The sequence below is a fragment of the Spermophilus citellus genome, assembly GCF_964194105.1.
Source record: "Spermophilus citellus genome assembly, chromosome: 5".
Classification (NCBI taxonomy): domain Eukaryota; kingdom Metazoa; phylum Chordata; class Mammalia; order Rodentia; family Sciuridae; genus Spermophilus; species Spermophilus citellus.
Window position 1 is genome coordinate 49,562,989 of NC_138186.1, and position 142,862 is coordinate 49,705,850.

Genomic DNA, 142,862 nt, shown 5'->3' on the forward strand with positions numbered 1-142,862 from the left:
TAAAGGTTCATAAGGCAAAGATGGTAATTAAACACCATATTTTGGGCACAGACATAGATAAATAAATGGCAATAATGTATTCCAAAATAAGTTTCATGCATCCATTTAGACTAAATATATTACAAGGGTGGCACACAAGGTGGTCGGTGAGGAATGAATACTTTTGTTAATAAATGATTTTCTAATAAATGGGAATACATCAGAAGGAGCAGAAGAAATTGGGCATACTTCTTGCACCATATGTAACATAGACCTAAGTATGAATGAAATGCTACAAATCTGTTAGGAGATAAAACTAGAGAACATTTTCATGATGTTGGAGTTGTGACAGATTTCTTAAATCATTAAAAGCACTAGACATAAATAAAAAAGATTGATAAATTCAATTTAATAAAAGTAACAGCTTCTGCCCATCAAGAAATATCATTAAAAGACTTACACAAAGCCAAATGTACAAATATTTTCAAAGCACATACTGATGATGGGCTTTATTTGAAATATATTTTTTATCTTTTTGAAATAAATGAGAAAAAGATAAATATGGAAAAGAATAGAAGTTCCCCTAACACTACACACTCACCAGACAGGGAAACATTAAATAGTCTAAGATACCAAAAGCTGTCAAGAATTGGATTTTCTTTTGAACAGCTCATGAGACAACTATGTGAATAACAGTTGGACTTTGTCTTGTCAAGTTGAAGATAGGCAGACATTGCAATGGAAGTATCTATTTCAGTCTAGAGAAATGCAGACCCAAAGGTTCCAGGATTCCAGGATACATTTTCTTTTAAGTAAGAGCAGCCCAAACATCATCCACATAAGAACAGGTTAAGTACATTGCTCTGCCCTCATAAAATGGAATATACTACCCAACAACGAAAATGGATGAATATTGCATCAGAGATTTGTGGCAAGTCTTCTCAGACATAATATTGAGAAAGGAAGCAAGACAGAGCACAGAATTTATAGAACATTTAGAGGAGGAAATATTAATCTATATTGTTTAAGGATACATTTGTATAGATGCTAACTGTAACAATGAGCAAAACAAATTAGGATTAAAAGAATCACAATAGAACTTACTCCTGGAATGTGAAAATGGGTACTGTTGGAAAGCAGTACACAGAAATCATTTGGAGAATTGGTAATATTTACATATGTACAACTTGATTAGAGGTTATTTGGATACTTCTTTGTAATTTTTGTTATGTGTGTGTGTTAAGATGTCTGTTGTGTTATTTTCCTAATAATTTGTTAAAAATACACTATAATAATACATACCCCGGAGTCATCAATTTGTATCTGTGTGTGTGTTTTAGAAAGACCAGGTGAGACAGTTGATGTAATACTATCACTACAGGTTTGGGATTTAATGGATGCAAAATAAATATCAATTTTGGAGGTTTTTTTTCACCATTGTCATAGCCCCCATTCACCATCAATACTGAATCAAGTCCTAATTAACCCAGAATGAGTAACTGCCTGTCCTTATCCCATTCTTCCTCCCAGGTCCCACAGTGTCATCTCCATGACCCCACTGCTTACCTCCAAGGAATGGGTAATTGTGCTCTTCAGGTGTTGAAGCTCCAGAGACTATAGCTCTGGCCAGAATTTGTCTGATCCCAAGCCCCTAAATAGATGAATACTATTGGACCCAGAAAATCCCCAGAGTGGCCAGTTCTTTTAACTTACCTGATGCTTCTCAAGTACCTCATTTGCATTTTGTACTGTGTCTGGTATAGAAATGTACTTTGTCTTTTTCTTCCAATTCTGAGATCCCAAAGTCCTTTAGAGATATTAGGCTCCCTTCCACTGCAGAGGTTGAAAAAAGGAATCTAGCAAAACTCTAAAAGGGGAAATCAGGACTCTTACAAGAGTCCTTCCAAATTCTACCTTTGGATTGTTGAAAATACAACAGACCCAAGCTTAGGCTCCAGAGCCCCCAAGAAATTATTTCCAAATCTGGGCTCTGAATAGCAGCTGTCCTGCACTTACTTGGGGAATCTCTTCTGTTAGCCATAGGAGTCCTCAGCACCATGAGAATCCCCATCACAATTCCAGCTTCTCTCCAAGGGTTCCTGGGGATTATCACAGTCATCTTTTCAAACTTGGAACAGAAGCAATTTAACAAAAGTACTTGGCATTCAGCACAACTGCTACCAATTGACCTGAAATTTCACTTCACAGAGATGGAAAGTAGGAAATCTCCTATGAATTTTAGGATTGGACAGTTCCTAAGGAAGAAACCAATCAACCCTATGACTTAAGTCCTCATATATCTCTAGGTAAACATTTTTAATGGAAGTTCTCAACTCAAAAAAATAACTATTGTTGAATACACCACCAGTAAACACCACATCGTGTACAACCTCAAAGTGGGATCCTAATTAGAATAAGTTATACTCCATGTATGTATAATATGTCAAAATATACTCTGATGTCAGGTATATCTAAAAAAAACAAATTAAAAATTAAAAACTAAATAAATAAAAAACAAAACAAAGAAAATGTAGAAACATTATCCATTGATCATTTGCTAGGTGTCTAGTGGTAGATCATCTTCAAATATCACTGAACTTTGTAAAATGCTGAAGATATGTTAGGAAGATTCAGAACCAAGAACATGACTCAAGGCATGTCTTCTTGTGACATTTATTTAAATTCTGTTTCTGATGTTTGGGGTTTGATGGTGGCTAAGGATGCCAGAGGGCAGGAAGAAGTAGAATACTATTCCTTGGGACATAAAATTATTATCTAAGAGCTCTTCATTTTTCCCCCTGACTTAATACTACGAGCACTAAGATACAATATGAAAGGAAACAGATTTTAAAGAAAATATATTTGTATCACGGTTAAATAATTTATTGATTTTGTGACTCTGGACAGATTAAATAATCTCTATTAGCCTCGGTCATTGTACCTTTAACAGGTAGATACTTTCTCTTTGACACCATTTTATAGATATGACATATTAATTGCAGATCCTGGCAAAGAGCTAGAACCCCAAGATAAAGCCATGTTATGTGTTTTTAAAGGGGACAAAACAGAGGCTGTGATGAGGAAATAGTTGAGAAAAATTCCCTGGGTTATTTAACTGAGTTATTTATCAACACATGTATTTTTCATGGCATTCAGAGGAAGCCCTTCAGGAAATAGCTGCACAAGGATGACTTGACCCCTCTGAGCCTATTGATACCCCAGTTCCAGCAGCAACCAGAGGTGAAATAGATTAAGAGGAAGTAGGTCAGGTTAAGCTGAAAGTTAATAGGAGTTTTTCAAATTCTAAATCTAATCCAGAGAAGAATAGACATTTAACTATTATTACAGTTATAACAACTGTTTCTATTAGTATAAACAATAATTACTATCATTTTTCAATCTTAATATGTGCCTGAGATGGCACATTTAAAATATCTTGGCACAAGTAACCTGAACAGACTATTATAGGGTGATTATTATTATCTAAATTTTCAGATAAGGAAACCATGCTTCAGTCTAAGTAACTTGCCCAACATCACACTTTATCATTTGTTTTAAAGATGTGCCTTTGATCATCAGTCTTAAACTTCATGCAAATACTTTAGTCATTTATATTAACAATGTTTGAGCAAAATATTGAAACAATGAAATCACATAATTTCAAATAACACAGCTTGTGTAAATCCATCAAATACATTACCAAGAACAAGCCTGAGGGTTATCAATGGAATTGGAAGAGTGACAGTAACCACAACACTCTACAATTGTCCTGCAAATAACACCCCGATTTTAATTTCTGCTACATATTAGTATCAAATATGAATTTAGTTAATGATAGGTATTAACTGATTTAAGTGCTTTCAAAGCCACGTGCACTCACCTGTGGTCCCAGCTACTTAAGTGGCTGAAGCAAAATGGCTTGAGCCCAGAAGTTCAGGACCAGCCTGGGCAGCATAGCAAGACTCCTCTTTGAGAAGAAAACAAGTGCTTTCACAGTACTTACAATGTTTGAAATGAGACAAACATTCATATTTTAACTCCCTCAGTTGCACTCTCCTAATGAATTACTGAGTAATTCCTTAAAATTTTTATTAATCAAATAAAATCTTCATGTCAATCTTTGAATTAATTAATTTGGCAAATTTATTCATTCTTTATATATCAAGTATGGCAAAGAACTGGAAATCCACTGAGGAGAACAGAGAACGCTGGTTAATCAGACATATTCCTTGTACCACTATTGTATCTGGATAAATTTGGAGTTTACATAAGGAAATCCTGTCCATAGTCTGCTTTTGATTTTGCCCCCTCCCTATTACCTATAGCATCCTGATTTTCTGGTTTTTTTTTCAAACTTGAAATGTTCAAAAATCAATGGGAAGAATTCAATATGGATTTAATAACAATTTACTGAATGCCTAAAATGTGTTTCTCTACCTGCTGAAAATATAGATAAAATAGTTCCTCTGCTGTGTATGTATTCCATTGGGATACGCATGCTACAATGTTTTTCAAATAAAATATTTGGCCTCCCATTACCACTCTACCAGGGGTTACAAAGTAACATAGAAGAAAAGCTGGCATGGTCCCTGCCTCATGGAGCTTAGATTTGAACAGATGTGACAAATAGGTATTTTTAAATTGTGTTAAGATCTCAGAGAAGAGCATTAGAGGCAAGAGAGGTCTCCGTCGCCATCTGTTGGTCAAAGTGCACCATTGCATCCCGGAGCAATGACTGGGAAGTTGCAGAGCAGAGCAGGACTCAAGCGCAAGATTAAGCTTCTGAACTTTTTTTTTTTTTTTTTTTTTTAAGATGTTGGCGATCCAAAACAGGCATGATCGGCAAGTACGTCCTGTGTTTGAAGAAAAAGGAGAGTGTAGTTGGAACAGAGTAAGTTGGTTGGATAATTGAAGGGAACAAGGTAGGAGAGGCAAGCAAAAAAAAAAAAAAAAAAGGAAAAAATTATGTAAGGCATGTAACTCCCATTAGGAGTTTCTATTTCTTCCTAATGGTAATTAGATCAAATATCTCTACCCTAAAACATGGCTGTCATAGCTCATAAAAGTCATAAAGAAATATGGAAAATTTCACAGCATTTATTTTCTGGGTTTTTTGTTGTTTCTTCTAAGAAAAATTATGTATTTTTTTTCTAGTTTTCCCCCCTTTTCTCCATTTTTTTCTGTTTGTTTTGGGGGGGGGTTATCTGTTTGTTTTTTACTGGGATTAAACCCAGAGGCACTTTATCACTGAGCCACATCCCCATTCCTTTTTATTATTTATTATTTATTTATCTATTTATTTTTGAGACAAGGTATTGTTAAGTTGCTGCAGATCTCACTAAGCTGCTGAGGCTGGCCTCAAACTTGAGATCTTCTTGCCTCAGCTTCATAAATTGCTAGGATTACAGGTGTGTGCCACTGCCCCTGGCTATATTCTCAATATCAAGGAGACAGTACCCAAGAATAGAAATTGAAGAGAAGTAAACCAGCGGGAAAGAAATCAGGAATAAAAAATCACCATGCATTTCCCTTTCAAGGTCTTCATCCCCACAGCATTCATGTCTCCCAAAGTGTATCACACCATCAACAAATTTCCTCTATGTAGTGCCCATTCTGTTCCTCAAATCACATGCTCGAAACATTTCCTGAACCAGAGACAAACGGAGAATTCTGACTCCGACCCCACCTTTTCCTATAGAATATGCAACACATATTTTGTCAGAGAAGACAAATGCTGGACATCCCTCAGATTGGTAGGATTCATACTCTAGGAGTTAAGAAAACCCTTAGGGAATCAACCAAATTATGTTACATGTACGTATGAATATATCACAATGAATTCCACCTTTATGACAAATTATAATGCAAGAAAAAAGAAGAAGAAAAAAAACCTTAGGACACAGACACACACACACACACACACACGCACACACACACACATACATATACATAAACTTTCAGGTCATAAACATTCAGATAAAATGTAAAAACTGAATTCTTCATCTGGGGAAGACGACAGCAAAGGATAGAGGACTCTAATGAATATGGTCAAGATGGAGGAAAGGAAAAATATATAATTCAGGTGAGACCTTTCCAAAAAACAAAACAAACAAACAAACAAAAAATACCCTGTGCAGTTCTCTCCTAGCTAACTGCTCTAAGGGAGGATGAAGTCTTTCATTCAATAATTAGGACTAAAAGAGTCTAAATGGAAATACGATGGGAGTATACAAACTGGTGGAAAGAGAACCAAACCGGAAATCAAAAACCCTGAGCTCTAGACCTGGCCCTGCCACTAAGTGCCTGAAGGAACCCAGATAAGCAATTTAGAGGAGCAGGGCCTCAATTTTTCTACTTCACTCTTTCATTCAACAAATATCTATTCAGCGGAACTGCACTAGGTGATGATAATACATTAGTGGAGAAAATGTCGGGGGTCGGGGTGCAGGAGCCGAATTTCGCCCGGGAGGAGCTCAGCTCTAGCAGGACCAGATCTACAGGATGCACCACCTGACCCAGGTCGCCCACTTGTCCTCCAGCCTGACGCCCTACAATTGGGTCCTGGGAAGCAGGAGGGCTTCAGGGGCTGGTCTGGAAAGCTGCCCATCACCCCTCCTCCTGTCCCTGGTTTTCCATATCCCACCATCACCGCTGTCAGAACCTCGCAGATTGATGTAATGTGAGAAAGAAGAGAGAGGCCAAGGCTGCGTGGGGAGAGCCCCGGTGAATAGTCGGGTTTCCACGGGGATTTCCGCCGCAGCAGAAGAAAAACAACTTAAACTTCGGTCTCTGTCGCCATCTGTTGTCCTAAGTGCACCATTGCATCCCGGAGCAATGACTGGGAAGTTGCACAGCAGAGCAGGACTCAAGGGCAAGCAAGACTAGGCTTCTGAATTTTTTAAAGATGTTGGGGATCCAAGCCAGGCATGCTCAGCAAGAACCCTGTTACCGAGCTACACTAATGAATGTGGTCAAGATGGAAGAAAGGAAATATACATAACTCAAGTGAGACCTTTCCAAAAACAAAAGAAAATACCCTCTTCAGTTCTCTGCTGGATAACTTCTCTAATGTTTCCCCCAAAAGGCTGAGGTGAAGGCCTCAACGCTTATGCCTAAGGGCTGCAGCATCTGAGCTTCAATAAAAAGATCTTTAGATTTTTACCAGAGTGTTCTCTAGCCAAAACCCATCAATTATCTCAAGATTTTTCCTTTTGGGCTGTGGTTGTGACTCAGTGGTAGAGCACTTGTCTCACCTGTATGAGCACTGGGTTTGATCTTCAGCACCACATAAAAATAACTAAATAAAGTTTTAAAAAAATAATAAGAAGAAGACATTTCCTCTAGTCACCAAGAATCTGGGGTGGAATATAGAGGTTCAAAAAAGGCTAAACAGAGAAAGTGGCCAGAAAAGAATTGGGGTAACCAATGAGAAGCAGGTTGAGAACCCCAAATAGTACAGGGCAAAAGACCATCACAAAACTGAGGCAGTTGTGAAGGTCTCACTACAAGTACGCTGTGGACTCAGGATGTTTGAGGAGGAAGGGGCTGGCGAGCTAGTTCCTCTGGTGGGGAGTGTGGAGCGGGTTGTTGGTGTTCCCCTGAGAGACATGGGGGTGACTCAGCAAAGAGTCATCTATGGGATGGTCAAGATGGTGGATTAGAGGAAGGCTGCATTCCTTGTTGCTCTGTGATTGGGATTCAGACAGCAGGAATACTGCTCTTCAGTGAGATTGGTGAAAGAAGGATTTCATTAAATTTCAATATTAGACAATCAGAGTGTCTCAGACCCAGAAATTTGGTTACATTAAACAGAAGAAGTCATGTGTTGGAGTTACACTTGTTGTGACAGTGGTACTGATAGTGGTACTGGTTCACCACAGAGGGAGGAATAACGCAGAAAGAAAGTCAATGGACAGATTTGGTGTGGAAAACATGTATCTAATAACTTAGAATTATATAGTAATATATAATTACATATAATGAATCATTGGCATCATATTTCTTTTTCTAGGAAATATCCTCTGAAATGCTCTCCTGAATCTGCATATACACTAGAAGTCATAAATAACCTAAATGGCTCCATACTTTTTAGCAAAATGAAATTCATAGTAGAAATTTGTAGTAGCACATCAACTGGTAATTAGATACAAACCCCATGTGGTATATCCATACTATAGAATAATATTCAGCAATAAAAAGGAATGAAATACTGAGACATGTATAAACCTCAAAAAATTAAGGTAGGGTTGGATGTAGCTCAGTGGTAGAGTGCTTGCCTAGCATTGTGCAAGACCCTGGGTTCAACCCCTAGCACTGTGCATGTATGTGTGAGCATGCATGCATGTGCGTGCACACACACACACACACACACACACACACACATACACACACACTATATGCTAAGTAAAAGAAGCCAAACAGAATAGACCACAGACTATGTGTCAATTTATATGAAATGTCAAGTGATACAAATCTATAGAATTCAAATGAAGATTTGTGTTTGCCTAACTGTGAAAGTGGGGACATGGCAATGAGCATGAGGAATTTCTTAGGGTAATGGAATTATTCCATAACTGTACTGTGATGATAGTTGCATAATGTATACATTTATTTAAATTTTAAATTGTTCACATAAGAAAGTAGAAAACTTTGGACTAACATTTCTCATGAATCCATAAAATATCAGCAAATCAAATTTAAACTTCATGATGAAATTAGTTTATCCTAGACTATAAATTTTGATGAACATTTAATATCAGTACTCATTTACCATAGTATTTATAACTATGGAGAATAAAATGTGGAGAATAACCACAGGACCATCTCCTTGAAGAAAAGGCATTATACAAATTCAAAACCCATTCTTGATCCAATTTCTTAGCAAATCAGGAGTAAAAGGCAGCTTCTTCAGATAAAGGGCATCTCTAAAAAATCTGCAGCTAACAACATACTTTGTAATGAAAGTCCTTTTTATTTAAGATATGATGTTATCTTTATTTAAGATATGGTGTTAGTCAAATTTGTGTTGCTGTGAAAAAACACCTGAGGTCAATCAACTTAAATGAGGACAGGTTTATTCTGGATCACTGTTTCAGAGGTGTCAGTGCCTAGTTACTTGGCCCCATTGCTTTGGGCCTGTGGGGGGGCACAGTACCTCAGCATGAGCATGTGGCAGGAGGCCCCTTCACCTCATGATGCCAGGAAACAAAGAGAAAGAGGAGGGGGCCAAGGTCTCAGTCACTTGTCCAAGGGCACACCCCTAATAAACTAGACTCTTTACATGGGATCCCACTATTAAAGGTTTCATCCATTAGACTGTCACTAAGCCTTTGGCATATTGGGCCTTTGGGGGACATTCAGGATCTAAACCATAACTCATAGGCCAGTGTGTTGACTCCATATCTTCTGATACACATTGTAACTCAACATCTCAGCCAGAGTCTTGAGGCAAGAGATAGAAAAAAAGGGAATATAGATTGAAAAGACTATGTTTCAATTTATAGATGATGAAGTGTCTTAATTTGCAGATGACATGATTGTATACATAGAAAATCCTAAGGCAAAGAAAGTTCCTCAAACTAATAAATGAATTTAGAACACGGCATGGTCTGAAGTCAATTGTATTGTTATGCCCTGGCATTGTAACATTTGGGGGGAAACCCTAAATTCCATTTATAATAACATTGAAATAAAATATTTAGGTACTCATTCTTAAAAACTAGGTAATTGTTTTAATCAGTTTTTTCATTGCTCCCTAAAGGATCTGACAAGATCAATATCACAGGATGAAAAGGTTATTTGGCAGCTCACAGTTTCAAAGATCTCAGACCATAGAGGGCTGACTCCATTCTATGAGGTGAGGCAGCACATCATGGCAGAGTGTGGGAGACCAACACTCTGAGTTACACTCCCTGGCTGGGTGCTGAGGCACTCAGTTGCAGAAATGTGGCAGAGTTTTCCCCACCCTTCTTGGGTGCGAGAGTTGGTGTCTTGTGCATGAGTGTGTCTTGCTACAGCCCCATGGGTGAAGCTATGCTCACCTGTTCCTTTGTAATATAACCCCTTGCCCTGTTTAGGATAGAATCTTCCATGGAAGTGCCTTGTGTGTGTCCCTTTCTCTTACTGTGCCCTTGGGTGTGGCCTACCCAGGTGTCAGTCAACCTGCTGACAGTGGACATCATGAAGATAGACTCAGCCCCCTGAAACCTGACCCCTTGCCTCATTTGAATAGCTTCTCCTCAATAAAAGGGGTCAGCGTGTGCTCTTGCTCTCTCTCTTTCTGCAGACCTTTAATGTCAGAGGAGCCGTCACAGTGGCCCCAAAGAAAAAGGTATTTGTGTCTCTTGTGTGGTTATTTCGTGCAGTCCAGTTAGCCCAGTTTAACTGGAGTGACCCCTGAGTCTTTTAGTCCCAAGAACAGAAATCCAGCAGCAAAGGGTGCAATAGAGGAATTGGCTCAGGACATCAGGAAGGAGAGAGAGAGAGAGGGAGAGAGGGAGAGGGAGAGAGAGAGAGAGAGAGAGAGAGAGAGAGAGAGAGAGAGAGAGAGAGAGAGAGAGAGAGAGAGAGAGAGAGAGAGAGAGAGAGAGAGAGAGAACGCACTACTTAACAAAGATAAAATATACACCCCAAACACACACCTCCAGGGACCCATCTCTGCCAGCCACACCCTACCTGTCTACAGTTACCATCTGGTTAATCCCTCTCAGGATTAATTCATTTTTAGATTAAGTCTCTCATAACCCAATTATTTCACCTATAAACCTTCTTGTATTGTCTCACTTGTGAGCTTTTTGGGAACATCTAATATTTAAACCATAACAGCAACACTTTACACTAAAATCTATAAGCCATCCTCAAGAGAAAACAAATAAAAACTAAATAAAAATACCATAATCAAGGATTTGAATAGCTAATATTGACAAGATATCAGTTCTCTCAAAATTGATCTACCGATCCAATGTATTTCCAATTGAAATCAAGAAGCCTATTTTTTAGAAACTAACAAACTGAAGTATATCATCAGTATGCAAGTGAAAAAAAACTTTGAATTTTGTCAAGATATTTTTCACTTTGAAGATGCACACTAATTTCAAGATTTACTCCTGCATTCAAGTAATAAAACAAAGGCCTGGCTCAGGATAGTCTACATCACTAGGATAGAATAAAGATGCACAACTAGAAATGTACATCCAAGCTGATGGAAAGGGACTCAAGGAACCCAAAAGGGAGAGGATCATCCTTTTAACAAACAGAGGTGACCAATGAGACCCAAAGAGAAAAACAACACCATGTACAAAAACCATTTGAAATGAATCACAGACCTGAACACAGAAGATACAATTATTAAGCTCCTAAAACAGAGCTATCCAATAAAACTATAAGTTGAACCACAACTATGAGCCCTAGATGCAATCTTAAGTTTGCTAGCACATTTTAAAAGAAAAAGGAATAGATGAAATTATTATTTTATTAAACTTCATACATTCAAAATATAATTTCTACTTGAAACCAAAAAAAAGTGTTTACAAGATATTGTGCCTTGTTCTCATACTTAGCCATTCTCAGTGTTGCTGTTTGGAGAATCTTAGGGCTAGAAAGACCTCTATTTTATATCCTGCCAGGTGGTAACTATCCTCACACTCCAAGCGGGCATTTTCTGATCATGTAAGATTCAATTACACCTCAAACTCAGTAGGCAATCTTCAACAAATGATCTGGGGAAATTGGAAATCCATATGTAGCAAAATGACATTAGGCCCCTATCTCTCACCCTGCACAAAACTCAAAGTGTATTAAGGACCTGGCATTAAACCATAGACCCTGCACCTATTAGAAGAAAAAGTAAGCCCAACTCTCCACCTTGTCAGCTTAGGAACTGACTTCCTCAACAAGACTCCTAAAGTACAAGAAGAAAATCTGGAATCAATAAATGGGATGGTATCAAACTAAAAAGCTTTTTCCCAGTAAAGGAAACAATCAAGAATGTGAAGAAAGAGCCTATAGAATGGGAGAAAATCTTTACCACTTGTACCTCAGATAGGGCATTAATTTCCAGGATTTACAAAGAACTAAAAAAGCTTAACACTAAATAACCAAATACCCCAATCAATAAATGGGCAAAGAATCTGAACAGATACTTCACAGAAGAAGAAACATAATAGGTAAAAAAAAAAAAGTATTAAAAAATGTTCAACATCTCTAGCAGTTAGAGAAATGCAAATTAAAACTACACTGAGATTTCATCTCACTCCAGTCAGAATGGCAATTAACAAGAATACAACAAACAAGAAATGTTGATGAGGATGTGGGGGGAGAAGGAACACTCATATATTGCTAATAGGACTGCAAATTGGTGCGACCACTCTGGAAAGCTGTATGGAAACTCCTCAGAAAACTTGGAATGAAACCACCATTTGATACAGTCACCTCACTCCTCGATCTATACCCAAAGGACTTAAAACCAGCAAACTATAGTGACATAGCCACATCAATGTTTATAGCAGCTCAATTCACAAGAGCTAAGCTATGGAATCAACCTAAGTGCCCTTCAACAGATGGATGGATAAAGAAAATGTGGTACATACACAATGGAATAATACCAACCATAAATAAGAATTAAATTATGGCATTTGCTGGTAAGCAGGTGGAACTGGAGACTATCATGATAGGTAAAATAAGCCAATTTCCAAAATCCAAAGGCTGAATGTTCTCTAGGATATGCGGATGCTAACTCACAATACGTGGGAGCGGGGAGGAGTTCATTGGATTAGACAAAGGGGGATGAAGGGAACGGAGGGGGCATGGGAATAGGTAAGACAGTATAATGAATGGGACACTACTTTTCTACATTCTTATATGACTACAAACCAGGGTAACTTCACAACATGTATAACCACAAAAATGGGAAGTTATACCCCACATACGTATGTTATGTAAAAATAGACTCTACTGTCATGTACAACTAGAAAGAACAAAAAAACCTCTGTAGGCAAGAGAGGAGCACAGAGATGGAGTTGGGTGTGAACCCCACCTCAGCTTGCTCCCTCCTCTCCCAACCTTCCTCCAAATACCAAGAACTTCAGTGTCCCCAAACTTCAGGACTTCAGGAAGACTTCATGAGACACAAAAGAGAAGCTGTCATGGGGTCCAAAAAATCCTGCCCAGAATCACAGTCAGGAAGTCCTTCCTGAAGTCTGCACATTGTAGGATTCTTACACAGAGAGACAGGACACTAGACTTTCAGCAGGAAGCAGCATTTATTAGTGCTGGCACTGGCCCAGAGGATTTGCACCCAAAGGCTGAGCCCTGAGCTCAGTGAAGAGTTGCCTGATATGCCCTCTGTTAGCTCCCCCTTCACATGTTAACCTGTTTGTCTCCCCATATGGTAACAAACATTCTAGAATGTTCTATAGAGTCACGAGTGAGCTGTACCAGTGTTGCACATGCACACATAGATACTGATTGTGCCACGTTGCCTTCCCTTTGTCCTGGGACGGCTCACTCCCATTCCTGCTGCAGCCTGTTGGTGCTCAGTACAGCCCAGAATGTGCAGGAAGTGACCAAATGTCACCTCTCAGGAAACCCCACTCTGAGGACAATAATTAAAATAATTACAACCATCTCCCTTATCCCTACTTTGTTCTTTTTCTCTAAATCACTCTACTTTCTGATGCTCCTTTTACTGCAGTCACCTCATTATTTATTAACCCCATCTGAAGGTTAGCTCCTTGAGGAGAGATTTTGCCTGACTTTGGTTTAATGTATTGTAAGAGCCAGGCACAGGACAGATAAACACTTTTTAAGGAATCAGTAAATCCAAGGACAAGATCTCCTTGGAGCCCAGGAAAGGCAGGTAGTTTTCCTGGATGCGACTGGGGGTCCTCTTTGTGCATGTGTGCATGGCAGGGGCTACTTACTACTTTATTCCCAACTGGAACCCCTCACTCAGCAGCCTTACAGCACCCTCCACACTCTGCACATAGCACGAAGTTCATGACCAGGGAGGAGTTCTGACCCTTTATTGTATTGACAGCCTCCTGGAGTCAGGAGGGGGATCCTAACCAGGCACAGGATGATCCCAGCAGCCTAAGCTCAAGAATTCACTGCTGCTTCCCATCTCAGAGTCCTGCCTCAGTTGCAGACTGTGGATCCCTCAGGAGCCTCCCCAAACTCTGGGGGCACATGGCAGGGATCAAAATAAACTCAAAACAAACAGGACCATTAATTTGGAGAAATGGTGAAGATAAGGTGTTAGGCTTGAGGAATGTAGCAACAGGACTTCTTCTGCTTTGGTCCCAAAAAAGAAGAGGTAGGATGTTTGTGTTCTGGACTCTCGGGGTTGTGGAGAGATGGCTCTCCAGGCTCCAAGAGGGTGCCTGATCTGGTGTCTTGGAGAAGGGTCCATCCTTGACATCTAGAGGGATGGTAGTTGGACACCTGAACTTGAAGGTCTAGAGAAGTAGAGAGTGACCACCTCAGCATCCAGGGGAGATGCTGGGTGGACACCTGGGCTTCTACTCTTCACAGGTCTTGCAGTAGCCCCCTGTGGTCTTCAGCTACTGCCACACCTTTTCTTGACCCTCTGTCTCCATGGCTGCCAGCTGTGTAGCCAACACCCAGCCCATAGGCCCCTGTTCCTGCAGCAGCTCCTACTGAACCAAGACATCCAGGTAGACAAGGCTTGTTGCAGGATGACTGGGGTGGGCTTAGAAAAGACCATGACATTGGAGAATAATAAGTGAAACCCTCAGAACCTGAGAATCAGGGGCCAGAGCTGGGCACTTCACTGTGAAGCAAAGGCCTTCTCTTCCCTCCTCTCCTTGATTCTGCCTGCCACTCCAGCATTAGTGAGTGTGGCTCTGGAAGAGGGGGATCCCCTTAGTCAATTATTCTCTTGCATCTGCTTCTTTTCCCATTCCTTCCCTGTGTGTGTTTGAATTACTCTATGCATGAAACACAGAAAACTTTCCAAAAAATACAGTGATCTACTGATGACGGACAGCTAATACCTGTGTAATGACCAGCCTAGTAAAAAATGGAGCCCTCCTTCAGCACCCCAGCCAGAAGTCCCTGAACCTCTCCCCAAACACACCCATCCCCTGCCCCGCAGGTGTTCAGTAGGTTGACCCTTCCCAGGGCTTTTTCTGGTCTGATTCCTCCCTCTTTCCTCTTGGGCCTCCATTCCCTTCATGAACCTATTTCCTCCCCATGTTCACCTCTTCAACTTAGGCCAATACTCCAAGGGCTCTTCTCACTCCTGCCCCATCAGTGTCAGAGGTAAATGGGAAGCTGAAGCTCTGGGCCTTGGTTCTTGTGCCCTGTGAAAGAAAATTTGTAGTCACATATGAAAAGCCAACAAGAGAATTTTATTATAAGTGAAAGTAAGGCTCAAGCAAAGAACGCCCTCAAGGGAGAGAGTGTGCCATCTCCCAGCAGAGAACACAAAGGAAACTTGATACTACTTCCAAACACATTAAGTTTGATGTTTGCGAGGAGAACAGGGGTCCACCTTCTGCCACCTTCATTAATCTGAGCAGGGTAGTGTTTTACCCTAGTTAGTCCTTTTGGTAACTGTCATGGTGACCATCCCATTCAGGGGGGCTTCATGCACAAGTCAATTCTATGTTAATATAGGAGATGGGTCCACAACCAGGCAAACTTTACCTTGGTGCACCTGTGCTACTAAAGTCCCTTCTGATACACATTGAGAATCCTGTGGCTATAAATCCTAACTTTACAGTGGTCTCACTAGACTGTCAGGAGTTGCTCCGTAGATCTTTCATCTGGACTTATTTCTTAATTTGTTCCCTTTGCTTCCCCCTGTTTATTCTCAGGGTTACTACACCTATTTTTTTTTCCTATGAGTTACTCATTTATATAGTCGGTTTTGGTTTTGGTTTTGGTTTTGTTAGCAGACATTAAACCTAGGGGTGCTTAACCATTGAGCCACATCCTCAGCCCATTTTTTAGTTTTTACTTTGAGACAAGGTCTCACAAAGTTGCTTAGGGCTTCCATAAGTTGCTGAAGCTGGCTTTGAACTTTCCATTCTCCTGCCTCTCCTTGTTGCTGGGATTACAGGTGTGTACCCCAACTCTGGCTGTTCATTAGTATTAAAGGCAATTTAAAGAAAACCCCATGACCCTTCTACCTTATTGTTTTGTATTCCACTGTTCATTAATAATTACCACCTAACTCTAGGGTTGGAAAATCTGGCCCAGTAAAGGGGACCCTTGAATCTGGGAACAACAGTAAGAACAAGTCTCAGGGACTCAGTGGTCCAAGGCTCCATTCAGGAAATCGAGGGCATGCACTTTGTTCAGGAGGTTCATCCATAACCTGGGAACCTGCCTTTATGGCACGGAGACCTGGAGGCTCCCTGGGACAAGAGTCCACTGTTGATCAACTGGGAGGAAACATATTTCATCTTGTATTTTGAGTAACAGTTGGAACTCCCAAACCTGACACGGGATGAAAGCGCCAACTTGTGCGCACAGCCCTGTACAGTTGCCGCAAGCCTAGGGAGACCCAGGACTCAGAAATGAGTACAAGAAACCGAAGTTCAGGTCTTCCGTGCTCAGCCACGTGGCCACACGGGGGCGCCGCTGCGCTGCCCTCAGAGGCTGCCAGAGAAGCTCTGGGGAGGACCAGGCTGTGGAAGGACTAGGGCAGAGAAGACTGGTCTAGAGAGGGTGCATTGAGGGGGAGATGAAGATGCTTCTGAGTTGTTTTTAAAGGCACAAGAGTTAGAGGACGTTCCTACAAGGAATCCTGCCGACTTCTCAGATCTTCTCTCTCAAAGCCCTTTCTCCAGTTTCTGGATAATCACCTGGAAAACCAAAAAAAAAAGAGCATATGAATTTTCTTTCTACAAACTGTTCCTTTTAAACATAGACTTTAGCGAGGCATGGTGGTGCATGCCTGTAAGGACAGCTACACCGGAGGCTGAAGTGGGAGGATTCCAAGTTCGAGCCCAACCTGAGAAAGTTAACAAGACCCTATATCAAAATAAAAGGAAAAGAGCACCGCCAAAATAAATAAAATATTTTTAGATTGAGAAAAAGATAAAGGTTAACAGAGTGCCTGTAGATCATGTACTTTTTCTCTGCTAACATCTTACTTTATGATCATGCATATGTCTCACTATTAAAGCAATATTGATAAATTATCACTCAGCAGCATGCTCATTTGGATGTCATTAGCTTTTATTAATGACCCTTTTCCATTCCAGGATGTCATCCAGGATTCCACACTACATTTAGTTGCAATCATGTCTCCTTAAGGCTTCTCTGACATGACACTTTCTCAGGCTTCTTTCTTTCTTTCTTTCTTTTCTTTCTTTCTTTCTTTCTTTCTTTCTTTCTTTCCTTCTTTCTTTCTTTCTTTCTTATTTTTTCTGACATTCATATTTTTGAGGAGTGCTGCTCAGGAATATTGCACAATGATCCTTGATTTGAGTTTGGTTGACTGGGCTGTGGATTTGGGGAGAACACAGAGATGAAATGCCACTTAACACAGCATGTCTAGGGCATGCACTGCTCTCTTGACTCATCCCTGATGTGTGAACCTTCTTCACCTGGCCAAAGTAGAGCTACCCAGAATTCTCCCTGGTAACTTCTTTAGTTCCTCCTGTTCTATGCTGTAGTCTGTGGAAGTTGTTTAGATCTACAGGAAAATGTCCAATATCTCCCATTGTGGTTGTAACATTTTATATCCCTGCCAGCAAGTATGAGGGTTTCTGTTGCTGTGTGTCTACATCAGCATGTGGTATTACCGGGTTTTAAAAATTTTAGCCACACTAATATGTGGGTAATGATATATTGTTGTTTCAATTTGCATTTCCCTGATAACTATTCACAGTGTCCATCTTTTCAAGAACTTATTTGTCATCTGTAAATCTTGCTTGGAGAGTGTCTGTTCAGACTTTTACCTATTTTTTCCTATTTTTTGTTTGTGCAAAATTATACATAATGATGAGATTTGCTTTTATGTATTTGGTCATGCACATGAAATAACAATGTAATTTGTTTTGCCAAATTTTAAACGGGGTTTTCTTTTTTAATGGGGTTTTCTTCTTGATCACTTTTTAGGGGATTCTTTCTGTATTCTAGATACAAATCTCTTATTAGATATATCATTTGCAAATACTGTATTGTTGGGAGCTGCCACATAGGAACCAAGTGCCCCTTGGCCTTGAGTGATGAGAATGTGGAGATGTGGCAAGCCAGCCATGGGCTGGGTGTATGTGAACTATGAGCACTGAGCACACAGAGTGGACTGAACTGATGTTGCCCCTCTGTTTGGGTGGACCTCGCTCTGGTCTTTTCCCTTGCTCTGCCATGATTCCCACATAGCTCATGAGATGGGCATGGCCTCCTTAGATGTCCATCAACCTTGACAGCAGACACCACGAAGCTAGATTCAACCCCCTGAAACTTGACCCCTTCCTCATTTGAATGGCTTCTTCTCAATAAAAAGGGTAAACATGCTCTCTTTCTCTTTCTCTCTCTTTTTCCATGGACCCCTACGGTCAGAGGAGCTGTCATAGGACCCAAAGAAAAAGGTATTTCTCTGTCTCTGTGTGGTTTTTTTGTGCAGCTCACTTCACCTGGAGCAACCCTGAGTGTTTTAATCATGGAACACTGTTATAGTTAAAGCTTTGTCCCAGGGTTTCATAAACTGACTTCCAGATCATTCACGTATCATCGAATCAAGCCTTTATTGAAGCACACCAGTGGTGGCTGACCAGAACATAAAGCTGTTCCCCTAATCAGTCCTGAACAATTGTAAAGGCGCTCCTTATAAGTCTGAAAACCGCAAAAGGGATGTTCGGGGGTCTAGCCAATGCAAGCAAGCCAGTTTACAGAAGCAGGAGAGTGCAGTCAAGCGGAGGGAAGCCTAACCAATCACAGTTAGCCCAGTCACCCCAGTTACAGAAACAGAGCCCCATTAGGTAGTTCTGTGTTCTTAAAGGTTTCTATAGCAAAAGGAAAAGAACATCTTGCCCTAGTCATGACCCTTCTACTTGGCCTGGTTGTTTTACAGAATGAAGTCATAAAACAAAATGGAGTCACATTTGCTTCTACTATCACACACAACATTGTATCCCAATCTATGCCCTTTATTGACATAACAATAGTGATGCATGTTTTTTTAGGCAAAAGAAGTGAGAAATTGCTATCTGTGATGGTTTTTGTGTGGATGACTTAAGGGACAAGGGATGATGTTGAGAGAGGGGAGCACCACGATTAACTTTGTATATTCTTACCTTTCAAGTACTATATTGAATAGGAGTGGTGGGAGTGAACATCTGTCTTATTTCTGATTGGGTATGAATCATATTTTTTAAAATAAACACCATTAACCTCCCTTACACTTGTGACACCATTGACAGTTCATATCCAGATTCTACCCTAAGTCTATGTGTGTCATAGACCATGTCATCCAGGTTGGTGAAAGTTATACTCTGATGCCTGCACCATGATGAAATTACCTAACAACGTGTTTCTCTTCTTTTTTATTGGTGCATTAAAATTATACACAGCAGTGAGATTCATTATGCCATAACCTTACTGCCGCAGTCTGGCTGGGCACAATTCAGGAGCCACTTGTCAAAAGAAACTAACTTTATTTTTAGAACTACAAACGCCAAACAAAACAGCTCCTCAGGAAAAAACCCTCATAGCCCAACTGCCACCACCGGCTTCCCACAAGCCTCTCACCCCCACACAAACCTCACCACCTCCCACAATCCTCCTGTTCTTGAGGCCGATTGGCTGGGTTGCGTGGGCGGAGCCAAAGAAGTCCCCCCATGAGCAGCTCCGTGGAGGAGCCAATCAGCTAGATGTTGCTGGGGCCGCTGTGAGCCAATCATCAGCTGGCAGTCTGAAGGGCAGGGAAACAGCCCAATGAACATCACCGCAGAGGAGCCAATCAGCTAGATGTTGCTGGGGCCGCTGTGAGCCAATCATCAGCTGGTAGCTGGTTGCTGGCAGCTGGAAGTTTGCTGGGGCCCCTTTGGCTGTGGCTCTCAACACCTTACATGCACATAACTTCATCAATCTCATTCCTCACTGTATTGCTTTTCCCTCTCCTCCTCCCTCTCCCTGATCCTCTCTTGCTCTACTCTAAAGGTCTCTCTTCTGTCTTTTGTAATTAAGTTAGTGCATTATACTTATATATGGAAGCAGGATTCATTGTGGTGTACCTGCACATGGACCAAGCATAACTTGGTAGATTTCATTCTCCAGAACTTCCCTTATCCTCCCCTCCCCCCTTCTCTCAATCCCCCTTTGTACTTGATTTGTTCAACTTCTATTTTAATGAGATTCCTCTTTATTCTGTTTTCTTTTGTTCCTCTCCAGTTTCTACATATGGAAGAAAATTTCTGCTCCTTGACTTTCTGAGTCTGGTTTTTTTCACTTGGCATGATGTTCTCCAGTTCTATCAATTTATTAACACACCACATTATTTCATTCTTCTTTTTGGCAGGGTAAAACTCCACTGTGTACAGATAGCACATATTACGTACATTCATCTGTTGACCACTCCTAGGCTAGTTCTATAACATGGCTGTTGTGAACACTGCACTGCTGTAAACATTGCTATGCATATCTTAATATATTGAGTATGCTGATTTTGGTTCTTTTGGACAAATATCAAGGGGTAAGATAGCTGGGTCACATAGTGGAGTCATTTCTAGTTTTTTTGAAGCATTTCCATACTGATTTTCAAAGTGGTTGTATTAATTTGCAGTCCCACCAACCATGTTTGAAGTGTACACATATACCCACATGCTCTGCAGCATCTATTTATGTTCTTCATAATTGTTCTTCTAACAGTAGTGAGAGATAAAATCTCAGAGTAGTTTTGATTTATATGTACACATTTTATATGTATATATGAAATCCATTTCCATTTCTTCTTTTGAGAAATGTCTGTTTAGTTATTTTGTTCATTTATTGGTTGAGTTACTTGCTTTTCTTCTGGCAAGTGTTTTGAGTTTTTATACATTCTGGATATTAATCCCTTGTCAGAGAGTATCTGTCAAAGGTTTTCTCCAATTCTGCAGGCTCTGTCTTCATGCTCTTAATTGTTTCCTTTGCTGTGCAGAATTTTTTTTATTTGATGTCCACTTATTGACCCCTGGTTTTATTTCTTGAGCTGTAGGAGTATTATTAAGGAAGTTGATGCCTGAGCCAACATGTTGGAGTGTTGGCCTGTTTTCTTCTAGCAGTTGCAATGCTTCTGTCTAATTCCTAGGTCTTTGGTCTGCTTCCAGTTGATTTTTGTGAGGGTGAGCGATAGGGATCCAGTTTCATTCCTCTGCATATGGATTTCCAGTTTGCCAGGTACTATTTGTTTAAAAGCTATGTTTTCTCCAATTTGTCTTTTTGGCACCTTTGTCAAGGATCGGATGACTGGGTCTCTGTAGGTCAGTCTCTATACCTTCTATTCTATTCCACTGGCCTTCGTGTATGTTTTTATGCTAATACCAAGCTGGTTTTGTTAGGACAGTTGTGCACTGTAATTTGAGATTGGGTATTTTGATGCTTCCAGCATTGCTCTGATTAGTAGCACAGAATTACTTTGGCTACTCTGAGTCTTCTCTTCTTCCATGTGAAATTTAGAACTGTTTTTCCTTTGAGAACATCATTGGTATTTTGATGGGGATTGCAGAGAATCTGTACATCACTTTTGGAAATATGGGTATTTTGTCAATATTAATTCTGCCAATCTAAGAACATGGGAGGTCTTTCCATCTTCTTTGTTCAATGTTTTATAATTTTCACTGTACATGTCTCTCACCTCCTTGTTTAGATATATTCCCAGGTCTTTATTTGTTTAAGGCTATTTTGAATGGAATTTTCCTGATTTCTTTCTCAGCAGGATCATTATTGGTGTCTAGGAAAGTTTGACTTTCATTTGTTGATTTTTTAAAACATTTTTTAGTTGTAGATGGACACAATATATTTATTTTTATTTGTTTATTTCTCTGTGGTGCTGGGGACATAACCCAAGGCCTCATGCATTCAAGGCTAGCACTCTACCACTGAGCTACAACCCCAGGCCTTGTTTCTTCATCTGCTATCTTGCTACTTTGATGAAGTTATTACCTCTAAAAGTGTAGGGAGTCAGCAAATAGAGAAAATTGAATCCTTTTCTATTTTTAACTCTTTAATATTCATCTCTTGCCTGATTGCTCTGGTTAGAGTTTCAAGTACTATATTGAATAGGAGTGGTGAGAGTGAACTTCTGTGTCTTATTTCTGTTTTTAAAGAAAATGCTTTCAGTTTTTCCCCACTTAGTATGGTATTATCTTTGTGTTTGACATATATAGCACTCACAATGTGGACACAAATTCCTTCTATGTCTAGTTTCTTCCGTTTTTGTTTGTTTGTTTGTTTGTTTGTCTTTTAGTTATTGATGGACCTTTATTTATTTATTTGTTTGTATGTGGTGCTGAGAATACAAGCTAGGCAAGCACTCTACCACTGAGCCACAGCCCCAGCCCCTCTTCAGTATTTTTAACATGAAGACGTACTGAATTTTGTTTAAGGGTTTTTCTGCATTGACTGAGATGATTATGTGATATTTGTCTTTAATTCTATTTATGTGATATATTGCGTTTACTGATTTTCATATATTGAGCCAACCTTGCATCTCTGGGTGGAAACCACTTGCTCTATAATCTTCTTAATGTTTTTGAATGTAAATTGCTAATACTTTATTAATCATTTTTACATCTATGTTCACCAGGCAAACTGATATATAGTTTTGTTTCTTTGATGTGACTTTATCAGCTTTGGTATCAGGGTGATACTGGCTTCATAGACAGAGCACATTTCTTGTCATTGGGTGATGTAGGACTCTATATTTGATACAGAAAAATTATAAAATGCTAACCATAATAAATTAGGAGTTTAAAATAATCCATACCCCTAGACCAGAAAAATGTGTTGCATGTCCTTCTAGTCTGTTATCACCTTCCTCCTGCAGCCTGAATGCTGCATGTTTCTCTTCTCTCCCTCTCTTTCCTCAGGTGATGAGCACAGGCTTCAGTGGCCCCTGATTGTCCTCTCCATATTCCATTTTCCAGGTCAGTGGGCTCTCTGGCTCCCTCAGAGAGCAATTTCTCACTTTCTCCTCCCTTCTCATACCCCACTACTACATCCCCACTCCTCACTCCTAGAGGATAAAATTCTTTCTCTTTTCATTTGGAAAAAAAAGTAGGACTCAGGTTAGAACTGCCTCATAATCCCATTACGGCTCCCCCACGTTTGAAACTGTGCCACCAGCGATGGTGGATGGTCTTTGCTGTCTGAGGCCACCTCTGCACTTGGGAACAAGGTTGGCCCTCCCTCCCCTGCATCATCACCTTCCACACTCTGTGGCTCATTTATTAACCTCTCTATAGAAAACAAAATTCCTCCTTAAAAATTCACCATCTATCCTATATCTCCCTCCCATACTGCCCCCAATTCTCTGATACACCTTATAAAGTGATGTCTGAGTCCTTTTCCTCATGTTGTCTTTTTAATCACTGAATTTTTTTCTAGTGGAATTACAGCAGCATTTCAAAGGTCAAATGCTTCTACAAGGCTTTCTATAAAGACAAATGACCCCAATCTTCCAGGCAGCCCCATTTCCTGATACCAAGAATTAGCCTGCTTTACTTCTTTTGCCTGATGCTGTGTCCCTAAATAGAATGCTAACAGGGCTCCTCCTTAGTTTTCCAGTTTCATGTGGCACTTTTAATGGACACCTTCCATTCACAGACCCCTGTCCTCTCAACATTTTATAATTTCCATTAGATCACCATTTTTACATTCACTGACTATGCAAATGTCATTCACAACTAGGCTTGTAGCTTTCATGACTTTGTTTCCTTGGACTGACTTTTTAACTTTCCTGCAATTAATAAAAGTGTTCTTCCTTCATTTGCTTAGTTTCTGTTGTTTTCATTACTGAGACTTCCCCAAACTCTCTCCCAGGGTCTGTGCTATGGTTTGAATGTGTGCTCCAAGGTTCATGTGTTGGAACCTTGATCTTCAATGTGGTGGTGTGGGGAGATGGGGCCTAATGGGAGGTGGGTGAGTATGAGGGTTCTGCTCTCCTAAATAACTCAGTATGTTATTTTGGAAATGGGTTGATGCCTCCTACCTCTCCTGCCCTCTCTTTTGCCTTTACACCTTCTATCACACAAGGAAATAGCAGGAGGGCCCTCGCCAGTACCATGACCTTGGACTTCCCAACCATAATAATGGTGAGAAAATAAAACATCTGTTCTTTATAATTTCCTCAATGTGTGGTGTTCTGTTAGAGCAGCCAAAAGACTAAGACAGTCTCCACCAGTACATTAAAGCATAACTAGGACTCCACCAATTTGGTCTTTGTAAAGACACTTGTCCTAGAGCTGGACTGTGAAGCCACACCTGGACTGGATGCCTTCACAATGGAGCAAGGCTGACGCCCTGGATCTGCTTCACCTCATGGGGGAACTTGGCCTCCCTCTCTTGTGCTGGCTCCCTATTAACTTCATCCCTTCTGTCCCCTTTCCTTGGTTTTCTCCATCATTTTTGTTTCTAACTTCATTTAGCCACATCCTATAGGAACATGGAGCAAAAAAATATTGAAACCCTAAACATCTGAAATGTCCTTAGCACACCCTAGCTCTAAGTCCAACTTTAACTTAGTACAGAATTCTGTGTTGAAAATATTTTTTCTTTGAATACACCTGATATGGCTTCAACATTGTCTAGCTTCCAAGGCTGTCCTTCCTGCCTCTTGACATGTTCAGGGCTTCTTTTTTCTACCTAATTTCTGAAATTTCATTGTCATGTATCTTGGCGTGGGTCAGTTTTCCTTTGTTTTGTGGCAGTTCAAATGTAATTGGGGGGGGCTATAAACACTGAGAATTTTTCTTGAGATTTTAAAATCATTCCTGACCCTCTATTTTGGAATTTTATTGTTCAGTTGTTGAAAATCCTTTATTGATGCCTTGTGCTCTTATAGTTCTTCGGTCTTCCTTACCACTATTTTTCTAGCTAAACTTCTTTTCTGGTACTATTTTAATTGTTCAAGTCATCTACAGACTTATTCATTTCTGTGACCAGTTTTTAATTTCTAAGAACTTCTTTGTTTTCTTTCTGCATATAATTGCACATAATTCCTTTACTTGTTTACAAATACCATATCTTTTTACATGTTTTAGCAATTACTGAGAGTAGTGGCAGTGAATCAAGCAAAGAAGTTGGGAGCAGTTGGGATCTCTCCACAGTTTACTCAGAGCAGCAGTTCTCAAAGTGTGATCTGTGGAACCCTTGGAGGTGTTCAGACTATTGCACAGGACCTATATCTTCAAAAAACATTTTTATAATATCACTAAAACATTACTTGGCAAAGTGGAAAGTAAAACTTGGCAAAGTGGAAGCTATAGTACCAAATTGTAATCATAGTTATTGTATTCATGAGCACCTTTTAACTGCAGAAGGGAAAATGTGCCAGTTCACTTAGACATGTCCTGAGTGAAGTGTTAAAAGTCATTAACTCTGGGCTGGGATTGTGGCTCAGTGGTAGAGTGCTTGCCTTACATGTGTGAGATACTGGGTTTGACCCTCAGCACCATATAAAAATAAGTAAATACACCCTGTTCATGGATAGGCAGAACTAACATTATCAAAATGGTGATATTACCAAAAGTTCTCTATAGGTTTAATGCAATGCCAATCAAAATCCCAACGGCATTTCTTGTAGAAATAGATAAAGCAATCATGAAATTCATATGGAAAAATAAAAGACCCAGAATAGCAAAAACAATTCTAAGCAGGAAGTATGAATCAGGCGGTATAGCGATACCAGATTTCAAACTATATTACAGAGCAATAGTGACAAAAACAGCATGGTACTGGTACCAAAACAGGCGGGTGGACCAATGGTATAGAATAGAGGACACAGAGACTAATCCACAAAGTTACAACTATCTTATATTTGATAAAGGGGCTAAAAGCATGCAATGGAGGAAGGATAGCATCTTCAACAAATGGTGTTGGGAAAACTGGAAATCCATTTGCATCAAAATGAAACTGAATCCCTTTCTCTCGCCATGCACAAAAGTTAACTCAAAATGGATCAAGGAGCTTGATATCAAATCAGAGACTCTGCGTCTGATAGAAGAAAAAGTTGGCTTCGATCTACATATTGTGGGGTCGGGCTCCAAATTCCTTAATAGGACACCCATAGCACAAGAGTTAATAACAAGAATCAACAAATGGGACTTACTTAAACTAAAAAGTTTTTTCTCAGCAAGAAAAAACAATTAGAGAGGTAAATAGGGAGCCTACATCCTCGGAACAAATTTTGACTCCTCACACTTCAGATAGAGCCCTAATATCCAGAGTATACAAAGAACTCAAAAAATTAGACAATAAGACAACAAATAACCCAATCAACAAATGGGCCAAGGACCTGAACAGACACTTCTCAGAGGAGGATATACAATCAATCAACAAGTACATGAAAAAATGCTCACCATCTCTAGCAGTCAGAGAAATGCAAATCAAAACCACCCTAAGATACCATCTCACTCCAGTAAGATTGGCAGCCACTATGAAGTCAAACAACAACAAGTGCTGGCGAGGATGTGGAGAAAAGGGTACTCTTGTACATTGCTGGTGGGACTGCAAATTGGTGCGGCCAATTTGGAAAGCAGTATGCAGATTCCTGGGAAAGCTGGGAATGGAACCACCATTTGACCCTGCTATTGCCCTTCTCGGACTATTCCCTGAAGACCTTAAAAGAGCATGCTGCAGGGATACTGCCACATCAATGTTCATTGCAGCACAATTCACAATAGCTAGACTGTGGAACCAACCCAGATGCCCTTCAATAGATGAATAGATTTAAAAAATGTGGCATTTATACACCATGGAATATTACGCAGCACTAAAAAATGACAAAATCATGGAATTTGCAGGGAAATGGATGACACTAGAGCAGATTATGCTTAGTGAAGCTAGCCAATCCCTAAAAACAAATACCAAATGTCTTCTTTGATATAATGAGAGCAACTATGAACAGAGTAGGGAGGAAGATCAGGAAGAAAAGATTAACTTTAAACAGAGACATGAGATGGGAGGGAAAGGGAGAGAAAAGGGAAATTGCATGGAAATGAAGGGAGACCCTCATTGCTATACAAAATTACATATAAGAGGTTGTGAGGGGAATGGGAAAATAAACAAGGAGAGAAATGAATTACAGTAGATGAGGTAGAGAGAGAAGATGTGAGGGAAGGGGAGGGGGAATAGTAGGGGATAGGAAAGGTAGCAGAATACAACAATTACTAATAGGGCATTATGTAAAATTGTGGATGTGTAACCGACGTGATTCTGCAATCTGCATTTGGGGTAAAATTGGGGGTTCATAACCCACTTCAATCTAATGTATGAAATATGATATGTCAAGAGCTTTGTAATGTTGTGAACAACCAATAAAAAAAGTAAATAAAGATATTATTTCTACCTATAATTTAAATATATATTTTTTTAAAAAAATAATTATATTAAATCTTCATTACATAGTTCATTTTATAAATACATTGATTTTTGATAGAATGGGAAGTGCACATAAAACACATCTGCTACATTCAAAAGTAGGATGCTTGTGTCAACAAAAGCCATTTAGTGAGTTGTACGACTAGCCCTATTTTATGGAACAACATTCCTGCTTCAAAGAATGAATGACAGGGGAAATATTCCTTACACTTCAATATTTGGCCAACATTCTAAAAAATGACCTCAACCTGTCCCTTTGAGATAATCCACAGACAGCAATATATTCAATGATAACATGCATGTTCTCAAGAGAAAATGAGAATCTGGGCAAACCTGTAACTACCACTATTAACCTGACAAACTCCCAAGTACTTACAACACTTTCTGGTGAAATCTGTGGTGATATCAACATATGACCTCTTGATTATTTCACTTAAATATGTTAATACTAGAAGGTCTATATAACTTGGTCCAACAATGCATGACTAAGAAATATCATACATCAGCACAAGATCCATACAATGTGAAGACACACCCACAGATTTTAATGAAATAGAATATGAACTATTCAATGATAATATTTCAGGATCCTCATGGCAAAGAACCTTTAAGAAACTAACACTTGTGTCATTTTAGTGTAGTATCAAAGATGAATATTGGATATGTCATTAAAAGCATTCCTCCTATATATTTGTGTGGCTGTATTTTTTGTTTCAATCAAAATCACAGGTTAAATGCAGAAAATATGAATATCTAGCATTCTCTATTGACAAAAAGAACTTTCAAAATTGTAAAAAATAATATGATCCATTTTTTATTAAATCTTTTCATTTTGGAAAACAGTTATTTCTCTTTGAAACTACTGTTTCTGTTAACATGCAATTAGTTATTAATATTAAGAAGGAATAGCATATCTCTTAAATGGAATTAATTTCTAAGGCGGCAAATATTGATAGACATAATCCATATAAACTTGATTACCTCTGATGACTACTTTCTAGAGCATATAAAGATTCTGAAACCAAAAGTTTGAGAACTGCTGATTCTACACCTTGAGGCAGGAATCAAGGTGAGGGTGTGTGTGAGCAAGGACGACAGTACAGAGAAGGGTTGAGGGCAAAGTCCCAGTCCCGGGCGTGGCTCTCGGGGTCTAGAGCGGTGCCTGGGGTGTGGACCCCGAGCACTGGGGATTTTCTCTCTGGAGTTTCACTTCTTCTTCTCCCAACCCTTGTCAGGTCCTTCTGCCTGGACACTCCTGACGCGGCAGCAGGTCTCACTCCCATTGCGTGTCTTGCTCCTAGAGAAGCCAATCAGCGTCACCGCTGTTCAGGTTTTAAAGTCCCCACCCGCCGGACAAGTCCCAGATCTCCACGGAGCTGCAGGATGCGGGTGATGGCCCCACGAACGCTGCTCCTGCTCGTGTCGGGGGCCCTGGCCCTGACCGAGACCTGGGCGGGTGAGAGCCGGGTGGGGAGGGAAACGGCTTCTTGCGCGGGAGGAGCGAGGGGACCGTCCTGTGAGAAGCCGCGTCCCCGCTGCCCCTGGCCCAGACCCCCGCCCCACTCTGGTGCGGTTCATCCCGCCCCTACGTCCTGCCCTCCCGCGTCCCACCGACCTCTAAGCTTCTCTAGACCCCGCTCCTCTCCTCCTGGCCTCGTCAACCTGGGACCTGGGTCAGGTGCCTGGAAGAGGATCCCGGGGTCTCAGCGGCTCCCTTCCGCAGGCTCCCACTCCATGAGGTATTTCTACACCTCCGTGTCCCGCCCCGGCGGGGAGCCCCGCTTCATCGCCGTGGGCTACGTGGACGACTCGCAGTTCGTGCGCTTCGACAGCGACGCCGAGAATCCCAGGGAAGAGCCGCGGGCGCGGTGGATAGAGCAGGAGGGGCCCGAGTACTGGGAGCGGAACACACGGATCTACAAGGACACCGCACAGATTGACCGAGTGGACCACGACACCCTGCGCGGCTACTACAACCAGAGCGCGGGCGGTGAGTGACCCGGGCCCGGGCGGAGGCCGCGACCCCTCACGTCCCTCACGGACGGTCCCCAGTCGTCAGGGTCCCCGGCCGAGCTTCACCCCAAGGCTGGGACCCGCGGGGACCCCGACCCAGACAGCGCCCGGGGACTGCGACGGTTTCGGTTTCATTTAGGGAGAACCCGGGGCGGGAGGGCGGGGCCGCGGCTGACGGGGCGGGGACAGGCTCTCACACCCTCCAGACGATGTACGGCTGCGAGGTGGGGACCGACGGGCGCCTGCTCCGCGGGTACCATCAGTACGCCTACGACGGCGGGGACTACTTCGCCCTGAACGACGACCTGCGCTCCTGGACCGCGGCGGACACGGCGGCTCAGATCACCAAGAGGAAGTGGGAGGCGGCGGGTGTCGCGGAGCACATCAGGGCCTACCTGGAGGGTCGCTGTGTGGAGTGGCTCCTCAGATACCTGGAGAACGGGAAGGAGACGCTGCAGCGCACAGGTGTGAGGGGCTTCACCTGCCTGATCCCCTGGAGGTCTCTCCTCCAGCTTCCCACAGGAGGGAGGAGAATGGCGCCCACACTAGACACCTCCTGCTCCTGGTCCAGGGGGGAGGAGTGGGCCTGGACCCCCAGGGGCTGCCCTAGAGAGGAACTGAGGCCGCTGTCTCTCAGGACAAGTGAGGGATCCCTCTCTCTCTCCCCAGCTGCTGGGAAAGACAGTGAATACCCCACCACAGATCCCTGTCACCAGCCTTGACATCAGGGACAGACTGTCAGGTCCACTCCAGCCTAGTGTCCCTGGAGGGCTGACTCCAGCTTTTCCATCTGTCTCAGCCTCTACCAAGACCAGAGTTTGAAGTCCCTCTTAGAGACCTGAAACCTCTTACACTAGGTTGTCTCAATATGATTCTAGAACTTTCCAAGGAATACATTATGCGAGAATCCTACCTTCTGGTTTTTGTCTAGGTTTTGTGCTCCCTCCCCACCCGGATCATGTTGTCCATTCTCAGGAGGGTCATGTGAGCCCTTCAGTGGCTCATGAGGAAATGCCGAAATGTCTGAATTTCCCCATTCTTTCCCTCAGACCCCCCGAAGACACATGTGACTCACCACCCTAGCCCTGAAGGGGATGTCACTCTGAGATGCTGGGCCCTAGGCTTCTACCCTAAGGAGATCACCCTGACTTGGTATCGGGATGGAGAGGACCAGACCCAGGACATGGAACTTGTGGAGACCAGGCCTGCAGGGGATGGAAACTTCCAGAAATGGGCAGCTGTGGTGGTGCCTGCTGGAGAGGAGCAGAGATACACCTGCCGTGTGCACCATGAGGGGCTGCCTGAGCCCCTCACCCTGAGATGGGGTAAGGAGGGGGTGAGGGCCCAGAGCCTGTTGTCAGGAAAGCAGGAGGCTTTCTGGAGACCCTCAGCAGGGTAGGGACTGAGAGCTGGGGATCAGAGACCCTCACCTGACTTTCCTTCCTCTCCCAGAGCCACCCCCTCAGGCCACCATCCCTGTCATGGGAATTGTTGCTGCTGTGATTGTCCTTGTTGTCACTGGAGCTGTGGTCGGTTTTATCTTGTGGAGAAAGAGAAACACAGGTAGGGAAAGTGCAGGGTCTGAATTTTTGTCCCACTGTGGTTTCAAGTAGCTGGTAGAAGTGTGCCCTGCCTTGTAATGGGAAGTAATATCTACTCGTGTCCTTACCCAACCTGGAATCTGTTTACTTTTTGTAAAGCGCCTAGAAACTAAAGGACAAATATATCCTCTTGATGTTTGTGGTGATGGGACCTGATTCCCAGCATTTAGAGGCCAGAGGGGAATCTTCCTGCTGAGGAAGAACTCAGGAGAGTAATAAGCTCCATCTTTACGCATCTATTTTCTTCTTGTCTCCTGATCCTACATCCGCAGTCACAGTTCTGGAGACTTCCCCAGTATCCAGGACTCGGGGGCGCCTCTAAGACCTGTTTCTAACCTGCTCTCTCACAAGATGTTTTCTTCCCACAGGAGTAAAGAAAGGGCCCTATGCTCCAGCTGCCTGTAAGTATGAAGAACACTGATCTCTGAGGCCCATGGGACAGTGTAATGGGGAGCAATGGGGGATCTGATCCATCTCATAATTCCTCCATTACCCGCATCTCCTGTGGGCTCTGACCAGGTTCTGTTTTTGTTCTACTCAGGTAATGACAGTGCCCAGGGCTCTGATGTGTCTCTCACTGCTGAGAAAGGTGAGATTCTGGAGGGCCTGGAGAGGGAGAGGGGTTGGGGAATGAGGAGACTGCTGGATTACAGGGACTCTCACAGGGATTTGTGGAATTTTGAGTGTTTAATGGGTTGTTCAGGGTGTCTCCATTACAAGGAGTGATCTGAATCTGTTCATAATACTTTCTTTTACAGTGTGAGATACTGCCGTCTGTGGGACTGAGCAGTACAGGATTTCTTCAGTTCTCTTCCTGCTCTCTACTGCAGTTTCAAGAGTTCCTGGCTACTCTTTGTGCAGCTGGCATCTGATTGTGTCTTTGTGTCTGTGTTCCTACAATCATAATGTGAGGCAATGGAGAGAGGAGCACATCCCTGGTCACCAGGACCCCTCCCCACAATGTTCTCTTCCTCAATCAACTTTCCTCTGTAGCTGATGTGGGGCTGCGATGTCTTCATTCCTGATTTAGCTTTATGTTGCCCTGAATTGTAGCATCTTTCTCCCCTTTTGGAAAACAGAATGCGGATATTGATTGTGTTTCAAGTTTGTGCCACAAAATATGTTGATGGGTTAATTAAATGAGAAGAGGATTCCTAAAATTTCTGAGAGAAAATAAAACCTGAAACCTTCCAGAATCCATGTGTTTGCTCTGCCGAGTCTGCTGCAGGTGGGGACAGGAGAAGGATGAAAGGAGCTCCAGCAGGTGGACAAGCTGGCACCTAGTCTGTGCTCAGTCCATCCTGGGCCTCTGTGGTCACTCTCAGCTGGGTCAGTTTTACTGCTCCTTAGTCCTCGTCCATTCAGTTGAACCTCATCCCAAAAGGACCTCTGATGACAGGTAGCATCACCAGGGCTGGTCCTATGTCCAGGACCTTGGCCAGGGAGGGCATCAAGCCACTGGGTTAACATAGGACGAGACCTGAGTCTGACCTTCTGCTCCCATCTCTTTTTGTTTCTCACTCTTCACAAAGAATTATCCCTGTTCTTGTTAGTAAGTTTGGGTTCTGGTCTTGTTCTACTCTGAGTGTCTCTCAGCTGTGACAGCAGAAGTTCATTTTTTCTGTCATTGACCCACAAGACCCAGGACAGTTTCCTGGATTGTTTTTCCTATCATTCCTCCAGTATTTTTAAAGGAACCAGATTATGGGAACAGCAGAGAGGAAGGATCTCAGGATTTCTCATCTTAGATAAATTCCTCTTAGGCTTCCATCTTCTCTAACTGAGCAGTTTCACTGTCCTTAATACTCATCCCAGAACTTGCTCCATTACAGATTCCTGGGTTGATAAAACAGAGTCTAACAGAGGTTTCTGTTTATTTGGAAAATATGACCCATTAGTTAAGGATCATGAAGATCAAAATGTCCTTAGCAGCTCTGGAGAGCAGGAGGGCTGGTGTGGAGGGATGGAGGGCAGCATTTGTGAGAAAAGCCCAAATGGCCCTGATCTCAGTGTGAGAAACCCTTGACTGCAGATGCCACAGCAGCATTTGATCTGAAATTCCTTTAATAAAGAAGAGGGGTTGACACTGATCATTCATTCAGCTCTCATTTGTTGAGTACTGAGTAGATGACACACAGTTTTCACCTAGGGATACATCAGGGAAATGAAAACAGGCTTGTGTTCTATAGGAAAGCAGAAGAAGACACACTGTAAGCAGAGTACCTGAGGACAGTGTTCATGTTAGGTGGTAAGTGTTGCAGGGCAGGTGTGAGAGTGGGTGTGTGTGGACAGGGAAGATGGTTGTTTTACTAGGATGCTCAGCATGGCACTTATTAGCAAGGTGATAGATTTGGAAGATGAAAAGGAATTTGTCATGAAGATGTTTGGAGGAAGAACTTTCTAGGCAACAGGAAGTTGTAGTGCAAATGCACCAGGCAGGATCCTGTGTATATGTTCTGAGGAGAGTGAGGATCTGAGATGTCCAAAGCAGAGTCACTGAGAGGAGCTCAGAGACATGGCCAGTCACAAGATCTGGAGGTAGACAGAAAGAATCTTGCATTGAGTGAGGCATTTTTGACAAGGCAGACACGGTGCAACTTTTCAAAGCATCACGCTAACTTCTGAGCCAAGAACAGAATCAAGACGGGAGGACTAACAAGGCAGCAGGGAAACACTGGGGACTAGACACTCCTATGCTGGAGATGTTGGTCATTTCCACTGGTGTACGAGCAGGGGAAACAGTGGAAGTGTTTGGATGCTGCACACATTTTGAAGATGGAATTTAACTGAGTATGAACTTAACTGAGTATGAGAAAAAGGAAGTAAGAGAACACCAAAACTTTGTGACACTGTAATTAGAAAGGTAAGAGTTATATCAACAAAGGGAAGATTGTCAGGAGCATAAGTAAAGACAGGACTTTGCAGGCGCTCAGTGGAGATGTTGAGCTGAGGTGTTCAAACTGCTATACCAACAGCTGATAACCAAAGTGCTCTCAGGAGACCCAAGGGCTTGATGTAAATATGCATTTTTTGCTTGACTGGTGTCAGTCTGGGACAAGGTGTGGATAGAAGTGTCCTTGCTCACTCTCGCTTTCTGTATGTGTCCTTGTTGTGGGTTGGTAACAAACATTTCACAATCCAGTGCTAGCACACTTAGTTCACATTTGAGTAGCATTGCTGTAGAAAGAATAGTGTTCCAGCCTCTGCCCTGGTGTCAGATTAACAGCAGGAAGGAATCAGCAGTTCCTGGTGATTAAATTTTTAGTAACATGATATTATGGTTGCCTCTTCCCTTAAAATCAGCTAGAAAGAAGACATAAAACAGAAGAAGCATCCAAAAGGGAAGAAGATAACAATTCTTTAACTCAAAATATAAATGTGGGCAGAAATTCATGGGGGAAAAAAGTTGCTCTCATCCCAAGACATTTGCCCAAACTGGAAAAATCTTAGCTTTGATTTTTTTTTAAGACTCAAGGTATAATACTGTGTTAGATTTCCATTAGAATAACCAAATACCTGAGGTAATTCACTTATAAAGAAGAAAGGTTTATTAGGACTCACAGTTTTGGAAAGTGAAGTCCATGATTGGCCCTGCCACTTTACTCCTGTAGTGAGGCAGCACATCCTGTTGGGAGCACCGGGCAGAGCAAAACCACTCACTCCTCACCAGTGAAGGAGAACAAGAAGGGGACAAGGGTCCAACAATGTCCTACAAAGGCACAACCCTAGTGTTCTAAGCACCTCCCACTAGGCCCCTCCTCTCAAGGATTTCACCATTTTCCTGTAGCACCACCCAGGGACCAAGCCTCTAGCACATGGGCTTTGGGAACACTGAGCCTTCAGTCATAACAAGCACAGAGGGAATGATCTTCAGAGGTACTTTGAATAGGAAGTATAATAGGAGACATTCTGGCTTTCTGTTAAATCTAGGAAACAAAAAATTTATATCCTCGAGACCCGGCCCAGATCCACCACCTCTGAGCTGCACCCATGGTAGACCCAGGTCCGTCCAGCCACTGGCAGATACCTGGCAGAGCTAAGGCCCAGGACCAGGACCACCTTCCCAGACCTCCTGGAGCCTTGGACCCAGGATAGGCCCAGGTCTACCCCACACACACACCTGGGAACCCAGGCCTAACCCACTTCCACCTTGGGATACTGAAGCCATCCATAGCCTCCCCATGCAGTAGCCTCTACATAGCAACTACAGAAAGGATCTAGAAGCAGCTGCATCTTGGAGCAGGCATTCCAAAGCCATTGTAAGGACCACCCCTTTAGCCTCATCTCTGAAAGACGTTGCCTCCATCTTGGGGCACCTCCACTACTATCTTGAGTTACCTCCACTATCGCCACCACCACCTACAGTTGCAGTAGCATCCATCCAGGGACACTGGCAGGGTCTGAAAGCCCAACACCAAGGTGAAGTACAGATAATCTGCACAGAAACTACAAGATTATAGGGTAGAAACTCTAATACCTCAGATCCACACTGCAAGAAAGAAGACACATAGAGGTTTCATTAATGGGGTTCTTGGCATAAAAGTTAGATAGCAGAGATCAAAATAAACACACAGACTCAGTTACCTTTTTCTTTTTTTAAGTTTTTTTTATTGGTTGTTCACAACATTACAAAGCTCTTGACATATCATATTTCATACATTAGAATCAAGTGGGTTATGAACTCCCATTTTACCCCAAATACAGATTGCAGAATCACATCAGTTACACATCCACATTTTTACATACTGCCATATTAGTGACTGTTGTATTCTGCTACCTTTCCTATCCTCTACTATCCCCCCTCCCCTACCCTCCCATCTTCTCTCTCTACCCCATCTACTGTAATTCATTTCCCTCCATGTTTATTATCCCATTCCCCTCACAACCTCTTATATGTAATTTTGTATAACAATGAGGGTCTCCCGCCATTTCCATGCAACTTCCCTTTTTTCTCCCTTTCCCTCCCACATCATGTCTCTGTTTAATGCTAATCTTTTCTTCCTGCTCTTCCTCCCTGCTCTGTTCTGAGTTGCTCTCATTATATCAAAGAAGACATTTGGTATTTGTTTTTTAGGGATTGGCTAGCTTCAATAAGCATAATCTGCTCTAGTGCCATCCATTTCCCTGCAAATTCCATGATTTTGTCATTTTTTAGTGCTGCGTAATACTCCATGGTGTATAAATGCCACATTTTTTTATCCATTCATCTATTGAAGGGCATCTGGGTTGATTCCACAGTCTAGCAATTGTGAATTGTGCTGCTATGAACATCGATGTGGCGGTATCCCTGTAGTGCGCTCTTTTAAGGTCTTTAGGGAATAGTCCAAGAAGGGCAATAGCTGGGTCAAATGGTGGTTCCATTCCCAGCTTTCCCAGGAAAATCCATACTGCTTTCCAAATTGGCCGCACCCGTTTGCAGTCCCAACAGCAATATACAAGAGTACCCTTTTCCCCACATCCTCGCCAGCACTCGTTGTTGTTTGACTTCATCATGGCTGCCAATCTTACTGGGGTGAGGTGGTATCTTAGGGTGGTTTTGATTTGCATTTCCTTGACTGCTAGTGATGGTGAGCATTTTTTCATGTACTTGTTGATTGATTGTATGTCCTCCTCTGTGAAGTGTTTGTTCATGTCCTTGGCCCATTTGTTGATGGGGTTATTTGTTTTCTTATTGTCTAATTTTTTGAGTTCTTTGTATACTCTGGATATTAGGGCTCTATCTGAAGTGTGAGGAGTAAAAATTTGTTCCCAGGATGTAGGCTCCCTATTTACCTCTCTTATTGTTTCTCTTGCTGAGAAAAAACTTTTCAGTTTAAGAAAGTCCCATTTGTTGATTCTTGTTATTAACTCTTGTGCTATGGGTGTCCTATTAAGGAATTTGGAGCCCAACCCCACAATATGTAGATCGGAGCCAACTTTTTCTTCTGTCAGACGGAGAGTCTCTGATTTGACATCTAGCTGCTTGATCCATTTTGAGTTAACTTTTGTGCATGGCGAGAGGAGGGGATTCAGTTTCATTTTGTTGGCATATGGATTTCCAGTTTTCCCAACACCATTTGTTAAAGATGCTATCCTTCCTCCATTGCATGTTTTTAGCTCCTTTATCAAATATAAGATAGTTGTAGCTTTGTGGATTAGTCTCTGTGTCCTCTATTCTGTACCATTGGTCCACCCGCCTGTTTTGGTACCAGTATCATGCTGTTTTTGTTACTATTGCTCTGTAATATAGTTTGAAATCTGGTATCACTATACCACCTAATTCACACTTCCTGCTTAGAATTGTTTTTGCTATTCTGGGTCTTTTATTTTTCCATATGAATTTCATGATTGCTTTATCTATTTCTACAAGAAATGCCATTGGGATTTTGATTGGCATTGCATTAAACCTATAGAGAACTTTTGGTAATATCGCCATTTTGATGATGTTAGTTCTGCCTATCCATGTACAGGGTATATTTTTCCATCTTCTAAGATCCTCTTCTATTTCTCTCTTTAGGGTTCTGTAGTTTGCATTGTATAAGTCTTTCACCTCTTTTGTTAGGTTGATTCCCAAGTATTTTATTTTTTTTGAGGATATTGTGAATGGAGTGTTTTTCCTCATTTCCGTTTCAGAAGTTTTGTCGCTGATATACAGAAATGCCTTTGATTTATGTGTGTTGATTTTATATCTTGCCACTTTGCTGAATTCATTCATTAGTTCTAGTAGTTTTTTTGTAGACCCTTTTGGGTCTTCTAGGTATAGAATCATGTCATCCGCAAATAGTGATAATTTAAGTTCTTCTTTTCCTATTTTTATGCCTTTAATTTCTTTCATCTGTCTAATTGCTCTGGCCAGTGTTTCGAGAACTATATTGAATAGAAGTGGTGATAGGGGGCATCCCTGTCTTGTTCCAGATTTTAGAGGGAATGCCTTCAATTTTTCTCCATTCAGAATGATGCTAGCCTGAGGCTTAGCATAGATAGCTTTTACAATGTCAAGGTAAGTTCCTGTTATCCCTAGTTTTTCTAATGTTTTGAACATAAAGGGATGCTGTACTTTGTCAAATGCTTTTTCTGCGTCTATCGAGATGATCATATGGTTCTTATCGTTAAGTCTATTGATGTGGTGAATAACATTTATTGATTTCTGTATATTGAACCATCCTTGCATCCCAGGGATGAATCCTACTTGATCATGGTGCACAATTTTTTTGATGAGCCTTTGTATCTGATTCGCCAGAATTTTATTGAGGATATTTGCATCTAGGTTCATCAGAGATATTGGTCTGTAGTTTTCTTTCTTTGAGGTGTCTTTGTCTGGTTTCGGAATCAGGGTGATGTTGGCCTCATAGAATGAATTTGGAAGAGCTCCCTCTTTTTCTATTTCCTGAAATAACCTGAAAAGTATTGGTACTAATTCTTCTTTAAAGGTTTTGTAAAACTCCGCTGTGTACTCATCCAGTCCTGGGCTTTTCTTGGTTGGTAGTCTTTTGATTGCTTCTTCTATTTCATCCATTGATATTGGTCTGTTTAAATTGTGTGTATCCTCCTGACTCAGTCTGGGCAAATCATATGACCTGAGAAATTTATCAATGTCTTCACTATCTTCTATTTTATTGGAATATAGGTTTTCAAAATAATTTCTAATTGTCTTCTGTATTTCTGTAGCATCTGCTGTGATATTGCCTTTTTCATCCCGTATGTTAGTAATTTGAGTTCTCTCTTCTTCTCTTCGTTAGCATGGCTAAGGGTCTGTCGATCTTATTTATTTTTTCAAAGAACCAACTTTTTGTTTTGTTAATTTTTTCAATAGTTTCTTTTGTTTCAATTTCATTGATTTCTGCTCTGATTTTAATTATTTCTTGCCTTCTGCTACATTTGCTGTTGTTTTGCTCTTCCTTTTCTAGGGCTTTGAGATGAAGTGTGAGCTCATTTATTTGTTGGTTTTTCCTTTTTTTGAAGAATGACCTCCAGGCGATGAATTTCCCTCTTAAAACTGCTTTCACTGTGTCCCATAGATTCCGATATGTTGTATCTGTATTTTCATTTATCTCTAAGAATTTTTTGATTTCCTCCTTTATGTCTTCTATAACCCATTGATCATTCAGTAACGTATTGTTCATTGTCCATGTGATGTAGGATTTTTCCTTCCTTCTTTTATCATTGATTTCCAGTTTCATTCCATTATGATCTGATAAAATACATGGTATTATCTCCACCCCTTTATATTTACTGAGGGTTGCCCTATGGCATAATATATGGTCTATTTTTGAGAAGGATCCATGTGCTGCTGAGAAAAAAGTATATCCACTTGATGATGGTTGATATATTCTATATATGTCAGTTAAGTCTAGGTTATTGGTTGTGATATTGAGGTCAATAATTTCTTTATTCAACTTTTGTTTGGAGGATCTGTCCAATGGTGAGAGAGGTGTGTTGAAGTCACCCATAATTATTGTGTTGTGGTCTATTTGATTCTTGAACTTGAGGAGAGTTTGTTTTATAAACGTCGCAGCGCCATTATTTGGTGCATAAATATTGATAATTGTTATGTCTTGTTGGTGAATGGTTCCTTTTAACAGTATATAATGTCCTTACTTATCCCTTTTGATTAACTTAGTCTTGAAGTCGATTTTATTCGACATGAGAATGGCCACCCCTGCTTGCTTATGAGGACCGTGTGCGTGGTATATTTTTTCCCAACCTTTTACCTTGAGCCTGTGTATGTCTTTTCCAATCAGATGTGTCTCCTGGAGGCAGCATATTGTTGGATTTGTTTTTTTAATCCATGTTACCAGCCTATGTCGCTTTATTGGAGAGTTTAACGTTTAGAGTTACTATTGATATATGGTTTGTACTTCCTGCCATGTTTGATTATTTATCTCTTTTTTTTTCTAATTTAGTTTGTTTCTCCATGATTAGCTTTCCCCCCATCCTCTGTCTTTACCAAGGCACTTCCCACTGATGGTTTTGGTTATTGTTTTTCATTTCTTCCTCATGTAGTGTTTTGCTCAAGACGCTTTGCAATGCTGGTTTTCTGGCTACAAATTCTTTTAGCTTTTGTTTATCATGAAAGATTTTTATTTCATTGTCGTACCTGAAGCTTAATTTTGCTGGATACAGAATTCTTGGTTGGCATCCATTGTCTTTCAGTGTTTGAAATACGTTGTTCCAGGATCTTCTCGCTTTCAGCATCTGTGATGAAAAATCCGTTGTTAACCTTATTGGTTTTCCCCTAAATGTAATCTGCCTCCTTTCTCTTGTAGCTTTTAATATTTTCTCTTTGTTCTGTATATTGGATATCTTCATAAAAATCTGTCTTGGCATTGGTCTACTGTGATTTTGTGTGCTCGGTGTCCTGTATGCATCCACAATTTGTATATCTGTTTCCTTTTTTATTTCTAGAAAGTTTTCTGTAACTGTTTCATTCAGCAGGTTACTCATTCCCTTGGTATGAATCTCTGTACCTTCCTCTATCCCAATGACTCGTAAGTTTGGTTTTTTCATGTTATCCCAAATCTCTTGGATGTTTTTCTCGTGATTTTTTACCAGCCTATCTGAGTTGGCTAGACTCTTTTCAAGATGATATATTTTGTCTTCATTATCTGACATTCTGGCTTCTACTTGCTCCACTCTGTTAGTGATACTCTCGATTGAGTTTTTAATTTGGTTTATCGTTTCCTTCATTTCTAGAATTATTGTTTGATTTTTTTTATAATCTCTATCTCCTGATAAAGATGCTTAACTTCTTCTTTTATCTGTTTATGTAATTCATTTTCAATGTGATCTTTAAGGTTCCTTTCCATCTATCTAAGGTATTCCTTGAGTTCTTTATATGGCCATTTTTCTGACGACTCTAGGTCCTCCTGAATATTTAGGCTGTCCTTCATTGTTTGTACTCCTTTTCTTCCTTGCTTTTTTATGCTCATGTTACTTCTTGTTCTGTTTGACTGCTGAGTTACTGTTTACCCTTATAAATTTATTTGATGCTTGGGAGGAGAGATATTAGAAGGGAAGGGAAGAAGTCACTAAAGAGAATGAATGTAGGCAGGTAGAATTCAAGAAAGGGGGAATAAGAAAATTGAAAAGAAATGAAAAGACAAAAGAAAAAAAGTGAAAAGAAAGAAAGAAAAACGAAAAAATAAAAATTTAAAACCAAAAAAAATTATAATGATAATAAAAAAATGGAAATTAAAGTTTAAAAAATAATAGTAATAATAATAAAATAAAAAGAATTTAAAAAATTGAAACCATTAATAAAAAAGTTAAAGAACAACAACAACATCAACAACAAAAAGTGAAAATAAAATAAAATAAATACTAATAATAATCATTAAAAAAAATAATAATAATAAATGCAGTCATAGAGCTCGATTAACTTCTCTTCCAGTAGGTGGAGCTATGCCCTCTGGGCCAGGCTTCTCTTCTTGATAGGTGGGAACCAATCACTGTGCCTCAGCTCTTCCTCCCAGACTGTGCGGGTCTCCAATCCTGAGTGCCTAGGGCCTTCTCTTGTGGTTCCTCAAGCCAGGCCCCGCTCACCTGTGACGCTCACCACAATACTGGCTACACGCCGGGTCTGCTGCTCCTGGGAGCCCTGTTTTCATGGATGCCTGGGCACACCCTTTCTGTTTGCCTCCCTCAGACCCTAAGTTTGTGGGCTTGGGGCTGAGGACCCCCAGCGAATTTGTTTGCCCTCAGGTAGCAATTCCCCTGGTAGCTGGTGCAAGGGACCTCTGTTGTCAGCACTGGTGGGAGCTATAGCCGGGAGTTCTGCGCCGCTAGTCCCACATCACTCCTGATTCCCTCAGTCTGGCTATCATGCTCAGTTGGCTTTTACCTCTGTGAGTTCAGGTGGGTCGACTAGTTATTTCAGCGGGATCATTAGTGCTGAGTCACGAGAAGCAGGCAAACCGGAGCTAGAATGCAGCCAATCCGGGCTCGGTGTGTTCTGAGAAGGCCAGACTGTTCGCCCCAGATCCACTTCAGCTCAACATTGCCTAGTGGTCCTGAGCAAACAGTATTTTGACAGTTTACTTCTCCCTATGCCCGCGCAGCTGAAGGGGTTAGAGACTTGATCTCTCCGCGTCCGCCGCCATGTTGGATCACTTAGATTTTAAATTGTCACTCATCTTATCAGCTGTTCCATTTTACTCGGCAGCTCACTCGCGCGGTGAAGAGTCTGCTCTAAGGTGCTCCACGGGAAGCGGCGGCGGCGGCAGCGGCCCAGCTGTGGCCTTCGGGACCCCCGGGGAGGGGTGCGGGCTGGGGGAGGGGAGGCAGCACTTCGGGGCCCGTGCAGGCCAGGTACTGGGCACGTGAGAGAGCGGGCGGGGCAGGGGAAAGAAATTGAGATCTAGATTTAGGGAGTGAGCGTGGGAGGAGAGACGGCGGGGGAGAAGCAAAGCGGAAAGGCGGAGAGGAGGAGAAGGGGCCGAGAGAGCCAGGCAGCTCGGGGGCTGCAGCCTTACTGCTCGCACTGGAGTCGTGATGGACTCACTCCACCTTGGCTGGAGTCATGGCGGATTCACTCCACCTAGGCCCCTTCCTTGACACGGTGCTTAGTCTTTGTCGACAGATCTCCTTTAATGATCTTTACTTTTTCTTTTAAGACGCAGCAACATATGCTGCGGGCGTGGTGGCACGGAGCACAGAGCGGCTCACTCACTTCCCGCTGCCATCTTCTCCAAATGTCAGTTACCTTTTTCTATGACCAGGTCCGAGACGGCTCTCCCTCTGACTCACACCTCGAACCACCCGGTAGGGCAGCAAGGATCACTCAGGGCTAGCAGGAGAGAGAGAGAGGGAGCACGCCAGGGAGTAGCCTTTTATTGGGGAACAAGAAATTCAGGGGTGAATTCCATCCAATGAAGGTTGAAGGGGGGCCGCACTCCAAGGTCAGGGTCAGTGATTTGGCCCCCGGGGTCAGTGTCAGTCACACCCCCACACGGATGGGTTCTCTCATCAGGAGAGGGCCCGGAAAGTTCCGACACATCCAGAACGCCTCAGACCCAAACCCGGAGTCACCCAGTCATGTGTGAGAATGGCTCCCCACACAGTAGCATCCATCGAGGGACACTGGCAGGGTCTGGAAGCCCAACACCAAGGTGAAGTACAGATAATCTGCACAGAATCTACAAGATTATAGGGTAGAAACTCTAATACCTCAGATCCACACTGCAAGAAAGGAAGACACATAGACAACATGAAAAAACAAGGGAGGACACTGCCTCAAACAAACCAGGATACTATAAAAACAGAACCTACGGACAGCACATTTGATGAAATATCAGAAAAGGAGTTCAGAATGTTTATAATTAAAATAATCTGTGAATTAAAGAATGACCTAAATGAGCAAATACAGGCAAAAGTTGATCATTCCAACAAAGAAATAAGAAAGCAAATACAGGCAATCGCTGATAACACCAAGAAAGAGATAAGGAAGCAAATACAGGTAGCAAAAGATTATTTCAAGAAAGAGATAGAGATTCTGAAAAAAAAGCAATCAGAAATCCTTGAAATAGGGCTGGGGATGTGGCTCAAGCGGTAGCACGCTCGCCTGGCATGCGTGCGGCCCGGGTTCGATCCTCAGCACCACATACCAACAAAGATGTTGTGTCCGCCGAGAACTAAAAAATAAATATCAAAAATTCTCTCTCTCTCTCTCTCTCTCTCTCTCTCTCTCTCTCTCTCTCTCCTCTCTCACTCTCTCTTTAAAAAAAAAAAAGAAATCCTTGAAATAAAGGAAACAACAAGCCAAATAAAAATCTCTATAGAAAGCATCACCACCAGACTAAATCACTTGGAAGACAGAACTTCAGATAATAAAGACAAAGTATACAATCTAGAAAATAAAGTTGACCACACAATGAAGATGGTAAGAAACCATGATCAGAACATCCAAGAATTATGTGATAGCATCAAAAGACCCAATATAAGAGTTATAGGGATAGAGGAAGGCACAGAGTTTCAAACCAAAGGAATGCACAATCACTTCAATGAGATAATATCAGAAAATTTCTCAAACATGAAGAATGAATTGGAAAACCAAATACAAGAGGCTTACAGGACACCAAATGTACAAAATTACATCAGATTTATACCAAGGCACATTATAATGAAAATGTCTACCATACAGAATAAGGATAGAATCTTTTTTTTTTAATTTTTTATTGGTTGTTCACAACGTTACAAAGCACTTGACATATCATACTTCATACATTAGACTGAAGTTGGTTATGAACTCCCAATTTTACCCCAAATGCAGATTGCAGAGTCACATCGGTTACACATCCACAATTTTACATAATGCCCTATTGGTTATTGTTGTACTCTGCTCCCTTTCCTATCCCCCACTATCCCCCCTCCCCCTTTTAAAAATATTTTTATTAGTTGTTGGCGGGATCTTTATTTTATTTACTTATTTATTTATATGTGGTGCTGAGGATCGAACCCAGTGCCTCACACATGCTAGGCAAGAGTGCTACCACTGAGCCACAACTCCAGCCCCAAGGATAGAATCTTAAAGGCCCCAAGGGAGAGGAATCAGATCACATAGAGCGGGAGACTAATTCGTATCCCAGCAGATTTTTTAACCAAAACCCTCAAAGCTCTGAAAGAAAATGGATGCCAACCAAGAATCATACCCAGCAAAATTAAACTTTAGATTTGATGATGAAATAAAAACATTCCATGATAAACAAAAGTTAAAAGAATTTACAACTAGAAAGCCTGTACTACAGAACATCCTCAGCAAAAATATTCCATGAAGAGGAAATGAAAAACAATGAAAATCAGCAGAGGTAGGTATTACACTAAGGTAAAAAACTAACCAGAGGAGAAACCAAGTCATATTAAATACCAAAAATAAACAAAAATGGCTGGGAATACAAATAATGTCTCAATAATAACACTGAATGTTAATGGCCTAAATTCACCAATCAAAAGACATAGCCTGGCACATTGGATTTTACAAAAAGATCCAACGATATACTGCCTCCAAGAGACTCATAGGAAAAAACATCCACAGACTGAAGGTGAAGGGTTGGGAAAAATCATATTACTCACATGGACTGTGGAAGCAAGCAGGGGTTTTCATCCTCATATCAAATAATGTAGACTTCAAGCTAAATTCAATCAAAAGGGATAATGAAGGACACTTCATACTGTTCAAAGGAACCATATACCAACAACACATAACAATTATAAATATCTATTCCCCAAACAATGGAGTATCTGCATTCATCAAACAAACTCTTCTCAAGTTCAAGATCAAATAGAACACAAAGCAATAACTCTGAGTGACTTTAACACACCTCTTTCACCACTGGACAGATCTACCAAATGAAAGCTGAACAAAGAAACTATAGAACTCAATATATATAGAATATATATATATATATATATATATATATATATATATATAATATTTCATCCTTCAACAAGCAAATACACTTTCTTCTCAGCAGCACATGTATTCTTCTCTAAAATAGACTACATATTATTCCCCAAAGCAACTCTAATCAAATACAAATAAGTAAAGATACTACCCTGCCTTCTATCAGATAATCATGGAAGAAAGTTAGAAATCAATGATAAAATAAAAAATAAAAGCTACTCTGACACCTGGAGAATAAATAATATGCTACTGAATGAACAGTGGTTGAAAAAGACATCAAAGAGGAGATTAAAAATTTCTTAGAACTAAATGAGAACACTGATATAATGTATCAAATTATCTGGGACACTATGAAGGCAGTACTAAGAGAAAAGTTTATTGCATGGAGTTCATCCCTTAAAAGAAGAAAAAGTCAACAAATAAATGAGCTAATATTACATCTCAAAACCCTAGAAAATGAAGAACATTTCAACACCAAAAGCAGGAGAAGATAGGAAATAATTAAAGTCAGAACTTAAATCAATGAACTTGAAACAAAAGAAACAATTTTTAAAAATTGACAAAACAAAAAGTTAAATAAAAATAAATAAAATTGAAAAACTCTTAGCCATGATAACAAAGAGAAGGAGAGAAAAAAACTCAAATTACTAATATACATGATTAAAAAGAAAATATCACAACAGACACTACAGAAATACAGAAGATAATTAGAAATTATTTTGAAAACTTGTACTCCAATAAAGTAGAAAATATCAAAAGCATGGACAAATTTCTAGAGTCATATGATTTTCCCAAATTGAATCAGGATGATAACATAATTTAAACAGATCAATTTCAAGCAATGAAATAGAATATGCCATCAGAAGCCTACCAACCATGAAAAGCCCAGGACCAGATGAATACACAGCTGAGTTCTAAAGACCTTTAAAAAAGAACTAATACCAATACTCTTTAAATTATTTCATAAAATAGAAAACGAGGAAGCACTTCCAAACTCATTCTATGAGGCCAATATCACTTTAATTCCAAAACCAGGCAAAGACATATCAAAGAAATAACACTTCAGACCAATGAACATAATGCAAAAATTCTCAAAAATATTTTGGCAAATGAAACTCAAAAACATATTAAAAAGATAGTGCACCACAATCAACTGGGGTTCATCCCAAGGATTCAAGGTTGGTTCAACATATGGAAATCAAAAAATGTAACTCACCACATCAATAGACTTAAAGATAAGAAATATATGATCATCTCAATAGATGCAGAAAAAGCATTCAATAAAAATACAGCACCCCTTTATATTCAACACACTAGAAAAACTAGGGATAAGAGGAACATATCTCAACTTCGTAAAAGCTATCTATACTAGACCCAGGCCAACACATTCTAAATGGAGAAAAATTGAAAGAATTCCCTCTAAAACTGGAACAAGGTAGAGATACCCACTTTCACCACTTCTATTTTACATAGTTTTTGAAACACTGGCCAGAGAAATTAGACAGAAGAGAGAAATTAAGGGATATGGATAGGAAAAGAAGAACTCAAATTAGTACTATTGGTTGATGATATGATTCTGTACATAGAAGACCCAAAAATTCCACCAGCGTACTTCTAGAACTAGTAAATAAATTCAGCTAGATTTTAGATATAAAACCAACACCAACAAATCAAAGGCATTTCTGTACATCAGTGACAAATCTTCTGAAAGGAAAACTACCTCATTTACAATAGCCTCAAAAAAAAAACTCTTGGGAATCAGCTGAATGAAAGAGATGAAAGATCTCTACAACAAAAACTACAGAACACTAAAGAAAGAAATTAAAGAAGACCTGAGAAAAGGAAAAGATCTAGCTGGGACTGGGGCTGGGGGTCAGCAGTGCTACACTTGCCTGGCATGTGTGAGGCATTGGGTTCGATTCTCAGCACTGCATATACATAAATAAAATAAAGATCTGTCAACAACTAAAAAAAAAATAAAAGAAAATGAAAAGTTCTCCCTTGTTCTTGGATATGCAGAATTAATGTTGTCAAAATGACTATACTATCAAAAGTACTATACAGATTTAATGCAATTCCAATCAAAATTCCAATGACATTCCCTATAGAAATAGAAAAGGCAGTCATGAAATTTATCTGGAAAAATAAGAGACCCAGAATAGCTAAAGTAATTCTTAGCAAGAAGAGCAAAGCTGGTGGCATCGCTATACCAGACCTTAAACTACACTACAGAGCAATAGTAACAAAAAAAGCATGGTAATGGCACCAAAATAGACTTGTAAACCAGTGGTACAGAATAGAGGACACAGAGATAAACCACATAAATACAGTTATCTCATACTACACAAAGGTGCCAAAAACATATATTGGAGAAAAGATAACCTTTTCAACAAATGGTGCTAGAAAAACTGAAAATCCACATGCAGCAAAATGAAATTAAGCCCCTATCTTTCACCATGCACAAAACTTAGATCAAAGTGGATCAAGGACCTTGGAATTAGTCCAGAACACTGCACCTATTAGAAGAAAAAGTAGGCCCAAATCTCCATCATGTCAGATTAGACCCCAACTTCCTTAACAAGACTCTTATAGCACAAGAAATAAAATCAAGAATCAATAAATGGGAGAGATTCAAACTACAAGCTTCTTCTCACCAAAAGAAACACTCAGTAAAGTGAAGAGAGAGCCTACAAAGTGGGAGCAAATTTTTACCACACGCACATCAGATAGAGCACTAATCTCCAGGATATTCAAAGAACTAAAAAATCTTAACACCAAAAAAACCAAATAACCCAATCAGTAAATGGTCCAAGGAACTGGACAGACAAATATATGGAAAAAATGTTCATCATCTCTAGCAATTAGAGAAATGCAAATCAAAACTACTCTAAGATTTAATCTCACTCCAGTCAGAATGGCAGCTATTAAGAATACAAACAACAATTAGTGTTGGCAAGGATGTGAGGGGAAAGGCACACTCCATACATTGCTGGTGGGACTGTAAATTGGTGCAACCAATTTGAAAAGCAGTATGGAGATTCCTTGAAAAATAGGTATGGAACCACCATTTGACCCAGCTATTCCTCTTTTCGGACTATACCCAAAGGACCTAAAAACAGCATACTACAGGGATACATATAGAAATTTAGTGATCCTGCAGCTAGAGAGCCACATCAATGTTTGTAGCAGCATAATTCACAATAGCTAAACTATGGAACCAACCTAGATACCCTTCAGTAAATGAATGGACAAAGAAAATGTGGCATACATACACAATGAAATATGACTCGGCATTAAAAAAAATAAAATCATGACATTTGCAGGTAAATGGATGGAGTTGGAGAATATCATGCTAAGTGAAGTTAGCCAATCCCAGAAAATTAAAGGCCAAATGTTGTGTCTAACATGTGGACGCTGATCCATAATAGGGGTTGGGGGGAGCATGGGAGGAGTGGAGGAACTTTGAAGAGGATAAAGTTGAGGGAGGGAAGGGAGTGACATGGGTGTAGGAAAGATGGTGGACAACAGTCACTAATATGGCATTATGTAAAAATTGTGAATGTGTAACTGATGTGATTCTGCAATTTGTATTTGGGGTAAAAATGGGAGTTCATAACTCACTTGAATCAAATATATGAAAGATGATATGTCATGAGCTTTGTAATGTTTTGAACAACCAACAAAAGAAATAAAAATAAAAGAAAAAAAAAAGAAAGTTAACTTTGATGGAAAAAAAAAGATGGTGGAATGAGATGAACATCATTAAGTACATGTATGAAGACACAAATGGTGTGACTCTACTTTGTACAACCACAGAAATGAGAAATTGTGCTCTATATGTGTACTATGAATTGAAATGCATTCTTCTGTCATGTATAATAAATTAAATAGTAGACTAAAAAAGAATTTCCATATCTTGCAAATTTAATATAAATCTGAAGTAATTTCTTAGACAGTAAATTCTAGAGTAACCACTAATAAAATATACTGAAAAATTTTAAGGGAATTAGTTAAGAGAATTCCCATTATAGTAGAAAATCAGGGCTGCTACCCCCACCACAGGCTACAACTCCATCAGAGTGCACAGGCCTGGGGACAAGACTGCCTCCAACTAGGATTCAGAGGGGAGATCCAGGGCTGGGGTTGTGGCTCAGTGGTAGAGCGCTTGCTAGCATGTGTGAGGCACTGGGTTCAATTCCTGGCATCACATAAAAATAAACGAATAAAATAAAGGTAAATAAAATAAAATAAAGGTATGTTGTCCATCTACAGCTACAAATTAAAAAAAAAAAAGCGGGGGTTGGGGGAGACCCACTGTGGTTTCCACAGGCCAGGCTGTTGCTGCCTGGAGCCTGGAAGTCAGGGCTGCCCAGCTGAGCCCTGGTGGTGTCTGGTTTCACAGAATGACAGCTGGAAAGATGTTTACTTCAAGATGAATTGTACCATGTGTCTGTCTGACCATATCTAATTTAAATAACATTTAGAGGAGAATATGGACATAAAACATTAAAAATGATCCAGGTTTGAGTCAAGATTTGGGAGGTGTTGAAGAGATGAATGTATTCTGCATACAACAAGGGTCTGGGGGAGTCCCCAGTGTTTGTACAACCCCTCGCCTGGGCCCACGAAAATTTATTTGTTGAAGTTCTAATCCCAGTGTAACTGTGTTTGGAGATAGAGTATTTAAGAGATAATTGAGGCTAAATATGGTCAAAAGAGTGGAGAGGAGGGAAGGAAAGAAATAAAAGGAAGGGAAGAGAAGGTGCACCCCAAAACCAATAAAACTGGTGCTCCATAAGATGAGTAAAAGAGATCTTCCTTTCTCTCCTCCTCCTTCTCCTTCTGCTTCTCCTCCTTCTATCTATATATATATTAATATTTCCAGATCATGAACCCACACAAAAAAAGGTTAGATTGCTACCAAGCAGCACGATATCCCACTTTGGGAAGAAGAGATTAGGACTCAATTGTTATTGGGCAGCTGTAACACTGCCTGGGAGAAAGGAAGCCAGGCCCTAATGCTCTCTGCTCCAGAACATTTGAAAACAAATTGGTTGAAAAATGGGTTTATTCAAACCAGTTTTGAAGGAGGATGAAAAAAAAAACACTTGTTTCAAAAGTTTTATCTCCAAAATCCCTGAAAATAAGCCTAATTTTTAAAGAAGAGGCAAGGAAATGACATGGGCAGGAAATATACCTATAGAGACTTAGTGATCCTGCAGCTCGACATGCCTGAGTGGGCATCTCTGCTCCCGTCTTCTGTGGAGACTCCCAGGATGGGGTATCTGGCCCTTAGCTTCCTTCTTCAGCAGAAGAATATATTCCAATTCAGGGAGGGAGTGCCCCTCAAAGAGTCTGATTCAAAATTGGAAGGTGTTTTAGTCAGCTTTGAGTCACAGTGACCAAAAGAAGTGACAAGAACAACATAAAGGAGGAAAAGTTTATTTGTATTTTTGTGTTTCAGAAGTCTCAGAGCCTGGACAGCCAACTCCACTGCTCTGGGCCTGAGGAGAGACAGAACCTCAGGGCAGAAGGGTGTGGAGGGGAAAATCATCTCAGGTCATGGTAATCAGAAAGCAGAGATAGATAGATAGATAGATAGATAGATAGATAGATAGATAGATATAGAGATAGATGATAGATAGATAGATAGATAGATAGATAGATAGATAGATAGATAGATAGAGAACTGCCCTCACCAGGGATAAAATATATACCCCAAATGCAGATACCCTCAGTGACCTTCCTCCTCTACCTACATCCTACTTGCCTACAGTTACCACTCAGTTAATTCCTCTCAGTGGATCAATCCACTTAATAGGTTACAACTCTCATAATTGTATCATTTCACCTATGAATGTTCTTTTATTGCCTCACACAGGACCTTTTGGGGGACACCTCATATCTAAACCTTAGCAATAGGAAAACAGGCAGGTTTTATTCCAAGCCAGCTTGGAAGGAAGATGGTTGAAATATAATTGTTTCAAAATTTCCATGTCAGAAAAGCCCTGGGACAGGACAGGTTTTAAAAGTGGGAGGGTGCATAAGAAAGAAAGACAGAAATTTCACAGGTTTTACCTTCTTAGGAGTCATTGTGGCCCAAAGAAATTTTGCAGGTTTTGCCTATTTCTGAGTCCCTGAAGCCTTTTCCTCATATCAAAAGGAGCCAGGCCATCCTGAGATGAGGATCTATGCGTCACCATTGTATACTAGGTTTGTCAGTGTGGGAGGCCACCCCTGAGCTATTGGCATAGCCTCTACTCAGATATGAAGCTAAGGAAATTTTGGTCTGGCCTTGCAATCATTTTGTGGTTTTTTATGCACAGCACGTGACCTCAGTCTTCACTCAGCTACAGAGGCTGCTTAGTAGCTCTGGAGTCAGGCGTTACCCATTGAATTCAAACAGCCCTCCCTCTACCTTATTTGGCAAAAGAACATTCCATGGATATCCTTTAAAGCCCCCTTTGTATAAATAAAGGAAATGCAGGCTTGCTTGCTCTCTCTTTCCAGCGTGGAAGCTCGACCCATAAGGTTGAAGGAGAGCCGTTCTTTCCCCATGTTTTGGGTACTACTTTCTGTATTGTGTGATTTTCCACCATCTTCTTCTTAGCTTTATATTGCACCCAGTTTGTCTCATCTGTGCGGGTCACAGTTGAGATGTCAGGATGCAGACAACTCTTCTCTTTAGTTCACAGGGTGAGCTTTCATGAACTGCATGTGGAGAGCTGCACTGACATCAGTTCATTCAAGGAGCCTCATCTGTACCTGGACCTGATTCAGATGATGAGACTCTGGAGTTGACACTGGTTAGAAGAGGAAATGAGACTTTTGGAAGTCTTGAGTGGAAAGCAGTTTACTGTACACATGGAAAGAATATGAATGATTTGTGGTCAGAAGGATGACTTTGGTGGTTTTCAACTTATCACAAGTTCCTTGATACTCAAGAAGAGAACCTAGTTCCCTCCTCATGAATGTGGCTGACTTCTTCAATTCACTCCAGTGATGAGACAAAGCAGAATCGATGGTGTGCAGCCACAGACAAAAAGACACTGGGGTTTCCTGCTTGCTCTGCTCTCTCTTGGATCATTCACTCTTGGCTAAGTCATCTTCCACTGGACAGTCACCTAAAGAGAGTCCTCCATGGCCAGGAACTGAGGGCTGTAGCCACGAGCTACAGGAATGAGCTGTGGATGAGGTCCTGCCCATCAGCCTTCAAGTTCTGGTCTTGAACATTGCCCATAGGAAAGTGGCAAGATCATAAACCCTGGTAATTTCAAGCTGCTCCATTTGGAAGTGATTTTTAAAAATCACTAAGTAAGAAATGTACAGGGAACAACTGTGCAATTGAGGGATTTTTAGTTCAAAATCCCCAAGAGAAAGCTCTATTTGTATTTATTAAGTAAGTGTAAAAGGTCAAAGAGAGCCAGGTGTAGTGGAGCTCACCTGTAAGTTCAGCCTCTAAGGAGGCTGAGGCAGGAGGATTGAAGTTCAAAGCTAGTCTCAACAATTTATCCAGGTCCTAAGCAACTTAGTGAGACACTGTTTCAGAATAGAATATAAAATGGACTGGTGATGTGGTTCAGTGGTTAAGTGTCCTTGGGCTCAATCCCAGTACAAAAGAAAAAGAAGAAGAAGGGGTCAGAGAGAGAAAAAGAAATATAGTCTTTCATATTGAGCCAGACATTTGCCAGTTCTGATACTCTTACTTTTTCTAGGAGTCTGAGTTTTCCACTGGTATTGTTTGCGGTCAAAATAAAGAATTCCTTTACCATTTCATATAGTACAAATTACTATTTGTTATGATTTGGATTGAGGTGCCCCCAAAAGCTCACATGTGAGACAGATATACACTAATGGATTGACTGTGTTTTACTCAGAGACTTGAAGGCATTGCCTCCCTTTCTTCTTGTTCTATGGTTTTTGATAAGTCATCGGGCAGAAAAGGAGGTTCCAGAGAACAAGAAACAGGAAAAGTAACGGGTAGGCCCCAAATATTTGATGTTAACAGCCAGAATAAGCCTTATGAGTCACCCCTCCAATTAAAAGGCTGATAGGTTGAGTGGCAGAGATGTGCTATTGGCAAGATATGCATTTGGAGCATAAATACTGAAATGAAAGTCAATTCATGGGAAAAGATACGCCATGCCAACAGTAAGCCTAAGCAGGCTGGGTGGCCACGGTGCTATCAGGAAAACACATTTCAAAATTTGTTAGAGATAAAGAAGAACCCTTCATGAGGATAAAAGGGTCAACAGGAAGACAGCACTCAGAAATACATGAGGCAAAAACCACATAATTACAAGGAGAAATATACAACTCCAGAATTGCAACCAGAGAGTAACTTCTTGAAGAACCTACTAAATAAAGATTTCCAAACAACACAATGACCATGTTAGTAATTCACAAACTTTTTGGTATCACAATCCCTTAAAAATTGAGAAAGCTAAAAGAACTTTGGTACAGAGTGGAATACATACCAGGAAAAAAAATGAAATCCTGTCATTTTTGACAACACATAGAACTGATGATCATTATGTTAAGTGAAATAAGCCAGGCACAGAGAAACAAGTACTATGTGATCTCTACTCAAGTGTAACCTAAAAAAAGTCAAATTTCATAGGACTCAAGAGTGGTTACCAGAGGCTGCAAAGAATAAGGGGGTAGGGAGGGATGGGTAAATGTTGATCAATGGGAACTAAATTATAGAAAAGAAAAATATCACCTGGTGTTCTATTTCACAGTAGGGTGACTATAAATAATAATTGTACTATATGTTTAAAAAAAACTATCAGAAAGAATTTTAATGCTTTCACTACCAAGAAATAATAAATGTTTCAGGAAGCAGATATATTTACCCTGATTTAAACATCACATAATGTCTACATGCATTGAAACCTCACTCCATAAAATATGTACAATTTCTATAAGTTGATTAAAAATGTTTAGAAGAAGAAATGGACTTCCATTTATATGGGTTGTGTCAAGCAACACTAATATTTGTTCTGGGTGTCTTTTTAAATAGCAGAAATAAATGCATTACATGTCACACAAATAGTATATTTTTGTGGAAAATGGCTATATTTTCCAGCACAGAACAACACTGAAATATAAGAAATTGTTTTATATTTTTAAACTCTCTACTGTGAGACTTAGTAATGATAACTTGGTTACGTATTCTTCTCTGTTCAAACTGTAACAATCATTGTTTTGGTTGAAGTACATGAAGAAAATTTGGCTGTGCTCTGACATGTAGTTAAAAAGAGAAAAATTTTAATAGCTTTTCAGATATTATGGATAGTCTTCTACAACATTAAAACTCAGCAAGCAGCAGAATTTTACAGGTGAGTTACAAAATAGAATCTGAAAACTTATCAATGAACTTATCGTGTTCTGTTGTGTTAAAAATTAATTGGTCTATCTTATACTTTGAATGGATCTTTTATCCTTCCACTTTGCCACATCATGCATTGATTATTTGGAAATTATTGGTTCATGGAGTTACGCAGACCTTTAAAATGTTAACACATTTCATTAAACAATGCCTTCAAAACCATGTATGCTCAAATCACCACCAATAACATCAGGAAAATATTTAGAAGAAGAAATGTGGCAAACAAGTTTTTTATATTTTTTTATTTTCTCTTGAAAATATAATTTTTATTGTCAATGAAATTTTCCTCCAGGTAATAGGCCTATTTGCTTGATTTTGAGAAAACTTATACCAAATGCCCAAATCTAAATAACCACACTGTTTCTCAATTATTCTTTCAAGGAAAAGTGATGATCCATTAAATGGTGGGGGGGGGGGCTAATTCCACTCACAACTCAAGCATGATACAACTGCCTTTCCATCTGTATGCAACAGGAAAGCTCCCTATTTTGTCAAACTGACTTTAAAATACATACTTGAGGTTCAAAATTTAGCAAAATGAATGATTTTTATTGCTTCATCAAGACCATTCTTAAGCAAAACTGGCATTTGGTGTTTGAAAGTGCATGGCAGTGAAGAATACAAGACTTACCTATAGAGCTTGGTATGAGTCCTTCAATTGAGCTAAAGCACCAACAGTATTACCCACTATAGATTTTGCACCCACAATGCAAATAATGCAGTGAAAATAACAAATAGTATACAGTGAATAAACAAAGAAGGGATTACAAAACTAGAAAAATCACCAAGTTGCAATCCCAAATATATTAACAGAACTAGGCAATTAGTATCAATGGTTGCTAACATCATAAAACTCTTCTTATGCAAGTAGAATTACATGTCTTTTGGTGAAAGATTACACAGCCACCAATAGATTTTCCAAAATGATCAAACCAGAGTCTAATCCCACCTCTGCACCAGATGCTAATTGGTAAAAAATACAGAGGGCAAAGGGGCATGTTAAACTGCACCATGTTTATGCAGGCACCAAAATCCAGGGTGTGGGAAACACTTCAGGTCAAGTGACTGGAGCTTTTCCTGAATTAATCATAATGAAAAGATGGGATGGGGGAGAAACCTGAGATCTAGGAGACATAAAAGATAACTAAGTGTGGTGTGCAAGAATCACACTTGGGTGAATAGGCTATAAATAACTACAAGAAAGAGGGCATCATAAATGGGAAGATAGAGACTTGATTGTCCTGAGGCACATGAAAACTTTTGTAGTGGCTGGAAAAGTGCTGTTTCTTGACCTAAATGGTGACTATAGGGGTTCTGCCTTAATCCATTAAATCATATATTTTGTGTGGTTATCTATATTTCTGTTTTATTTTGCAATAATTGGGGTTTTTTAAATAGTAAATGGAAACAGCAACTGAGCATCTGTCTTCTGAAGACAGTGGAGACTGCAGTTGAAAGATAGATTTAGGAATTGTGGGGGTTAGGGCTGGGCTCTAGAAAAGCATAGTTTGGGACTGGAAAGAGTTAGGTCTTCTGGAAATTTCTGAACCATGTGTTTGGAATGGGAACTAATAAAGCACACAATGAGAGGAAGGACAGAGTTGGGGGATGCATGATCTCACAGCACAAAACTCCAAAATCCATTCAGAATTCCAAGGATCGTGGAACAAAGTCATTTCCAGAACAGTGACCTCTCCAATGTCCTTTCCTAAGCCACAGCACTACTTCAGGTTTCAGGAGAGAAGCTTTGATTAGGACCTGAGTTTGGCTTCTGTAGAATAGCTCTTGAGATCTGCGGAAACAGTGATGAAGGTCTCATGAAGCAACCCCACCCCCCATTCCAGGAACTCAGGAGACATACCACCAGCCGGGGCCACCCTCTGCCTCCTTTACCCCGTTGACTCCCTCTAGCCAATGCACTGTCTGAAGATGCCACACAGAGACAAGGAAGAAAAGGTATTACCTTATCACCAGACTGAGTCTCCACAGATCCTGAAAAGAGACAGTGAAATGATCCATTTAGGACCAAATTTGATTATTCTGAGGAATGGGGAATGGCCTGCACTATCAAAACTTGTGTCTGCTCACCCTAGGGTTGTTTCTGGCTTCAGGGGTCCTAGTGACCCTTGTGAAGTACAGTCTTCCCTGCCTCAGATCTTGTTGTAGGGAAAGTCAGAAACCAGGGAAGTCACGGGGCAGGTGGCAAGGTTTCAGAGGCTCATTACCTTTGCGAGCCCTGAGGTGGATGATGATCCCCACCAGAAGGAAGGTTAGCCCAAGTAGGAAGGCTCCAACTCCACTGAGTATCTTTTTCCAAGAATATTCATGCTGAGCTCCTGCAGAAAACAAGTTTAAAGTTAGTGAGTAGCACCCAGTAGTTGGTGCTCCTTCTTAAAATTCCAAAGTCTGTACTGGAAACCAATGCTATTTAGAGAAGAAAAATATTTAGAAGTGGCACTCTGAGGTCAAAGTCTGCAACTACAGAGTTGCCTCCCATTTTTTATTGATTCTTATATTCCATGAAGGAGAGTAGTTCCCAGAGGGGGAAGCAAATAATGAGATGATTAAAGCTCCTTATTTCTTGGAAGACACGAAGTCAATAGGTGCCCTATTTTCTCCCATCCTAAAGCAAAGACTCTGATTTTTGTGACCCTCTCAGATCAAGGGAAAGAATTGTGTTGTGACCAAGATGAATGGGGAAGTGACACCGAGCCTGTAAATGTTTGATCCTGAGTCAGGCCCAGAGAGTACAAGAAACTACTCACTCCACTCCACAGAAACGGGGCTGGGCAGACTGGGGTGCTCAACAAGGCAGCTGTAAACATCTCCAGGTGAAGGAGTCACTTCCAGCATCACCATGGTCTGAAAGGTCCAGTCTCCGTTCCTAATAAGACCAGTGGACATAACGCCAGCTCTCTCCTCCTGTCCATTCCAGAACCACCTGATCTTTATGTCCCCTGGATAGAAGCCTGTCACGGAGCAGAGCAGCAGGTTGTGCTGATGCAGGAATGGGGTCTTCTCTGGGTACACTGTCACCTCTGGTTGCACTAGGGAGGGAGAGAAAAATGAGACCAGCCAAGCCAGTGCAGGAGCTTCTTTAGGGATTATCACTACCCCAATCTCTATCCCAGATCACCCAAGTGAAAAATACAAGTGTAGAGATATTGCATCCCTCAAAGACTAAGAAATAGGTTATTTCAATGCCCCCAAAGAGTATTTAGATCTTATCAAGTCCTCTTGCAATCACCCCTTCTATTGAGAGTATGCTAGTCCTGAAAGACCCTGAGAACCTAGGAGATCTGGGACCAAGATCACAGTGACCTGAGCTGTGAGGATAATGAGTGACTCACATCTAGCTGGGGACAGAACATATTCACAGACTCTCTGACCTGTAACCCATTTATCCTGAAGCAGAAATTTACCTGTCATAAGGAAGAAGAACCGTGGCCAGGCTCTCATGGAGCAGACTCCTGAACCCCACTAGACCCACCTTTCTCCTCACCTTTTCTCCCCACAGTGAAGGGGGCCCCCAAATTGTAGTTGTGTCTACAGAGCATATCCACAGATGCTCTGCTCCTCTCCAGTATATCAGGCCGATTGTTCCACTGCTCAGCATCAGGCAGCCCCAGCTCTATCAATGCCACAAACACTCCGAGATCACTGTCAAAGCGTGCATACTCCTCCAGGTTGAAGATGAATCTGACCACAAACTGCACCTTCTCTGTCCCATTGGTGAAGTAACAGTCAGCCTTTGCCTGAATCACAAAATCTTCTAGGGGGGAAAAAAAGGAGGGAGACCATGAAACAGCCTCCCCCTCTGGGAAGTCCCATTCCTGCCACATTATGTCAGACTACACAGATCTGAGAGGAGGCTTTTGACATCAGTATGCTCAAAAGTATAGTGTTTAGGGAGAAAAGAAACAATGTGATTCAATGCACAAAGACACATTTTAAAAACTTCAAATATATGCAGAAAAATAAGACTACATATTTTTAAAAGCCTCCCTCATGTTCAAGACATACCAGACACACTAAGAATGAATATCTCTGGAGAGGAGAGAGTAATAATGGAGACAAAGGAGGAGAGGAGGGTCTTCCTACTGACCAGTGATTACAATGTGCTGTGGACTCATTGAGATTTTTTAGTTCAATCCTATGTCCTTAATAATAATAAAAGAAAATTCAAATGAGGTTAATCATGCAGGTAGGTCAGGTGAGACCTTCCTGAAGAAATGACACTTGAGACTTGAAGAAGAATTGCTGTTGATCTTGAGTTGTAAATTTACTTTTGTTTCTAAGTTCAGAGAGCCCTCCGGGAACTCCTCAGCTGAGCCATAAGGATGATTTTCCTGGGCCAACCAGGCTCATCTCTCACTCAGCAGCAGATTTCAGGTGAGGTTCCAACCTCCAATTTTTCCACATTTATATTTTTCTCTGTTACCCTTTATAGTCTAAATAAGAAAAATCATCTGAATTTTTAATCATCATTTAAAATCTGTACCGATTATTTTTAATTGTATTGTTTAATGAACAGTATAAACTCAAAGTAGCTTCTATTATCTAGAACCATGATACTTTTCCCCAGAGTCAGTTCCTCTTTTGTCTTTAATGAAACTCTGACATTTAAAGGGGATTCTGTTCTTAGCACTGTACATCCTGTTTTCTGCTCATAAATATGTGCTTTCATGGTCTAACATCACTGCATGTTTGCATAGCCTGTCTTCTTAACAAGAAAAATAACAGTGGCAAATTATCTGTACCCAGTAACCTGAGAACAAGGATAACTAATGTATTCAACTTCTCAAAACTGCTTACTACAATTGAGACCATATAATAAGATCTTAAAAAGTGACTGAAGAAATTGTTTCCAGTACCATTGGTCTATAAACACCCCTACTAGATAAAGACAGAAGTCATTATAATTGTCAGAATAATAAACTCCTGGTTTAAGAATGGCAGCTATTCTCAGACTGCCTCCAGCTTTTACAGTTGCTGTGACTGATATTGATATAATAAGAAATCTAACAAGACAAAATGTTTCCCTTCTTCCTACCCTCAAATCTTTGTCTAGGAACTGGAAGTCCTTCTCCCAGGGTACATTGTGCATGATAAAGAAGAAAAGAGCACTTCTCTGTCAATGGGAAGAACTCTGCTCTTGGATGCCAGAAGTCACTTCCACTCCGTCCAGTGACCTGCACCTATAAGGAAAGACACCCCTCCCCCATGCCAATCCTAGCACACACACCCAGAAAGACTTTCTCTGCACTTACCTGGAGAGTCTCTGCCTTGAGTCATGGAGAAATTCAGCCTGATCAGATTCACTAGCAGAGCTGTCACCCAGGGGGCCCACGCAGAACCCATTCTGAAGAGCAGGAAATGAGACAGTAAAATTATCAACCTCTCTAGAATAGAACTTGCCTCAAAACTCAGTGGGGGAAAAATCATTGAGTATAAATAACTTTTTGGCCTCCATGGGATTGGAAACTTCCTCAGACTGTTAACCAATCAAGATAGAAGAGTTTTGCATCATTAGGCACTGGGCAGAATACTTTCATAAAGTTGTGCTATACTGTTCAAAAATTGGTCGCCTGTAGAATCACTGAGAGTAGTTTAGGTAAGTGAGAAATGGGCTAAGATAAGAAGAAATACATATTCTCCATAGCATGGAGTACAAGGCATAAAGAACGAGGTAGATTGCTTCTTATATTGCTTCTTATACTTACTTAGCACTGTCCCTTGACTGTTCTGAAAACTTCCTATGGAATAGTTGGCATTGACAACAGAGAGTGTGTAAATAAAGAAAAAGTGGCTAGCATTCTGAGGTATATGTCCTAAGAGGAGTTAGTGAAGGGGTTATCAGAGAAGAAATAGAATAGATAACAGCCTGGAGAGTATGAATACCAGTAAGCTAAGAAAGAGCCACAAAAAGAAAGAAAGGAATATGGAGAGAGGATTCTCAAAAGAATAAAATATTGCAAAATTGTTTCTTAAGGATAGAATACAAGAAAGCAATGGGGAGTTCCAGTCAGCAGGATGGCAGAATAAGACTCTCTAGTACATCGTGGCTGACAAAAACATCAATTAGAACAACCACCCATGGAAGAAAATACTTTCAAAAGAGCTAAGGAAACCAGGTTAAATATATATATATATATATATATATATATATATATATATATCAACTGGATGTAGCACAGAATTAAGAAAAGATGCATTGAATCAGTTTTACATTACAGCTCATCATGAAAAGAGATACCTACATGGAGGAAGGAGAGTGGGGTAAGCATCCAGTACCAGGTTGCCCCCAGCACTAGGCATGCTCCCAAGACCCAGACTCCTGGTCAGCCTGGTGAACTCAGTCTCTGTTGCTCCCTTGCTCTGGACCACCTCCAGCACTGGGATAGCTCTGAAGGTCAAGGAATTTAGGCCTGACCCTACAGATAAAGGATTCATGATTATCTAATGCCAGGCCAACCCCTGTGTCCCCAAACTCCAGGCCAGTACCTGTGGACTAAGCCAACAAGATTGACCCTTATGCCAGAGAGGCTAATGTAGTCACAAGACTCTAGGCCAGCCTGGTGGATTCAGGCTCTGGATGCCCCAGCATGAGGCTGGACTCTGTGGCCCCAATATTCAAGGTCCCAGCACCAGGCCAATCCCTGCAGGATCAGTCAACAGGCCAGTAAACATAGGCACAGCCTCCAGTCCAGACCCTGTGGATACAGTTTCCGGGACCACCCAGTGCCAAGTCAGCCCTTCAGGTTCACCCCAGCATCAGGTTGGCATTCCTGGCCTCAAGCAACAGGTAGGCACCCATAAAAAATGGCTCCAGGCCTATCCAATGCCAAGCTTTCCCCATGGCCCACCCACTCAACCCTTCCCTGTAGATCTAAGAACCACATCATGTTTCAGCACAGGATTCTGTGTATCTAAGCCCAAGCTGGTTCCCAAGGCCCCAAGACCTATGTCAGCCCTCATTGAGCTAGCATCTAGACCTGTGCGCCTCGCCTCCAGGGCAGCACCAGCAAATACAGGATCCGAGTCAGTCCCCAGGGCCCCAAGTTCCAGGCCAGAACCTACAATCCTAGGCTCCAGGCTCCATGCCTGCCATAGTACCAAGCCAGCCCTGGGGGTCCACACCAGTCTGTCGGGAGCTGCCCTGGATGCGGAAAACTTTAAGTCTTGATGCACAATTATTGCATTCAGTCTGGCACAGTAGTGCCAGGTTGCAATAACTTGGGTATTACCCCAGCTCAGATAACAAGGCGTGGCTCCAGGAGTAGGCGTCACCCACTGGGGTTGAGTTACACTCACCTGTTCCTTGGTAATCCTACCCCTTTGCCATTTGGGGGATAAATGTTCCATGGAAACTCCCCTTGTGTGTCCCCTATATAAGAATAAAGAATTCTAGTGGCTCTCTCTCTTTCAACAGACCCTTAAGGTTGGAGAACTGTCACTTAAGTTATTGGAATAGTCAGATTTTGTGAACCCAGCATGAGGTTGCCAGCTAGGACAGATGGCGATACCAGTCCCTGTGGTGGTACCAGGCTCCAGAGGACCTAAGGTCCAGACTTGGTTTAGCAAATCCCAATAGACCTTGGTGACAGGCCATACTCCATAGACTAAGGATCCAAGACCACCCTTGAAGATCTAAACTCTAGGTTAGTCCATGAACCTAGGACCCAGACCCACCACCTCAGACTTAGGCTCCAAACCCAGTCCAATGCCAGACGGCTCATGTAGACTCAGGCTTCAAGCAGGGTCCATTGAACTCAGGTTCCAACCTCATCCTGGGGTACTTAGGTTCCAGGGTCATTCTTGCAGACTCAATCAATCAGCTTGTCCACACTACTGGGTCCATTCTTTCACCCAACCCAATGAACCCTGGTGCCAGGCTCTCCCACCTGCTGACTAGTTGCAGACCAGCCTGCCCAAAGGCTTATTCAAATAAGCAGGCATCAGTGTAAGGCAACCGAAACAAAAATGAGAAAATGAAGAGACACATACCATCAAATACTATTGTTGAATCCCCCAAATGGAGCTATATGAACTAAGAATAAGAATTCTTTTAAAAGAGTTCAAACTTCCAGAAAAATAAATGAAAAATAATTCAATGAAATTGGGGAAACAAATAACTAAAATGAGAAATTTGATGAAGACATTGAAATTATTTTCAAAAGTCAAATCCTGGAGCTGAAAATACAATAAATGAAATGAGAAGCACAATCCAGCAAATTAATCAAGCAGAAGAAAGAATCTGTGAACTTGAAAACAGTTTATTTGAAAAAAATATAAAGGAGGAAAAAAATAATGAAAATTAATTATGAAATGTTGTGGGATTTATGGAACAACATCAAAAAAAATACATAAGCATAAAATTTTAACAAGAAGATAAGATAAAAGAGTAGGAAGTTTATTTAAATAGATTATAGAATAAAAATTTCCAAACCTTAGGAAATATAAAAATATCAAAGTATAGAAAGTTCAAAGGTCTCCAGAGTCTATTTAAACAAGATACACCAAGGAGTATTATAATCAAATTGTCAAAACTCAAAGACAAAGAGGATCCTGAAAGCATCCAGAGAAAAGAAGCAAATAGCATGTATAAGGGAATTTATATACACATGGTAGATTTATCAGCAGAAACCGTACAGGCCAGGAGAAAATGAGATATTATATTTGAATGCTAAAGAAAAAAAAACCTGCCAACTAAGAAAACTTTACCCTGCAAAACTGACCTTCAGAAAGAAAGGAGAGGGCTGGGGTTGTGACTTAGTGGTAGAGTGCTTGCCTAGCATGTGTGAGGCACTGATTCTCAGCACCATATGTAAATAAATAAATGAAAAAAAAGTCCATCAATAACTACAAATATACTTTTTAAAAAAATAAATGAAAGAGAGATGAAGACTTGCCCAGAAAAACAAAAGTTGAGAGAGTTCATCCCCACAGGAGCCAATTTGCAAGTAATGCTAAAGGAAGTTCTTCAAGCTGAAAGAAAAGATAATTAGTAACACAAAAACATAGGAAAGTTTTACAATCATTAGTAAAAAAAGATGTAAACAATGACTCAAGAATTTTTAAATGTGGGAAAGAAAGAGTAAAAATGTAGAGTGTTGGGGGCTTATAGGTATTTTTAGCAAACAAAGCTAAGTTGCTTAAAATAGCCTGTTATAACTATGTGATGTTTCTTGTCAGACTGGTGGTAACCACGAAACAAAAATCTATCTTAGGTGCACAAAAGGTAAAAAGTAAGGAATCAGTTGGGTGTGGGCATGCACACACCTGCAATCCCAGCTACTCAAGAGACTGAGGCAGGAGGATGGCAAGTTTGTGGCCAGTGCAGACTCTTAGCAAGACCGGTCTCAAAACAAGATAAAGAAGGGCTGGTGTTGTAGCTCAGTGTTAGAGCTTTTGCCTAACATGTGCAAGATCCTAGATTCAATCTCTGGTACTAAAAAAAAAAAAAAAAAAAAAAAAAAAAAAGTTGGTTTTTGGGGTTTTTTTTTTTTTGGTTTTTTGATTTTTTGTTTTTGGGGTTTTTTTTACTGAGGAATCAATGCACATCATAAGGAAAAATCACTTGATTGCAAAGGAATGCATCAACAGACAAAGAAAAAACCAAGGATCTACAAGACAACCAGAAGACAATTTTTTTAAATTGCAGTATAAGTCCTTACATTCATGCACTGACAAATGCTCCCTTTTCTCTGGACCTCCACTGCAGAAGGGTGAAGTGTTGGACCCTCTCTGCTGGGGCACAATTGAAAGCAACACTAAAACCAGAACTTAATCTTGGCATTCAATAAACCACATATATTTAAAATGTAAAAAAGAAAATCTTAAATTAATCATAGTGTTTGGTGAAAGATATTTTTTAACAAAAGGGTTGTTACATTTTGATGTGTTTCCTAACATTAGGGATGGGGCAAAGGATCAGGGAAATCTATCACTGAGCTATGTATATACATAGCTCAGTGGTTACAGCTTAAAGATTAATGGTTAATTTTCCTGATCATGTCAAAACGTCAACATATTCTGCATAGGTGCATTTGTGGAAATATTTTTCTCCTTTCCAAGTATTCTTCAGAAGTCCTATTATAGTTAACAAATAAATGTTGAAGAAATGTAAAAAAATGCAAATATAGATAAGATTAAATTATCCAATCAAACGATATAGAAGACTAAGTGCATTTTTAAGTGAAATTAAACCATATGATTCCTACAGGAGACTCAAACCTTACGAACATACATAGGCTACAAGTAAAGAGGTGCAAAAAGATATTGCATGCAAATGGCACCCAAAGAGAGCAGGAATGACTTATATCTGATAATGTCGCATTCCACGACTAAACACTCAGGGTCACTCCGGGTGAACTGGGCTGCACAAAATAATCACACAGAGACAGAGAACTACTTTTTTCTTTGGGTCCTGTGATGGTTTCTCTGATTTAGAGGCTGGAGGGGTAGAGAGAGAAAGAGAGGGAGAGGAGCACCAGCACAGCCTTGCATTGAAGTGGTGAAATCAAACATAAATCAGTCTAACCAACTGAGTCATCACTGAGGGCAGCTGCTAGAGCACCACCCAAACCTACAACAGTTTCTTCCGGAGTGAGGAAACCACCTTTACTTAAATGGCAGTTGTTTGTTACTGTAGGGATGGAGAAATTGCTTTCTCTACCTATCTGAAGTTCTCTAGAGGCAGCCCTGTGAATTGGACTAACAAAAGACAGATTCAAGAGAAAAGAGCACAAGTTTATTTAATATAAGTCTTACGTGACATTAAGCCTGAGTGTATTTATAGTAAGTTTGATGAAGTACAGAAAGTCATGGGAATTGTGATGGAACAAAAGTATGAACTTAGCAAACTGGGAAAAGCTAAGCTAGTCTTGCTTGTTTGGGTTCCTCTCACTCCCCCTCCATCTTACCTGAGGGTCTAGAACCTGACTCAGAGGAGGTGGGCAAGATCAAAAAGCCCTTCTTGTACCCACCATTTCTCAGATTTCTTCAGCTTAAAATATCAAATTGCAAAGGAGTCATAGTACATGGGATGTGACATGGTGTTATCAGAAGCAATAAAAAGCATGAGGGTAGAAGAGGCATAAGCCTGAACCTGCCCCTTCTTGCTTACAATGGCAAAAGAATTCCAATAACGTGACCACTCATCAACAGGAGGAGACAGGCTAAATGAAACATGATACTTTCATAAAATTGAATCCACATGACCATAAAATTTTAATTTACAATAGTATATTTAGAGAACTATTGTGAAAATATGAAGAAATATTGATTTCACCACTGCTTACATATACATTAAATTTCTCTAAGATGATAAACATAACTCTTAGAGCTGGATTGCCTAAAAACTGTGGGGAATGATGGGCATGAAGCAGTCCTCTGTATATTTTTATGTCTTTTCAATTTGAAATCCCATTAATATATTGCCTATTAAATAAACAAATAAGTTGTGTCTTTCAAAAAGAGAACAGTAGGAGTATAAGCAGACCCAGAGAATAAAGACAACTTCTTTGAAGTAGTTTTGTTGCAAAGTTGGTAAAAGCCTACCTTGTCCTTCTTGTGTGACCCAGGGAAGTTAGTTAAGGTTTTTAAAACTCCAATTTCTCATGCTTAGAATTAAGATAGTAATACCTGCTGCATAGGATTTCCTTGATGATAAAGTAAAGATGTATATGCCAGGCACCCATCATAGCCATAGCACACCATAAGCACCCAGTGAATGGTTATTATTAGTATAAGTATGATAATTCATAAGATTCCATGAAACTCTAGATTCAAAACCCTTTCCGAGGACCACTAGATGGCACCAGGCTCAAGTGGGTGGTCCTTCAGCTCACTACACCATGACCCAAGGAAAAGCTGTTCCCTATCCCCTCCTTCTTTCCCCTCAAATGCTGACAACTCTATATTTCCTCTTCTTTATTTACAACTGCAGTGTGGCCTCCCAGAGACTATCCCACTGGGCAGGGGCTATAAGGACTTGAAGCTAAATGCTTTTCCACAGAGTGCAGAGCAGCAGTGGGTTTTTGTTCTGGGGCCCAAAGAAATCCATGAAGTTTTCTTAAGGGTTCCCTCTCCACTCATATTTTCCTTTAGGAAGAGTAAGACTGGGGGCTGGGGTTGTGGCTCAGTGGCAGAGCACTTGCCTTGCACATGTGAGTCACTGGGTTTGATCTTCAGCACCACATAAAAATAAACAAACAAAATAAAGATATTGTGTCCATCTATAACTAAATTTTTTTTTAAAAAGGGAATTTAAGGTGAGTAACAACAAGGGGAACTTATGGGACAAGGAAATCACATAGTTCTAAGAGTAGGAGAAAGAATGAAGGGAACTCTGGACAAACTAGAATTACTAATATCTGTGATTACCAGGCAGATCACACATGAAGGAATTTGTCTGTCTACACTGAATACTTTGACTACCAGGGAACATTTTCTGGATCCCTGACAGGCTTACCTGGGTGTTTCCTCTGAGATGAGAAATTGGTGTAGGGGGAGGGGAGATCTTAAGATCTTTAATTCTATTGCATCTTCCTGCACTGCCCATTGGGATGCCTAAGTTTTTCTCCCTGTTCTATTGAACAGGATAGGACAGATAGATCATAAAATAGGCAAGCAGTTAAGGAAATATGTCCCCACCCAGAAAAGCATCTCTAAATAAACATCTCTAAATAATATTCCATGAAATTAACCTGTAGAAACATTCCCAACATTCCAGTCAACTCCTTTGTCCTGGGGCAGAAGGAAAAGGGAGGTGGGACAGATCTGAGTGAAGGCTACAGACTTAAGGGCTAACCAATCAGAATACTGTATGCCTAACCAATAACAGCACTTTTCCAATACCTGATTAGCATAAATATTGGTCAATGCCCCTGCCCAGTAGCTATATAAGCCCCTAGACAGCAACCTGCTATCGGATCCCCTCTCACCCAGCAAGAGCTCTGCTTCTTTTTTTTCCCTCAAATAAATCCTTCTCCTTTCACTTTTACCTTCCATTGATATCCATAGATTTCATTCTTTGAATTCATGAGACATGGACCCAGAAAGAAATCACTAGGTGGCAACTGGAGTCGCTGCACCACTACAACAGCAGAGGCTGAAAATCCAGTTTCACTGTCACTGATTAACTGCCTGATTTCAGGCCAGTTTCTCTATAAAAAATCTGGGAGGTGGGTGGGAATGGAGCTCCTGGGTAGCAGCAGGATGACACAAAGTCTGATCTGTACAAGAGCTCTCCATTCTCACCCTACCTGCTCCCAGCAGCTGCCAGGCAGAAGAAATTCCAAACAGCAGTTCTGGCAAGTTCCTGGCCCAAACTGGAAAGTACCTGCTGTTTCCGGGAATGTGAAAGTTTCTATTTCCTAGAATAGAGAAAGTTCCAAAATAAGTCCCTCCCAGCAGCCAGTGATGTGTGCAGTGTGGATTCTTGGTGGTTGGTACTTGTAGGGAAGACTAGGGTTTATTCATTTATCCAACAGATGTATTATTTATTGTCTATTGTCAATCAGGCCGTGCGCTGGGGAGCAATATATAGCTTAATAGCTTAATAGGATATAGCTATATAGCTTAATAGGATGAATGAGTTTGAATGTGAGGTGTCCACCCAAAGCTCCCGTGTTAATGCAGGAATGTTTAGAGATGAAATGATTAGAATATTAGAGCTATAACCTAATTGATGGATTAATCCATCCATTTGATGGATTAACAATTTGAATGGACTACTTGGATAGCAACTGGTAACTATAGGCATGGGTTAGAGGAAGATTATTGGCTGCATGCCTTTGGGATTTTTATTTTGCTAGAGACATCTGGTGTCTGGAAACGGCCAGTGGACATTTCCTCTGGTCAACTATCCAGGGACAATGTGAATCGCTTTCCCACTCTGCAGTGGCCCACATAGCACCTGAGATGGGTGTGACCTGCCAAGATGTCAATCAACCTACTCACTACAAGACATCAGGAAGCAAGACTCTGCCCTTGAAACCTTACCCCTGCCTTTGATGTACTGGCTTAAATAAGCCACCAGAGCCATTTGTCTTTGTCTAGTTCCAGAACCCATGTGGACTAGATCTATCAGGGGCTTTGCATTCTATAAATATATTTCTGAGTCTTCATACTTTGTTATTTGCTAGTTATTTGAGATTGTAAGTTTTAGGGTGGCTTGGATTCCCCTGGGCAGGAAGGAGCCCTTACTGAGAGGCTGGCCTTTGACCCCTGATAGTTTAGGGTGTGGACTGTAGGTTCAGACCTGGATTCAAACTCCAACTCCACCACTGTGTAACCTTGGAAAAGTCATATAATCAGTTTCCACATGTATAAGATGGGGATAATAAATAATCACCAACCTCATAGTGTTGGGGGCAAGGATTAATAGTGATGAAAAATGACTTGGCATAGTTCCTACTCATATTAAAACTCTGTAAATGGTAGCTATTATCAATATATTTATACTGCTAATTAGAGATCTGTGCTTTTTCGGGGAAAACCCTAGCTTCCCCCAAAAAAGCAGGCACTAATGGAAGTGGGGAAGGATTCAGAAAGGCAACCCATGAATATTTATGTCATATTGGGTTAATTGGTATTAAAAGAACAGATACATGACTGAGCGGGCAGTCAGCAAAGCAGTAACCTTGGTTCTCTCTGGAAAGTGAAATGGTGGGTAGTTTTGACTTTCCTCTTTGTCCTTTTCCATAGTTTCTAAATGAATGTGTACTTGTTTATATACATATAAGAAAAAGCATTTTTAAACATATTTATTATGCCACTAGACACTACACATAGGCAAAACTATTAACCAAGGGAAAAAAAGTTTCTGACAAGACAGCGCCCACCCAGCCCAAGACAGCCCACCAGGGCCATCTGCCATCCCCTCACTCCCACCCACCCCAGCCTGCCAAAAGTACACATGGTCCAAATCCCCATCATGCCTCCAGCACCAGGAAGAGCTACTCAGGGTAAAACCCAGGGGAATTCAGAGCAGGAGCTTCTCTGAGTCTGGGTTGCAGCAATAGTCCTGAGAAGGTCCCAGTGTCCGGAGGCCTCACTCCTCCAGATGCTGCTGTACCAGGCGGGAGTAGATGTCCTGGCCCTCCCTGAGCTGGGCGTGGTCCAGCAGCTCCCCCTGCTTGAGCACCAGGATCTGGTCAGCATTCTGAACCGTGCGCAGCCTGTGAGCGATCACCAGCACCGTTCGGTCCCCACGAGATTTCCAGGCCTGGAGCTGAAGGGGCAGGACCACAGTGTCTCAGAAAGGTAAGAACAGCATGGACACCACCACCTGCCTGGGCACCATCTCTTGTGACTTAGGGTGTAGAAGACGTGACACATGAGATGAGTGTGAAGGGCCGTAGATAAGGGTCTGCCCTGCCCTTCTCTCCGCTGCCACTAGAGGATGGGAAAGGGACCCTTGGAGGAATCAGTAAGGCCCCCCGCACCACTGCATTCTCCATTTCATTCCCAACCCTACATAGGCACAGCCTCCCTTTGCACTAGCAGGCTACTGTCCTCCCCAGCCAGTTCTGCATGGGCTGATCCTTCAATTGTGACCCTTAGATTCCACTGTTCCCTGCCCTTCCCTCTCTGGTACTCACGGCCTGCTCACACTGCACATCCAGGGCACTGGTGGCCTCATCCAGGATGAGGATCCGTGGATCCCGCACAAGGGCCCGGGCAATGGCCAGGCGCTGTTTCTGTCCTGCAGCCAACTGGCTCCCTTTCTCCCCTACACCTGAGGAAACAAGAGAAATTCCATTCCTCAGACACAGAGATCAGGATGCCTCTTCTTGAGCAGAGAGACAAGTGCCCAGCAGCTCTTCCCACGAGGACCCTTCAAGAGGTAAGAGGGCCCCGTGGGGGAAGGCTGGGAGGTGGGGACCGTGGCTGCCTGTGTGGAAGAAGCCCTACTTCCACGATGCTCTCAAGCAAGGGAACAAGCAAGAGAGGGAGGCTGGGGAAGAACGGTGAATGGGAACAGAGGGACGGCAGGAAAGGAGTAAACAAGTTACAGGAACCCAACCTCACCCCATGGATAAGCTCCACTTTCTCTGTTGCCTGAAAGGGTAGACTTACAACCTGTGAAAAGTACCTGTATATATCCCATGCTTCATTTCACTTATGAAGTCATACGCATGGGCCGCCCGGGCAGCAGCCATCACCTTGTCGTCCTCACAGTTCCTCAGCCCGTAAGCAATGTTGTCCCTCACAGAACCCGAAAACAGCACGGGCTCCTGCCCAACCAAAGCCACCTGTACACAGGGAATGGGAGCAGAGGACAGTGTGCAAATCCTATGCTGGGACCCTCCGTTCCTCCTTGCCTGCCTCCCTCAGAATGGACCCCTGGCGTTTCTTCCTGTGGCTCAGCCATCCTCCTCTCCTACCCACCCCCTTCCCTCCCTCCCCACCCACCTGGCTGTGCAGGTAGTGGTGCTCATAGTTTGAGATGGGCTCCCCATCCAACAGCAGCCGCCCGCCTGTGGGCTGGTACAGATTCTGCAGAAGGGCAGCCACAGTGCTCTTCCCAGAACCATTGGGTCCCACCAGCGCTGTCATCTCTCCAGCGTGGAGGGTGAACGTCAGCCCCTGGAAAATCAGGAGAGTCAGGCGCCTGCCACTTTTCCCTCAGCATCCCTTTCCTTCTTTTCCTAACAGAAGCAAAATCAGCTCCTCAAAGGAAAATGATCTCCAGTCTTTGATACCTGATCACCCAAAAGCAGTAGGGAGCCAGGGACAAGTTCCCTCCCTGGGGCATTTCTCAGGCACCTTGAGCACAGGTTGGTCAGGGCGATTGGGATATGCAAATGAGACGTCTTGGAATTCCACAATCCCCTGCAGTGTGGGAGGGGCCAGAGTCCCTGGCTCAGGCAGGTTGGGCTTTCTGTCCAGGTATCGAAAAACCTTCTCTGCAGCTCCCACGTTGCTCAGCATATCACCAAAACCAAATACCAGAGCCTGGGAAACAAGAATGGACAGGTTAACTAAGCAAACATCCTATGGAAACCAACCTCCCAATTCCTCACACTCCCCTGCAACACTCCACCCACTCAAAAAACATACTCCTTATTTAAATGTGAAATTTAGAATTCAAAAGTGGCACCAATATCTCAGTGTTCTAATTTGCAATGAAGAGGATGTAAATTCCATATTCTGACCACACAGCACTATGCCTACCGCCAGACCTTGGAAATTACTGTTTTATATCCCTCATGCACAGTTCTGTCTTGCTTGACTAGACAGGAAACACCTTAAAAGCAGACATTGTACCTAACTCACCTTTGGAGCCACCAGAGTACCTAGCACAGTTCTCCAAACATAAAAGATGATCAGTAAATGTCAGAGAAATTATAAAATAAAACCCAGGATGCGGTAACTAGCTTTGAACTGATAAATATAGGAAAAGGGCCTAATCCTCATTCTGCCTTTCCTAATCAAACTGCATCACTGGGTAACCCAATAATAGATGAGAACAAGTATTTCTTAATAACTGATACGATAGAGTATTACCATTTTGTGGCCCCAATAACTTAACAGTTCTAGGCATTGAACATGAAAGTCTGATATCACCACAAGAGATACTGTATGTCTCCTGGAGGAAGAACCCACCACCACCTAAGAAGTACTAAAAGAAAGGAGAGGGGGAGGAGAGAGAGAAAGAGAGAGATAGATAGATATGGATGGAGGGAGGGAGGAAGGGAGGGAGGAAAGAAAGAAGGAAAAGAAGGAAAGAAGGAAGGAAGGAAGGAAGGAAGGAAGGAAGGAAGGAAGGAAGGAAGGAAGGAAGGAAGGAGGAAGGAAGGAAGGAAGGAAGGAAGGAAGGAGGAAGGAAGGAAGGAAGGAAGGAAGGAAGGAAGGAAGGAAGGAAGGAAGGAAGGAATCCTGAATCACAAACTTTAAGATTTGTCTACCAATGGGCAGGGAAAATAGAGGTAGAGAAACCTACTAAAATAGAACCACATCTGGGTGTAGTGGAGTACCCCTGTAATCCCAGTGGCTCTGAAGGCTGAATCAGGATCACAAGTTCAAAGCCAGCCTCAGCAACTTAGGGAGACTCTAAGCAACTTAGGGAGACCCTGTCTCTAAATAAAATATATAAAGGACTAGGGATGTGGCTCAGTGGTTAAGTGCCCTGGGTTCAATCCTGGTACCAACAAAGAAATAAATAAAACCCCAGAGATTCTATCAACAAAATCCAAGCTATAAGAAATTCCCAAACAAACCACTTATTTCTTCAACAAATAAACTGCAAGGGGGGAAATTTTTTGAGAGATCTAAAATTCATATTAACCAATCACAGCATGTAGACCTTATTTGGATCCTACTACACTATGTCTAAGACAATTGGAAGCTTGACCATTGATTGCATATAAAGAATTATGTCGGGGGTCACAGGGACACGAAGCCTGGTGCAGAGACTTTTGGTGACCATGCTCTCCTGGGTGGTACTTTCTGCCGCCGCCAAAGCAGCCCCCTGTCTCAAGAATGCAGCAGTCCTAGGACCAGGGGTATTGCAGGCAACAAGGGTCTTTCATACTGGGCAGCCACGTCTTGCTCCCCACCTCTTCCTGAATATGGAGGAAAAGTTCATCTTGGGCTGATCCCTGAGGAATTCTTCCAGTTTCTTTATCCTAAAACTGGTGTAACAGGACCCTACATGCTTGGAACTGGGCTTATCTTGTATTTTCTATCCAAAGAAATATATGTGATTACTCCAGAGACCTTCTCTACCATATCAATAGTGGGGTTACTCATCTATGTAATTAAAAAATATGGTGCCTCTATTGGGGAATTTATTGATAATCTCAATGAGCAAAAAATTGCCCAACTAGAAGAGGTGAAGCAGGCTTCCATCAAACAAATCCAGGATGCAATTGAGTTGGAGAAGTCACAGCAGGCACTGGTTCAGAAGCGCCACTATCTTTTTGATGTCCAGAGGAATAACATTGCTATGGCCTTGGAGGTTACTTACCGGGAACGGCTACATAAAGTATACAAGGAGGTAAAGAATCACCTGAATTATCATATCTCTGTGCAGAATATGATGCATCGAAAGGAACAGGAGCACATGATAAACTGGGTGGAGAAGCACGTGGTACAAAGCATCTCTGCACAGCAGGAAAAGGAGACAATTGCCAAGTGCATTTCAGATCTCCAGCTGCTGGCAAAGAAGGCTCAAGCAAGCAGCCAGTTATGTAAATGTACCTGTCCCAGTTGAGACAGCTACCCACAATTGACTGAATAAATGAAAACTAGTCTACATGACAAAATCTTTTTCTATTGCTATCTACTGAAATTACAGTTTACCTTTCCTAAAAAAGAAAAGTTCTTTTAATGAGAAAGCTAAATCTGTTGGCCAGTCAGTTCTCATGATTACCCTGCATTTTGAATTGTTCTTTGATCACTTTTGAAAAAGCAATATGCTTTTATTAAAACATTGCCTGGTGAACAATTACCAAGTAACAATCTGAATTTATAATTAATCCCATCATCTTATAATAAAGTGATTATTAAAACAAGAAAAAAAAGAATTATGTCAATTTTTAGGGGTGATAATAGCTTTTTGATTATGTACTTTTTTAGACGTTTACTTTTTTTAGTGATATATACCAAAATGTTTACAGATAATGAATTTGTTTTAAAATAATATGGGTGGGGAAAGTGAGTGGGGATACAGACCAAACAAGATTGGCCATGAGATGTTAATTGTTAAAGCTGGTATTGGGCACATGTGAATTTGTTATATTACTTTCTTTTTTTTTATTATTTTTTAGTTGTATAAAGACACAATATCTTTGTTTTTATTTATTTATTTTTATGTGGTGCTAAGGATTCAACCCAGAGCCTTACACATGCGAGGCAAGCGCTCTACCACTGAGCTACAACCCCAACCCCTCTTATTTTTTTTTAATGCTTGAAATTCTCCACAACAAAGTGAATTGGGGTTTTCTATTTTGTTTTGTATTTTTAAGGGGAAGAAATAAAACCCAAGACCCATAAGGGCTGAGAGAAAACCAGAGTAAAACGGGAGAGCACATGGGTCCTCACTCACTCGAACGTAGTTCCCCACGTCCTCCTGGTAGAGCAGAAAGGAGAGCAGCCCGCCCCTCGTGACCTCGCCAGCCAGGATCTGCTGCAGCCCGCAGCTCAGCACCAGCACCTGCACACCCAAGGTCAGCACCTGCGAGGGGAGAAGAGGAGAGGCTGGTAAAGTTTCTGCTTTCTATCCCCGCACCTGCCCCTGTGAGGGACACCCAGAACCTGCTGTCTCCCCGCCCCCACCCTTTCTCCTTTCCCTTCCCACGCCCTCATCCTGCCACTCAGCTGTCTCACCCTCCGTATAAGCAGGTACAGAGCACGTTCCAGGTCCCGTCGCCACCACAACTGCCGGCACCGCTCCACAGCCTTCTTATAGAGGCAGACCTCATCCTCCTCAGCCCCAAAACTGCGCACGGTCTGCAGCCCGCCAACTGCCTCCCGCACCACCTGCCCTGCCTTCGCCACTGCATCCTGGATCTCCAGCAGCACCGCCTGGAAGAGTGGCACAGCGACATCCCCGGTGATGCCACGGAAGACAGCAGGCCCCAGGTACCCTCCAGCCCTTGGGATGCTCCCCAACCTACGGAAAACAACAAACGGTTCTTTTATTCTGGTCTTTAATTTTCCTTACAGAAGGAATAATGAGTAAAGGAGAGAGGAAACTATATTATTGAGTGCTCACTGTTAGGTAGTATGGGAGATATATGCTTGCTTGCTTTATTTATTTGTTTGTTTTTTTGTTTGTTTTTAGCCTTCTAATAAGGTAATTCTTCAACCTCCTGTGTCTGATAAGGAAGGAAAGATACTTTTCCCAAGAAGTGAGAGCTAGCTAAGAAAGGTGAAGATGTAATCCAAAATGGATCAAAGACCCAAATGTAAGAGCTAAAACTATAAGGAAAACATAGGAGAAAAACTTCATGATTTGGCAATGATTTCTTAGATATGACACCAAAAGCATAGGCAACCAAAAAAAAATGGATAAATTGGACTTCATCAAAATTAAAAACTTTGGTACATCAAAGGGTGCTATCAGTGAAAAGGCCATCACAAAATGCAAGAAAACATTTGCAAATTATATATTCCATAGGGGAATGTCATCCACAATCTATAAAGAACTCTTACAAATCAACAAAAACAAAAGGCAACCCAATTTAAAAATGGGCAAAGGAATTGAACAGATATTCCTCCAAAGAGCATACAAAAATGTCCAATAAGCCCTTGAAAACATGCTTAAAATCATTAATCACTAGGGAAATGCAATCAAAACCACAATGAGTTACATCACAATCATTATAATGGCTATTATTTAAAAAAAAGAAAAGAAAAACAGAGGAAAGTGAGTGTTGGCAAGGATATGAAAATATCAGAATCCTTGCACATTTCTAGTAGAAATGTAAAATGGGGCAGTTACTGTGGAACAGTAGAGCAGTTCCTTAAAAATTAAATATATTTACCATATGATCCAGCAATTATATTTCTGCACGTATACCCCAAAGAATTGAAAGCAGAGTCTCAGGAGTTGGTATATTCCCACACTCATGTACATGTTTGCTTACAGTTTAAGGGGGCCATGGACCTTCTGACTCAAATGTCCATCAATGTATGACTGAATAAGCAAAAGGTACAAATATATAATATACTCTAAGGGCTGAAAAGAGAAAATTTCTTTCTAGGAGATCCTACAGCTATGAATGTGGATTCCTCGCCTCTACGCTTTATTCTCCTCTCAGTTCCCTGACATCCACACATACCTGATGGCGCATATTGTACAGCTTTTCCACTGCTATTAGGAGGGGCATTTCGAGCATGGAGAGGAAGGTGAGTCGCGGTGACACGCTTAGCATGAAGCCATACAGCCCGATCACTTTCACCAGGCTCCGCAAGATTACATTGGCATTTAAAGGAAGCCAGCGGCTCATCAGGGTGGTATCTGAGCTCAGCCGTGAGTTCAACTCCCCTGGGAACGACAGAGCAGATGAGGACACCAAAACACTGCAGCATCCCCAAAACTCCCTCCTGACCATCACCACTGACAGAAACCCCTCCTGTCTTACAGAGAGATGTGCATCATTACACTGTCCAAGAAGAGAACTCTGGGCCCTGGCAAAAAGTAAAGATGGGAGGGTATCGGGGACAAGGAATGGCCAGGGGAATCCCAGACCTGGACTCAGCCCTCACCTGTCTTAGTCTCCTGGAAGAAACTGAGGTCCTGACGCAGCAGGGAGGAGAAAAGCTGCTCCCGGATCCGCAAGTTGATTCTGGACATGATGAAGAAAAAGGAGCCCCCTCGGCAACCTGCAGACAGCGAGCTGTGGGAAAGGAGAAGAAAGCAGGAAGTTGAAGAGGAGACAGAGGCACAGAGAAGAGTGGGAGGTGAGAGAAGCAGAGAAGGCCAGAATTAAAAGAAATACAAAAGTTAGGGACAGCAGACCATGGAAAGCAAAAAGGAAAGAGAAGGGAGAGAGGAAGAGTGGGGGGAGACAGAGAGACAGAGACAGAGAGAGAAGAGAAGAGGAGGTTTGGGAATAAAGAGAAGAAGAAATGGTAGAGCTGGTAAGCCAGATGTGGCAGCAAAGTCATCACATGTACAATTCATGAGAGCTCATGGAATTCACTCTGTGCTACACAAGGCGGAGTACAACACAAGTGAAAGGAAGTAGCCCAGGGCTTACTTCTGGCCTCCCTCTATGTTGTCCCTCTGGGCTTCTTCTCTGTCTTGCTCTCTTTTCTCCCTGGCCCCAAAACCCTTCTTCATAATCATAGATACTTCATTATGGGAACTCAGCACAGATCTCCCTGCCCTTCCGTTCTCCAGAGACACAGAATCACACTGACCCTGCCTTTCATTCTTGAAGACTTCCCCTTCGACCAACCAAAATTTTACTATAAAACATAAAGGAGGGCCAGGGCTGTGGCTCACTTGTCTAGCATGCATGAGGCACTGGGTTCGATCTCCAGCACCACATTAAAAATAAACAAATAAAATAAAGGTATTGTGTCCATCTACAATTGAAAAAATACACTTAAAAAACTTAAAGGAAAAATATTTTAAAAAACATAAAAATGTGTGTTTATAAAACACAGATTTCTAATAATATTTAGTTACATATATAAAAGGCTGTTGGGTAATCAGACATGAAATCAGGAGGGTTTTGGACTGGTGATCTAAATAAGAAGGAAAAGAGAAGAAACACATATAGAAGAAACATTTTGAAAGTAGGAAATAGCAGGACTAGTGTTTGATATGAGGAAGATATCCATGGTGCAGACGCTCAGAGCCCAGGATACTGGTGGTTTCATGAATGAAAAGACAGAGCCAATTTCTGGATGACCAGAACCGTGTGTGATACATTTGGAGTTCTGAGTACACGAAGTGTGAGTGGGCTATTCAATAGGGATTCTATTGGATATAAGGGGACAATCCTTTTGGAAATATGGATCTGGTGATGATATCCAGAGATGAACTCAATTAGCTTAATAGGAAAAATGTTACTAAAGATCAAAAAAAACTAGTTAAAAGCAAAGTCCATATTTAAGTGTGCAGAGGAGGAAAGCTCTTCAAAGGAGGCAGAATGATTTGGAAAGTAGAAAGGGAGTTCATAAAAGCTAACTGCAGAAAGAGATCAATAAAGAGATTATAATATAGCCAAATGCTACAGAGAAGCCAAAAAGAATTGTGGCCTGATTAGAAGGGGGTGGGGGATAGTGGATTGGTCAATAAGAAGTTCACATTTGAGTAGTTCCAGCAGAAAGTACCAAGTATAGAATGAAGACATAATGAAAGAATTGGCTTTTGAGAGTATTTGAAAGGAAGTATGGCCACGAAAAAGAAGAGTTGCAAGCTAAAGTGAGCATCTCCTTAAATTTTGCACCCTAGCTGCTTCATTCACCTCATCCAGTCCCAGCCTGTTTGTGACAGCAGATTCTTGTGTATGTCTAAAAAGAGGGGAAAGCAAGTCAAGAGAAAGAGTAAAGATGCTGGAAATAAGGGAGATAGGCCTCTGAGTGAGAGCTTCCGGGATTTGCAAAATGAATGAACACTGAGGGGTGGAGAGAGATAGGGATATGTCCACCTTGGAGAGATGCTTTGGAGACACACAGGGGTGGGAGGGAGGAGGCAGAAAAGAGAAGTGGAATTTCATGGAGAAATGTTGATAGGCAACTGAAAAACATTCCCTTTGACACATAAATTCCTTCTGTACTACATCCAACCATACTCATATTGGTAATAATGTATTATAAACTTTGAAGATATTGGGTAAATGCGAATAAAGGAAGAAATGAATGAGTGGACGAAAGTGAATAGTGGATAAATACATGTATATTTCAGTTTAAGTATTCTGTGTTTTGTGCAAAATAGATTTAGGAGTGAAGACCCCTGTATAGACTTGGGGGTCCAACTGCCCATCACCTACCTCCCAACAGAGAACAGGCACATGAAAAATATGGCGCTGACAAAAGCATCAGGGTCAAAATCACCGCCCAGGATGTCAATCACACGACCGGAATAGTGAGGGATCAATGTTTCACCTGAAAAAAGGCATGAGAACACCAGATGAATGTGCTGGTGCCAAGGCCCTTGTCCGGACTCGAACTCACAATGCCCGGCCCCACTCACCCAACACAGCAGTAACAAGGAAGAAGAAGGCGGCCAAGAGGAATGGCAGGTCTGGCCTGGAGAGCTTCAGCAACCTCCACATCAGGTCTCTGTTGTTCTCCTGGCTCGGCTCTCTCTCCTCGGCTCCAGGAGGGCTCAAAACAGCCCATACCGCCCAGCTTAGCACTGCAGCCCCATACCCCGCTAGCAGCCAGCTCCAAGAGGCTGAAGCCACTCTGACTGGGGGAGCACTCAATGTCCCCCCCACGAAGGATCTCAGAGAGAGGAACAAGGGGGTCCCCAGGCACAGCAGGGGCAGCAAGGTCCTCACAAATCCCAGAAGCCCCCACAGCTTTAGCAGCCCCCACAGGCCTCCAAGTCTCAAGGTTCCTTCCAGCCATAGTCCTGGAAGCCCTTGAGGAAGCAAAGTCCCCAGAGTCCCCTGAAGCAGCCAGAGTAAGACTGCGTCCAATAGCAGCAGGGAGGCCCAGGGCCTCAGGTCAGGGAGCGCCATCTACGGGTAGAAAGTGAAAAATTGGGGAAGTGGAGTCGCATTCTCTGTCCCCGCCACCCTGTGACCCCCTCACCGGTCCACTGGCTTCTCATTTCATCCGATCCCACCCTGTAAGATTCCCTGGGTACCCAGTGCTCATCAGCACGTCCCTCCTAGGGCTGACGGCACTCTGCCCGTCAGAGGGAGCTGGGAAGCCTCACGCTTTAAAAATAAGAAATCCCCTAATCGGGTCCCGCCGCCATCCGCGCCAGCCGCCGCGGAGCTCCAAAGAGCCAAGCGAGCCCAGCCCTGCTCTCTTCCTTTCCTCTGGGTCAGAGGATCGGGAAGCAAAGGGTGTGGCGTGGGGGTGGGCGTGGGGGTGGGCGGTGGGGTGGGAGGTGGTCGGCGGCGCCCCTGCTCGCGCTCCAAGTTTCCGTGCGCACAAACTCACCAGCGGCGGCGGCGGCGTGACTGCAGTTCTGCGCGGCTGTGGTGCTGGGGTCTGAGCCTGAAATCCGCTCCTACTGTCTCAACTCCGTTTCCCTCTTTGGTCTGCTAGCGATGTTCTCCCAGCCCGGCGCCGGGGCCTCGCGGCTTTCGCTTTCTCTTCCCAGCTCCTGCCTCTTTCTGGGCGCGGCGGCCAACAGGCGGCGCCAGAGACTCGCAGACCGCGGAGCCGGGATCGGCAGGTTGCGCTCCCAAATCCCAACCCTGGAGTGTGGTTCATCCTCTGTGGCGGTTAGTTTTTAATGTAAAATTGCAAAACTGCTTCAGGGACTGAGGTGCTCTGTAACTTTGTTCAGTTTTCCCTCTAGCTCGGAACCTATTTCAGGAAGTGCCCTATTTTCCTAGAAGAGCCCGTTTTAGGGCCTCGGGGTAAAACAGCCAGAGCCAGAGCCAAACAGGCAAGGTCGCTCGTTAATGAGAAGTTCCAGACACTCTTACCAGGTCAAAGAAGGTTCCACTAATAGATTTTGAACTTAGCGAGGTCCTGGCCCTTTATCTTCATGTGTTCTTCTCAACAGAGCACTTGTAACAGGGCCTGTACGTTTGTGTTCAGAATTATGCCGAAAATTGGCATATGAGGAAAATGTCAGGTACTGGCCTATTTTAATACAGATTAGAATAACAATTGGGCATGCCTGTAATCCCAGCGATTTGGGAGGCTGAGGCAGGAGGATTGAGCCTTAGCAATTTAGAGAAACCCTGCTCAAAAAATAAAAATTCTGGGACTGGGGTTGTGGCTCAGTGGTATAAAGTGCTTGCCTAGCAGGTGTGAGGCACTGGGTTTTATCCTCGGCACCACATTAAAAAAATAAATTAAATAAAGGTATTGTGTCCATCTACAACAAAAAAGTAGTTCTTCAAAAAAATAAATAAATAAAAGGGCTGATAAATAAATAAAAGGGCTCAGTGGTGAAGTGCCCTGGGTTCAATTCCATTACAAAAAAGAAAAATGCCATTAGGTTTCTTCAGGTTCTACTTGACCCAGAGCCTATCTATAGAAACTGCAAATTCATTCACTTCAGAAATGACTCTCTTCCGGTTGAAACTACACCCAAAACTTGAAAAATACATACATAAAAACCCCAAAGCAGTGATCACTTGGATTCCAAACTCCCCTTTTAAAAAGTTATTTGTGTAACATTTAAAGTTGAAAATAGTTGCAGGAAAGTGTTGAAGTAGATAATTATTAAAATGTCTCTGAACTTATTTGCTCTGGGGTTTTAAGAGTCTTTTCCCAGCTGCTCCCAACTGTTAAGCGGCTCCTTTAACCACCTCTCTTCTGACCAAGATGTGGTCCATGCTCCTTCCTGTAGCTCCTGTGTGAATCAGAGAATCTCACTGTATCTGTCTTGTTTTGTTTTGTTTTGTTTCTAACCTGGATCTTTTATTTTTACCTCATATTCCCCACTTGATTCCTGTTTATGTCTTCTTCCTCTTCAATCATGATGATTCTGTCAACTTCCAATCACCCTAAATGCCCATCTTACATTCAAAAAACAATACTTCCAAGGTGTTGCTTAGGGTTAAGTGGTACAGTATTTACAACTACCACACATATGTGAGGTGGAAACTTTTTCATTCCATTTTACAGTCAAAAACCAGCTGTTCTAGGTGCCCTCCCTGCAAGTAACCCAGAAAGTTAATAACAGACCACATAGGAGTCTCCAGATAATGTCTCTTTAGAAAGGACCCTGAGTTAAATGAAATTGCAAATAAGTGTCCAAAGAGAACATCATCAGTCCTCCTGAGGTCCTAGAGGGAAGAACTATCTGGTCAGACCTCATTTCTTCGGTAAGAGTCTAAGTCCCTTCTCTGGAAAAGTGTCTCGATTTCCTCCCCTCTACTCCAACCTGCCAAATAAAACCACAGTCCCCATTCCTCAGCACACAACACAGATGCATTTATAACCGTTTTTACTTTATTGGGCTTAGGGGGCACCCAGGAGGGATGCTCCCTGAAATGGAGAACACAAAAAAAAGGATGAGCTGGGCCCAACCCTCCAGGTCCCCACTGGCTGCTGAGCCAGTTCTCTATCTCTGGCTTTGGTCGGGCTACTCTTTCTCCTGGGACTTAAGATGACCAGTTCCCTGAGTCTACCAGGCTAGCCTGAGGAGGCCTGCCCAGTCTCCGCCATTACTGACTGGCATCCCGGTACTGGTGCAGCAGGTCACTGACATCTGTACTTTCCACTTTCACCCAACCGTCTTCCTTCATATGGTACACTGTGGACAAATGAGAGAAGAACATGGAGTCACCCTTCCCTTCAGCAAGTTCCTGTTCACAGTTTTATGTTGAAGGCAACAAGAATACACATGTGCACACACAGACCCACAAAAACACACACACACACATGCTCAAAACCCTTATTACTGGGCACTTCTTACTCTGAAAACCTCCTCCCTACCACTGTGCCTCCCCTGAGTACCCTAAAATTAAATCCCAATTCCCAGGCATGATGGTGGGATTATCCGTCTCTTACTATTAACAACGCCTCCAGAATAGCTGTCTCTGTGAGTGGCATGAACAATAGCCCTGCGACCAAGGTCATAGGCTTCTTCAGTACTAAGATTGGGCCGATAGCCACTGTCCATAACCCCGTAGGCATAACTGTTCCCACTACCCGTGGAGAACATATGTCCTGAGAGTCGAGTCCCATTTTCATCCACATAGTAAAGTCCTGGACCCTGTAGGATGAAACAAAGTTCTGAATTGAATTTGAAAAGGAAATGTTGGTAACATAGAGGCTTAAGGGTGAGTCATAAAAAGTTTTCAAAAGAATGAAAATTACCATAAGAACATTTGAATTAGGATAGCACTTTGGTAAAAATCACTTTAGAAATAAAAGGAAAAACAAAACTGGGATTCAGCTATTTTAGCAAAATAGTTTATGAGGTACATAAAGTGTCCACATCTGGATCAAGAAATAGCCTGTGCATATACTGAAACAGTTCTAGAATCCAACATTCTATATGCTGTACATCTTGTCGGGGCAGAAGTGGGAGGGTAGCAGGCAGAAGAGCTCACTCATCTGTGCTGGAAGATCATGGGAAATGGAGAGTACCTACCTTCTTGTCCCAGCCACAGATCATACTGCCCATGGAGAGGCCCATACCCCGGTACTGACACATCATGTTGGAGAGCAATTTGGAGGCAGCTGACACTGAGATCCGCTCCCCATTCCGCAAGTAGTACAGCCTGTACGAGGACAGGAGGTGGAGGAGGGAGTTTAGCTCTCTCCCACCTGATGAATCAGGAAATGATTAAAAGCTAAATACTTGGAAGGAATTATTTTGTAGGCTCCAAGGATTGAGGAAAGATGTGGAATGTAAAGTATCTAAAACACATTTTTAAAACCTAGGAAATGATACTACATCATCACAGCTGATGTCCACACTAAATAATTGAGAAAGTATTTGGTTTATAGGCAGCAATACAGATGGAGATTTGGGAGGCTTTTATCACTCAAAGGCTGTTTGGGAAGTACTCTTTTAGCATTAATATAGACCACGGGGGACAAGGGTGGGGAGCAGTGATCTAGGAGACCCAGGAATCAACCACTAGACTAAGAAAGGGAGGTGTGAGGCCTCACCCACCTGCACTCCTTGGCCAACAGGCGCTCCCAGTACTGACAGTCTGCTGCACAGCCAGACATGGTGCCAAGCAGGTAGGGATTAATCTCAATCACCTTGTTCACCCTTAAGGTGGCTGAAAGAAGACAGAATTTTGAGAGAGGCGGAATGACCCCACAATTCTTCTTATGTGCCTTAGATCAATATCTGCTCTGGCTTTGGTGCAAACATCGGGCTCCTGCTGAGAACAGGGTCCAGCTCTTCAGATTCTGCTGAAGAAGCCTGCACACTCACCAATGTAACTTCCGGCCGAGGCCCGGGAATCCACTGCTACAATAACTCCATGCTGGAACTTGAAGGCCAGTGTGGTTGTGCCATGGGCCATCTCAATCTGGACATTTCTTTCTTCATCCCTACCCAAGGACTGCAGGAATTCAGTGGGCTATGAGAGAGAAAGAGGAAGAGAAAGGGGCACTGAACACTTCTGTAGCAGGAAACTCCGAAGAAAACTGTTTTATTAAAGAGGGCTGGGAATAAGATGTGTAAGAATTCTCGAGCCACCAATATACGTGATAGGTAGAAACCAATTCTGGAATGAAATGACTTGGGAGAAGGAAAAAAAGCAGCACAGGGCACCAAACGTTTCCACTTTCCAGTGCAACAGAGATGAAAGAAAACAAATGTTGTCATAACTAAAAATGTTTAAGAATGATTTTAAGGGGTTTTCCCCCATTGATAGGTCATTCAAACTTCACAAAACATGTTTTATGAACATATTCTCATTTTAAGGAAGAGGGGCTTGAAACCTAGACTGAATGACTTGTTCTTGGACACATTGTGAGTTGCTGAGACCAGACTAGCCACCAAAGTTCACAGGTCTTCCAAGACCCTGCACAACCCTTATACCATGTGACAACTTAATGAAAAAGGCTTCACGGTTTGTGTGTGGTGGAGAAGGGGGAGGAAAGCTCTCTTGCTGTGGATAAGGCGTCCCAACCTCATCCCTAACTCTTTGTCCTCGTCTGCACTTGCTAGCCCTCAGGTACCCACGCTCCTGTGGGCTTCTCTGGGGCCGGCCCTGGATGCTGCTCTTCTTCGCTGAAGGATCACCCCCTAGGCGTTTCCCGCCTCTGGCAAGGAAACCTCAAGACAGACCCTCCTTCCTCCACGCTTAGGGTTTCCCGCCACCCTCACCTGCATTCCCCGGGGGAGGGCGAGCTCCGGAGATCGCATAGAGAAACTGTAGTGTCCCGGGTCGGAGCGATGCCTGTTTCCCGCAACGGGGACAACCCAGTCGGGCCGCTGCCCTCCGGGGGCTCCGCACACATCCAGCAGCGCCATGATCGCTTAACACCCGGAGATCCGTCGACTCTCGGAGGAGGAAGTGAAAGCGAAAGCCGTGGCACCAAGGGGAGGGAACCAGAATTTTTTTTCCCACATCCCCCTGCCCTTTCCGAGAAAAGGCCAGGGGATGTCTGAACCAAGAGTACTATACTGGGGACAGACGTCTCTTCTCCGCCATCACGGAGGTCGACAAACGATGGGTAAGGGTCTATCAGAAGGGTGGAGGGAGCGGGCCTTCGGACGCCCTCTTGGAGTAGATTACAGTGAGAGACACCAGGCAGGCGTCCGCTGGAAACAGCCAAGGAGTGGGTAGGGTCGTGTCACCTAAAGACGTAGCCTCAATCAGAAAGGTGCAAGTCTGCAAGGGGCAGGAGGCGGTTCCATGTAGGGGCATGTGAGGGTGGGGACAGAGTTTCTATTAGCATCATTCTATAAAAATCAGAGAAGAGTAGAAGTAGATGGAGCGGATGGTGGGGACACTGTGTCTGGGGCCACTGGAAAGAAGGTACCCGCATTGTACCGGGTCCCAAGGAGAAGGAGAGTCTCTAAATCTCTTTCCACGTGGTCCCTTGTCGGGCCCCTCCCGGTTCAACGGTCTCCTAACCAGAGGCCACCCACAAGAACATGCCTTTCGGCCCACCTCTCCTCGCCTGGCTCCTGACTGCAATAAAGCGCTGCTGAGTTGAATCCCCGCCTCTTCTTGCAACCTGTGTCGGCCTCATCTGCCCAGCAACTGTTAACGTCACACACCCTGGCCCTCCCTGAATGGAAGAAATTTACTAGATAAGTCTGCCCACTACTCTGAGATTACCCAGGCGGCAGGTGCCACTCTGAACTGGGTGAGCCTTACAGAAAAGATCTAAGTGAACCAGGTGGGTGGTGTGAAGCCCTGCTAGCCCCTGCTCGCGCGCTTGCGCTTCCTCCCTTGGGTTCGCCCTCGGTGTTCCAGTTCTGAAAGAGCCGGCTCTGAGCTGCAGCTGCTGGTGTCCTGAGGAGGACTGCATCAGAGTCTTGCTCATCCTTGGGAGCAGATCAGTGTGGGAGAATAGAGGGGTGACCACAGAAATAAAATATCTGGGGGAGGGGATGGTGCCCCTAGGGCTGTCAAACATTAATAATACTAAAAGAAGACCTTCCGAAAAGTACACTGCAAAAGGTGTTGAACTCTTGGGGTGCCAGAAACAGGAGAAATCACAGTACAAAACACCAACTTTATTATAAATATCAAGAACCCACAGAGTAATTATGGGCCAGCATATGCCTTTGGACATATTGAAGGCTGCTGGTCTCTCCTTTCTGTACATTCTGAATATTTCTTCTCATTTTTAGAGTGCTATTCAGACCAAAGCATCAAATGTATCTCTAAACCCATGGAGGGTTTACAAAATCCTGTTTGTCTTCCAGGAAGTCTTTATTATCAAGAGGAGCTTGGAGAAGAAGTAACACACACAAATTTCAAGAATCACCCAGGAGGTTACGTCTTAACATGTTAACTCTTCCTAGCAGCAGCTGCCCACTCTATAGCTTTGGTAGGACCTTTGCTCCCAAGTTCTCCACCACAGAGAACAGAAGAAAATGGAGGGAAAGGTAATGTGCAGGTAGAGAAGTCTTTCATTCTGGAACACCTGCAGGAGCCTGCACCATGTCGAAGTAGCATCCCCTATTCTCCATGAGCTGCTGGTGGGTTCCCTCCTCACAGATGGTGCCTCCTTTCAGAAAGAGGATGTGGTCAGCCTGCTCCACCAAGCTGAGATTCTGGGTGATAAGAAGCACAGAGCGAGAGAAACGCTCTGGGCTTTCATACAGGAGTTGCTGCACCTGAAGAAAGACAGAAACCCTGTCAGGACGGGACCCCTCACTCCCAGCACAAGAACCAGGGTTAGGACAGACCTCACAGGGTCACTGCCTGGTTTGCCAATAACCCCAAGGACACTGAAGATTCCTGTTTGGAGTGTTTCTCTGTCGAAACTTTATTTTGTTAAGGAATATTCATTCATTCACATGAGGCAGTACAAAGTAGGAATCTCATGGTGAAACTAAATCTCCTTTCTGCCTATGGGCCAGGATTTCTTTGTTTTATTTTATGTTATTTTTGGTACTGGGGATTGAACTAAGGGGTGCTTAATCACTGAGCCACATCTCTAGTCCTTTTTATTTTTTATTTCGAGACAGGGTCTCACTAAATTGCTTAGGTTAGCTTTAAACTTGGAGCCTCATGCTTCAGCCTCCTAAGCCAATGAAATTAAAGGCATGTGCCACTATACCAAGCAGGAATTTTTTTTTTTTTTTAGATTTTGAGCAAATATAACAGTAGTAGTAAAAAGCATGTGCACTCAAGTCAGATAGATCTGAATTTGGGTCCAGGCCAAACAGCAGGTTACTCAACCTCTCTTAGCCTCCATTGTATCTGTAGAAGAGGACAATAATGTCCAGCTCACAAAAATCACGATTAATAAATTGATGACACAGTACATGTAAAGGACTTAGTAGCAAGTCTAGTACACAAGTACAAGCTTAATTAATATTAATATTAGAATAGTCTTTTCTTTATATTTGTCTTTATGGATTCAGAGAAATCTCTTTTAACTGGTTCTGAATGTCTTGGGGGAAAAGCTAATGGGAACTAAAAATTCCAAGGACCAGTTTGGATAATTATGACATTGGTGTAACTAATGTAGGATGAGTAAAGGAAGTAAGGTTCAGTGGGATCTAGGCATTAAGAAGATGGCTGTCTTACCCGTAACTGGCTGTTTGCATCCAGGGCACTCGTGGCGTCATCTAGAATGAGTACACGTGGCTTCCGAATCAATGCTCGGGCCAAGGCCACTGCCTGTCGCTGACCTCCTGACAGCTGGCCCCCAGCCTCACCTACCTCTGCAGAGACAAGAGCCCAGATGACAGCTGGATAGACCCATGTGTTCACATGTGCAAACACACACACACACACACACACACACACACACACACACACACACCAAGGACTGATGGATACAACTGGATAGGGGAGGTTCTGGGAGGGTGGGCAGAGTTCTGAGGCTATGAGGATGAAGCCACCACAGCAACAAGATCTTACAACTTCAAATTTATGTCCACGGGGCAGGAGGAATGGAATAATAAAGATAAGACTACTGGGGTTTCAGAAGGGTAAAAGTGTTCAGGTGGTAAGATGAATAGGTACCTGTGTCATAGCCCTGAGGGAGCCCAGAAATGAAACTATGGGCTCCAGACTGTATTGCAGCACTTTTTATCTCCTCCATAGTTGGCTTCTTGATTAGACCATAGGCAATATTTTCTTGAATACTTCTTCCAAACAACTGTGGTTCTTGTCCCACTGCAGCCACCTAAGATGAGATATGGTGAAGAATCACAGAACAAGTAACAGAGGAGTATAGCTATCTGGAGATAGGACACTCATGATTGACAGCATATCATAAAATTACATTCCTCTCCTGACCACACTTCTATATCCACCCAAAGTCTCCTAATCATCCCTAACCTTCCTTTCAGCTCAGTGGCAATGCTCTCTTAGGTTGGTGCTCCCCTTCTCCCCCATGCCATCTTCTTGCTCACCTGTCTGTGCAGGTAGCGATGTTCATATTGAGGAAGGGGCTCCCCATCCAGCAGCAGCTGGCCCATGGTGGGCTGGTAAAGATTCTGCAGCAGGGCAGCCACAGTGCTCTTCCCTGATCCATTGGGTCCCACTAGTGCTGTCACTTTACCAGGATATAGGGTGAATGTCAGCCCCTGGAAGTCAGAGAATCACAATAAGAAGCACTCTAATCAAGGACTCTAACATTAAGACTGTCATTGTCTTGTTACTTAGCATGACGTCTTACCCCAGAGAAGAAAGGAGAAAATGAGGACATATAGGAATTCTTAAATATCTATCTATATAGATATAGATAGATAGATAGATAGATAGATATAGATAGATAAATTTTAAGCAAATATAACTTATTTTCTTAAAATAAGTAAAATGACACAATACCTTTATTTTTGTTTATTTTCATTTTATGTGGTGCCGGGGATTGAACACAGTGCCTCACACAAGCGAGGCAAGCGCTCTACCACTGAGCCACAACCCCAGCCTCAACATATAGGAATTCTTACTAGCCCATATGCATAGACTTCTGGGATGATACCTCCCCAAGGAGAAGAGATGGGAGATGAGACAAAGAAGAAGGTAAAGAAAAGCACCACTATGTCACACACATGATACTGGATACCACCAGGAAGCAGAAAAAAAAAAATCACATTCTTAATCACACAAGAAAAGAAAGAAGACCAGGAACACATATTTTGGTGAGCAAGTCCTTGGAACATGAGAGTCTTCTCTTTAAAACCTCTTTTCCCGGGGATTGGGGTTGTGGCTCAGTGGTAGAGCGCTTGTCTGGCATGTGTGCGGCCCTGGATTCGATCCTCAGCACCACATATAAATAAACAAATAAAGTAAAAAAATCCATTGGCAACTAAAATATATATATATATATATATAAAATAAAATAAAATAAAAAAATAAAACCTTTTTTCCCATTCTCCTTGGAAGTTCAAACTAATCCTTGAGTTTGGGGAAGATTTATGGAACAGATATGCGTACCAATGCCTGTTTATTTTTTACTTATTTATTTTGGTACCAGGGATCGAACCCAGAGGCACTCAACCACTGAGCCACATCCCCAGCATTTTTTGTTTTGTTTTGTTTTGTTTTAGATAGTTCTCACTAAGTTGCTTAAGGCCTCATTAAGTTGCTGAGGCTGGCTCTGAACTAGTGATCCTACTACCTTAGCCTCCCAAGCCACTGGGATTACAGGCATGTGCCACCATGCCCAGCCTTATCAATGTCTTTTACAGCTTAAGAAGGATTGGGCTTGATGTTTAGCAGGCTAGAAGCAGAAAGAAAATTTAGGATGACAGAGGTTAAGGTGAGGTGGCTGGAATACAGAGATTGAGAGGCTATACCTGCAGCACTGGGACATCTGGATCATTAGGATAGGCAAAGGAGACATCTTGGAACTGGACAAGGCTCTCCATGTTTGAGGGAATCAATAGACCCCTGGGTGGGCAACGAGGGGTCCGGTCCAGATATTCAAATATTTTATCTGAGGAACCTATAGCCTTCTGTACCTGGGGATAGGTGGAAAGCAGCACCTGTAGGAAAGATATGAATGTGAGAGGGGCAGTGGGGAATCCTAACCTACTTGCCAGCATTATATGATGTGAGAAGGGTAAAGAGTGGAAGGAAAGGAACACAGGTGTGACGGGATGGGGAAGGAATGGCACTGGGGAGTGAAACTAGAGGGGCCTCACCTTGACAGCACCGGTGAACTGTATCTGGTAGAGAACAAATGCAACGAGGTTCCCACTGCTTATAGTCCCTGTTATCACCATCTGCCCACCAATGTATAGGATTCCCACCTTCAGCAGCAGCCCTGAGATCTATGGAGAGACCACACAGAGAGACTTTTAAAAAGAAGAATTATGGAAGGGACACAAAGAACCAGAGTGGTTAATATAACGGAGAGATAAAGTCCCTTTCTCTCAATCTATAGTAGCAGGCTCCATAAGTAGAAAGGAAGAATGAACCAGAGAATCCACGGAGTCTGACTCAAATACAGATCCCAGGAGTCGTCCTTACCTTTCTCACATCACCATTATCAACTTATTTGGGGAGCATTTTACTCTTCACAAAAAGACTTTCATGAATATGCTGTCAGCTAATATTAGTATCAAGAGTCCCTGTAAAGGAGGGTCTATCATTTCCATTTTTCTAAATGAGGAAACAGCCTCAGAGAAGGTAAGTTACTTGCCTGTACTCAGAGCTAGTAAACGGCAGCATCAAGCCAGGACTGCTGATTGCTGTTCAGTTCCCTTTACATTACATCACAGATGCCCCTGATCCCTGGCTTCTAGTATTCCCATGGCTCTCACTAGCATATCGGCACAGCACCACTATGAAGTGGGCCCAGGTGCAGAAATTTATGACTCCCTTAGCTTTTGCTGAGAGGCAAAGGAAGGCCCTAGGACTGGAAGGCATGACATCTTTCCAATCCATAAGGTTGGGTGAACTTTGTGTACCATAGTGGAAGGAAGCTACTTAGCAACCCTAAAAGAAGAAGGAAGTTAGAGACGACAAGTAGAGTAACTGAGTCTCAGTGCTATGATGAAAACTCTGAACCAACCATGTCCTGGTGCAGGAAGAATGGAAGGAAGATCAGGAAAAGGACAAGGGAGTGGCAACTCATCTCCAGGTTCTCACATCAGTGGTGCACAGGTTGACTGCATAGGCCAAGGCCTCCTTTTGGTTGAGTGTCTTCATTTCCTCCAGCTTCTGCCTAAACTTCTGGGCCTCGCCTTCCTCATTGGCAAAGCTCCGGACTGTAGGCATAGCTGACAGGGCCTCGATGGCCACCTGGCTGGCCTCTGCCAGAGAGTCCCGCACCTGTACTCCCAGTGACTGTGAAGACAAGGACAAGAAATGTCACATAAGGTTAGCAAACCATAAGAGACACTATTATCTGAACTACATACTTAAAAATTAAAGTCTGGAAGAGAAAGAGGGACAGGAGGGAAGACAAGGGGGCACAACTATACCACTGGACACTAAAGACATGCAGGGAAGAGGAAAATTTCTCAAAATAGTTTGAGGATCATATTCTTAAGGAGAGATTGTGGGCAGAAGTTAGAAGAGAATATGGAGATCAATGCTGAGCAATGTATGAACATGGATTATAGGAACTATAGGGACAGGGAGTTCCATGAAGATGGAGAATCAGTGAAGGTACCAAGAGAGTCATGCTGTAAGTAATCTGAGAGAAAATGAGTCTCCCAGTCAGTGATGATGGTCTGTGTAGGTTGAGCCAACTCCCTGGACATACCTGGCACCATTTTCCCAGCTTCTCAGGCAGAAGGAAAAGCAGAGGCAGGGCAGCCAGGGTGACCAGGGTGAGGGTCAGTGATCCCCAGAGCATGAGCCCCAAGAGACACAGTCCTCGAACCAGGTACCACATCAATATGCTCAGCTCCTCACCCAGAGACTCACACACGGTGGATGTGTCATCTGTTACTCGAGAGGTGATGTTACCTGCCAGGGTCGGGGAGAGAGAGTGGAAGGAATGAGACCAGTTCACAGAGTGATGAGAAGAGGAACAAAGAGCCAGGATGCCAGGGCCAGGGTGTCAACATGGGTTTCTAAGGAGGCTAGGCAAATAAGCTTAGGAGTCTGGGGAGGTGTGGGAACCTCAATGCAGAAAAAATGAGTGTCAGAGAGGAAAAGCGTGGCCAAAGGCCTTCATTTCAACTCTAAGAAAGTTGGTTTGCCTGTGATTTTATATTTCTCTAAAAGCTTTCTCTTCCTTAAAGCTTTGTATATCCCACACTATTCACAAGAAGGAGCTCAAACTGGTCGTGCAGCAGACCGGGAGAAGGGAGGGTGCTGCTAGGAAGCATTCCAGGAGTCCATCATGAATGCTGCATTGGGAATCAAAATGCTGGGTCAAACACCAAGTTTACCTCCAACCAAATATGACTATATAGGTTTCAGCATTTAGGGTCTAGACCTCATGAGGCAGTTGGTCTTCATGATCTCAACATTCCCAAGTTTCAAATTCTATAGTTTCTAACTAGAACACATGGGGACAGATTTATGTGGAATTCTGGATGAAAACATTTTTTAAGGTAAAGAGAACAATATTTTGTTTCTGAGGTATATCGAGTATAACAAATAAGAATGTGTGGGTTTAGGGCTGGGTTTGTGGCTCAGCGGTAGAGCACTCGCCTAGCATGTATGAGGCCCTGGGTTCAATCCTCAGTACCACATAAAAGTAAATAAATGAAACAAAGGTATTGTGTCCAACTACAGCTAACAAATAAATAAGAATGTATGGGTTTAAGAAAGGCAGGGGAAATCTGCAAGGTTAAAAGTAAAAGAGCTTATATGGAGATATAGAGCATAAGAGTGTATAAGAAATTTCGTGAGAAACCTGTTTGGTTCTGCTGGAAAAACTCTGTCTCCTGGCGCAGGACAGCCTGAAACACCTTTCCCTGAAAGTGACTATGTACACGCCCCATTGTGCTGTTATAGATCCCATCGCCCACGAACTCCAGCAGTGCACTACAGAGAGATGGGCAGAAGAAGGGTCAGGGTATGTTCAGGCAAGGAAGAAAAGGTCCCAGATATCCCTGCAGGAGTGCACTTCGGATGGTCTCCCCAGTATCCAGCCCTCTCTTTTCCAGGGTTCCTATGCTCAACTCCCAGACCTGGCTATGGTGAGAATGGACATAAGAGTGATGTTTCGGGTTAAAGTAGTAGCTGTCTTATCTTGTAGAATCCAGTCCGTGAGGCGGCCGGTGAAGAATGGAATGGCCATCTCCCCTGGGAGAGAAGAGAGATGGGTCAGTCACAAACTTTAAGTCTGAGTAGGTCATCTCTCCTCAAACTGTCTCCGCCCTCTCCAGGCTTACCATTATCCTGCAGGGCAGCTGCAGAAAAAAGACTTTGAGTTCATAGCCCAAACCTGAATATGACTGAACTCACAATCCTGTGGTTGCCCCACCAGCCCCTTCAGGAGGTTTAATTAAGAAGGATGGAGATGGTGCAGTAAAACACACTCCTATTAGAAATAATATATTCTGCCTCAGAGAAAGGACTTGCTCATGGTGACCCAGGCCAGCACTGAAGCCCAGGACTTCTGCTCCCACCCAATCCAGTCTGGAATGGTCCCTGCAGACCTGAGCTAGGTAGAGGTCCACCCATCTACATTTCCCAGAACCCACACTGCTCTTCTTTGACCATCACCCTGGATTTTCTGCCCAGCCCCCAGCGTCCTTCCCTTCAGCCCTGCGTCTCCCTTACCAAGACAGGAGAGAACCAGTAGGACCAGGATCAGAGGGAAACGTCGCACCTCTGAGCCCAGGCAGCCTAGAAGTCGACGTACCGCAACCCCAGAGTCTCCATGACCGCTGGCCTCCCAGAGGCTCCCGAGCTTGTGCCACAGTGCGGCTGCAGGCAGTGCGGCTACATAGCTGAGGAAGAACGCATCCAGGCGACTTCCCCAGTGCAACAGTCTGGTGCTATCAACATCCCCGAGGGCTCCCCACGAGCCCAGCTCTCGAAGCGAGGCAAGTCCCGGCAAGGCCAAACCCAGCGCCGCCGCCAATGGCTCCAAAACTGCCAGCCACCCGTGGCCCCTTGTGCTTCCGCCCTTGCAGCCAACTGTTGCCTTGAGGATCCCGCGGACCCCCAGCCACAGTATGATCCAGCGGCTCAGGCCCACCACCCAGGTCCGGAGCAGCAGCTGCGAAGAGGGCACCAGCCGGGAGACTATTCCGGGCAGCGCAGTCCGGAGCAGCACACAGTCGGCGGAAAGTAGCAATGATGCCCCCAGCCACGCTCCCAGGGAAGCTCCGGAGCAGCGGAAGAACCCGCAGCGGGCGGACGACTTTGGACAGGCCATTGCCTCGCAGGAGCTGTCCCTGGTCCCGGACTGGGACTCTCCGCTTTCCCGACTGGGCGGGAGTCTCTGCTGCCGGAATCCACGATCCTGTGGGCGACCGGACCAGCGGCTGGGGGAGGGAAGAGCCGCCGGCCAAGGCGGAGCTCTAGGAAAGTCCCAGGAACCGGCTGATGCCGGACGCACTTGCTAGAAGTGAGGCTGTTTAGGGGAAAGGGAAATCGAAAGCGGCCGCCGCTCATTAGACCCGCCCACTTCTAAAAGCGACCAGCCCAAACTATTTTGGAAGTGGTCATTGAAATCAGAACTGACATTCTGGCTAGCAGCCCTAGTGTCCCCATTGTCGCCATCACACAGCCCTCCCCCCCCCCCCGCTTCCCCTCCTCTCCCGGCCTCCTTCAGGTCCACCGGCACAAATTTTCTCACCGCAGCCGCTTGGCGGGACTCTTCTGTCACCTGTCTCCAGGCAGATCTGCCCAGCACAGGTTAGGACAGCGCGCGACGCCTCGCCGGCGCCCCCTGGCGGAAGTAGTGAGGGGGCGGGGCTGCGAGCCGTAGGCAGCGCGCTGCTGCTGATTGGAAACCAGTGCCCCAGTCAGCAAGGAGCGCGGCGTTTGGCTGGGATGCTGCGGGCTGGAGCACCTACCGGGGACTTCTCCCGGACCGGAGAAGTCCACACTGGGGTAATGAGTCTGGGTCTGAGGGTTGGCAGAGGGCTCAGGGAGGTGGAGACAGGGGGACCCTGGAAGAGCAGGGCAGTGAATAGAGAAACTAACCAGAAGTTTAGGGAGGTAGCCTGGAGCAGCCAGTGCTTGCACTCCGCAATGAACATAGGTGCTCCTATTGGTAAGGAAGACGTTCAGGGTCTCCGTGCGACCGTGTTGGAAAAGGGAGCTTTGGCTCTTAGCTGGTAGCGTCAAGGGGAAGCTGCTCTGAAGCGCTTTCGCTTTCACTCTGGTGTGTACAGTGGGGGTGAGTTAAATCAAGAGAGGAGCTTGGAGACTGCAAAGAGATAAGGAAATGGTGCCCTGAATGAAGCAGGACAGCACTTGGAAGAAAGAAATATGAGCATTTATGCAGAAGGACCAATTCATTACACAAAACTTTGTCCCTGGGTAACTCGCAGCCCAAGCACTAATAAAGGAAGGAAGGTGTCCTTATGTGAGTCAGTGATGCTCTTTCCCGGAAGGCTCCTGCTTGGCACAGGTGCTGCCGTGCTCCCTACCTTACCTCCCTCATGCCCGCTGGTTTGCCCATACCGGGTGCCTGGAGCATATGAAAGCATATGGCTGGTTTCTGCTCTCTGATCACTGACTGCCACCACTCTAGGCCTCAGGTGGTTTTGTTATAAAGAGATGGCCTCTGAGATGTAGTACTCCTGTTCTCTGGCCCTTTATATATAAGTCAGTATGTCAGAATGTGCACTCGAGGTAGGCTCCGTAGGGGCCAGAGTAAGGAGTGGAGACCTGCCCACTTCTAAAAGCTATCCGCCCAAACTATTTTGGAAGTGGTCATTGAAATCAGAACTGACATTCTGGCTAGCAGCCCTGGTATCCCCCTTGTCGCCATCACACACTCACTTCCCTCCTCTCCCCGCCTCCTTCAGATCCACATGCACAAATTTTCTCATCCTAGCCACTTGGAGGGACTCTTTCTTCACTTGTCTCTGGGCAGATCTGCCCAGTACAGGTTAGGACAGCTCAAGATGCCTCACCAGCGCCAGGTGAGCAGTGGAAAGCACAAGAAGTCTCACTGCCAGATTAGCAGTGGAAAGCACAAGAAGTCCAATCAAGGGATAGGAGTTAGACCTGGGTTTTAGTTCCAGGTCTGCTATTAATTCTGCATGACCTTGGCTAAGTAATTTCTTCTCCGTGACTCAGTTTCCTCCACTGAACAGAGAATCTTTAAGGCTCCTTCCAACTCAACAAGATCTGGAAAAGTATATCTTTATCCTCTTTCATTCTTCCTTAATCCTTTTCTTGACCTGGAAATTTCAGTTCAAATTTTCCAGTCAAGAGATCTGGACAGAGATCAGCACTCTCCTAGTACAGACTCTTCCCCTGGCTGCAAAGACTTTGATTTACCTCTTTTAATCCTTCTATGTGTTCTTGTTTCTTCCCTCCTACCTTGACCCGTGACCATGCCAACCACTGACCTCCTTGATGTTTTCCATTGCCTGGTAAATTTAAAAAGCTCACTTCTGATTAAGCAAAAATGGAGGTAGAGGATTTGGGATCAAAAAAAAGACCTGACCTTGTTTACCAAGTTCACAGTAACTTGCACTATCAGATCTGGACCACATCTGCACCTACAACAGGCACAAGATAGTGGAGACTATTCACTTGTGGGCTTCTTCACGAGCACATGGAAGTGACCCCCCTCCAGCCCTCCCCTCAGTAGGATCACTTCTCCCTTTAGGAACCTCATCTCCACCTCTCTTTTGAGTGGTAAGAATTCCACTTAGGGAAGTTGAGGCTTAGAGATAGTTCTTTCTGTGCAGTCTTAGAGCCAGGCTGTGACATTTGCCTGTAGCTGAATGAAACAGTAGAGAAAGAAGAAAGATGTAGGGGGAAAAAAATCCTGTGCTAGGAGTCAGCTCTGGCCTGAACTACTGTGTGACCTTGAGCTAGTCACCTTCCCTCTCCGGGAATGTTTCCTCTTCTATAGCATAAGGGATAGGGACTTTTCCTGCTCTGACATTTCATACTCTGTGTCTCTGCAGACAACCATCATGGCAGTGGAGTTTGATGGGGGTGTCGTGGTGGGTTCTGATTCCCGGGTGTCTGCAGGGTGAGTACGGTGAAGGTGTATACCTTTGGAAGGAAGCTAATGATGGCCCCCAATACACATTTTTTCTGACCCATTTGTGAAAAAATCTGATAGGTTAGAGCTTTCAGGAAATGAAGCTGACCTTTTCAAAAATCCACTATAATATGACCTTGGGTAGATGTATGGGTGCTGAATTCATGGAGGAGGATCTAGGGTCTGAGTGCCTAAATAGCCTGTCCTTGTCATGTGTCACGATAAGTGTAAAGGACTAGGGTCTGAATGTGGCACAGGCTGTAGGTTTCTGAGGAGTCTTCTTCCATCTGTGTTTAAGGATAAACAAGATGGCTTCATCAAGTAAGCATCTCACTTCTCATTTTTACATTTTCATTTAATTTTGTCTCTTCTCCCCTCCTAGCCAGTTTTCTCACATGCAACATGAGTATATAGGATTAGATCAGTATTACTTACATTATGTTCTGTAGAACAGAACTCCTCCAAGATGATTAATAGGGAAGAAAAATTCATGAGGCACATGTTTCTTAACTCCGTATATTTGTTTTGTTGTAAAATCTAAGTCTGAAAAGAAGTCTAATTAATAATGATTAATAAAGTGATTATTTTATCTGAGGTTATTTTATTTTTGTTGGCTGCTTTAATCCAAGCATTAAATTTCATGCTATTCTCTTTTCAAATAACCTTGAGAAACAATAAATGATTAGCCCCCAAATTCCTGCAACTCTAACATTAATGACCATTGGCTGTTTCCCAACAGAGAGGCAGTGGTCAACCGGGTGTTTGACAAGCTGTCCCCTCTACACCATCGCATCTACTGTGCCCTCTCTGGTTCAGCCGCTGATGCCCAAGCCATTGCGGACATGGCCGCCTACCAGCTGGAGTTGCATGGGTATGACACCCTGGGGACCTGACTCCAGATGAAGTATCTTGTTCCAGGAGCAATGTTTCAGCTTCTGTTTCTGTTAGCTTTGAACAGTTTCCACATCTGTAAAGTGGAGTAAATAGTACCTACTCTGACTCCCCAGATGGCTGTTTTGAGAATCAAATGATAAATGTGAAAGCTTTTGAAAACTGTAAATACTATCCTAAGAAAACTCATTAGGAAGAAAACAATGATGTGGGGCCCACCATAATATCAGGCAGTCACCACATGAGAAATCAAAGTCCCTAGGACTGAGGTGAAGCTTATCTGCTTTTCCCCGTAAGGGCAGGGCCCTTGCAGCCAAAAGAGACTTGTACCATTGCAAGGTGGGTGGGGTGGAGCTGAGTGGAAGAGGGTGAATAACTGAAAGCTCCTTACAAATTGGTGGTGTGGTGCTCACTTCGGCAGCACATATACTAAAATTGGAACGATACAGAGAAGATTAGCATGGCCCCTGCGCAAGGATGACATGCAAATTCGTGAAGCGTTCCATATTTAAAAAAAAAAAAACAAACAAATTGGTGGTGTGGCTCTCTAGTTTCTCTGTAGATGAGGGAGAGAAGCTGGAGTTTGAACTATTGCAGCTGTAGGTTCAAGTGTCACTTGGCAGGGATAACAGTAACGGCACAGGAAGGTAGGACTTAAGAAAATGTTATCAACCCTTATTCCTAACATCTCCTTCAGGTTGGAACTGGAAGAACCTCCACTGGTTCTGGCTGCTGCAAATGTGATAAGGAATATCACCTACAAATATAGGGAAGACTTGTCGGCACACCTCATGGTAGCTGGCTGGGACCAACGTGAAGGGGGCCAGGTGAGTCCCTCCCAAGGCACCCCCTTCCTTGGGGTTTCCCAATTCCCTACCCAGGAGATGGAGGTCATAAGTCATTCCAGCAATGAGTTCCAAAGACACTGCCTCTTAAAAAGTACACTACAGCCTCAATTGTTAGGAATATGAAAAACAGGGGCTTTCCTGCAGGGTGCAGAGATGACCTGCTTGACTCAATGGGAACGAGCAGCTCTATGATTCTTTAGTCTGACCTGAGGGTGCCTCCGCTGCCAGGTATATGGAACCCTGGGAGGAATGCTGACTCGACAGCCCTTTGCCATTGGTGGATCTGGCAGCACTTACATCTACGGTTATGTGGATGCAGCATATAAGCCAGGCATGACCCCTGAGGAGTGCAGGCGCTTCACCACAGATGGTAACTAACCATGCGGGAGGTAACCTGGGGGTGGGAGGCTGCACGTGGGAAGGAAGTAGGTTACAAGGAACAGGAATATAGATGACCACTTAATTTAATGTCCAAACTGGGACACTTTGAAAGGGAAATTGGGAAGGACAAATATAAGACTGACTGGGGGCTGGAGATGTGGCTCAAGCCGTAGCACGCTCGCCTGGCATGCGTGCGGCCCGGGTTCGATCCTCAGCACCACATACCAACAAAGATGTTGTGCCCGCCGAGAACTAAAAAATAAATATTAAAAATTCTCTCTCTCTCTCTGTCTCCTCTCTCACTCTCTCTTTAAAAAAAAAAAAAAGACTGAATGGGGTTTGAGGACAATAGGGGTAAATCAGAACTGTTCAGAACAAAACAAGCTAGGATATGTGGTCCTCATAGGAACCAGTGGTGTGCTGGGCTGGCTCATGCCAACGCATGAGGGCTGACTGTTAAATATCCGAGGGGTTGGAACTTCTTGTTAATCTGTTGGTGGTTTGAAACTGATCAGTGGCCACATCTAAACCATGGGCATGAGTGGGTGCTACATATGAAGGCTTCTTTTTGGTTGCTTTTCTGAAGCTGGTTTACCAGTTCACCACTAAATATGCTTCTCTGGAAGCGGGGTTTTGAGGTGAAAGTGGAAGTCGTCCTATGGTGGACAGGAGGGGAAGGAAGAGATTTTTGAAGCTAAGTCATTCTCTCCTCCTCTCTCTAACTTGAAATCCTCTGCAGCTATCACTCTGGCCATGAACCGGGATGGCTCCAGTGGAGGTGTCATCTACCTGGTCACTATCACCGCTGCTGGTGTGGATCATCGAGTAATCTTGGGGAATGAGCTGCCAAAATTCTATGACGAGTGAATCTTCCTCTGACTTTCCTTCCTTGTTTTTAATAAACTTTACAGGACCAGAGGCCAGTGTGGTGAATGGGGAATGGGTGTCAGAGAGGTGAATATTAAGAGAGGGGGCTTCTTCCCTCCCAAATGTCAGCATATCCTTTTTATTCTTGTCTCAAACATCTTTCCTAGAGAAAGGAGACAGGAGAATACTAGAAATAGGAAGGAACCTATATGTGATAGGTCATCATGTACTCAGTGATTTTTAGACATTATAGATAATTTTTTAAAATCTCATAGGGCTGCTGGGTGTGGCTCAGTGGCAGAGCACATGCCCTGGATTCAAGCCCTAACATACACACATAATAATAATAATAATAATAATAATAATAATAATAATAATAAAACAACTCATTCCAAGGCTTAAGAGATAAGGGTGCAAAAATTAACCCGCAAGTTTGTCTGTTGACACTTAGGAAATTGTTACAGATGTTTGAGTAACTGGGTTAAACACAGCTGAGTTCTGGTACTATCTTTGCCTGCACTTCCTGAGTGACAGGGCAATTTATTTCCCTTCAGAGAGCCCTCCTTTTCTTCTCTATACCAGAAAGTGGTGAGTGTTTTCTTTCTCCAGCATCCAATGACATTTTGCTAATAAGTGATCCCTTGGGGACTGGGATTATGGCTCAGTTGTAAAGCACTCGTCTGGCATGTGTGAGGCACTGGGTTCGATCCTCAGCACCACATTTAAAAAGTAAATAAATAAGTAAAATAAAGGTATTGTGTCCATCTACAACTAAAGAAAATATATTTTTTTAAAAAATGATCCCTTGGGCTGGGGATGTGGCTCAACTGGTAACGCGCTCGCCTGGCATGCACTGGGTGCTGGGTTCAATCCTCAGTACCACATAAAATAAAATAAAGATGTTGTGTCCACCAAAAACTGAAAAATAAATATGAAAAAATTCTCTCTCTCTCTCTCTCTCTCTCTCTCTCTCTCTCTCTCTCTCTCTCTCCTCTCTCTCTTAAAAAAAATGATCCCTTAAGAGGTCCATTCAACAGAAATATAAGTAGCATCTCAGGCTAAACCTGAATTCAGAGTACTCAGAGACAATCACATACCCTTAGGAGTGTGGGGAAAATCTAAAATCGTAAAAGCCTCCTTGCTATTTATTTTGAATTTTAAAAATAATAGTTTAAGAGCCTCTCTCTCCTGGTGATCACAACTAGAAACTCTGTACAGGATACAAAAAGCAAGTACTTGAGGAGTCTGAAAGTAAACAAGAGCAGGTGGGCTGTGGAGAGAGTCAGAACTCAAAGGCCATGTTTCAAGGCCTTTCCTCCCCCAGCTTTGCACTGAAGTCATTCTAAGTACAGAAGTGCACTAGAGCATAGCACAAATGCTAAGTCTCCAAAACAAATACTAGAGGAAGTAAGAAAAAGGGCAGGAGAGTGTAGCGGAATCTCCAGAAAAGACCCCTGAGGCTGGGGATTCCCCGATTCCAGGTCTGAACCCTCGTGATTGCTCAGTTACCCTAGAGCTGCACAAGCCAGGGACTTACCTGTGTGACACACCCTAAGCAGCACAGTGAGACTGAGAACTGAACCAAGATTGAAACCTATTAAAACTGGAAGGCTTGATTTTTTTTTTATTGGCCAACTAACTGCTCTTATATCCCTACCCTTCATTCCAAAAAGAGTTTATAACAGTTTAGAGACAGATATGATTATATATATATGTTATATATTGTATATATATTGTACGTAGGATTGAACTAAGGGGTGCTTAACTACTGAGCCACATCCCCAGCCCTTTTTTGAATTTTATTTTTTAGAGACAGGGTTTTGTGAGGGTCTAAATTGCTGAGGCTGGCCTTGAAACTCTTGATTCTCCTGCCTCAACCTCCTGAGCTCCTGGAATTACAGGTGTATGCCACCATACCCAGCCAGACATAATTTTTAAAAGTACAAATCAGGGTAAAGGGAAAATTAGGTTAAGAGAATAAATTAATCTAAAGGCTAAAATGTGTATATACATTAAAGTGGTATGGAGCTGGATTACACTGGCTTGCAAGAACAGACTGTAAAATATAACCTGTCTCAAAACAAAAAATAAAAAGGGCTAGGTCCCATTGGCTCAGAGGCTGAGGCAGAAGGATGGTGAGTTCAAAGAATTTATCAAGACAGTTGTTAATCATTGGTAATTTGATATTGACCATGATGGAAGTATTTACACTACAGAAATCAGCAGTGCTACCAGTCAGATCTTGTTTTTACCCCCAGAAAGCCAGTTTAACAGGACACATATGTACCAGCCGGCCATCAATGGATAAAATACAGTTGGCTCTGACCTACAGGGTATAGAAAGAGAACAAGGAAATAAAACCTAGAACAAGATTTCACATGATTTATATTTTGAAAGCCACCCAAAAATCCCAAATATATAACTTCTTAAGTCACACAGGACTTTTACTGAAATAGAATATGCATTATGCTATAAAGAAAACTGCAGTAAATTTCAAAGTTTCAGTTTTAGAAACTATGTTCTGCAACAGAATGAGAACTTGGTTAACAAAATGATATCTAAAATTCTTTTATCTAACAGAATATTGATAAATAACATTGATTTAAAAGTCAATCATGAGAAAAATGAACTCATTTGAAACCAGGTAATAAAAATGTTACTTACCCCATGTTTTGGAATACTGATACAGCAGTAATTTGGAAGACTTTTATGATTTCAATATATTTATTAGAACAAGAAAAGTTAAAAATAGGGGCTGGGGATGTGGCTCAAGCAGTAGCGCGCTCGCCTGGCATGCGTGCGACCCGGGTTCGATCCTCAGCACCACATACCAACAAAGATGTTGTGTCCGCCGAGAACTGAAAAATAAATATTAAAAATTCTCTCTCTCTCTCTCCTCTCTCACTCTCTCTTTAAAAAAAAAAAAAAGAAAAGTTAAAAATAAATGGCCAAAAAATTCTCCTCAAAAATCTGGGGACAGGGGCTGGGGTTATAAGCTCAGTAGTAGAACACTCACCTAGCATGCACAAGACATTGAATTCGATCCTCAGAACCACATAAATGTAAAATAAAGATTTAAAAAATCTGGGGGGAGGGGTGGGGATGTGGCTCAGTAGTTAAAGTGATCCTGGGTTCAATCCTTGGTACAAAAAAAAATCTGGGGGAAAAAAGAAATTGAACAAACCTAAAGAGATAAGAAGAAACATAAATTTTAAAAAAATAGAAACTAATGAAATAGAAAACAAAAACTAAGTAGTGAAGAGTCACAAAACAAAAGCTATAGCCAGGCATAGTGGTACATACCTATAATCCCAGGGGCTAGGGAGGCTGAGGAAGGAGGATTGCAAGTTCAAAGCCAAGCCTCAGCAACTTAGCAAGACTGTAAGCATCCTATTGAGACCCTGTCTCAAAATAAAAAATAAAAAGGGATAGGTCCCATTGGCTCAGAGGCTGATGCAGGAGGATCATGAGTTCCATGCCAATCTCAGCAAAAGCAAGGTGCTAAGCAACTCAGTCAGATCCTGTCTCTAAATAAAATACAAAAATAGAGTTGGGGATGTGGCTCAGTGGTCGAGTGTCCCTGAGTTCAATCCCTAGTACAGAAAAAAAAATCTACTTTTTAAAATATTCAAAGTTAGGGGGCTGAGGATGTGGCTCAAGCGGTAGCGCGCTCGCCTGGCATGCGTGCGGCCCGGGTTCGATCCTCAGCACCACATACCAACAAAGATGTTGTGTCCGCCGAGAACTAAAAAAAAATAAATAAATAAATATTAAAATTCATTCTCTCTCTCTCTCTCTCTCTCTCCCTTTAAAAAAAATAAAATAAAATAAAATATTCAAAGTTAGAACAAGACTGTGAATAAAGGGGAAAAAATGAATAAAAATAAAGAACAAAAAAGTGAGAATTGCTATGAGTACAACAGAGATATAAACATAATAAAGGGTATTTTGAATAAATATATGCTAATAAATTTGAAAGCCTTGGTAAGATAGATAAATTCCCAGAAAACCACTTAATCTACTAAAATCAGCACAAGAATAAATACAAAATCAACTACACCAATTAATATTGAAGATACAGAAAAACTTGTTGATGGCCTCTGATAAATGATTTTTTTTAAATGCCCAGATGATCTTACAAGTGAGTAACATTGCACCAGTCATGGTATGGTGGCACACGCCTATAGTCCCTGCAGCTCAGGAGGCTGAGACAGAGGATTCCAAGTTCAAAGCTAGCCTCAGCAACTTAGCAAGACCCTGTCTCAGTATAAAAACTGAAAAGGGCTGGGGATGTGGCTCAGTAGTTAAGCTTCCCTGGGTTCAATCCCTGGTACCAAAAGAAAAAAGTGATTAACAAACATTAAGGAACATACAACTCCCAGCCTCACAGCTCAAAGCTTATATACCTTTTCTTTCCTTCCTCCTTCCTCCTCTTCCTCCTCCTCCTTATTCTTCCTCTCCCTTTCACTTAAAATCTTAAAACAATAAAGTTTTTATCTCACAGTTCTAGAAGTTAGAAGTTGAAAATCAAAGTGTTGGTAAGGTTGGTTCCTTCTGAGGGCTGAGAGGTAGAATCTGTTCCAGGCCTCTTTCCTGCTTTTGGTGTTTTGTGGACAATCCTTGATGTTCTTGGTTTCTAGAAGCATCACTTCAGTCTCTGCCTTTATCATCTCTGGCTTTCTTCCCATGCGTGCCTGTCTCTGTGTCCAAATTATTGCTTTTTTTTCATCAGTCATTTGAATTTGGACCCACCATATAACCTTATCTTAACTCCATCATCTACAAAAACTCTATTTCCAAATAAGGTCACAATAGGTCCTGGAGATTAGAAATTCCACATATTACAGGTGGGACACCAATTCAACCCATAACAGGGACCTCACACTCAAGTCATTGAACCCAATTGTTGTTCAGATGTCCAGTATCCTGGCTTCTTCATTCTCCGCCACCCATTTTTTTGTTGTTTTGTTTTGTAATACCCCAAATATTCAACAAACAGACACACCACTGAATCATCCAGATACTTTGTTCATCTCTTATTATGACCACTTGGATGCAATGTTGGTGCAAAAGATAGGAAGAGGTGGAGCCATGAATAGCCACCATCAGGAAGATTCAACCCAGGGGTATTCCAGGGCTTAGGTGCAGTGACTGCTGGAAAGGAATTCAGAACCCAGGAGGCCAGAGGCCAGGCAGGCAACATCTGGAGTGTGCGGCCACCATTCAAGTATCAGGAGCACAATTACCATAGTCAGAATAGGGGCAGGTGGAGGCTCCAAAACCTCAGCAAAGGTCATGTGGACCAAATCTCATCAATAGAAGCCAAATATGTTTGTGGAGTCCTATCATGGATGTTCTCTTTGTAAGCTTGGGAAGTCCCCCCAAGAATATCCCCCAGCTCGAAGACTTGGTGGATAAGCTGCCGTCAAAAATGAAGGCTTACAAGAAGAGGCGGCAGAGGAGGTGATGAATGCAGAAGGTCCCTGGGAGCACCCACACATGCTTGGAGCTGGCAAGGTATCTCAATCTTCTTCCTTCTCACATGTTATGTTATAGACTGAATGTGATGTTAATGGTCATGTTATGGACTGAAGGTTTGTGCCCTCCCAGAATGACAGCACTTTTCTCACAAAATAGAAAACAATAGATTAAAAGGTTCCCAGCTATCCCATGCCCAGAACAGGCCCAGCAACCCGCCGGCGTGGTAGACACGTCACCCCAATTGGAGTAAGGGCAGAGCAGAGCCGCCGCCCACGCCTGCAAGGCAGGCAGACCTGCAACCGACCTGCAGAACAGACCCAGTGGCCCGCCAGCGTAGTAGACAAATCACCCCAATTGGAGGAGGAGCACAGCTGCTGCCCACCCCTGCAAGGGAGACTTTTCAACTATACAAGAGCAATATAAATATATAGGGGGAAAATTTAAAAAACACAACAGTTTCACCAAGCAGAAAGAAACGCGAGCAGTATGAAAAGACAAGAAAAGAAAGGACCACAAGCAATGCAGGTCAACTCAACTTTAGAAGAGGTAATAGCTGCAGCAGATGGAAGGTCAGATAAAGAATTCAGGATATACATGCTTCAGATGATCTGGAGTCTCAAGGAAGACATTAGACAGCAAAATCAGACAATGAAAGATCACTTCGACAATGAATTACATAAACAAATCCAAGAAGCAAAAGATCAACTGTACAGGGAGATAGAGGTTATAAAAAACAAACAAACAGAAATCCTAGAAATGCAGGAAGCAATAAACCAACTTAAAAACTCAATTGAGAATACTACCAGCAGAGTAGAATACTTAGAAGATAGAACATCAGACAATGAAGCCAAAGTATTTCAACTTGAAAAGAACATAGACAGCTCAGCAAGACTGTTAAGAAACCATGAGCAGAACATCCAAGAAATATGGGATAACATAAAGAGACCAAACTTAAGAGTCATTGGGATACAGGAAGGTATAGAGGTCCAAACCAAAGGAATGAGCAATCTATTCAATGAAATAATATGAGAAAACTTCCCAGACTTGAAGAATGAGACAGAATCCCAAATCCTAGAAGCCTACAGGATGCCAAATGTGCAAAATCATAAGAGATCCACACCTAGACACATTATAATGAAGATGCACAACATACAGAATAAGGAGAGAATTTTAAAAGCTACAAAGAGAAAGGAAGCAGATTACATTTAGGGGTAAACCAATCAGGATAACAGCTGATCTTTCAACACAGACTCTGAAAGCTAGAAGATCCTGGAATAACATATTTCAAACACTGAAAGAAAATGGGTTCCAACCAAGAATCGTGTATCCAGCGAAATTAAGCTTCAGGATGGAAGATGAAATTAAAACCTTCCATGATAAACAAAAGTTAAAAGAATTTGCAGCTAGAAAACCATCTCTTCAAAACATCCTCGGCAAAACATTACAGGAAGAGGAAATGGAAAATAACCATGAAAACCAACAGTGGGAGGTAGGACAGTAAAGGGGGGAAAAATAATCAAAGAGGAAAACAAACCATGTTTAGTAACATAAATAAACAAATATGGCTGGAAGAACAACCCATATCTCAATAATAACCCTAAATGTTAATGGCTTAAACTCACCAATTAAGAGACACAGGCTAGTAGAATGGATCACAAAACAAGACCCAACAATATACTGCCTACAGGAGACGCATTTGATAGGAAAAGACATACATAGACTGAAGGTGAAAGGTTGGGAAAAATCATATCACTCATATGGACTTCGGAAACAAGCAGGAGTGTCCATACTCATATCAAATAAAATAGATTTCAAGCCAAAGTTAATCAAAAGGGATAAAGAGGGACACTACATACTGCTCAAGGGAACCATACACCAACAAGACATAACAATCAAAAATATATATGCCCCAAACAATGGTGCAGCTATGTTCATCAAGCAAACTCTTCTCAAGTGCAAGAGTCTAATAGACCACCATACAATAATCATGGGAGACTTCAACACACCTCTCTCACCACTGGACAGATCTTCCAAACAAAAGTTGAATAAGGAAACTATAGAACTCAATAACACAATTAATAACCTAGACTTAATTGACATATATAGAATATACCACCCAACATCAAGCAGTTACACTTTTTTCTCAGTAGCACATGGATCCTTCTCAAAAATAGATCATATATTATGTCACAGGGCAACTCTTAGACAATATAAAGGAGTAGAGATAATACCATGCATCTTATCTGATCATAATGGAATGAAACTGAAAATCAATGATAAAAGAAGGAAGGAAAAATCATGCATCACTTGGAGAATGAACAATAGGTTACTGAATGATCAATGGATTATAGAAGACATCAAGGAGGAAATTAAAAAATTCTTAGAGATAAATGAAAACAGAGACACAACATATCGGAATCTATGGGGCACATTGAAAGCAGTTCTAAGAGGAAAATTCATTGCTTGGAGTTCATTCCTTAAAAAAAGAAAAAACCAACAAATAAATGATCTCATACTTCATCTCAAAATCCTAGAAAAAGAAGAGCAAAACAACAGCAAAAGAAGAAGAAGGCAAGAAATAATTCAAATCAGAGCTGAAATTAATGAAATCGAAACAAAAGAAACAGTTGAAAAAAATTGACAAAACTAAAAGTTGGTTCTTTGAAAAAATAAATAAAATCGACAGACCCTTAGCCATGCTAATGAAGAGAAGAAGAGAGAGAACTCAAATTACTAGCATACAGGATGAAAAAGGCAATATCACAACAGACACTTCAGAAATACAGAAGATAATCAGAAATTATTTTGAATCCTTATACTCCAATAAAATAGAAGATAGTGAAGGCATCAATAAATTTCTTAAGTCATATGATCTGCCCAGATTGAGTCAGGAGGATATAGACAACCTAACAGACCAATATCAATTGAGGAAATAGAAGAAACCATCAAAAGACTACCAACTAAGAAAAGCCCAGGACTGGATGGGTATACAGCAGAGTTTTACAAAACCTTTAAAGAGGAACTAATACCAATACTTTTCAACCTATTTCAAGAAATAGAAAAAGAGGGAGAACTTCCAAATTCATTCTACGAAGCCAACATCACCGATTCCTAAAGCAGACAAAGACACTTCAAAGAAAGAAAACTACAGACCAATATCTCTAATGAACCTAGATGCAAAAATCCTCAATAAAATTCTGGCAAATCGGATTCAAAAACATATCAAAAAGGGCTGGGGATGTGGCTCAAGCGGTAGCGCGCTCGCCTGGCATGCGTGCGGCCCGGGGTTCGATTCTCAGCACCACATACAAAGATGTTGTGTCCGCCAATAACTAAAAAATAAATATTAAAATTCTCTCTCTCTCTTTCTCTCTCTCCCTCTCTCACTCTCTCTTTAAAAAAAAAAACATATCAAAAAAATTGTGCACCATGATCAAGTAGGATTCATCCCTGGGATGCAAGGCTGGTTCAATATACGGAAGTCAATAAATGTTATTCACCACATCAATAGACTTAAAAATAAGAACCATATGATAATCTCGATAGATGCAGAAAAAGCATTCAACAAAGTACAGCATCCCTTTATGTTCAAAACTCTAGAAAAACTAGGGATAACAGGAACATACCTCAACATTGTAAAAGCTATCTATGCTAAGCCTCAGGCTAGCATCATTCTGAATGGAGAAAAATTGAAGGCATTCCCTCTAAAATCTGGAACAAGACAGGGATGCCCTCTCTCACCACTTCTGTTCAACATAGTTCTCAAAACACTGGCCAGAGCAATTAGACAGACGAAAGAAATTAAAGGCATAAAAATAGGAAAAGAAGAACTTAAATTATCACTATTTGCAGATGACATGATTCTATACCTAGCAGACCCAAAAGGGTCTACAAAGAAACTATTAGAGCTAATAAATGAATTCAGCAAAGTGGCAGGATATAAAATCAACATGCATAAATCAAAGGCATTCCTGTATATCAGCGACAAATCCTCTGAAATGGAAATGAGGACAAACACTCCATTCACAATATCCTCAAAAAAACTAAAATACTTGGGAATCAACCTAACAAAAAAGGTGAAAGACTTATACAATGAAAACTACAGAACCCTAAAGAGAGAAATAGAAGAAGATCTTAGAAGATGGAAAAATATACCCTGTTCATGGATAGGCAGAACTAACATCATCAAAATGGCGATATTACCAAAAGTTCTCTATAGGTTTAATGCAATGCCAATCAAAATCCCAACGGCATTTCTTGTAGAAATAGAGAAAGCAATCATGAAATTCATATGGAAAAATAAAAGACCCAGAATAGCAAAAACAATGCTAAGCAGGAAGTGTGAATCAGGTGGTATAGCGATACCAGACTTCAAACTATACTACAGAGCAATAGTAACAAAAACAGCACGGTACTGGTACCAAGACAGGCGGGTGGACCAATGGTACAGAATAGAGGATACAGAAACCAATCCACAAAACTACAACTATCTTATATTTGATAAAGGGGCTAAAAGCATGCAATGGAGGAAGGATAGCATCTTCAACAAATGGTGCTGGGAAAACTGGAAATCCATATGCAACAAAATGAAACTGAATCCCTTTCTCTCGCCATGCACAAAAGTTAACTCAAAATGGATCAAGGAGCTTGATATCAAATCAGAGACACGGCGTTTGATAGAAGAAAAAGTTGGCTACGATCTACATACTGTGGGCTCGGGCTCCAAATTCCTCAACAGGACACCCATAGCACAAGAGTTAATAACAAGAATCAACAAATGGGACTTACTCAAACTAAAAAGTTTTTTCTCAGCAAAAGAAACAATAAGAGACGTAAATAGGGAGCCTACATCCTGGGAACAAATCTTTACTCCTCACACTTCAGATAGAGCCCTAATATCCAGAGTATACAAAGAACTCAAAAAATTAGACAATAAGATAACAAATAACCCAATCAACAAATGGGCCAAGGACCTGAACAGACATTTCTCAGAGGAGGACATACAATCAATCAATAAGTACATGAAAAAATGCTCACCATCGCTAGCAGTCAGAGAAATGCAAATCAAAACCACCCTAAGATACCATCTCACTCCAGTAAGATTGGCAGCCATTATGAAGTCCAACAACAACAAGTGCTGGAGAGGATTCGGGGAAAAGGGTACACTTGTTCATTGTTGGTGGGACTGCAAATTGGTGCAGCCAATTTGGAAAGCAGTATGGAGATTTCTTGGAAAGCTGGGAATGGAACCACCATTTGACCCAGCTATTCCCCTTCTCAGTCTATTCCCTAAAGACCTAAAAAGAGCATGCTACAGGGACACTGCTACATCGATGTTCATAGCAGCACAATTCACAATAGCAAGACTGTGGAACCAACCTAGATGCCCTTCAATAGACGAATGGATAAAAAAAAAAATGTGGCATTTATACACAATGGAGTATTACTCTGCATTAAAAAATGACAAAATCATAGAATTTGGAGGGAAATGGATGGCATTAGAGCAGATTATGCTAAGTGAAGCTAGCCAATCCCTAAAAAACAAATGCCAAGTGTCTTCTTTGATATAAGGAGAGTAATTAAGAACAGAGTAGGGACGAAGAGCATGAGAAGAAGATTAACATTAAACAGGGATGAGAAGTGGGAGGGAAAGGGAGAGAGAAGGGAAATTGCATGGAAATGGAAGGAGAGCCTCAGGGTTATACAAAATTACATACAAGAGGAAGTGAGGGGAAAGGGAAAAATAATACAAGGGGGAGAAATGAATTACAGTAGAGGGGGTAGAGAGAGAAGAGGGGAGGGGAGGGGAGTGGAGGGGGTATAGTAGAGGATAGGAAAGGCAGCAGAATACAACAGACACTAGTATGGCAATATGTAAATCAATGGAAGTGTAACTGATGTGATTCTGCAATCTGTATACGGGGTAAAAATGGGAGTTCATAACCCACTTGAATCAAAGTGTGAAATATGATATATCAAGAACTATGTAATGTTTTGAACAACCAACAATAAAAAAAAGAAAGGAGGATGGAAAGACAGGATATTGTAAAGATAAAGGAAAGATCTGTAATGTAGAATGAGGAGATCAAGAAGCAAAATGGAAGAATAGGAAAGGGAAAGTAATGAGGAATGAATTCTTAAAAAAATCATGTATGTGCATATATAAATATACCACAAAGAATTTCACCTTTATGTATAAGTAAGATAAAACATAAATAAATAGACCAGAAAAGGGAAGTCTAGCAGAGTAGAGGAAGGAGAATGGTGCAAGGGAAGGAAGACAGGAGGTAAAATGGTCAGGGAAAGTGGGGGAATCATAAACTGAAATCATTCTCCATGCATGTATGAGTTTGTTGTAAGTAACCCAAATACTATATATAACTATAAAGCTTTAATAAAAAAATTGTTTCAGTTTAAAAAAAAAGATCAAATTCTACAGAGGAAAAAAAAAGATGATGATAATTAAGTTAAGCTGTGTATAATTGCTGTAACCAGATGATGCTGGATTGAAACAGGCTGTGTATTCAATTGTAGATAGACCCCTGCTGTCCAGCAATAGGGCGGCTCCTGCTGCCTCGGGGCACCCGCTACTTTTGAGTTCTTGAGGGTTCCCAGGGTTCCTGCGGGGTTCCTTTGGAGTTCCTGTTGAGTTCTTTGAGTTCCGGTTGAGCTCTGGCGGGGATTCCTGGAGAATTTGCGTTGGTTAGTGAAGTTCCAGTGGAGGGAATTCCAGTTGGTGTGTGGTGTTCCTGGAAGGGCCTCATGGGTAGCGTTCACGGAGTCCGGGCAATAAAGGAGTTCCTGTTTGAACCTAAAAAAATAAAATAAAATAAAATAAAAAAATAAAAGGTTCCCAGCTAATTGTATCAGGTTAGTGTAGTTTTGATTCCAAATCAAGGTATGGAATATTCAGGGAAAGAAAATAATAGGTCCACCTAACCTTGGATACAGATGGGAAAAAATAAATAATTATTTGTGAACTGATTTTGATGGCATTAAACCTAATAATAATACATCAAGATCAAATGGGAAATCCTTGGACTGCAAGGATGATTCAATATAATAAAATACATTGCTATAATTCACAATATTTATAAATTAAAAAATTAGAGTCATTTGCTTTTTTTTCAATTGATTAGTAAAATGCACTTGATAAACTATATATTTATGATTTGGGGAAAACAATTATAGAACCAAGAATCAAATCTTATTGGGGGGGGGGGGGGTAGTGATTGAACTCAACAGTACTTAATCACTAAGCCACATTCCCAGCACTTTATTATATTTTATTTTGAGACAAGGTCTCACTAAGTTGATGAGGGCCTTATCAAGTTGTGGAGCTGGCTTTGAACTTGTGATCCTCCTGTCTCAGCCTTCCAAACTGCTGGGATCACAGGCATGTGCCACTGTACCTGGCTGAAAACATAAACATTTTTATTTTGATAACACAAACACACACTCTCTCAATCTCTCTCTCTCTCATATATATATATAATCTCCACAAGGAGAACACCAAACATACTTTTTTTAGCCCAAAAAAAGCAGCCATAACAAGGCACAGAGAGCAGAAACATACATTAGAAATCAAAGGGGTAGGGCTGGGGTTATGGCTCAGAGACAGAGCATTTGCCTAGCATGTGTGAGGCACTGTGTTCCATCCTCAGCACCACATAAAAATAAAAAAATAAAGGTATTGTGTCCACCTACCACTAAAAAAAAAAATGTTTTTAAAAAAAGAAATCAAAGGGTTAATGTTGCATACAAATATAGCTTTTCCTTTTTTTAGCTTTGGCAATAGCTACAGGGATGTAAAATAACCTTCTGTAGCAGCTGGTAAGGAAACTAAGGAGCACTCCCCAGCAGCATAGAGCACATCAACAAAAAGACACAAGAATGGATTTGGCTACTGTAGTGCAAAATGTCTAGGACAGAATTGAAAATTCACTTCAATACTAAGAAGTAACCACTAGAACTTGATAATACTTCCCAAAGCGCTCACTCAAGTTGTATTACATACTAAAGATTATTTACAGAAACAATGGTTATACAGTAACTTTTAAATCTGCAATTTAGGTTTCAGATTTTCCCATTAATAATTAACTACAGGGCTGGGGATGTGGCTCAAGCGTTAACGCACTCTCCTGGCATGCGCGGGGTTCGATCCTCAGCACCATATAAAAATAAAATAAAGATGTTGTGTCCACCGAAAACTGAAAAATAAATATTAAAAAATTCTCTCTCTCTCTCTCTCTCTCTTTCTTTAAAAAAAAAGAATTAACTACACTAAAACTCTATTAAATTATACCTAAGTGATTCAGCTATGAGAGTTTCCAACAAAGATAAATACTGCCATCCAAATTATTAGCTATAGTTTAACAATAATCTCAATACCAGCAACCACTGTAGTTACTATTATCTAACTTGTTTTTCTAGCCTCATTTTCTTTGTGGTTCACAAACTCATCCTGAGCATAAGAAAAGATCAAACTTTAATGGAACAATCTTTAGATTAAACATGTCAACTTAAAAAAAAAAATCACACACAAGACTACAATTGCGGCAGCTATTCCAAATACCTGCTTAGAGTTCAAGCACTCATTTAAAAAAAAAATGATGAAGGCCTTTAAATAAAACTCTACTACTAACTTTATAAGACTGAAATTTTAAGAACAACTATTTAGAAAATATGGTTTACTATGCACCTTTTGCATAAGAGAAAAGGAGACTGACTATAAATTATGTCAACATTTAAGTGAACTGTACTATGTCCTCGTGGCCAGAAAATTGCATTTTTTTTCCTAAAAGGAAGGCAGTCTTCATTTATTTATTTATTATGGACTTCTAAAGCTTATAGTAACTACAAACATCACTACTTTGGGAAGGTTATAAAAAATTCTTAGAAAAAAATAATTTCAAACATTAGTCAACTGCTGAAATACTCATCTACTATTAAGTTTTTCTTTAATAAGAAATAGAATTTTTGGGGACTGGGGCTACAGCGGCAAAGTGCTCACCTAGCATGGGCGAGGCCCTAGGTTCCATCCTCAGCACCACATAAAAATAAATAAATAAATAAAGATATTATGTACAACTACAACTAAAAAAATAATTTTTTTTTTAAAAAAGAAAAGGAATAGAATTTTTCATAGCACATGCCCCAGAGTTGCCTCAATTAATTACTATAGCCATTAAAAACCAAACTCAGCTAAATGAGCAAATATTTTCCTAGCCTTACTGAACATCTGCAGCTCTATCCTGTTGTTTCAATAGGCACCACATTTGTTTGAGTAACAGTTGACTGTATCCGATGGAAACTAATAACTAAGCTTACACACACATGAAAAACCAAACACTGATACTGTGCTTCCTAAACATGTACTGTCTGATGCACATGAAAACAGACCTAGTTAATGCCCTTTGGGGACAGAAGAGTTTACTTTTCCTTGACTGGTTCTCATTCTAACCAGCAAGCCCTAACTTTTTGTTTATAATGATCTCTTAAAAAAAAAAATTCGGGACTAGGGCTGGGGCTCAGAGGTAGCACACTTGCCTGGCATGTGTGAGGCACTGGGTTCTCAGCACCACATATAAAGAAATAAAATAAAGGTCTATCAACAACGAGAAAAACATTTTTAAAAAGAATCCTGTAGGGGCTGGGGATGTGGCTCAAGTGGTAGCGCACTCGCCTGGCATGCGTGCGGCCTGGGTTCGATCCTCAGCACCACATACAAACAAAGATGTTGTGTCCACTGAAAACTAAAAAATAAATGTTAAAAATTCTCTCTCTCTCTCTCTCTCTCTCTCTCTCTCTCTCTCTCTCTCTTTAAAAAAAAAGAATCCTGTAACATTGATGATAGAGGGAGACCATCAATTCCATCACATGTAGTCCACCCACAGATCACTGCACGGCAGATATAATGCAGGCTGAAAAAAACATAAGCAACAAATTATTAAAATAACAAAAGAATTTATCAAGATTTTCAGCTATAAAATTAATAGCATTTCAATACACCAGAACAACCAATAAGAAATACAATAAAATCAGGAAGCATTCACCATAAACCAAAAACTTATAAAGCATGTAGTGATTAACTTAATCGAGAATTTATAGAAAAATTTAAAACCCTTGGGCTGGGGATGTGGCTCAACTGGTAGCGCGCTCGCCTGGAGTGCGTGCGGCCCGGGTTCAATCCTCAGCACCACATACCAACAAAGATGTTGTGTCCGCGGAGAACTAAAAAATAAATTTAAAAAATTTAAAAAAAATAAAAATTAAAAAATAAAATAAAACCCTAAGAAGTTATTGAATATGATTTTAAATAACAGCCATTTTGTGTTCTTGGGGAGGATCATAATCTTATAAAGGTATCAATTTCCCCTCCATTAGTCTTGAATTTAATTTCATTTGAAACTCCACTTGACCTTTTTGAAGAAACTTATAAATTTACTTTAAAATATATATGATAGAATTAAAATAATAAAATAAAATATATATGATAGAATAAAATCATCAAATAGCTAATCAAACCTTCAGAAAAGAATAATATAAAGGAGAGACTCATCTAAAGAAATACTAAGACCTTCTATGGAACTAACTGGGAAAAAGACTTATTATAAATCTAATAGTCATTTTTAAAATAAATTGACAAGGGAACAGAGGTATGGAAATGAGGTATAGAAATAGCTGAAAGATAAACCCATAGATTTATGGAAATGTAATATGCATTAACTTGGCACCACAAACTAATAGAGAAACTATGGATTGTAACAGATGTTATTCAAAACAAAGTTTACCATATAAAGAAATATAAAATCAGATCCTGACATAACGCCACATACAATAACAGACTACAGGCAGGTTGAAGTGAAAAGAGAAATGTGAAACTTTTATAGAATAAAATGGAAAAAATTATCTTCGAGATTAGTAGCAAAGAACTTATTCAAAAATATAAAACTTCAAAAACCATAATTGGAAATATTTTATTATTTAATTAAATTAAAATTTTAAAAAAATTTAATGAAGGGGACAGCACTTACAAAAAAGAGAATGAGAAAGGGTATTTGCATTATCTAAAACCAACCAGGGGTTTGGGGATGTGGCTCACTGGTAGCGCATTTACCTATCATGTACAAGGCCCTGGCTTCAATCCCCAGCACTGCAATTAATAAATAAATAAAACCAGGGATAATATCCAGAATATACAATGAACTACTGGAAATCAGTAATTAAAAAGTTAGCATCCCCTAGAGATAAATGCACCAAAAGACAACCTCTTACCTATTAGACTGGAAAGCATTGTCAGATGATGCTAAATGTTGAGGAAATAGGGCTAAGAGAAGCCCCTCACACTGCTAGTAAAAATATCAACTGGTACAGCCATTCTGGGGAGAATTTTCTGATGCTTGATCACATTATGTGCATGAACACCCTATGATCAATAACCTCACTCCTGGGAACATGCCCGCATCTCCTATTATATGTGTCCACAAGGAGACCTCTCCTACTGTAAGGCAGCTATTTTAAACACCTTGTGGTGTCAGGAGATGGAGACAACCCTCATGTCTACCAGAGAGAAGGCAGGAGAAAGGTGTGAATGCCCACCCTGGAGCACCAGGAAGAAGCCAAGAGCACTGCATTAAATGCACCCATAGTGACATGAATGGATCTAGAAAACACAAAGCTAGGGAAACAACAGAATGAGCTTTTAGCACAAAACTACTCAGTTAAAATCATACACACAAACAAACAATACAAATCTTGCAAGAATACATATAACAAAGAAATATACATAAGGCACATTAGAATGATTGTCTTTAGTGAGAGGAAAGAAATTGGAAGTAGGAAATGAAATAAATTATAATGAATACAGAGGAGATTTTATATAGACTGATGATGACCATGTACAATGAACTGAGGAATAGAATTAATTCCACCATTTGCATCTGAGGTTAAAATGAAATCAACAACTCACAAGAAAATCATAGTTCTGACAGCAATTTTCCTTATATTTTCATGACAAATATTAGCTAATTCCCCCATTTTTCCCATACAACTAAATAAACAGGAAACAAAGCAGTTAATTGAAGATCAAGATTTAGAAAGGGAAGGTAAGAACTGATTCAGGCTGGGATTTTGGCTAAGTGGTAGAGAGCTTGCCTCACATATGTGAGGTACTGGATTGGATCCTCAACACCACATAAAAAAAAATAAATACACAAAATAAAGTTATTTTTAAAAAAAGAATAAGAATGATTCTTACAGGGCTGGGGTTGTAGCTCAGTGGTAGTGTGCTTGCCTAGCATGTGTGAGGCACTGGGTTCAATCCTCAGCACCACATAATAAGTAAATAAAAAAAAAAGGTATTGTGTCCATCTACAACAAAAAATACTTTTAAAAAAAAGAATGAATGAATGATTCTTATATTCATTCCTACATTTGCCTCTCTCCACAGTGCATTTGTGGGGTCAGGGGAGATTATTATAAATTTTTTGGAATGTAAAAAACATGTTTTATTTTATATAACAAGTTAGAATATATGGATTTGTTTTGGTCCTCCTTAAATTCTTGAGTCTGCAGGCTATGGATGTATATTGTGAAAAGAAAAACATTTTCACTCACTGGACTTACGCAGAAGCATTGGAAATTGGCTCACAATATTCAACTTTACCCAACAAGGAACATGACAGAGTTCCATGTATAGTATGTGTAATACAGAATGTATGCTCTCAAAAATGCAGAGATAAAATATAGAGATTCCATTCTCTATAAAATGGCTTGTATTTGTCAGGAGAAACAGAACCAATAGAATGAATAGATGGAGAGATGGTTTGGGTTTTGTTTGCATTGCTTAGTATGGAACCCGGGCCCTTGCACATGCCAGGCAAGTGCTCTCTCATGAAGCTATGCCCCCAGCCCTAGAAAGATTTATTTTAAGGAATTGGCTCAGTGTCTATGGAGACTGGCGAGTTCAGAATCTACCGGGCAGGCTGAAGACCCAAGGAGGAATAGATGTTGCAGCTGAAGCCTGAATGGAGTGTGGAGGTAGAGTTAGTCCCTTATTCCTTGGAGAATGTCAGTCTTTCTTAAGGCCTTCAACTAATTGGAAGACCCACCTACATTGTGGAGGGTAATCTGCTCTACCAAAAATGTACTGATTTAAATGCTGAATTTATCTAAAAAAAAAAAAATACCTTCACAGCGACATCTAGACTGGTAGCAAACAAATGGGTACCATACGCTGGCCAAGTCAACCCATAAAATTAGCCATCAAGGGCACAAAGTGAAACTTTAAGGTAAATGCGGCAGGAGCGTTGATTAAGTGAACTGCTACAGTCATCTGTGAAGTGTCAGATTGGCCTCCCTTCCAAGGAGACCTGTGACAAGATAGAATGGTACCAGACAAACTCTGGGTGAGTCAGTTGAGGTTTCTGTCCCAACCATCATAGGCTGGCTGCTTCTGACTGCCCTAGAGCGCACGGAGAGGAGAAAGAATAAATTGAAAGCTTTTAATCCAACTTGAGACGTGAATGAAAAGTTTAGAAGTGTCTGTGGCCATCTTAAGGGAATATTTTTATCCTCAATACAGCACAGACAAGGACGAGGGCCAGCCCAGGGTCTACTTGTTGCCTGAGAAACTCCACAGGGGCCCTGGTGCGAAGGTACAGCCACTGCTGGGTTGGGTCTGGATCCTGAGATATGAACTGAGAGCACAGGAGCGGATCCAGAGAAGTCTGAGGACCATGAATCACCAAACCCCTCCATGAATATCCCACTAGCAGAAGGAGACTTTGATATTATCTGCTGCTGTCTAATAAATGAGGCCAAAAGCAAAAATCTTCTATGGGGCATTACTGGTGCAATAGGGACAATTTTAATAGGACTGTGTGTTTGGTAATATTGTATCAAGTTTATCTGATGATGGAGCGATGATGGCATTGTGATTATGCAGGAGAAATGTCCACGTTCTTAAAATGTACATGACAAAACATTTAGGGGTGAAATGTCATACTGTCCATAAATTACCCTGAAATGGTTTCACAAAATAGTTCATCAACAATAAATGGATAAATAAAATGTTGCTTATTCATACAACAGAATACTACATAAGCAATTAAAAATTAATGAACAACTGATAATACTACAACACAGATGACTCTGTCAGAAATAATATTGAATGCCAAGCACCAGTGGCACATGCCTATAATCCCAGCAACTCAGGAGGCTGAGGCAGGAGGATTTTGAGTTCAAGACCAGCCTCAGCAACTTAGTGAGATCCTGTCTCAAAATGAAAAATAGAATGGACTGGGAACGTGAATCAGTGGTAAATCACCCCTGGGTTCAATCCCCAGTAACAAAATAATAATAATAATAATAATAATAATAATAATAATAATAATAATAATATCATCAAGTGAAAAAGCCAGATACATACACAAAAAAACATACTGTTTATTTCAGTTATCTGTGACTATTAGCAAACCACCCCCAAACTTAATGACTTTAGACTAAAGAAAAAAAATTATTTTATCCTCTCTTGTGAGTCTGTGAATTACCAGACCTCTAAGAACCACTGACACAGCCCATGAGCCAAACTGCCTTTTCATGGCAGCCCAACACTGCTCCAAGCACTCACAGTGTTTGGGGTATGGACTCTGATTATATCTCCTGGGTGTCCGTCAAATTTGGACACCATTAGAGTCCTCTGAAGTAGCTCCTACCTTATGAGTCCTTCCTCTCTAGGGTAGAAATCAGAAAAATCACTTCCTCAAATCCTTTTTGAAGTTAGGACAAAAATACAGGAACTGAGTCCCATCAATCAAATTCATCCACCTGAGACTTCAATTCAAAAGGAAGCAACAGGAGGAAAAAGCATCCAACCTGTATTCATTTTGCTGGCAAAGGCCAATGGAAATAAAGAAGCAGCAACTGGCTTTTGCAGAAGCGATGGTAAAAAGACAAAGTTCCTGGAACAGAAGTGGTTTAGCTGGTGCCTGCAGCAGTGGCTGTAAGTAACGCACAGTTCCTAACAGAAGAAGCAGCAGCATCTCAAGCCCCAGGGGGCCCACAGCACTGAGGAGGTTCAGCACCCTCTTTCTGTGTGTGGTTTGGGACTTCCCACTTCACAAGAGGAGCCTCCCATCCGTTGTTCTAGCACTTCCTTTCCAAATGCCTAATTCTGAAACAGATGTGTTTACTAGACTTTTCAAAGTTTTATCAAAATTATTAATGAGGGAACCAGGAAGAATGCAAGAGACTTGATTCAAAGAGTGTCTGGAAAACAGAGATGGATGAAAAACAGGAAAAACTGCTGCTAGCCATTCAGCATGGTTAATGTACTACAGGGTAATAAAATCCCAACCTTCATGTTATCTTCTCTACAGAGAAAAGGCAAAAGCCACCATCCCTTATCAGCTCTCTACCAATTAGCCTCTAATTGTGTAGGCTGGGTTGATAGAGCTGGCCTCTTTTAAGCAAGTTATAATCACTCAGATGTTGAGGCAGCTATTGAGAAAAGATTCAAGTATGATATTAAATAATCAAACAGGCACAATTTCACCTTATTTCTAATCTGGAACATTTTTTTTTTCCTACACAATTCCTGACCTTAAGGTACAGAAATGTTCTAATTCAGTTTCATTAATTTTATATAGTCTCTTCTAGTTTGGCCTGCTTTAGAATTCAGAAATAAAGACTTCCTTGTTGTATAATTAACAAAGCAAAAATCTTATCAGATTAAGGCTAGAGAGTTCACATCTGGGCTGGGGATGTGGCTCAAGCGGTAGCGCGCTCGCCTGGCATGCGTGCGGCCCAGGTTGGATCCTCAGCACCACATACCAACAAAGATGTTGTGTCCGCCGAGAACTAAAAAATAAATATTACAAATTCTCTCTCTCTCTCTCTCTCTCTCTCTCTCTCTCTCTCTCTCTCTCTCTCTCTCTCTCCTCTCTCACTCTCTCTTTAAAAAAAAAAAGGCTTTGTCCTATAAGGTGGTAATTTCAATCACTTCAGTCTTAACCAGGATGTGTGTGTGTGTGTATGTGTGTGTGTGTATGTGTGTGTGTGTATATGTGTTTGCATGTGTGCATGCTGGAGATGGAACCCAGAGCCTCCTGCAAGCTAAGCACACCTTCTACCCCTGAGCTTCACCCTCAGCCCACAAGGTATGGTGTGTGTGTGTGTGTGTGTGTGTGTGTGTGTGTGTGTGTGCGTGTGTGGTGCTGGGCAAGCACTCTATCAACTGAGCTATATCCCCAACCATTAGGTCTGTTTTTACCACCACTCATCAACTCATTTATTCTGAGAAACCTCCCCTGACGCATCTCTTCAGAGTTTTGCTTGTAGTCTGTCTCACCCACAGCCCAGATGTCCCAGGATTGCAGACAAGCCAAACAAAGTAGTGCTTATAGACAGCAGAGAAGTTCAGGGCGACAGGCAGATCGCACCTCCGTCAGTCACTCAGGGTACTGTGCCATGTAGTGCCTCCTCTCCCTCACCGTGTTTTGTCCTCCCTCACCAGCTGGATGAGCAGCACATGTCTGTTCCACAGTGCCCTCAGTTCCACACCTGTCCCCACTCCTAAAGAGGGGTTTTATATATTAAGGTACGGAAGCAGGGACATCTCCAGCATTAGCTTGCTTGTAGGACCAGCATCCCCAGGAGCAGGTGTCCTAGTGTACATGCCAGAAAGTAGCTTTTTGCAGATAACACTAACTTGCCCTAGTTTCCGGTGTGCCCAACAGAAAACCAGTGTCCTTCAAGATAATATGTATCTGAACTTTCTAACCCAAGCCTGCTTTCATTGTTCCCTTAACTTAGGTAGGATTTTGGAAACAAAAAGGAGACCTTCAGGGACATGTTGTTTTACTGTTCTCCTTTGCTTTAAGGACAATACATAGTCCCTATCTATGGAGGAAATCCTATTTCTCTGAGTTTCCCAAAATTCACCAGTGATCCTGGCTTATCAAAAGTAAGTTTTTTCCACCTATCAGGTGGGGACGCCTATAAACCAGTACCTAGGAGGACTTTGTAAGCCTTGTTTCCACATATGAACTACAGTCCTTGCTCTTTAATAATTTATTTTTTTAAGAGAGAGAGAGAATTTTAATATTTATTTTTTTTTTAGCTTTCGGCGGACCCAACATCTTTGTTTGTATGTGGTGCTGAGGATCGAACCCGGGCCGCATGCATGTCAGGCGAGCGCGCTACTGCTTGAGCCACATCCCCAGCCCGCTCTTTAATAATTTAATGCCCAAGTAAATGAGATTTATTTTAATATAACAGTTCTGGTATCTCAGGGCTCCAAATTTGTGGCTCTCAGGATCACTGAAACATTGCATGTTACTACATTTTTTGTAAAAACAAAGTAACCCATAAAAGGCACTTTGCATATTTTCAGAAAATAACTATGTATCAAATTTTCTATAGAAAAATCATCATAAATTCTATCAATGATGCTATCTATAAAATGTTTCATAGTTTATAGATGTATGGTGGTTATGAAAAGCAAAATTGTACTCTATGCTCTTTAACAAAGGATAGCAAAGATTTTCCTAACCTTAAAATATTTTAAAAGCATTTGTCAAAATTCCAATTAATAAGGTCCATAATCATGCTTAATTTCTCCTAAGTAATCAATAGACCTCGTAATCTACATTAAGATTTATTATAGGATATTTTTCCAGAAAAACTGGGTCCCTTGGAACAAGATACCACTCAAGAACATTTGACTTAGTTTCCACAAGCATAGGCTAAAGCTGAGAGTTATAGATAAATAAAGGAAAAAAAAAACAGGTTTTCTTATGCTCATCAGAAAATAGAATAAATATACATATATGTGTGTGTATTCTCCACAATATCAAGAATCATGCACCTCTGAGGTTTCCCTTTTCTGTTGTTTCTCTCGTGAAACCCAATTTTTGATGACTAGCTCATAGCAGAAGTCTTCAGGCAAGCATAAGGGGAAAGCAGAAAGCATCTGTTTAAGGCAGGACCAGATGGCTCTGTTAAATTTCTCATAGTTACCAGCAACAGCAGAACAGAAGAGCAGAATCTTCCAAGGGTCAATATTTCACCAAGACTTACTAGTCATTATTCCAAAAGTCAGAGCACATTATCTACAAGGAGGGCATTGACCACTTTCCATGATCTTCTAACCCATCCTACAAAATATGCATTAAGATTCCTATCAGTTGACCAGAGTGTTCTAAACAAATAAATAAAATCTTCCTAAAAATAAATATATTCATAGCCACCATGCCAGACATGCCCTTTTACTATTCTGAAACTTATGCAGTCACTAAATATACATTAATATTATTTTTACCTCAAAAAAAATTTAATACAAGAAAGTTGAACTCCTGTTTTTGTCAGGCTTTTTTCACATTGTGTATTGGGTTTGATATACAGGATAGCTCTTTTAATAGTATAGAATTAATTTTAAAATACAGGAATCACCGCCAAACACACCTAATTTGCTTCCAGCTTCCTTTGGTTTATAAAGCAAAAGATTAGGCTTTTAGTGCCACCTAGTGGCCAAGTGGGCAGGTGCCACTTAATGAGAAAAAGCCAAGATTTGGGAGTGTAAACTTTACAGTTTTAGTGTTCGGGTTCAGGACGTGGGTTTGAGGAAGGCAACAACAAAAAGGAATTTTCAGAGGAAGAAAATTTTCTGGTTGTTGTTGTGGATTTATCCATCCATCTATCTATCTATCTTTCTATCTATCTACCTACCTACCTATTTATCTATCTATTTATATGATACCAGAGATTGGCTCCAGGGGCACTTAACCATTGAGCCACATCCCCAGCCCTTTTTACTTTTTATATAGAGACAGTCTCACTAGGTTGCTGAGGCTGGCTTTGAACTCTCGATCCTCCTGCCTCAGCCTCCTGAATCCCTGGGATTGCAGGCATGAGCCACTGTGCCCAGCTATGTGTTTTTTAAATTATTTAAGAACAGAAATATGAGCACAAAGCACTAAAAGTTATCAAGATATTGAAAGAGTGTTCTAATAAGAAAGTTCTGCTTAATTGAGTAGATTCCACTAAAAGAAAAAAAACTTTTCTACCTCTAAGAATACACTGAATATTCCAAGACCAATTTTGAAGGACAGATTCACTTCTCTTTCTTTTTCTTCTTCTTTTTTTTTCTTATTAACTTTAATTCACTGTTTGGTAGGTTTTTTGTTGTTTTTGTTTATGTTCTTTTGTGGTGCTGGGGATTGAACCTAGGGCTTCATGTATGCTAAACAACTATTCTACCACTGAGCTATACTGATAGGACTGTGTGTATTTTAAACATGCAGAAATATACATATTATTGAATGACAAAACTCTCAACTTTAGCTCTAAAATACAATGAACTTTATCAGTGCAATGCACTAATGTACATATCACAATGAATTTACCACCTTAATTTGAGATTTGCCAAAAGTCAATATGGACAAGAGTACATACATTTTAAAAAAAAATGTTGGTAAACCAATAATTTTTCTCCATATGAATGATTTCTTCGGAGGATTTTGCAAATAATTAAAAGTCAGTTATTAATTAACTCAATGTGAATTATTTCATAATTACAAAATCATTTGAAACTTCAAAGAAATATGATCATTATTAACATTAAAAATTTTCCAGGCCAGTCACAGTGGTGCACACCTGTAATCCCAGTGACTTGAGAGGCTAAGGCAGGAGAATCACAAGTTCAAGGCCAGCCTCAGCAATTTAGAAAGGCCATAAACAACTCAGTGAAACCTTATCTCAAAAATAAAAAATGAAAAATGGGGGTGTGGCTCAGTGGTTAAGTGCCCCAGTACCAAAAAGTAGTTTTCAAAGAGGTACAATTTTAAAATTTTACAGAGTGTATGAGTAACTAAGTCATTTACAGCATTTTCTCAAGTTTACAAAACTCAACAGTCTCTTAAAAATCAAAGCACCTTTGGGCTGGGGCTACAGCTCAGTGGTAGAGTGCACATGTGAAGCACTGGGTTTGATCCTCAGCACTACATATAAATAACTAAATAAAGATATTGTGTCCATCTACAACTAAAAAAAAATATTTTAAAAAAAATCAAAGCACCTCTTGTGATAGTTTAATTAGATTAGACACATTCTATTTTTAGATTTGCTCCCACAAATTGACACAAGGAATGAGTCTAATGACCAGGAACAAATCTTTTTTGTAAGTCAGGTGGTTTCCAGTTCTCTACTTCTGGCAAAAAAAAAAAAAAAAAAGAGCCTATTCAAGTTGTCTGCTTTTACATCATTTAAAAATAATTTTTGATAATAGCTCACTGTGATTTAGGAAATAAAATTCTGCAGAAATTTAAATAATTAAGAAAAATAGGGCTGGGGATGTGGCTCAAGCAGTAGCGCGCTAGCGTGGCATGTGTGCGGCCCGGGTTCGATCCTCAGCACCACATACCAACAAAGATGTTGTGTCCGCCGAGAACTAAAGAATAAATATTAAAAAATTTTTAAAAAACCTGAGTTCCTGAGTTAACCCAAATAAACTTTAAAAAAAAAAGAAAAAAAGAAAAATAGCTATAACAAAATTCTATTCATTCCCATCTTTTTTTTTTTAATGTGGACACATGATTTTTTTTTGTAGTTGTAGATGAACAGAATGCTTTTATTTTATTTGTTTATTTTTATGTGGTGCTGAGGATCGAACCCAATGCCTCATGCATGCTAGGCAAATGCACTACCATGGAGCTACAGCCCCAGCCCCTATCGTCTTAATTATATGCACAAAGTTTCTAAGTGCTTACATATACAAATGGATAATTCAAATCAAATTGATGCTAATTACTACTAAATTAGATTTTAGCTGCTCTTACCACACCAAAAAAAAAAAGAGTAACTAAGAGAGACAATGAATGTTAATGTACTTCACTATAGTAACCATCTTACTGTCTATATGTATTCTATAACATCATGTTGCATACCTTAAATATCACAATAAAAATCATTTGTAAATAAATTAAACTGGGGCTGGGGCTAGGGCTCAGTGGCAGAGCGCTTGCCTGACATGTGTGAGGCACTGGTTTCAATCCTTGGCACCACATTAAAAAAATAAGTAAATAAAATAAAGGCATGCTGTCCATTTACAACTACAAAGAAAAATTATAAAAATAAATAAAACTGATTCTAAGCTGTCTAAATCTAGAAATAACTATTTTTCATAAACAGATACATTAAATTCATTGGAAGAGCTCCATGTATCTGTATAACAGATTCATTGCTGACATAATCTTGCTTCTTATGATATTTATCAAAATGTCTAATAAATTTATACTATTTTGCTCTATTGTATACTTTTTCTAAATGCAGTAAGTCAAACAAAAGAAAACATTTTAGCCTTAGAAATGTTAAATTTATATTGACTATAGTATTGCAGAGAAGTGTGATATGTTGATGGACCAAAAAATTTGCAAGTACAAATCTAGAATAAAATTCTGGTAGGCAAGTTGAGTGTAAAATTGAGAAAAGAGAAACAATGCAAAATATCTGAATGTTTATATTTGTGAAACAGATGATGGAGTGTATAACATCTTGCATATACAGTTTTTAAACTATGGAAAACTTCTATTGTTAAAATTCCAACACTTAGCCGAAACTTGCTTTTATTTTAACTTATGATAAAAACTTTGTTGCCAACTTCAAAATGCATGGGGAGAAAATTTCTGCTTCCAAGAGCTAGGGTAGGTGTACTTTTCTCTATTCCTCCTCCTAAGTACATTTAAGACCCTTGACATTATATATAAAAGCAAACACTAGAAGACTCTAAAAGATGTGGGGAAGGCAGACTGGCTAGGGGCTTCAGGACCACAGTGAATTCCCCAAGTTTTCCATTTGTTTTATATATCTAAGAATTGCAACTAAAGAAGCCAGAAACCCAGAAATACTCATAGCCATGGAGTGGGAGATAAGGGGAGGAGAGCAACATAGCAAAATGGACAATTTTTAGACAATAACTGCTCTACTCCAGCCAAACACCACAGAGAAAAATTGTGATTCTATCCCCATCAGCAAAAGCCAAGCAAAGAGTCCAGACTTCCACCTTCACCATGCAGTAATGAGGCCCCCAACACACACACCAGGTGACATCAGAGAAGGTGACTAGGGAGCCAGGATGTTCATCCACTCTTAGAGGAAATGAGTTCTCTGACCACTCAGACTTCAATAGTGTCAGTGGGATCTAGATTTCCACCCCCATCCAGCTGTAATGAGGCACCCCTTTTTTTCCCCTCTTAGGGGAAAGGTAATACCTAGTGGAGAGTCAGGATTTTCATCACCACCAAGAGCTAATCGGGCAACCACCCCTGACTCTATTCACCACCCTTCCCCACACTCTCCCCGCTTGGTGTCAGTGGAGGTCACGTGAAAAATAGTACTGGCACTTTCACCCCAACCAGACAGCGAGGTATGAGTGAACACCTAGTGGGGATCCAGAATTCCCACCCCCACTCAGCAATAATGAGGACTCATCTGAGGTGTCAATGGAGGCTGGGTGGACTTCTACCCGTACCTGGAGAGTGATGAAGTTCACCCACCACCCTGCCAGAGTGCTATTAGAAGAAATCACCTAAAACAGAAAATTTAAATAAGACCCAGAGCCTTATACATCATCTGTTCCTGGACACCAAGACATAATGCAATGTCCAGGTTTCAAGGGAAAATCATTTTTAGTATCAATAACCAAGAATATCTCAAGCTGAATGAAAAAAAATAAAAGCAACAAATAGAAGCCAAAAATAAAATGAAAGAAATGCTAGAATTATCTGATGAAGATTTTTAAACCACCGTGTTCAGTCAGCTTTCTGTCCCTGTAACAAATAACCAAGATAATCAACTTACAAAGAAAAAATTTTTATTTGGCTCATAGTTGGAGAAGTTTCAGTCCATGATCAGTTGGCCCCATTGCTTCATGCCTGTGGTGGCACATCATGGCAAGTGCATATAGCAGAGGACAACACCTCATGGCCAGGAAGGAAAAGAAAGCAAGAGGAAGGGGCTGGTCTTCCACTTTCCTTTTCAAGCACTTGCCTCCAATGACCTGAAGACCTCCCACTAGGCCCCGCCCCTTAAAGTTTCCACCACCTCTCACTAGCACCAAGCTGAGGACTAAGACTTTACCACAAGGACCTCTCGGGGACAATTAAGATTAAAACTGTGGCACATGTTTTTAATATTTTTCACTGAACACTTGAGAATCCTTAAGCATTATAAAATAAATGTAAAATTTTAAGTTCTACAAAATGCTATCTAGTCCTATGTAGTCTGCTCTTGCAGAAAACAAGAAAGAGCTTGAATTATTTTTGGACAGTAGAGAGAGGATGGTTCCTTTAAGAAAACCTGTAATAATTCCTTTGAACAACAACAATCACACATAATTTGTTACATATTAAAATAACTGCCCATAAGTAATGGTGTGGCCTTGGGCAAGCTTTTTCTAGTTTCTTTAAGCTCCAGCTCCTAAAGAATTGTGACGCTGTGTGAACTGTGTTCCAGATATAAATCTGTACTAACCATGCCACTCAGACATGCCCACTGGCTTACTGAAATGACGGCTTTGTCCATTTATGAACACTAGAAATATATTTTACCAACTGTTAATTGGTTTTAATTTTACTAAATGATTTGTAACAGATTTCATTAAACAAATACATTTCAGTCATTTAGAAGACGTTCTCAGGTATCCACCATGAGTCTTATGTCATGTAGGGAGCTTCTTAAGACAGATACAGTCTCTTTCCTAACAAAGCTAATGATGAGGTTTGTTTTTACTTTTTTCCATATTTTTTATTGGTGCTTTATAGTTGTACATAATGGTGGGATTTGTGGTTATATATTCATTCATGCGCACAATATAACAATAAAATTCGACAAATATCATTTCCCCTTACCCTCCCCTCCTCCATCCCCCAGGGTCCTTTTTCTTTACATTACTGATCTCTCTTCAATTTTCATGAAATCCCCACCTCCTTTCTTTTCCTTTTTCCTGTCTAGCTTCCACTTATGAAAGAAAACATACAACCCTTGACCTAAGTTTGACTTATTTCACATAACATAATGTTCTCAAGTTCCATCCATTTTCCTGCAAATGACATCATTTCATTTTTATGACTGACTAAAACCATTTTATATATATATATATATATATATATATATATATATATATATATATATATATATAAAATTTCCCTTCATGCAGTAGTCTTGGACCCCAAGACTGGATGTATAAATAACTAAAATAACTAAAATTTACAACAACTATTTTGCCTTCTAAAAAAAATTCAAATTACTGGCTGGGCACAGTGGCACATGCCTGTGATCACAGTGCCTTGGGAGGCTGAGGTAAGTTCAAAGCCAGCCTCAGCAACTTAGGGAGGCCCTAAGCAACTTAGTGAGACCCTGTTTCAAAACAAAAAATAAAAGGGGCTGGAGATGTGACTTGATGGTTAAGTGCCTCTGGGGTTCAATCCTTGGTTTAAAAAAATGTCTTTAATTTGAATTACTAAACTAATTTAAATTATTTAATCTTCTAGTAAAATATATATTTTTTAATTCACACATTAACCTGTCATGGTAATTCTAGCTACTCAGAAGCCTGAGGCAGGAGGATTACAATTCAAGACCAGGCTGGGCAACTTTGGAATACCCTGTCTCAAAATAAAATTTTAAAGAGTTGGGGGTGGGGTGCTGTGGTGATGTGCTAATGTGACCCTGGATTCAATCCTCAGTACTAAAATTTTTAATCAATCAATCAATCAATTAATTAATTAAAATTAACTACATTTGGAAAGCATTCACTTTAAGTAAAATCATTAGCACATTGCAGCCTGTAGATGTCAGCAAATACCTACAAAGGGCAGCAAAACATTTCACCAGAAGGAAGTAGTATTCAAATTTCTTGTGTTTCTTTGCCCTCTGCATATGTGTTTTTGTTCGTTGTTATTTATGTCTCCCTCTTACTAGACCATATCATGAATCCAAAGCAAAATTTTTCCCTATTTATTAAATATATTTTCATTTCTGAATTATATTCAATTCATTGACCAGTTCAGAGGGAATCTGGACTTGTTCTTATTTCACTCTAAAGCATTTTTTGCTGTAATTTAGAACTGAGTACCTAACAATATGTAAACACATATTGTTTTCAAAACCACTGGTCTGCAAAATATGAGCCCACTGAAGGGAATGCACAAATGATCTTTGGAGTATAGGAAGGAAATATTAAAATTTCTATTTTTAGAGAAAAAATATATATGTATGTATATACATATATATGTATGTGTATATATATACACATACATACACAAACACACACACACACACACACACACACACGCACACACATCAGGGATTGAACCCAGGAGCACTTACCACTTAGCCACATACCCAACCCTTTTTATTTTTTATTTTGAGACAGGGTCTCACTAAGTTGCTGAGGCTGGCTTTGAACTCACAATCCTCCTGCCTTAGCCTCTCAAGCCATTGGGATTACATGTGTGCACCACCATGCCTGATTACTGTCAGCAGCTTTTAAATTTACTTGTTATGATGTATATTATAGTGTGTATAAGTAAATAATATACTAGCACATGAGGACAATTTATAAACAAGCCTGTGTACACATAGGTAGGAATTTGAATATTTTTTTTTTACTGAGAGGGATTTAGAATTTTAAAAACATTCAATACCACAGTTTAAGTGTCTGCATAACTAGAGTGTGTGCTCTCCCATGGGATAATGGTGTTTGTCTTCTCTTGTTTTATCCAAAGGACCCTGTAAGTATAAATGCTTACAAATATTTATCAAACTCTGCTGATACACAGTTCAATTCTTCAGAACATCAACCAGGTGACCACCTTTTGAACGGGCTCCGGAAGGATTGTCAATTAAGCTAAAAATGCTTCATAAATTTTTAATTAAAAAATAAATCTAAAAAGGAAAACAGAGATGCTTTTCTTTGTACCAGCAGAAAGAAAATTTACTGGGGAAAAGAAAACTTCAATAGAAGATATGGTAGTAAGTCTACTGGAAGTAACAGATGAACTGAGAAATATTGGACAAAGTCATCATCAGCATCCTCAAACCAATGAAATGTCCAATTGCCCAATTAATTCATATTTGGTATAATTTTTTTTATTATTAAGACTACACAAGTTGACCCAACAAGTTAATTCATTCCTCTGAAACTTTAGTCTACCTAAGAATTACTAGGAAGTAGGCTTAAGTGTAAATTCTCAGATTCCAGCCCCAGGGATTCTGACTCAGCAGGTTCAGAGAGGTACAGAAATCTACATTTTCATCATAAGCCCCAGAAAATTCTAATGCAGATCACCTGTGACCCAACTTCAAGATAAATGTCCTATAGGACATGTTCTGTCTTGCCGCCTGTTACAAGAACTGGATCAAAGAAACAGATCTTAGAACCCATCTACAGGGCCATAACTCTAGCCATTTCTTATTATCATCTCTGATCAGAATGTGAAACAACAGCCCGTATTCTTCCTTGGGGTATGACCACATTTCCAACTATTGAACTGTTCAAACTGCTCAGGACTGGATATGGCCTGTGATCCTGATGTCCCTGGCCCATTGCTTCACCTAATGGCTGAGCATTTCATGGTACTTACTTGATGAATTATTGCTTAGTACAGAGCCTCCTTGGTTCCTGACCAACGGATTCCCTGTAGCCTGGATACTCCTTCTTTATCTATGAGATGAACTATCTCCTGGGTCTCCCAACATCCCCAACTGATACAAAAACAAGAAACCATGGAGCACCCAGTGTGAAAATAGTCACCTCTCCTAAGACCTTTGAGAAAACATTCCCTACACTACTGCCCTGCCTGTGTGTTTCCTCTTCCAGTGGATCACAACGCTGTCCACTCAACCTTCTGAGCCAGAAACTTGTTTCAGATCAGTTTTCAAGTCCTATCAGGTCTACATCAAAGTCTGTTCCATTGATTTTCCTTTTGTTGATTTCATTTGAAATCAAGACTTATAGTAGTAAGTCTACTGGAAGTAACAGTCTCTTTTTCTTCTACGTAGTAACACACAGCTGGGCCCAGTGGTGCACACCTGTAATCTCAGTGACTCAGGAAGCTGAAGCAGTTAGACGCCAGCCTAGTAATTTAGCAAGACCCTGTCTCAAAAAGAAAATTAAAAAGGGCTGGGGGTGTAGCTTGGGGGTAGAGAGCTTCTGGGTTCAATCCCTAGTACCAAATAAATAAATAGTGGCAAACATGGGTATTGAGTATAAAAGTGGATTCAGATTTGGAGAAACAGATTTTGAAGTCACCTTTTTGTAGATATAGAAGAGAAGCCATGTTGCATTAGTCAAGAGAGGAGGTAGAAGGAAAATAGAATCAAATATTTTGAAAATCCAAAGCATTTTATTAACAACTATGTTTTTATTCAAAATTCATCTAGAAAAATGTGGAGCTATGTCAGAATTTTAAGGCTTTGATCAAAGAACATCACATGGTCTTTAGTTACTATTTGTTTATTTACAATGAAATTACAGGAGAGAAAATTATTTTAGTAAGAAAAGAAAATGTGTGTGTGTGTGTGTGTGTGTGTCCAGAATTTAAAATATACTTTGGAGCCAGGCATGATGAACCACACGTGTAATCCTAGCAGCTCAGGAGGCTGAGGAAGGAGGATTGCAAGTTCAAAGCCAGCCTCAGCAACTTAGCAAGGCCCTAAGCAGTTTAGCAAGACTGTCTCAAAATTAAAAAAATAAAAAGGGGTAGGGATGTGGTTCAGTGGTTAAGCACCCTTTGGTTCATTCTTCAGTAGCAATAAATAAATAAATAAATAGAATATACTTTGGGCTGGTGTGTAGGTCACTGGCACAGCATATTCTAACATTTGTAAGACCCTGTGTTTAATCCCCAGACCCCTAAATTATATATATACACATACACACACACACAAACACACACACACACACACAGCTGGTGGTAGAATTGGCATTTGGATAAGGGAAGGATAAGATCAAAAGGACATAGGAGAATGCTATTAAAAGACTGAGGACAAGAAACAAATATTAAAGTACTTAAGAAATTTTTAAAAATAAATAAATGTATGTCTTAAAGGCAACCTACTGGGAGGGGCAGGAATGGGAAGGGCAGATAGAAAGAGAATGGTTAATAGGTACAAGGGTACAGTTGGATAGGAGAAATGACTTCTAGTGTTCTATAGAACAGTGGGGAACTATGACTGACAACAATGAAAAGTTTATATCAAAAGAGATAATAGAGAGGATTTTGAGTATTTGCAACACAAAGAAATGATAAATGTTTGATACAATGGATAGCACACTGTACCCTCTAATTTAAAAATAAAAGTTAAAATAATAACAAGCACCCATCATAAGAACAAAGTCAGTATGTAACAACTTTTAATCCAGTAGGAAAAAAAAGTATCAATCTATCAAGTTTCCAAGAAGTGGAAGTTTTACCATAAATAGAAAATGTGAAATGAGTTGCAAGAGTATATCTTAATACATTAGGAGTTACCAATTAAAAGATCAAGGTTCTCGAAATGGAGAAAATTTATAAAAAATCATACGTGATTCACAATAACTCTTAGAGCAGAAAAATACGTAAGGATTAAAATTAGAAAGAGGGCTGGGGATGTGGCTCAAGCGGTAGCGCGCTCGCCTGGTATGCATGCGGCCCAGGTTCGATCCTCAGCACCACATACCAACAAAGATGTTGTGTCCGCCGAGAACTAAAAAATAAATATTAAAAATTCTCTCTCTCTCTCTCTCTCTCTCTTTCTCACTCTCTCTTTAAAAAATAAAAAATAAATAAATAAATAAATAAATAAAATAAAATTAGAAAGAGGGAAAAAACATTTACTCCATGGTAAATAAGAGGCAAAATAAAGTCCCAACAATTTCAATACAATATATAACAAAATAGAATACAAAGTTAAAATAAAGTGCATAGGCCAGGAGCAGTGGTCCACGCCTATAATCCCAGCTGCTTGGGAGGCTGAGGCAGACGAATCTGAAGTTTAAAGCCAATCTCAGCAAAACTGAAGCAGTAAACAATTCAGTGAGACCCGGTCTCTAAATAAAATACAAAATATGGCTGGGGATGCGGCTCAGTGGTCAAGTGCCCAAGTTTAATCTTCAGTACCCCCCCAAAAAAATAAAGTGCATAAAAGACAAGAAAAGATATCCATGTAATTCTAAAAAGAAACAATAGAACAATAAGTTATAGTAATCATAAATACAAATAAATTTAACAATCGTCTCACAATTTATAAAGCAACAATTGAAAAAAACTACAAGCAGAAGTTGATTTTTTTTAATGCAAAATTGGTGGGTGTGTCTCAGTGGTAGAGCACTTGCCTAGAATGTGAAAAACCCTGAGTTCAATCCCCAGCACTGCAGAAGAGAAAAAAGAAAAAAAAAATGCATTTGATGGTTTAGATAAATCCCTTCAAAAACCTTCACAAACTAGACAAAAAAAAAAAAAGCAGAGATCTTGAAGTTCAGCCAGGCACAGTGGTGCATACCTGTAATCCCAGCAGCTCAGGAGGCTGTGGCAAGAGAATTGTGAGTTTAAAGCCAGCCACAGCAGTTTAGTGAGGCCCTAAAGAACTTGGTGAGACCTTGTCTCTAAATAAAATATACAAAAGGGCTGGGGATGTAGTTCAGTGGTTAAGTGCCCCTGGGTTCAATCCCTGGGTGGTGGGGGGTAGATATTGAAGTTCAGTTACTATTTAATTTTAAGGTTGTTAATATAAAGCCTCAATAAATAAAAAACTGCTAAACTCTTCCAAATTAAAAATCACTAAAAAGTCATGAAAGGGCTGGGGTCATGGCTCAGTGGTAGAGCGCTCACCTTGCATGTGTGAGGCCCTGGGTTCGATCCTCAGCACCACATAAAAGTAAATAAATAAAATAAAGGTATTGGTTTCAACTATCACTAAAAACAATAAATATGTTTTTTAAAAAAAAAAGTCATGAAAACTTACTGCAATAAATGCTTCTGCAGGTCAAGAGTTTGGGGTAGGGGGTATCTTTTTGGGAAAAAAAATCATGAAATTTGAATATAGATTGTGGATTAGACAGTAGTATTTTTTCCAAGTTAAATTCCCTGAATATGATCATTCTCCTGGATTTATATAAGAATATGTTCTTGTTCTTGGGAAATACATGAAAATATTTAGCAGTAAAGGGCTAGGACACCTACAACTAACTCTGCAAAGATTAGGGGAAACATTAGAGAGAGACAGACAGTAAAAGAAATCAATAGGCAAAATTGTGAATTTAGACTAAGTGCACATAAGAATTCTTTGTACTATTGTAACTTCTCTATAGTTTGAAGTCACTTTAAAATTAAAAGAAAATTTTAAATGTTCTAAACTTTGAGTTAAAAAATTGTAAAAATATGAAGAATACTTAGAGCTGAATAAAAATTATACAAAAAATAAAAATAAAATTATACTATATACAAAAATGTACTAGATATGATTACAGCAAAACTTAGAGGAAAATTTTTCCACCTTTAAATACACTTATCAGGCAACAAAAAAGGTTAGAATCTAATGAGCTAGATTAGCTAGATTAGCTCATTAGAATCTAATTAGCTCAAACGTTAGATTTTAAAAAAAGCATCATGTATGCAAGAAATAATAAAAAATTTAAAAATTTAAAAAGCAAACCGAAAGAAGGAAGGAAATAATAAAGATAAGAATTGAGATCAATGAAATAGAGAACTAAAGCAATAAAAAGATTAATGAAAACAAAAGCTGGCTTTTAAAAAGATAGTTTTATATGTCGTTCCAGAAAATAGATCAAAGAAAAAAATCTGCCAGTTTATTGTATAGAGGAATTTTTATCAAAAAAACAAACAAGGACATACAAGAAAAACAAGTTTTATGTCCGTCCTTCATAAAAGAAAATACAACACCTAAGTAAAAAATTAACTAAACAAACCAACAGTGAATGTGTAACTATAGGATGATCAAACAGGATTTATACCAGGGATGCAAAGATATTTCATATTTTTAAAAAATCTCAATATGATTCACCATATTAAAAAAATTATAAAAGCAAAATAGATACAGTAGAATAAATGAATACCAGAAAACTATTGCTTTAATTTCAACATCCATTTATGTTTTCTTTTAAAAACATGTGGAGAAAGCATACCAAAATACAGTTATATAGAAGGAATTAGTTCTGCTGGGTGTGGAAGTTCAGCTGTTGGGGAGGCTTAGGCAGTAGGATCACATGTTCAACGCCAGCCTCAGCAACTTAATGATGACCTAAGCAATTTAGCAAGACCGTGTTTCAAAATAAAAATTAAAAATAAAAAGGGATAGGGATGTGTTGTTCAGTGTTTGAGCACACTGGGTTCAATCCCCAGTACCAAAAAAAAAAAAAAAAAAAAGTGAACTGAAACAGGAGTTTGAAGATTCTTAGCGGAAAAGATAAGTGTTTAAGGAAATGAAAATACTAATTACTCTAATTTGATCAATATGTGTGTTTACATGCATCAAATGTAGCCTATAAACATATACAATTATTTTATGTCATATAAAAAGAAACAGTAGAGTAGGAATGAAAGAAACCCTATCTGATTTATTATAAATAAGTCACCCAAGTCCTACAGCAAGGACGTCTGCTTCTAGGAAGATGGACTAGACATACTTTTCCATATTCCTCCTATTAAATGTCACTAAAACTGTGGGCATTATATATGAAGCAAATATAAGAAGACTTTGAAAGGTGGAGATGAGAAGGAAGATCAGCTAGGACCTCAGCCCTGAAAAATAGCGCAATGGCCAGAGTTCCTTGGGTCTTCTTTTGCCTCATATATCCCAGACTTGGGGGTGAAGAAACAGAACTTGGAAAGAGCAAGGCACACACACAAAAAGCTACACCTGCAGGAAAATCCCTGCCCACAACCGGGACAGAGGCAGCCTATCAAGACAAAACTTTCAGGAAATAACTGCTCTACTCCAAGCAAACACCATAGATAACTATGATCCCCCACACACACAGTCCCACCAGGAAGCCAAAGACTTCCACACTCTTGAGTCTATAACAAGGCCCCACACATCACCCTAGTGGTGTCCAAAAAGTTCAGTTAGGAAGCCAAGAATTTCAGTAATGAGATCCCCCTCCCCAAGATATCAACAGAGATAGAGGGTGGGGGGAGAACACCCACCCGCAATAATGCCAATGGTAAAAAAGAGTTCTCTAAACAGAGTGGAAATGATAAAATAGCACTGTTGAAACATCAAGAAAGAAAAAAGAAGGTAAGCAAATATATGTGTAAAAGCAATAAATTTTTCTTCTGTTCTTTAGTGTTGTTGTTTGATGACTGAAGCAAAACCTAAAAACTGTTTGATGTGGTTCTAAATGTACATGAAGGAAATATATAAGAATTTATATGGAGAGAGTGAAGGTATGGGATATAAAAAGAAGTAAATTTTCTATAATTTACTCAAACTGGAAAATGATGACACTAGCAGACTGTGATAAGCAATATATATCAACCATTTAAAAGTTGTGCAAAAAAAACACTATAAACAAACTTTCAGGTAAGTCACAGAAAGAAAACAGTAAACAGAAAAATGAAAAAATGTGGACAATGAACAGAATATAAAATAATTTGAGAAAATTAAGTCCCATTGTATTACTACAAAGTGAATTGAGTCCCACAAATTCATGTGTCTTAATCCCCAGTGGGACTGTCTGAAGAAAGAGTTTTGAGTAATTCAGGTTAAATGAAGTCATAGGGTAGGGCCCTGGTCTGATAGGATTAGTGTCCCTGCAGGAATCAGAAGACAGTGGTATGCCCAAGCGCTCCCTCCCTCTCTCTGTCTCCTGAAATCTGCCTTCCCTCCCCCAGATGAAGACACAGTAAGAACACTGGCAGCTTTCTGCAAGCCAGGAAAAGCCTTTAGAAGAAGCCAACCATATTGGTACCCTGATCTTAGACTTCCAGCCTCCAGGACCATGAGAAAACAAAGTTCTGCTAAGTCACCCAGTCTACGGCATTTTGTTATGGCAGCAAAATAGAGAAATACATATATCAATAATTATGTTAAATGCAAATGGTGTAAATACATCAATTAAAAGGCAGAGATTGGCAATGAATTTTTAAAAGGTGAAACAAACATGCTATCTTAAAAAAAACTTGAATTTCAAATATAACAATCTAGGCAGATTAAAAGTAAAATCATGCAATCATTAATCAAAGGAAAATAGAAGTCAATGTTCTGCTATCAGATAAACTTTGAAGAAAAGGAAATTTATAACAATAAAAGGGTCAATCTACCAAGAAGATGTACATAGCAATCATAAATGTCTATGCAAAAACAACAAAGCTAAAAATACGTGAAGCAAAAACTAATAGAACTGAAAGAAAAAATAGATAAGTACAAAATTATAATTGGAGACTTCAACACGACTCTCACAAAAATTAATAGAACTAGACAGAAAGTCAGGAAGGACATTGAAGAATTCAACAGCACATTTATCCCAAGGAAAGACAACTTCTATTCACACACACACACACACACACAAAAAGTACCTATATGCTTATAGCAGCTTTATTCATTTTAGCTAAAAGCTAGAATGTCATCAACAGGTGAACGACAAAACTGCTACAGCCATAGCACAGACTATGACTCAACTGTAAGAAATTATTTACATATGCAACAACCTTGTATAATCTCCAGAGAAATGATTCTAAGGAAAAAAATCAATTCCAAGAAGTTATATAATGTATGTTTCTATTTTAGAAACATTTTGTCTTAAAATGAAAAAATTATAAAAAGCACAGAAGCCAGGCAGAATGGCACACACCTGTAATCCCAGTGGCTTGGGAGCTGAGGCAGGAGGATCACAAGTTCCAAGCCAGCCTTAGCAATTTAGCGAGGCCCTAAGCAACTTAGAATTGTCTAGGAAATAAAAAGGGCTGAAGAAGCACTCCTTGGTTAAATCCCTGGTTAAAAAAAAAAAAAAAAAAAAAACGAAGGAAGTGGGGGACGGGGGTGGGGGGTGGGGGTGGGGGTTAGGGAGGGACAGAGGGAGGGAGGGAAGGAAATACAGATTAGCCAACTGCAACTTTAAGGAGGGTGCTGGGCAATAGGGAAGTGGGTGGGGCCAGAGGAGGTCTATGTGAGGAATGTGTGATGACAGAAATGCTCTGTATCTTGACTCTATCAATGTATCCTCCTTATGATATTGTGCCATAGCTTGCAAGATGCAGCTATCAGGGAACTGAGTAAAAGGTATTATTTCTGATAATTGTGTGTGAATCCATAATATCTCAAATGAATTTAATTTTTAAAAACTCTATAGCAAAGTCATACTTAATGGAGATCATTGAGCTGTGTCTCCTTTTAAAAAAATTATGCTCATTATTACCTTACTATTTGACATAGCACTGGAGATCCTAGTCAATAATATGAAAAATAAAACTAATTAAAATGTTTAAGACTTTAGAAAACAGGCAGGGTAATGGCTCATACCTGTAATCCCAGCAGCTCAGGAGGCTGAGGCAGGAGGATCACAAGTTCTAGGCCAGCCTCAGCAAATTAGCAAGGCCCTGAGCAAGTTAGTGAGACCTTGTCTCAAAATAAAAAATTAAATAGGCTGGGGATGTTGCTCAGTGGTCAAGCACCCTTGCATTTGATTCCCAGTACAAAAAAAATTAAAAAATAAGAAAAAAGAAAAAGGAAGAAGGAGGAAAGGAAGAATTTAGAAGGAGAAAAAAAAATTCTCCTTGTTTGTGGATGATATTATTATTTACCTGGAAAAGGAGAGACAAAGGAAACATCAATAACAAGCCACTAAAATCAAAAGAGAGAATCCAATAAGATTGTCCTTCATGGGGCGGGGATGTGGCTCAAGCGGTAGCGCGTTCGCCTGGCGTGCGTGCTGCCCGGGTTCGATCCTCAGCACCACATACCAACAAAGATGTTGTGTCCACTGAGAACTAAAAAATAAATATTAAAAATTCTCTCTCTCTCTCTCTCTCTCTCTCTCTCTCTCTCACCCCTCTCTCACTCTCTCTTTAAAAAAAAAAAAAAAAAAAGATTGTCCTTCATAAGACCAATAGTATAAAAATCGGTTAATTTCTAACATTTACAAATCACATGTCTGACAGTGAGTTAATATCCAGGATATATAAAGACCTCCTACAATGCAGCAAGAGCAAACAATTTTTGCAAGGGTCCGGCGAATCGTTGGAGAAAGAGATCACAAGAGACCAGCTTCATGCAATGAGCAGGAGGGAGTTTATTGAAGGATCCTAATTCAGCGCGCTGAGGCTCAAGGCTCACTCAGGAAGGGAGAGCGGCCCAGAGCCCATAGCAGAGGTCAAGCAGAGCTTAAGTACACTTTTTGGGGAGGGTGGGGGGGCTTTGCATACATCAGAACAAATCATCATGAGGCGTGGGAAAATTGAACAACAACTCTGAGACATGATTAGCACATTCATTGGCGGGAACAGGTCAGGCGGGGGTGATTGGTCACTCCTAAGCGGGGTACACATTTAAACTGATTGGTTCGGGCTCTGTGACAAACTGCACAGGGCCCTAGGCTAAATGGCCAGTAGGGCGTTGTCTTAACTATCTCAGGAATTTCAGGTTCTGGGTGTAGCAGAGGAACTTTGCGATGCCCGGGTCTTTTACATTTTAATTTTGCAGTTTAGAATCAGCTTAGAAATTCTACCCTTACATTTTAAAATGGGCAAAGACAATTTTCCAAAGATGATATTCAAATGGCCATCAAGCATCTGAAAAAATGTTCAACATCACTAAAACTTACATAAAAACAAATCAACAATGTATTGAAATATCACCTCAGACCCATTAGGAGGGCTACTCTAAGAAAGAATATGATCCATCAATGCCACTTCTAGGTATAAACCTAAAAGAATTTGCCAGCACTGTGTTGCACACTTGTCATCTCAGAGGCTAGGGAGGCAGGAGAACTGCAAGTTCAAGGCCAGCTACAGCAACTTAGTGAGGCCCTAAGCAACTTAGTGAGACCCTGTCTCAAAGTAAAATATAAAAAGAGCTGGGGATATGGCTCAGTGGTAAAGCACCCATGGGTTCAATCCCCAGCACCAATAAATAAATAAATAAATAAGAACTGAAAAAAAAAAAGAACTTAAGAAATTTGCACACCTGTGTTCATAGCAGCATTATTCATAGTAGCCAAGAAATAGAAACTAAACAAATGTCCATTGACAGATGAACAGATAGACAAAGGTGGCGTGTATATACAGTAGAATGTTATTCAGCTGGAAGAAATACAGAAATATTGTCATATGCCACAACATGGATGAACTCTAAGGACATTATGTTAAGAAAAATAAACCAGTTGCAAAAAGATAAAACCTATGTTATCATATTTATATGAGGTAACTAAAATACTCAAATTCACAGAAACAGAAAATAGACTGATGATCACTAGGGGCTGAGGGTCAGGAGAAAAGAAGTTGTTTAATGGGTAGGGTTCCAGTTTTGGAAGATGAAAAATGTTTAGGGATTGATTGTAAACATTGTGAATATACTTAATACTGTTGAATTGTACACTTTAAAATGATTAAGATGGTAAATTGTGTAAGTTATATTTAATCATAATTTTTAAAAAAATTGAGCCAGGCACAGTGGAGCAT

At 41.0% G+C, this 142,862-nt stretch overlaps 6 protein-coding genes and 2 pseudogenes across 12 annotated transcripts in view; 3 read left to right on the forward strand and 5 right to left on the reverse strand.

The window, feature by feature from the left end:
• LOC308649397 (HLA class II histocompatibility antigen, DQ beta 1 chain-like) overlaps window positions 1-2,098 on the reverse strand; it is a 5,436-nt pseudogene extending 3,338 nt beyond the window's left edge. Inside the window, exon 1 of the transcript in view lies at window positions 1,996-2,098. The product of the transcript in view is annotated as an HLA class II histocompatibility antigen, DQ beta 1 chain-like (transcript). The remainder of the gene's footprint in view (window positions 1-1,995) is intronic.
• A 26,755-nt stretch (window positions 2,099-28,853) lies between these two features.
• Window positions 28,854-32,341, forward strand: LOC308649553 (HLA class I histocompatibility antigen, B alpha chain-like). Of its 3 annotated transcripts, none has more exons than XM_081295111.1 (8): window positions 28,854-28,987; window positions 29,255-29,521; window positions 29,734-30,009; window positions 30,594-30,869; window positions 30,997-31,116; window positions 31,522-31,546; window positions 31,687-31,734; window positions 31,904-32,341. In XM_081295111.1, exons 1-7 carry the CDS (start codon window positions 28,915-28,917, stop codon window positions 31,688-31,690), a joined length of 1,041 nt encoding a protein of 346 aa, XP_081151237.1. In that variant the 5' UTR covers window positions 28,854-28,914; the 3' UTR covers window positions 31,691-31,734; window positions 31,904-32,341. The 3 variants fall into 3 exon arrangements, with proteins under 3 accessions (XP_081151237.1, XP_081151235.1, XP_081151236.1); XM_081295109.1 differs by having other exon boundaries at window positions 30,997-31,107; window positions 31,514-31,546; XM_081295110.1 differs by lacking the exon at window positions 31,522-31,546 and having other exon boundaries at window positions 30,997-31,107.
• A 22,780-nt stretch (window positions 32,342-55,121) lies between these two features.
• LOC308649555 (HLA class II histocompatibility antigen, DO beta chain) lies at window positions 55,122-65,439 on the reverse strand. Its single transcript, XM_081295113.1, has 7 exons — window positions 65,328-65,439; window positions 60,184-60,275; window positions 58,416-58,685; window positions 57,679-57,960; window positions 57,139-57,249; window positions 56,877-56,905; window positions 55,122-56,705 (listed from the first exon to the last, which is right to left on the reverse strand). The coding sequence occupies exons 1-7, from the start codon at window positions 65,420-65,422 to the stop codon at window positions 56,640-56,642; spliced, it is 945 nt and encodes a 314-aa protein (XP_081151239.1). The 5' UTR covers window positions 65,423-65,439; the 3' UTR covers window positions 55,122-56,639.
• Window positions 65,440-69,669: 4,230 nt separating this feature from the next.
• TAP2 (transporter 2, ATP binding cassette subfamily B member) lies at window positions 69,670-80,674 on the reverse strand. The gene is made up of 12 exons (XM_081295107.1): window positions 80,501-80,674; window positions 79,578-80,070; window positions 79,375-79,489; window positions 77,138-77,268; window positions 76,711-76,916; window positions 75,254-75,451; window positions 74,973-75,101; window positions 71,690-71,878; window positions 71,336-71,509; window positions 71,016-71,175; window positions 70,522-70,658; window positions 69,670-70,151 (listed from the first exon to the last, which is right to left on the reverse strand). The coding sequence occupies exons 2-12, from the start codon at window positions 80,068-80,070 to the stop codon at window positions 69,972-69,974; spliced, it is 2,112 nt and encodes a 703-aa protein (XP_081151233.1). The 5' UTR covers window positions 80,501-80,674; the 3' UTR covers window positions 69,670-69,971.
• Window positions 72,969-74,958, forward strand: LOC308649556 (ATP synthase F(0) complex subunit B1, mitochondrial-like; annotated as a pseudogene). Its single transcript has one exon. The product of its transcript is annotated as an ATP synthase F(0) complex subunit B1, mitochondrial-like (transcript).
• Window positions 80,675-82,453: 1,779 nt separating the features above from the next.
• On the reverse strand, window positions 82,454-85,512 carry PSMB8 (proteasome 20S subunit beta 8). The gene is made up of 6 exons (XM_081295650.1): window positions 85,320-85,512; window positions 84,420-84,567; window positions 84,150-84,261; window positions 83,622-83,751; window positions 83,036-83,240; window positions 82,454-82,778 (listed from the first exon to the last, which is right to left on the reverse strand). The coding sequence occupies exons 1-6, from the start codon at window positions 85,464-85,466 to the stop codon at window positions 82,690-82,692; spliced, it is 831 nt and encodes a 276-aa protein (XP_081151776.1). The 5' UTR covers window positions 85,467-85,512; the 3' UTR covers window positions 82,454-82,689.
• Window positions 85,513-86,660: 1,148 nt separating this feature from the next.
• On the reverse strand, window positions 86,661-95,424 carry TAP1 (transporter 1, ATP binding cassette subfamily B member). Of its 2 annotated transcripts, XM_081294401.1 has the most exons (12): window positions 95,345-95,424; window positions 94,321-95,119; window positions 93,726-93,840; window positions 93,449-93,579; window positions 92,345-92,550; window positions 91,726-91,923; window positions 90,777-90,905; window positions 90,429-90,617; window positions 89,040-89,213; window positions 88,648-88,810; window positions 88,207-88,343; window positions 86,661-87,287 (listed from the first exon to the last, which is right to left on the reverse strand). In XM_081294401.1, the coding sequence occupies exons 2-12, from the start codon at window positions 94,919-94,921 to the stop codon at window positions 87,081-87,083; spliced, it is 2,250 nt and encodes a 749-aa protein (XP_081150527.1). In that variant the 5' UTR covers window positions 94,922-95,119; window positions 95,345-95,424; the 3' UTR covers window positions 86,661-87,080. The 2 variants fall into 2 exon arrangements, with proteins under 2 accessions (XP_081150527.1, XP_081150526.1); XM_081294400.1 differs by lacking the exon at window positions 95,345-95,424 and having other exon boundaries at window positions 94,321-95,247.
• Window positions 95,425-95,443: 19 nt separating this feature from the next.
• Window positions 95,444-101,461, forward strand: PSMB9 (proteasome 20S subunit beta 9). Of its 2 annotated transcripts, XM_081294402.1 has the most exons (6): window positions 95,444-95,601; window positions 97,641-97,708; window positions 98,460-98,591; window positions 99,309-99,438; window positions 99,688-99,829; window positions 100,580-101,047. In XM_081294402.1, exons 1-6 carry the CDS (start codon window positions 95,542-95,544, stop codon window positions 100,705-100,707), a joined length of 660 nt encoding a protein of 219 aa, XP_081150528.1. In that variant the 5' UTR covers window positions 95,444-95,541; the 3' UTR covers window positions 100,708-101,047. The 2 variants fall into 2 exon arrangements, with proteins under 2 accessions (XP_081150528.1, XP_081150529.1); XM_081294403.1 differs by lacking the exon at window positions 97,641-97,708 and having other exon boundaries at window positions 95,467-95,601; window positions 100,580-101,461.
• The last annotated feature ends 41,401 nt before the right edge of the window (window positions 101,462-142,862 follow it).

What these genes read in the sequence shown, in the direction of transcription:
- TAP1 (XM_081294401.1), bottom strand. Translation starts at nt 94,921, where the DNA reads ATGGCCTGTCCAAAGTCGTCCGCCCGCTGCGGGTTCTTCCGCTGCTCC. An exon ending in TTTCCAGCAGAACCAAACAG is followed by an intron (nt 92,551 to 93,448) that starts GTTTCTCACGAA and finishes CGACCCTGGCAG; the next exon opens with GTAACATCACCTCTCGAGTA. An exon ending in TCAACCTGTGCACCACTGAT is followed by an intron (nt 90,906 to 91,725) that starts GTGAGAACCTGG and finishes GTCTCTCCATAG; the next exon opens with ATCTCAGGGCTGCTGCTGAA.
- LOC308649553 (XM_081295109.1), top strand. Translation starts at nt 28,915, where the DNA reads ATGCGGGTGATGGCCCCACGAACGCTGCTCCTGCTCGTGTCGGGGGCC. An exon ending in GGAGACGCTGCAGCGCACAG is followed by an intron (nt 30,010 to 30,593) that starts GTGTGAGGGGCT and finishes TCTTTCCCTCAG; the next exon opens with ACCCCCCGAAGACACATGTG. An exon ending in GTGGAGAAAGAGAAACACAG is followed by an intron (nt 31,108 to 31,513) that starts GTAGGGAAAGTG and finishes TTCTTCCCACAG; the next exon opens with GAGTAAAGAAAGGGCCCTAT.
- PSMB9 (XM_081294402.1), top strand. Translation starts at nt 95,542, where the DNA reads ATGCTGCGGGCTGGAGCACCTACCGGGGACTTCTCCCGGACCGGAGAA. An exon ending in TACCAGCTGGAGTTGCATGG is followed by an intron (nt 98,592 to 99,308) that starts GTATGACACCCT and finishes CATCTCCTTCAG; the next exon opens with GTTGGAACTGGAAGAACCTC. An exon ending in CAGGCGCTTCACCACAGATG is followed by an intron (nt 99,830 to 100,579) that starts GTAACTAACCAT and finishes AATCCTCTGCAG; the next exon opens with CTATCACTCTGGCCATGAAC.
- LOC308649555 (XM_081295113.1), bottom strand. Translation starts at nt 65,422, where the DNA reads ATGCAAGGCTGTGCTGGTGCTCCTCTCCCTCTCTTTCTCTCTCTACCC. An exon ending in TCAAGGCAGAGACTCTCCAG is followed by an intron (nt 58,686 to 60,183) that starts GTAAGTGCAGAG and finishes TTTCCCCCCTAG; the next exon opens with AAGATTTTGTGATTCAGGCA. An exon ending in CCACCTCAGGGCTCGCAAAG is followed by an intron (nt 56,906 to 57,138) that starts GTAATGAGCCTC and finishes GTCTCTTTTCAG; the next exon opens with GATCTGTGGAGACTCAGTCT.
- PSMB8 (XM_081295650.1), bottom strand. Translation starts at nt 85,466, where the DNA reads ATGGCGCTGCTGGATGTGTGCGGAGCCCCCGGAGGGCAGCGGCCCGAC. An exon ending in CTGTTGGCCAAGGAGTGCAG is followed by an intron (nt 83,752 to 84,149) that starts GTGGGTGAGGCC and finishes GTCCTCGTACAG; the next exon opens with GCTGTACTACTTGCGGAATG. An exon ending in TCTGTGGCTGGGACAAGAAG is followed by an intron (nt 83,241 to 83,621) that starts GTAGGTACTCTC and finishes TTCATCCTACAG; the next exon opens with GGTCCAGGACTTTACTATGT.
- TAP2 (XM_081295107.1), bottom strand. Translation starts at nt 80,070, where the DNA reads ATGGCGCTCCCTGACCTGAGGCCCTGGGCCTCCCTGCTGCTATTGGAC. An exon ending in CTGACCAACCTGTGCTCAAG is followed by an intron (nt 71,510 to 71,689) that starts GTGCCTGAGAAA and finishes CTGATTTTCCAG; the next exon opens with GGGCTGACGTTCACCCTCCA. An exon ending in ACCACTACCTGCACAGCCAG is followed by an intron (nt 71,176 to 71,335) that starts GTGGGTGGGGAG and finishes CCCTGTGTACAG; the next exon opens with GTGGCTTTGGTTGGGCAGGA.